This window comes from Mustela nivalis, assembly GCF_964662115.1.
Source record: "Mustela nivalis genome assembly, chromosome: X".
In the NCBI taxonomy this organism is placed as follows: domain Eukaryota; kingdom Metazoa; phylum Chordata; class Mammalia; order Carnivora; family Mustelidae; genus Mustela; species Mustela nivalis.
This window is the reverse complement of record NC_139040.1, coordinates 17,236,190-17,365,774: the sequence shown is the minus strand read 5'-3', so window position 1 is coordinate 17,365,774 and position 129,585 is coordinate 17,236,190. Positions and strand designations below refer to the sequence as shown.

The 129,585-nt window shown below is 46.0% G+C and overlaps 1 protein-coding gene and 1 long non-coding RNA gene across 3 annotated transcripts in view; both read right to left on the bottom strand.

Annotated features, from left to right (window-relative positions):
- LOC309856116 overlaps positions 1-2,096 on the bottom strand; it is a 53,268-nt gene extending 51,172 nt beyond the window's left edge. For both annotated transcript variants that reach the window (XR_014307068.1, XR_014307069.1), the window contains exon 1: positions 1,991-2,096. This is a non-coding gene — a long non-coding RNA (uncharacterized lncRNA). The remainder of the gene's footprint in view (positions 1-1,990) is intronic.
- Positions 2,097-21,867: 19,771 nt separating this feature from the next.
- Positions 21,868-129,012, bottom strand: GPC4 (glypican 4). Its single transcript, XM_082716735.1, has 9 exons — positions 128,092-129,012; positions 56,002-56,160; positions 42,191-42,582; positions 31,006-31,171; positions 26,209-26,339; positions 25,920-26,066; positions 25,194-25,330; positions 24,393-24,568; positions 21,868-24,288 (listed from the first exon to the last, which is right to left on the bottom strand). Exons 1-9 carry the CDS (start codon positions 128,249-128,251, stop codon positions 24,086-24,088), a joined length of 1,671 nt encoding a protein of 556 aa, XP_082572861.1. The 5' UTR covers positions 128,252-129,012; the 3' UTR covers positions 21,868-24,085.
- Positions 129,013-129,585: the final 573 nt, after the last annotated feature.

Below are 129,585 nucleotides of genomic sequence, written 5' to 3'. Positions count from 1 at the left end.
GGCTGTCTGGCTTGGAAGCTCGAAGGCAGCACCTGCGGCACCAGGCCGCAGCGTAGAGCATTCTGGTTCTGGTGGGGCTGGAAAGGTGGCGCTGTACAGAGTGCGGAGAGGAAAAAAGCAAAGCTTTGTGAGCCAAGACTGTGCCGTGCGCATGCGCGCTCGTCTCTTTGCCTGCCTGTTTCTCAAAGTAAGAGAACAGTTACACCATAAAGGAAAAGAAAAGATCTGGGATAAGAACTTAGAGGTTTGTAGGGAAAGCCTAGGAAGGCAGACGATCTCATTAGTAAGTTGCAAAATACTGATTATGTGTTCAAGTGATAATATTTGGTTATATCAGGTTAAAGCAAATATATTGCTAAAATTCAGTTCATCTTGCTTTTTTTTCCCCCTTTTTAATGTGGCTCCCAGAAAATGTAAATTGTGCGTGTGGCACACATTTTTCTATTGGACAATGCTGGGTTGCACAATCATTACAAAGCTTCTTAAATTTTCCCATTGAGATATCACTAAAAGCTTATACAAGTGCCCCCTGAAGGGGGATGGAGGGTGGCAGGCTCTGAGCATAATATGAACCAGTCTGCTAAAAGCAGGGGGTTTCTTTGAAATCTCCTCTTTTCAGTTTTAAAATGCTTCTGTGCCGTTTTAATATAAAAACGACAGGTCTAAAAGAAAAAAAAAGGTCTCTCCCTGCCTCCACTCGCCAATCAATATCTTTAAGTAAAGAAGACATAATGTTTCTCCTGGGGTTTCAAGTCTGACCCCACCGCAGCACACTGTCTTGGAGTCCTGGGGGTCGGCTAACCTCTGTTTGGGAAACACAGGTGGTGATCTCTAAAAGGGCCCCTCCATCTTTCAGTTTCTAGAGGAAACTTCTGAGTTCCTAATTGCCACATGTCCCCTTTTGTTCTGAGGTTCTCACCTTTGCTTCCCACCCCTTAAAGTTCCCGAGGCCCCGGAGTAGACTGGGCCGAGTAGAAAGGGTAGAGACAGCCTTTCTCTCCCCTTTGTAGCCCCACAGAGCTATGCACACAGGTGCCCCATAAATACTTATCATGCTGAATAGTTCAGTAACCAGAACTGGGGCCCGGCTCTGCTGCTGGCTGCAGTGTGAAAAGGTCTTTCAAAATGGTTCTGCTTTGAAAATTAACTAGGGAAGAAAGCCGCCTCCAATCCTTTGGGGGAAGCAGATGGGGTCGAAACCAAATGATAAATAAGCAAACTAAGTAAGCAATCAATTTGGAGCCAGCACAATTCAATCACGTGATGCTCCATCACCAGACTAGAAGGTAACCCTCAGGAAAGTTCCACGCCAATTAGTGCGGTAAGTCAGGACCGATCACTTGCTGGGCGAATTTCGCATTTTCTTTCTCCTAACCCTGTCTGAGCTTTCCAGTGAACTTGGCTGCTTCATGTTGACACCTTTTTCCATTTTAATATTCCCTTTCGGACTACCGATTCCAACTGCCCTGCACTCTCAAAGATGCCACCAGTGTCCAGCTCTGGGCCACTCGTCAGGCTGCAGCTTCCCTAAGCCCGGTGTACAGGGATCGATCCTGCAACACATTCTCAAATAGAACCTGGGGAGTTACAAGTGTTTTTTCTGGGTGACCCAATGCTGGCCTTGAAATAAGCCTCTAGGTGGGCGGCAGTTAGACCACCATCCCCAAAGGGTGTCCTTGTCCCCTTAAGGGGTCTGCTGAGATCACTGTGCCCTCCTCTCATTCCCAGCCCATAAATAAAGAGGAGCTGGGAGCTGGTAGCAGGTGCCTGGCTGAGGAGTGGGGAGGGAGGCTTAGAGTTGTTTCCATAAATGGGAAAACCAGGACTGCTTGCCCTGCCTACCGCCCAGGGCTTGGTGATCCTCCCTCTTCCCTGGGAGCTCCTCTGATCTGAGACCCGGGAAGCTGCTCCTGGGTACAGAGTTAGACCTACCCTGAGGCTAGCTAAGGAAACCCCCATGGGCACGCTCCCTAGGGCAGAACTCACTCACTCAGTTGTTGAGCAGTTCCGGAAACTCGGAAGTTTCACCCCTTGGTTTAATGAGCTCCAGCCCCTTACGTTGCCCTGGCCGGTGGGAGCTCCACGTTCACTCAGCTGGCTCCCTGGGGGGAAACAAACCGAAATGCCACTGGGTCAATGTGGTCCTTTTCCTGTTAGCAGAAAGCAAACTTGAAGTTCACAAGAAAACCTGAGTCCCATCAGGGTGCGATGATTGAACAAAAGCATTTGTCTTTCTCTTGTGGTCAGGGAGGGTGTTTAATGGTGTAAGGTAGGAAAAGTCATGGTGTTCGTGTCAGTTAAATAATTCTGATGGATCGATCCAGGGTTAAGCTTGGTCAGATCTCTGGGAAATGCAGTGCTTCTTCTCTCATCACAGACTATGTGAACTTGGAAGGAGATTTTACCGGCTACAGGACCAGTCCCTTCATTGCTTGTGTGAAGAAATGAAGCCCGGAGAAAGAGCAACCATCTGCCAGTCTCACAGCAGATTCGTGGCATAGCCAGGGCAAGAATCCAGCTCTCCCGGTTCCGCAAATATTGTAGGGCACTTACTATGCGCCTCGTGTTTTTTCCTAGGCACTGGGAAGACAGCAGCAAGGAAGAGAGATGCGGACTCTGCTCGCTCAAAGATTCCCATCCAGGTTTTTTGCAGCTTTGAAATGGAGCAGATACTAATTCCAGTCAAGCCTGGCAGAATACTTGGAGCGCTGTTTGCACCAGCAGGTGGGAACTAAAATTAGTCCGGCTGCCCTGTGTCTTGGGCCAGTCCCTGAGCTGGTCAAGCTGACAGCTCTACCCTTCACCTTGTTTTTTTACATTTAAAAATAATTTACCTGTTCAAAGCAGGATCAAACTCAAATTCATTCATTGTAATTGGTCAATATGTTTCTTAAGACTTTTAAAATTGATAAGGTCCCCGTTTCCTCTTTCTCCCGTTTTCTCTCTTGTGTTTGTCTTGTCCTGTTTCCCCTAGGTTGGGTTTTACTAACTGCAACGCAGTCCTTTGTTCCCAGATTTCTTGTCAATTGCACGTTAGAAAAAGAAGCTTGATCAGGTTCAGGTTCAATTGTTTGGGCCGAGCTACGTCAGAGGTGGTGTCGCAGGGGTCATCAGGAAACACACATTATGTTCTTGTCACTCTGCCTGGGATGCTAATACAATTGGTAATCAATGCCTAGACCCACTGATTGATGAGTGGATACAAGCACTTGACGTCCCAACCCTGCCTCTCTCTTCATTTATTAGCTGGAATGCTTTCTATTAAATGAGTCTTCCCCTCTTAATGTTTTTGGTTACCCTCTGGGGTAGGGTTTATGTAGGGAGGGAAGATAAAGGCTCTAGGCTTTCTTTTCATGCACAGCTTCCCAAATAAGTTAGCTACCTCACGTCTTCAAAGGGGATCAACCAGTTTATTGTCTTGTTCTTGCTTTGTTCTTTAAGCAACATTATCCTATTTATTGTCATGGATTAAACAAATACTTTTTGGCCTCCTGCTGTGTGTCAGGCGTGGTTCTAGGCTCTGGGACTGCAACTGAGAATAAGACAGACCTGGGCCCCAGCCTCCTGCCGTTTACAAGCCACCCCCCCCACCCCCCACCCCCCCCCCCCCCCGGTGTCTCAACAGGGGGCATTGTTCCAGATGCTACCATGTAACTATCCGAATACAGAGATCCGCAAATAAGACCCTTCTCACCACGCTCCCCTGCCCCTGAAGCCTCACCTTTGGTAACATCCTCTCTCCCTGCTCCTCTGCCTTTGATATTTACTTGAAGCAGATGCGGAGGAAATTATCTAAGAAGAGGGACCTACACAGTCTCATTTCCTCCCTCTTCCGGATGTCCCAGGAATAGTCCCTATCCCCAATCTGTCCCACTCAAGCAGCTTAAAGGTGGGGCTCTTGTAGAATGCTGTGACTCTGGCGTCTGTGAGCAGTTCCTACCCCACCACCAGCAGCCCACCTCGTGAGAATGGACCCTACTGTGTCTCTGTAAGGGAGCGGTTCTGCTGAGGGACAACAACCCAATGTGTGGGTGTACGACCCTCAGCCGCCCAAAACCCACTGGCCACCTTGCTGCCCACTAGCTGTTTCTCTCTCTAGCATGCCCGGCTTGGGTCCCACCCACAGCTGAAATGAGATAGGTTGGAGAGGCTGCCGACTGCGGTGAACAGGGGGTCTTTGAATTATTTATTTTGGGTCCCCTGCATGCGTAGAACCTCATGGCAAGGTCAAAGCAACAGCCCACACAAAAGTTGGCAAAACATGTAAGAGATGGAAAATGTTGATGGTGGCAACTAAATATAGACGCACATATGGGTGGATTCCAGCAAGTGCAGAGTGGTGAACTTGACACTGAGCCCCAGCAAGACTCTGGACCACATTATCAAACAGGTGGCTTTTGCGTATTTGGGAAAGAATGCAGAGCCCACACACTACTGGGCTTCAAAAGGTTAAAGAGGAGATCTCCGAGCAGCTCCGGTCAAGGAACGATGCCTGATGATGGGAGGCAGGCAGGGCCATGGTGGGGCCATTTCTATGACAACACCTGGAGGAGGCTGTAAAGACAGGGTGTCACAAAGATAATGGGGAGCACTGAGCATGACTGAACCTATGGCATGGGTTATATTTTGCTACAAGCATATGTAAACAAAACTACAAGCAACAACCTAGAATAGTTTATAGGAGGTTTCTGATATTGACTTGTAATTCCTTCCTTCCTTACAAAACCGTGAACTCCCCTCTCCAGGTTGTCTGGTCTAATAAGTATGCTTTTTGTAACTTACATAGATTTTTTTTTAAGTAAGCCCTACACCCATCGTGGGGCTTGAACCCCCAGATCAGGAGTCACATGCTCTACTGACTGAGCCAGCGGGGCACCCCTAACTTGTATCGTCTAAATTCTGTTGATCTTCTCTGTGTTGTCTTTGAAGATAATCTCATCAATAAAACAGTGCAGCGGTGGGCTGGCTGATAATGTTTTAGGAGGGTTGTTGCTCATGGTAGGCTAACTTTACGCAGGGAACTGATTAAGGGCCGTGTCTGGCGGGAGAGAGGACTGGGCAGCCCATAAGGCCAGCCCTGTGCTGAAGAACGTGCTTCGTTCAGGAAAGATGCCAACAAAAAGGGTCTCTTGATCAAATTTGTTCACCACCCCAAGCTGAGAGGGCTGGCTTATCTGATTCTATACAGGGGCATACACACAAACTCCTACCCCAAGCCCTCCACCAGAGACTTGGGGGTATCAAGAGCTGGAGGGATTCATTGACCCCGCTCACATTCCTGCTCTCAAGTGCAGTCCCTCCTGGCTGGTTGAAGATCCCTTGTGCTTATCTGCTTGATCTCTCCTCCAAAGAAAGAGCACGCCTTCTATAGTGCCTCTGTTCTCCCTCCAGGTCCACCCCGGGAGAAAACAATAGTGGGTAGGTATCCATTTCATTCAAAGATCCTGGGAAAAGGAAATTCTTCATAGAGATCATTTCATGGTAAAGCCGTGCACACCGTCCGGACTCTGGCTCTGAAGGGAGTCAGTGTAACCAAATACAATGTGAGCATGGAACTTCACATTCTTAATAACCATTATTTGTCCAATAACAAGGCCTTGCTCTCGGGAAATTCTTTGGGTCAATCCTGTCATGGCCAAGTCTATTACTGAGAAGGGAGGACCAGGGGAGCTGTGAACACAGCATGCTGGCTTCTCGAAAATGGCCTCACCTTCACCCAGCCGCCCTGGGTTTATATGATTTAGGGAGAGCACCCCTCCTCCTTTGTTCCCAAACCGACGTCCAGACTTGGATAAATCTCTGAAGCTGTGGCCTGCCCAGCACTCTTCAAAGAACATTCAAGCAATTCATTCACTTTACTTTTGCCAACGAACCCATGAACAATGCCCACCCAAGCCAAGGAGAATTGCCCACTGTCTGGTTGCAACCTCCTAAGAAAGCCACGAAATTTGGGAATATACTGATTGGGACTCGCCAACTTTTCTTTTGGTGACTTAGGTCATTTGGGCCAGGAAGGTCCTTGGGCCAGGGGTGCAGGAACACACGCGTTCTCTTCCCCTCCCTCTCCCCTCTGGAACTCCTTATTGAACAGGTGGTTATATTTTTGCTTCTGCGTCTGTCTTATCAGCACCTTATTTGCCATGGAACGAAGAAGGCATTCGTGCAAACATTCTAGTATATACTGATCAGTTACAAGGAAAGTTGTGCATTAAAATACTCTGCCCGGAAAATAGTTTCTAAGTCCAAGAAGATGAGGTTGGCCTCAATTTAAATTCTAGCTTACAGTTGGGAAGGAAAAACCTAGTTTATCTTGTTCTGAAATCAGAAAACCTAATTAACTTGGTAAATGCAAAACTTCATTTCTATTTTCATGGTCTCAGGAAAAATAAATGGCAGTGCTTATACTGTGCCCATACCTCTACCTTTTCTCTTCTTTTTCTTTTAAGATTTTATTTATTCATTTGTCAGACGGAGAGAAAGAGCAAGCGCACAAACAGGGGGAGTGGCAGGCAAAGGCAGAAACAGGCTCCCCACTGAGCAAGTTGGCCCATGCAGGACTCGATTCCAGGACCCTGGGATCATGACCTGAGCTGAAGGCAGACGCTTCACCAACTAAGCCACCCAGGTGCCCCTACTCTTTATGTCTACAAATATGACTAATTTCTCCTGGATTTAGAAATGACTGGTTAACAATATGGGAATTTCTACAAAGCATAAAGAAACCAGAAAAGGTCTCCAATATACTCTATGTAGTTCAATACTTAGGTGGCTTTGGCAAATTCATGCTAGAGAAGGCAAATCCACAATGTATGTTTTTACACACATTTGCGAGAGAAATCTTCCCAAAATCTTCCCAAAAGAGAAATCTTCCCAAAAGTTAGATGAAGCACCTCACACCCCATTTTTCCTTCTTCTGTTCACATACCGCATAGACTACCTTCAGACCTTTGGTCCTTTCTTGATGAGGAGGTGTCCTCCAGAAGCCGGTTTGGGTAGGCTTCATTGAAAAATTCATGACTTGGTGGGGCGCCTGGGTATCTCAGTCAATTAAGTGTCTCCCTTCAGCTCTTCATCACAGGGTCCTGGGATCGAGTTCCGTATTGGGCTCCCTGCTCAGCGTGGAGCCTTCTTCTCTCTCTCCCTCTGCCTGCTCCTCCCCTTGCTTTTGCGTGCTCTCTCTCTCAAATAAATAAATAAAATCTTTCAAAAACAGGAAAGTCCATGACCGAGATCAAAATTCACCCTCCATCAGTCACTGATGAGGACCAGGATTCAGCAGTGGTTTCCCAGGTACCAGAAAACATGGCCCAAGAAGGGGCCCCTGGGAGCCACTGTGGAGATCACCTTTATAAGATTCGAGAGAGAAAATCGAGTACAGTCCTCAAGAAACAAAGACAAGAGCAGGAGTCCCCGGGCAGAACAAAACAGAATTTGAAGCAATTACCCAACTAACTCAGCAACAAAATTAAGAAGACCCATTCTGTCCCAGGAGCGTTTAAGACCCCCAAATGGTCATAAACGAAATGGTTTCCAATCTCAGATCCCCTCAGGCTACACAGCTCTGCTCTCCCACTGGGGGCTCAGAGCCACGGGCTACAGAGAGGCTACAGGGCGTTTGTATGGGAACCAGAAAGTCGCACCAAACTTGCCCCTCATCTTACATGAAACAAAGTTCACCACTACCCAGTGGGAACCGAAGGCAGAGACTTGCCTAGCTCACTGCAGACATCCATCTGCAGATTCGTGGGGATTTGTACAAGGCGGACATTTTGTATTCTCAAGGAAGCACTGGAAACCAGAACTATGTCAAATCTCGCGAGTTTTCCCAGAAATTCCATTCATCCAAACAGATGATCAGTTGTGGCCTAACACATTGGCAAATGTCACGGGAAATTTATTTTCTTCATTGTGTTCAAAGCCTTGAAAAAAAAAGCCATACTCAAAGGTGATGCCAACAAACATGGGGTAGCCTTAAGCCCCTGGCTACCCTCCCCTTACTGTGTAGAGCTCAATGTAACCCACTGAGTGGTCTTCAAATCACCAAAGTTGAGAGCAGGTAGAGACTTTCAACGTCACATTCAAACGCCCAAGCATTATCTAAACCTAATTGTCCTTTTTTGATCCAAAGTAGGTTTCCAGGGTGGGCTGGGGGTGCCAGAGTCCCCATGTTCTTTTTTTTTTCAGCCCAATGTACAATGACAGGTGGTTTTTTTTTTTTCTCTTTTTAAGAAATGATGAAATAAGAAAAATGCTTAGGCCACATCAGCTAGCATAGGGGTAGTGGGCATACAAATGCAATAGACTTCATAAGTAGTAACACTGGGACCGATCCCACTCTTATTCTCGACGGCCCTTGACAATAAACACACCACAGGGTAAAGATGAGACTATGGTTTGCAGAGAAAAGAAAGGAATGCATTATTTAAATAATAACCAGCTCTCATTAAAAAACAAAACAAGACAAAACAAAACAAGAAAACAAAAACCTTCTTTCTTACCTGATTGACATCTTTCTCCGTGGAGAGAATGTATCTCAATGTATCAAGGGGTCCATCAGTTCCGCTTATAAAACAGAAAAGTGTCTAAAAAGCCCTATCCGTACTACTTGGTTGGCAGCTGTGTTACCTTCCACTGTTATCATTCTCCGGATTACTATCTTCCGTTAGCAGAGAAGCCCAGCTTTCTCTCTCCCACATGTCCACACGGCACCCGGCATGGAGTTGGGGCTCAAGTTTTGCAGTTGCTTCACCAATTTGCTCCCCCAAATCTCGGGGTGCACCTATGGGCCAACAGGGCAGAACGTGAGCTTCTTGCTGCCCAGACAGGCAGCCCCTCCTTTCTCTTCCAGCTCTTCCTCCATTAGGCAAGGCCTGCAACTTGACCATAACTCCACATCCTTGGTGACCTTCAAGGAGCCCCTTCAGAATAGAGGCTCAAGTAGGCCTTGTCCTTAGTGGAAATCCAAACCCACAGCAGGCTGAGACGTTGGAACCAGAAAAGCCTGTGGGCCTCAGACAAACCATTTCAGAGCGTAGGCAAGAGCCCAAACACCACCTGTTTTCAATATGAGTGCTTCCATTACCGAACACGCATTTTTACTTAGGCCTCAAATTAGGTCGAATGCTAAACCGGCCTCCAATTCCCCACCAGCCCAGCCCGCCCCAGAGCAGGGATCCGCCTGTATAATCAGCTTGCCTGGGCCACGGTGGTCTGGCTGGCGTCCACTCACGGTGCCCTCAGCCCTGAGAGCTCACTCCACGAGCCACCCGACAAGTCTGGCCACGTCACCAGACAGGGCCCTGCCTGTTATTAAAACAGTGAACAGGGGGGCGAGCCGTGCCTTCCCTCAGCAGACAGCCGGAAGTAGAGACTGCATGGAAACCATTTTCCTTTTGGTCAGTCCTGAACAGATTCTGGAGACCTTCTTGGCGGCACGATCTCTTGATGTGAAATGGTCCAGCGGCTGGGGTTTTTCGGAGCTAATGAGTGATTTGGGAAACTTGGAAGGAACCTCCCGAGTCCTGACCTTCCTGTCCACCCTTGCCTCAAATCCTTAAATGACAATGTCATGGCCTCAGCCGAATACTTTGCTCCCAGTTGACATGCAGATGCTCCAGGAGAGAAAGCAGGCCATCAGAGCCCCTGGGGTTTGGGGGGTGGGCGCCTGGGATGAAACTTGCTTTTCCTCACATTTTTTTTCCTCAGAGTCTCAGAATCTGTCGGTGAGAGATCACACAGATGGCATCTCTGATGGGTCTGACCGGGCCAGCGGTGCCTGCCAGGGCAGGATGTCACAGAGGACAAGAAGACAGAGCCCAGCATTGGAGGGGGCTGGATAAGACCTCGTGAGGAAGCTTGCCACCAAGCTGACAGGCCTTCCTGAGGCATCCTCCCAGCCGGCGCCAGACTGATGACTTGTCACGAAAGAGCAGAACGTGCACGTCCAAGGAGTGCTGGCTCCTTCCAAGGGCAGGGGTGCCTTGAGAGGTCATTGTCTAGTTCCAACCAGACTGTCACACTCCTGTGACCTGGGGCACTATTCATGTGACCTGCCTCCTGAACCGTTTCTGAGAAAACGGCTGAGGAAAACCCCTCTCCTTTCAGAACTACATCTCATTCCTGAGCAAAATTGTGTGTGTAAAGTTTTATTTATTTTTTATTTGAGAGAGAGAGAGAGACAGAGGGAGAGAGAGCATGAGTGGGGGGAGAGGCAGCTGGAGAGGGGGAAAGAATCTCAAGCAGACCCCCCAACACCCCCCACACACATACACCTCACGCTGAGCTCGGAGCCTGACGAGGGCCTGGATCCCTCGATCCTGAGATCACGACCTGAGCCAAAACTAAGAGTAGGACAAACAATGCACTGAGCCACCCAGTCACCCCTGAGCAAAATTATTGACCTTGAGGTTGAGGGAACTCCATGAGAACTTGGCTTTCTTGGCACCTGTGTTCCGCGCAAACGGATCTGGTTGGTGAGGGAGCCCTTTAGCCGGCACTCTAGGCGTGACCTTTACTAACTTCTGGCTATTAAAAAAAACTATATCCCTCATCAGTGGCAGGAGATATGCCCCTAAGTGGGGACAACTCCAAGTATACTGCAAGCTGGGAAGGCATTCCCTATGGGGTAGCAGGAGCGCTGGCTAAGGTTCTGAGGCGTCAACCTAAAGAGACACCACTGGAAAAATGAAGGTCCACTTGTTAAAGAAGAAAGGTCAAGTGTAATTTTGGGAAAGTGGGAGCAGTTTTCACAAGGTTGATTCCACAAGCCGCGTCAGGCTCTTGGCCGCTGCTAGAGAAGTGTGAGTCTGCATTAACCAATTAACCCTATTTTGACAAAACCAAAACCAAAGCCAAAGCCAAAGCCAAAGCCTTATCTGCACTTGGGTCGGGTGGGCGCAAAGAAGGGAGGGGGAGGGGAGAGGCCGCTTCGCTCCGAGGATAGCGGCTTCCAGGTTGGAGGAGGAAAGGAACACGGATCAGGAAGGTGGCGAAAAGAGCAGATAGCATTAGAGATGGAAGCAACCTTGAAATTAAAAGTTTCTGCATTTTTGACAATGCAGGCGTACTTAAGGGCACTCTTCCCTGCTGGAAATAGGAAACCGTCTTTCTACAGCATCATACTGACGTTTGAAAACAACTGACCACAATCCAGGACCTGGTGAACCTGACAACTCCCTTTGGTCTGGCCAGCCAGTGGTGATCTATGCAGTCAGAGGAGAACAGGGTCCCCGGGACACAAACGTCCACTTGGCCCTCTCTGGGACCCTGCCCCTAAATGGCAGTCAATGCTGCCAACCAAGCCGCTGATCTGTCTTGGCCCATGTGAACACACCAAATACACCATTGTACTCTCGCTCTGAGGTGACACCAAGGGCAATGACCCCTCCTCCCATGGGGACAACCAGCAGTTCAGCTGGCCTTCTCCGGTCTAACTGAGGAAGGAGCAATGTGAGTCCTACGTACAATGAATTCTTTTTTAATAAAAGATTTTATCTATTCATTTGAGAGAGCGCATGCACGCGCACACAGGAGTGGAGGGGAGAGGCAGAGGGAGAGGGAGAAGCAGGCTCCCCGCTGAGCAGGAATCCTGATGGGGGACTCAATCCCAGGACCTGGAGATCATGACCTAAGCCAAAGGCAGACACTTAACCCTCTGAGCCACCGAGGTGCCCCACAACAACTGCTTTTAAAGCTGATACCACAAGGCATTTCCTTAAAACATTTCCCCCGAAAATGTTAGTTATTAGGTTATGCTATGGTCTAATCTCTCGTTAAAATTTAAACCATTCAAACCAAAACCAGGTTTGAATTATGAAAAATATCTAAAGATCTTAAAGCAGACAAGCCAAAATTTTCCCAGAGTTATTTGATTGTTTATTTTTTAAAGTATCTCTTGGCAACATGTACAAATCTGCAAGGAAATTTTAGTTAGGAACATCTGAAAAGTTCCATTTACGGTGGAAACACTGACAGCAACTTCAAAGACTCTGCCACTTAGTCCCTGAGCAAACAGTACATGTGTGTACATTTTGGAGTCAGAAGAAAACACTTTTTAACATTAAGAGCTGCCTAGAGATAGAATGGTATGATAGGTAGTGAGATCCCCATCCCTGGAAGTGTTCAAGCAGGGGCCGGACAACCACGTGGCAGGACTATTATAGAGGACGATCAATCATCAAGGATTCAAGATTGACCTGGCCGACCTTTAAGGGACTGAGGGAACTGAGTTGAGTTGATGTATGTCTAAAAGATGATAACTTGATCTCCGTGTAGCTCTGCGTACATTCCAGAACCCCCGAATCAACATGAAGTTTCCTATCCTAGCCAAAGCTGCTGCTGGCTAAGGCACTGATGTAATGTTCCGCTTCTCCCACCAGCATGCAGCAAGAGCATCCTATGCTCCAACTAGTGTTACCCTCCAGCAGTGCGCAGGTCTAGCCAAGCCGGTTGTTGGCCTACCCTATAACCTTCCTGCTTGTCAGTCAGCCCCTGATTTGTTCAGTGCCTCTCCTCCCCGCTGAAGCCATGACTTTCGGAGAGGACTGGCCTCAGCCCAGGGCATGAATCTTGGTTAGCCCTTCTACTCAGCAACTTAGGGCAGGTGAGCCAATTCGAGACAACGAGAGCCGAGGAGATGCTTGCAGGAAGAGGGGACCTTCGAGGACAGATTTCTTAGCTCTTCAAAAGAGACCTGAGGAAAAACAAAATAAGTAAGTCTCTTATTGCTACCAGCAGAAAGTGGTGTGCCAAGATGTATTCTTACTTTAACCGTGACAGCCATGTTTTCTGCCAACTCTTAACCATGAGGGAAGCTATCCAACGTGCTAAGGTTGGCAAAGTTGAAATATGGAAAGAATCTGGATCCTTGATAATAACATCAAGAAATAACCATCCCTGGAGATCCTTACATGGCAGCTCCTTGTTATAGGAGATGATAAACCCCTTATTGTTTAACTCATTTTGAGTTGGATTGATCCTTGCTTGTAGCCAAGAACATCTTAGCTAGTACCACAAGCTTTGATAAGATCTTGTCCTCTCAACGGGGTATAGAGATGTGGTGAAGCCAGTCTTCTCATCCATGTGTTCTGGGATTGATCTCCAGGAAGACAGACAAGGCAAGTGCTTGAATCATCCTTGCCCTCTACTACCGCTCTGGAAGCATCCCCATACCTTACTCAAGCTTCCCTTGTGGTGGGAAGTCCTTAATCCCTAATGAAACCAGACCTCCCTCCCCGCCCCACCTCCGCACCCCACTTGCCTGGCCTTTTCCAGAGTCTGACATGTGGTGGACAGAACTTGGGCTCAAAAAAAAAAAAAAAAAAAAAAGAACTTGGGCTCCCTTGGGGAATATTAAAGCCTACCTATCCTGTCAGTGGGGCAAGACGATTAGTCTTGGGCATTGGGCAATTTACCTGATTCTTTTCTTCCAGGTGTTTCTTTGGAGTTGCCCCTGACTGACTGCCCACAGGGCTGTGTGCCCTGTATCAAAGGCCAGGCTCAAAAGTGCTTTGCTTGGGGCGCCGGGGTGCCTCAGTCGGTTAAGCGTCCACCTTCAGCTCAGGTCCTGATCCTGGGGTCCTGGGACCAAGCCCCACATGGTGCTCCCTGCTCAGTCGGGAGCTTGCATCTCCCTCTCCTTCTCCCCCCTGCCCACTGCTTGTACTCTCTCTTGCTATCCCTCTCATAAATAAACAAACAAATAAATAATCTTTAAAAAAAAAAACTGCTTTGCTTGGGCCAATAATCTTCAAGGCATAGCCTCCAGCCAGCAACAGCACCTGGGAACTTGGTAGGACTGCAAACTCTTGGGCTTCGAAGAAACTCTGGCCATAACCCCGGCCACTTGCATTTTATCCATCCCTCCAGGACTTCCTGATGCGCGCTCAAGTTGGAGAACCGCTGCCCTAGACCTTGGCTGGTACCGTGACCGGAACTGAGGGTGTGGCCATTCTGTGGGGGCTCTACCTTGATTCTTCCCCACTGCAAGGGTCCCCTTTCCCTCTGTAATTAGATCTTCTTCGCTGTGACTATCTGATTGTCTCTCTCCCTCTCTCGTGGCGAGCTCTACCAGAATGGTCACCGAGTCTACTTTGCTTCGTAACAGTATCCCCAGTGCCTAGAACAACGCCTGGCCCATAGCATGTTCTCTGTCAACATTTGTGGACTAGGTCAAGAAGGGTCCCCATGGGCCACATAAGCTACCGGGAGAAGTATTTTGCTCCCTACTGAATTCAGCCAATTCTCACAGTAATATCTAGCCTAGCTGTTCCAACTTTTCACTGTTTTCTCTCTAAGCCAGGTACAAATGGTCCACTGGCTTTCACGTTTGCCCAGCTTGAAGCAATGAAGACACCTTCCAATTCCTCTAGAAAGTGACTTCCACTCAGCAGGCTGTCATGCTAAAGAACCATGGATATTGGCTATTGTTCGCTACAGGATATGTGTGGAAGTCCACTTTCCTTCATTCCTCCCCACCCACACCCCCAAAACCTTAGCCCTCAGAACACCAAAGATCTCAGGGCCAGCATAAGAGGAAACATGCAAAACACCCAGAAGGCCCGAGAGGGCTTTTCGTTGGTAGCAGCCCAACCCTACTCACTCCTGGCCCTTCCGAGACCACCTAGGATTTTTCTGGATAAAGTATGGATGGAAATTGGATGCTGGGAAACACTTCTGCACAGCTTTCTCCCTCCTCCTTATCAACCCCAGAATCAGGGCACCTGGTGTAGCTTCACTAGGCAACCAGGAGAGAAGAGCCTGGATTCACAAAGGAGAGGCAAGTCCCCTGGGGACTCAGAGTCTGGCGGGAAGTTGGGGACAGAGGTGGAGTGACGTGGGGCAGGGGTGCCCCCTTGAGCGTCCTGGATGCCGGCCTCCTAGGAGGGAGGCTCAGGGTGTGGGACCCCTCTCCCCTAGCTGCCCAGGTGGAGAGGAGTGGAAAGGGGTGTGTTTCAGGGACAGAGGACAGTGCCTGGGCCATAGAAAGGGACCGTTTGAAGCCGATCCTGTTTTGGACTCTCAAATCAATAACAAGTTGTTATTAGAGACTCAGAATTTTCTCTTGTGGGGAAGAACCAGGCTTCACACTTCCATCTGCTTATTTTGTATAAAACCCATAAGGCTTTGATCTAAACGCAGCCTTCCTGCTATCACTTGGCAAGGCGGGTAGACGGGGCAGCCCCCTTCCAAATGCATGTGGTGTGTAGCCCCCAGAGGGGGCGCCGAGAGTGCCGATGGAGCCACGGTCCATCTCCGAGTCCTCAGCAGGAGCTCCTTCCTGCCCAGGCTCCAACCTGTGCCCATGGCCTGAGGTGGGGTTCAGCAGCCGTCCTCAGAAATACAGTCATCCCTCATGTAGGGACCTGAGTGGTCATGGAGCCTCGTGTGCCCAACCCGGTCATGGAGCTGCTCCCGGCACCCTAGGCCCTCAGAAAGGCACTTTCCTCCTTGGAACTCCATGGTATTTTCGAGCCCCCAAAGCCCCGTCACGTGCATCTTTCTAATGGTTCCTCGTGACCATCCTGTGCCATAGCCAGAGCATGGAGAGACCTCATTTCAGAGAAAAACCCAAAAAAAGAAGCCAAGCAGCTCCTTTGTAGTTTTCCAGCTGTGATCCAGGCCACCCCAGGGGGAACGTGACATAAGCCGTCGAGGACTTGCCCCTTTGACCCCCTCATCAGAGGAGCCCCTCTTTAATCTGGTACATATTTGATCCATTCATCCTGTGGGCTAGCTGTCTGATGCTGAAGGAAGTTTCCCTTCTTCCCTGAAATCCCAAGTCTCTGCAGGATGGTGTCTGGGTAACCAGAGTTCAGAGATGCTTCTCTCTGTTTCTCTCCAGAACCAAGAGGCCAGAGCCGAAGAGAGTGGCCTAAGATGCCTGGCAAGTGTGGGATGCCTGTGGGGTTGGGGCTCTGCGGGTGAGCTGGAAGCAGTGCTTGAAGAAATGGAGATAACACAGCCAAGTGGCTGGCTGCAGTCCAAGGGTGTGACGGGGCGGGAGGCCGGGGGGACCACTTGTAATATGTCTGATTGCATTGTGAGCCTGGACGTCCAGAAAGTACCCACCGTGTGGAACCGGATTGTTTTTACCATAAAGCTCCTAATCGGGACGATCGGGGGGCAGAGCTTATGGGGTGTGAGGGGAGCTGAGCCCCTTCAGGACAGTAGAGTGCTGAGCACTGTCAAGCCCAAGGTCAACGCCATGGGATCCATGCCACAGGTGTCTTAGTTTATCTTTATACACCCTGGGCAGCATGTCAAGACCTAAGCAAGAATTTCCATTAGATGGTGCCCCCTTGAATTTTAAATTACCTTGCCTGGCTTTTGAGGACTTCAGACTCTGACCCTATTCTTCTTCTCTGGACCTGCACTAACAAACCTTTACCTCCATTCTTTAAAAAAAAAAAAGATTTTATTTCTTTATCTGAGATAAAGAGAACATGCCCTAGCAGGAGGGAGGGGGAGCGCAGAGGGAGAGGGAGAAGAAGACTTGAGCAGGGAGTTGAGCTGGGCTCAATCCCAGGACCATGACCTGGGCTGAAGGTGGACGCATCATCCACTGAGCCACGCAGTCACCCCTCCATTCTTTATTTTTACTTTTTTTTTTTTTAAGTTTTATTTATTTAAGTCATCTCTACACCCATTGTGGGGCTCGAACTCACAACTCTGAGTCAAGAGTCGCATGCTCTACTGACTGAGCCAGACGGGTACCCTTTTACCTTCATTCTTTAGACACCTCATTTTCCCACCCCTTGTCAAGCCACATCTAGCCCACCACCGTCCTCAGACCACCTGTCTGCCCTTGGCCCTTCAATTCCAGAGCAACCTGTAGCATCCAAAGTGTACTAAGAACCAATGATGGACCCTGCGCACAAGGAACTCCCAGGATCATCCCCTCTCCCCGCTTCAAGTCCAGCTAGAGCCCTGTCCCCCCAAAGTCACCTTGTCCCCCACACTGTATGCTGTTCTCCCTTGATCAGCAGGGCAGCCAAGAACTTCTGTATTCACTAGCATGTTTCCTGGGTGACCTTCATGTCCCTGGTGGAATGACGGGCTTCCTGAGAGTGAGGACCCCTCTTAGATCCTCACTTGTCCTCCCACACAGAGACCAAAGCCAGATGTGTCATAAATGACATTACTGCCAAGGGGACACTTATCGTGATGAGCACTGAGTGGTATATAGAGCCACTGAATCTTTCTATCGCATGCCTGAAATTCCTATGACACTGGACATGACCGATACCGGAATTTTAAAAAATGTTTTAATAATTGTACATTTCTAAATAAATGAATAAATCCTATTACTGCCTCAGATCCCATGTGGTTTCAGCAACCCCCACACACACCCAGAGCCAGAGGGACTGCCATTAGTGATCTCTGCTAACCAAGGGCTGGCCTCTTCTGATAATTTCTTCTGTGGAGCGTGTTTCAACAGATTAGGGACCTTCGAATTCTTTGGACATAAATTATAGTTCCTAAAAAGGAACTTGGACAATGTGCGGCACATAAGGGCCCATCCAGCCCTGAACATGTGGGTCAATGGCCCAAGGGGCAGGTTGGAGAAGAGTAACACCATCTCTGATGGCCACCTCAGGGGCTGCCTGCTTCACCCACAACCACCCAGACCCACCTCTGGAATCCAGGGACTTTGTTTGCCATCAGTTCATCACCACCAGCCTTCAGCACCTGTGTTGAACTGATTTCGTAAGTCACTACTCGATTCCCTAGGTACACATAACATGGTTGCAGACGAGTGAGACGTCCCTTGGCTTTCATCCGGAGGCTGAGTCCACGGTCCCTCCTTGGCTTCCAGGTTTCTTTCTGGACCTTGGATCAAGGTTGAGGTCAAACGCTAGAGTGTGAGCACCTCTAGGTCAGCACCTGTCCGGTTGTTTTCAGCACATACTCCCTGATGGGAACGCCAGTACAGGCGTTCAAAGGACAACCAACAAAAGCCTCCAGCTTCCCTCTCTGGGTGGGAAATAGCGAGTCGAATTCTCTTGTCCCTCAAGCACAGGTTTTGGCTTTGGACATGGTCTTTTCTAATATGCGCTGAGACCAGTCCTGAAGAAACACACGTATTGCGACACTGCCTGCGATCTTGGTTCTCTGTGTCCACTTTCTGACTGACACATAACTTTTAAAGTGAAATCCTGTTGAGGGTTCTTTAAGAAACCCAGATTATACTCACCGGGGGCCATTCATCTCAAAGATGTATTTACCCCCTCGCTAAGCTCCAGCTGATTAAGCAGGTATGAATTTACCATATGTAAACCGTGGTATTTTTCTGAACAGATAGTGTTTGCTTAAGTGTTCAGTGAAGGGCCCCTTCCCAACAATGCAGCTGCCCGGGCAGCTGCAGAGCCCTGCCACACAAGGTCACGGGAGGCTTTCCTGCAGAGGATGAACAGGGTCACTTCAGGCCTGTTCTTTCAGAACTAGCATAAAGGCCACGTGGTCCCTATGCACTATCAACGGAGCTCTTCTTGCTTTCACGTTCACCGAGCAAAGAGTCACCATGTGCAATTAGAAAACCTTTTGGACCAGGTTTGTCTCTAAAAATTAAAAAAATAACAAATTTTCAAAATTAAAAAATCAAATAAACAAAGAAGACAAAAGAAAAGGAAGCTTCGTCTCCAGGTAGCACTTGACTCCCTCACCTGGACTCAGGTCATCTGGTTAGCCAGAGTTTGCCATGACCTTTAACTTGGCCTTCTGCACGTCCAGGACAGTGCTTACTACAGCATGCCCAACAGGCCTGTCCCTTCCTGAGGACTGTGACAGCAGAGTAAGGGGAAGAGGGTAATGGAAGAAAAAGTGGTATTTGGGAAAAAAAGAAAAGAAAAGAAAACAGTCTCTGGTGGCCAGCCAACCTTGGTTTCAAATCTGATTCTCACATTTCTTACCTGTAGGTCACCCTTGGGAAAGTTACGTAATGTCTTTGAGTCCTTATACTCGGGGGCAAAATGGAGCGACTTCTACTGGTGACCATGGACGTGGCCTGGACTTAGTGGCCTTCACCCGGGTTCATCCTGCTTCACCGTGAATAAACAAGAACTTTTTTTTTTTTTTTTTTTACAGTAAATACATTTAAATAACTTTCTGTTGCTGCGGCTAGAGCTTGTTGCAAATTATTCAGAACTGAAACAAGTTTTTCATTACATTTTAAAAGCGAGATGAGGGCAGGGGCCCTCAAGACCTAGAAAGGCAAGTGCAGCGAACGGGTTGAGCCCAAAGCCACTGTCCAGAAGATTACCCACCAACCGGCATTCTTCCTTTGTGATCGACCCGGCCCCAACTGCCCTGTGTGGGGAGTCCCCAAGAACAGTGGGTTACATTGAGCTTCGGGTTATCAATGTTGGTACAAAAAAGCAAGGCCCAGGCTGTAGTAAACCGAAGCAATTCTATCTGGAATGCATTTTATATGTGCGTGTGTGTAGTTTGTTCTTGGCAGGAGGCTTACCTTCCTAATTATGTTTCCCTTAGGCTATTATTAAAATTAGTCTGCATTCCCCAAGCACACACCACTGACAGCAGGGGGAAGGCAGCCCTTAAGTGAAAGGGTAAGGTTTGCCTGGGATTAAGTGTTTGAAAATATACAAACCTGGATATAGCTATGTAGGGGTATGCACGCGCATGCGCGCGCGCGCGCACGCGCACACACACTCCCAGCTCTGCCTCGTGTAAGAAACACAGTAACACAGTTCCTGCAAAAACTTCCCGACACCTGAAAACAATACCTTAAAACCCCTTTGAAAAGCACCGTAGGCATCAAATACGTGTTCTCTTTATTCTTTAACCAGATCGGTCAACTCCCATCAGCTTTTACCTGGCAGGACCAACGCATGAAAACCTTTTTGCTTTTCAACAGCCCTGTGCCTTTGCCCAGGATTCCAGGGAAAGTCAAAAGTAAAATGTGCATCTAACGCCACATGTAGACACTCGTGCTGAGAAGTGGATTCCCCTAGATTTTACTGACTAAAGTGTCTCCAAACACTGATGAATAAAGATTCAACCTAATGTGATGACAGAACTTTGACAATCATTTGCATATTCTAATGGCTCCTTGGCCATCAGACAGCTCCTTTATAGATCTACGTATGCATTTCCCTAATATTCTCATCTCCAGCCTGCATGACGAGGCTGTGGCTTCAAGGCCTCTGGGCTTGAGGAAACATTAAGAGAACATTACCCTGGGGGCACCTGGGTGGTATAGTGGGTTAAGCATCTGACTCTCGGTTTCGCCTCACATCATGATCAAGGTCCTGATATCCAGCCTGGCACCAGGCTCCACGCTGGGTGTGGAGTCTGCTTGAAATTCTCTCCCTCTCCCTCTGCCCCTCCCACCATGCGCTCTCACTCTCTAAAATAAACCTTTAAAAAAAACAAAAGGACTACATTATTCTCCCATCCAAGTACTAACCAGGCACAACCCTGCTTAGCTTCCGAAATCAGAGATCAGGCACGTTCAGGGTGGTAGGGCCATAGACTGGACTATGTTTTTCTAAAGGGAGTCCTTCAGTTCAAGGTTTGTTCTTGAAAACAAATCACCTCGATTCAACTGGGCCAAAATAAAGAAAAATCCCAAATGGGGTACCACTGAGCAGCCAGGTCTTTAAAATGGGACTCCGCATCTTTAGGAATCCCTCAATAATGTAACTGACCTAGAAAACAGGGGAAAATCTCCATATTTGCTTGTGTATGTTTAAGGAAACTTTGGAAGATATATATAGGCATATACATATACATACATATATGCTTTCTTCCAAATTTTCCATATATATATATATACATACACACACATCAACTAGTAAGCTTAGAGTGTGGGGTAACTGGACAGGTTGGATGTGGGAACAGGAGGAAAACTTTCCCTCTATATCTTTATGTAGATTTTGGTTTTTAAACCCTGTCATAACATTACCTAATGGAAAGCAAAATTAGACAAGTAAATACTACGTGGATTGGCCTTACTGATGGGCTGGAATACCTAGATTACCACAGGTTATCTTTCAGGGATTTTGCACTTCTGTAAAGACTTCCAGAAGAAAATAACTAGGAGATTAAAAGTGAACTTGTGCAATAAAGTGTATCCCAGAATGCACAGGTGTATTTTCCCCACTAGGTTTGAAGTTGAAAAAAATAGTTTTCGGCCCTTGTTCCTTTATTTCAGTGAAGAAAGTTGTATTTGGTAGTTGCGCAGGTGCACAGGTCCGGTCACTGACTTCCCACACTTTAGCTCTGCAAGTGGGTGCATTCTGCAGACACCAAGGGGCAAGCAGAATTTTGCACATCATCATCCACATCTATTTTTATGTCCGTTCTAGAATCACAAACGACAAAATCTTCACGTAAACTGTTAGGTTTCGAACATGCAGGGAATTCTTTGTACTTTTGTCTTTTATCAAATAATAGGTGCTAATTACGGACTGTTTTTGAAATAAAATGTAAATCTGAGAGTCGTTAAAAATGTTTTTTTTTCTTGAGGTACAGGGTGGTAAAGTGTTGGAAAGAAAAAATAATTTCCAAATGACTTTGTAAAACACAAAGTCACATGCTATTAACAGAGACTTTGGAAAAGGCAGGTCTACCAACAAAGCTTTTATTCTACCTCATACTCTGAACTCTTAAGATTTTAGAATATTCAGCTTGCGTTTATTCTTTCTTACGGGGCAGGGGTGGGACAGGGTGCAAGGGTGAGCCTGCCAGCTGCTTAGGAGCCAAGAGTTATCCAGTCAGATCTGAATGGAAAAATCTATGATTTGTTTATTTCATAGTTCAAGTTCAAAAGCAAGAGACAATTTAAATAATAAAGGGGTAACAGGAAAAAATGCAAAGAAAGAAAACAAATCAGTGAGAGTCCAGAAGAACCTTCAAGAATATTTAATTCGGAAAATGTTATTGGTGTAGAGAAGTTGACTGAAAGCAAACAGCTGGGCAGAGTTCAAGGTTTTAAATTAAAAACAACTCACAAGGTCTACGGGGATAACTCTTTGAGCCACATTTTGGAGACCAGATTCATTTCTACCAAGTCAAAGTAATAGCAGTCTAAGCTAAAAAGGAAATTCCTCACAACTGAGGTAGTTACTAAGTATCAGCACATTTTCCAAGTTCTCACAAGGCAGCTTAGCTATTTACAATTCGTTTTTCCTCATACATAAATGGAGCACCTTTTCAATTTTAGGTCTTCTGTGATTTAAAAAAAAAAGAAAACACTTATACACACCAGCCAGAATATGCCTATTTTATTAACATCATGCTTTAATAAATAACTGCATACTTCTAATAAAATTAAGCCTCTGTTTACAACAGCCCCCAATATTCCATGTTGACCATTCTTGAAGAATTTGGTGTGAAAAGCTGAATGAAATGTAGACCCTGAGCTATCAAGTAATTATGTTTCAATATAAAAATAGAGAATTAGTCTAACAACCGAAGATTCAACAGGAACACAAACCACCCCTCCGTGGGTGTTAGCTTCTGTGGCGTCATAGACCTGGCTGCCTAACACAGGAAGAGACTTGCAGGATCTTCCCTCTTTGAAGACTTTCTGGGAACTCCTTTTTAAAGGGAGCTGTTCCATTCTCATGGTTTTATAAGCTGTCATTTGGTAAGGATACAAGGAACGGGGTTGTCTTTGGCCTGGGCCAACAGCTCTGGCCTTTGCCAGATCCCCATGCCACCCCCAGCCACCGCCCCCAGAATTGTGGCTAAGGGTCACCACTAAGCTATTGTCTTCTGGGCTCGCTAGTCCCTCCCGTCCGCCTGCCAACAACGACAACACGTGAAAAAAGCCTGGACCCCCAGACGGCCCCAAGCAGACTTCTTGGCTGACAGGGTAGCACATGGCCGTGACCCACAGCAAGCCCTTTGCCGTTCTGATCAGATGGGCCAGGGGGAGCCAACTCAAGTAGGACACTTTAGAAACCTTGTTTTACAAAAACAGGGATCCCAAACCAGACGCAAATGGACAGACGAGAAGTTTGCTGGAGGAGTGCTGACAGCTGTTTGGGGCACCCAGACTGTACCCCGGTTCTGGCTGGCCCTCAGAGAGTTCCCTATTCTACACAGTGGGTGAAACAAGGGGGACCAAATGAGTTTCTTGGTCACTTATTTCTGCCTTCGGGATAGGAAATCAAAGCAGGTCAGTGTGGACATGAAGACCAGCACACAGCGGCTTGCTAAATTGCTTGGATAAGACACAAAAAGACAAAAACCCACCCCCTAAACTACGTGTGAACGTGTGAGAACTCAGACATCTGGAACGCCTTCTATATTCCTAGGGAGAGTGAACTGAAAAGGAATCTTCTTCTAAGTGGGTTCTGCTCTAAGTATAAGCGGGTTCGAGAAACGGACCTGTGATCTTAGTCTATGTAATTCAGTTCAACCAAGACGAGTATGGTCTGCAGTGTCTTCCAGTCCCCGACTATCGGGGAAGTAGAGCCTTCTTGCATGGAAGCCTGAATCCAACCTACCAAGCGGCTCAGAAGCCCCCTTGTGCCTTCACACTCTGTCCTAACGTAATAATAATAAAAAAAAAATCATATCCACTCCTCTCCAGAGAAGGCAACCCATCAACAGGGATAAATGGACATTTTACTGCTTGTTGGGCTTTTTCTTTTAATAAGATAACATGATAAATAAACCTGCTTCTGTACAGCTATTTAATATTTCAGAAATACGTACATGTTACATGCCAAGAAAGGACCCTGGTTTTCTTGTAAGAAACAAGGTGAGATCATAATTGAAGGAGGAAAAAAAAAACCCACAAACAAAAAGAAAACAAACAAACAAACAAGAGTGATAAAATCACAAATGCACAACTCACTACAGTTCTGTACCTACACTGTTAGCCACGTTTAACATGATTCTGGGAGAGCAGGAACCGCCTTTATACATACAAGTCCCTTTTCCCCACAAAACTGAATGAAAACACAAAGTCGGCATTTTTTAAACCAGTGGCCACATAGTAAAAACTGTACATCGTTGTCCATTCATTTAAAAAGCAAGTCACTAGGATGGTATAAAAGTGATAACCGGTGCCTTTTTAACTTTTTGAAGAGAACTTTTTCTCTACGATTCAGAATTATCTCCACTCTCTCTGCATGACCAGGAGCAAGCTGCAGAAGACAGCGAGAAGGTAGGGCTGGGCCCTGGCAAGGCCGCCAGTGCCGCTGGCCTTATCGATGGCGCTCTTCCCGGAGTGGTCGGTTGCGTTGTACTCAAACTCCGAAGGGCACTGCTGATACTCACAACCACTTCCACTTCCCTCTCCACTGCTCTCATCACCTAGTTTAAAAAAAAAAAAAAAAAGGAACAGGCATTTCATTCCACTTGTTCTCATCACATGGTGGACGAGAACGAGGTGTAAGTTTCAAAGCACAGGTGCTTACTGATATCAAAGAAGTCCACATCGTTCCCATTGTAAGCGTTCTTCATTTTACTGGTCATAACCCGAAGAGCCATGATCTGGCGAAGGATCAGTATGTCTGGTTTGCTGGTGTCCACCTGGACCTCCGGATTACTGCCCTGGTTGGCTAAGCCATTTCCCGTCACCGCGAACAAGTATCTGAAATGGAAAATGACCCCGTTAAGATGATCAGTAAAGCTCAAAGTCGCCGAAGATCAGACAATTCTGCCTTGATTCTAGTATCCCCACTGAGTGCAATTCAGGGGAAAGTTGTCCCATTTCTTGTTTCTCCACTTTGACGGGGACCTTTTGGAAAGCTACTCCTTTTAACGGACGTTGGTGGGTCAGAGTCAAGGGCCGATACAGTGGGGACTTAGGAGAGTTACTGGGTATGGAGGGGTGGCTACATAAGACATCACCCACGAAGAGAATGAGGCCTTTGGCGGAACTGGAGCTTTAAGAGGCCAGGCTGCGGGGCTGAGAATCATAGACATTGAAACCCTGGAAAGATGATGCTACCAGAACCCCGAGTTGCAGTTCTCGTGCTGGACCAGAGCCACCATCTCAGACCTCTGGCCCAGGACTCTCCGCAAACAGCCGGGTGCCTTCCCAAGGCTTGCAGAGCAAAGCCTGTTCTTAGAACATTTAGAAGCCAACCATGCTATTGCTACCCACTGTCACGTACTTCATGATGCCTCCCTCGAGTGACAACTGAGTGGCCCCCGTGCGAAAGGCCTGCGAGGCTCACGTGCAGGGAGACCGCCACCCCACTGCCCGCGCTAACCTGCTCTTGCCTCGCCCGTTCCAGCAGTCGTCCTCGTCGCCGTGGCCGGCGGCCATCCTTTCATCGCTGCAAACGTTGCTGGGCAGAGAGGACCAGAACTTCTTGGCCTGTTTCAGCTTCTCCTTGACATCAGTAACCTCATGGGGGAGGGGGAGGGAAAGAGACCTCTGTAAAAACACGCAACGGCCTACACATGTGTCTTTTGATCATCTCTAAAGTAGCTCCAGAGTGCTAGGCAATTCCTTTTCAACTCGAGTCACAAGAGAAAAACGCAGATCAAGTTTACACAGGAAGAACAAACCCACTCCAGTGAACTAATGGTTGGAATGCAGGCCCCAGGGAGCGGCGCAGACCCACTGTGCACTCTCCCTCTTCCTCGCAGCTACCGTCTGAGGCCCGCCAGCCTCCAGGCCCCGCGGGATGAGGAGACTTTCTCAGGGGATGCCTGCTTCTCCCGCTGCGCCAGGGGCTTCTTGAGAACGAGGAGGCGTCCCATCGCTCTGTGCCTCCCTCTAACGGGCACAGTAGATGCGCCGCGTTTCCCAACAACGTACGGATTTTATGAGCCAGAAAATGAGAGGCAGATTTATGGACATCCACATGCAATCTGCTTGGAAAGTTTCACCTGAAAGACCCGCAGTTGACAGACGTCCAACTAAAACTGCATTTGGAGCAAATGCTTTTGGTTGTCATTAAACACGCCCGTTCCTGCGCCAAAGTGCTCACCAGTCGGTCTAAACTCGTGCCAGCCGCCGTGGTCGGGCGTTCCTCGGGGTGATACGGTCTGAAGCGAGCGCTGAAAGCCCCCTCGGAGATGGAACGGGAGGTCCGGCCGGCCGGGAGGGGTTTGGGGGGCCCACATCCCTGGAAAACCTGCATCGAAGCAAACACGGTCACATTAGGGAAGGTGCGTCCCAAGCCTGGGGTGGGGTCGGGGGGGGGTGAGGGGAGGCTGTGAAGAGGGGTTGGCGGGGAGGGCTCTGCCTCTCTTTGCCAGTTATCCTGCCTTCGTTACCTTCTGAGACACTTGCACACTGTTCTCCTGCATATTCATGATCGCGTCGGAAATCTTCACGTCGATGGGATCCATGACCGCTTCGATGTTGAAAGGACCCTCGAGCCTCTCCGCCACCATCAGCATCGCATCTAACAGGACATTTGGGGAAAAACAATGCGGCACAAAAAGTAAACCGTGAGTTCGGCTGTGGGTCATCAGTCTGCTTATCTCACCCCGTCTTTGGTTCGGGGGGCGGGGGGGGGTGGGTTAGGGGAGAACGCACGCGTCCTGATCAGCTCGGGTTTTTACATCCGTTTCTATGAACACCAAGCTGCATTTAGTCACCGTGTATCACTCGCTCTCTAAAGGGTGAAATGGCCAGGTGGATGCTTTATTCCAGAGAGGAAACCCAATTGGGAACATTCTATTACACTGATTATTCATTCCCGGTGTGTGTCGCTGGCTGTCGCTGTGAGGCTCTGCACTAGCTCCCGCAGACAAACCTGCGGCCGGGGGCACAACAACATGCCACTTCTGCCAGTGACTTCCTGGGATCTTTTCATTTAGGTTCCATTTACAAGACTCAGAAACATAAATCCGTTAAAATCCTGGCATATCATTTGCTTTCTTTTCATTTTTTAAATGAAACCCTTTCAGCTCCTTGAGCGCACAGTTGGAAAGTACAAATGACAGTGTTCCGAGAAATTCTAATGACTTTTCAAATAATGAAAATTTGAAAGATCCAATTTTGTATTAAGATAAACTTCCCATTTCAAACACAAGGGCCTCGATTTAAAGCAAAACGTGTGCCTCTTTTCATTTGGGTGAGGTGACAACAGAAGACACAGTCCGCAAAAAGCCCAGTGTGAGTCTTCGTGGATGACTCTGCGAGTCACCTTGGCCTTCTGGAGGAGTCTAGAATGTTTTAGTACACGTTGAATCTCTTAAACAAAATATGCGGTACTTGTTTTTCTGCCATACATGTTCGTGGGGATATTGAGGCTTAGTACTGTTGGCTGATATTTCCTGGTCAAAATTCGAGGAAACTGGAAATGAGGAAAAGGGTGCTTCACTCTGGACAAGCACTGAACTTTTCCACTTGTCCGCTCTCCTTTTAACTCTGGTGCTTAAGGCCCGGGAGGGAAGGCTCTTTAGGCCCCCGTTATCCACAGTCTTCAGGTAGGCCGAGGATAGCTCCCAGCAAGGAAGGCTAGTTTCCAGAAGCCTCTATGCCCTTCTCAGAGAAGACTGCAGGCCACCACCATCTTCTACCTCAGCTTTCTGGTGTAAAGGACTTTGGGCAGCAGCCTGTCCATGAAACCCAATTTGATCATCCACCTTTCACCTTCCACCTAAAACAGACCCAACACAACAGCCGAAGGCATAGGGGTCATTTCTCTAACAGATTTCCCTGAAACGCACTTTTTTTGAAAAGCAGTCACAAATGAAGTTTCAGACTGCATTGTGGTAACGCTTCCTACCTCTTAGTAAAGGCTGCCGGCATGAACACAGCATCGTACCAGAGGGGAAATTGCTTCTGATGATGGGCTAGCAAAGGGAGACTTGTAAACAAAGTCGAGCATCGCTTCAACGTGTTCATCCTTGTCAAAGCGTCAAGGACTGCCACGTCCAGAAAGCACATTCTTTGTAGAGGAAGTTGCTTGCTCCAAATAAAAATATTATGAATAGACAGATAATCAACATCCAAAATGCAGAGGTTTAAGCAAGGGTGGGGGATCCAGTGCATTTTGGAACTACTCATTCCCCTACTGGTGAGGAAAGGCGGATCACTAATGTGTTTGTGAAAGACTGAAAGGAAACATAAACCCGATTCTTCTGGCTGTTTGGCGTCTTTGTCAACTCTGGGAATGGAGGGAAGCCGGGCCTTTGTTGGGGCCGGTGCCATGGCGTCCTGCACAGGGCGGCTGAGGAATGCAGAGAGTGGCCCCTCCACCCCTGGGGGGGAGTCCCGCTTAGCTTTCAGTGCAGCCCTCCCTACAAGTGGCCAGCCCCGATCAGAAGCCCTGAGGGAGAGCCGAAGATGGTGAGTCCAGGCTAAAGGTCTCTTATTTCCAGGATATCTGACCGGTCCCTGCCTCCTGCCGGCAGCCCTGACACCCCAACATCCCAGCATGGAAGTCCTGCAGGCCACAATGTGCGACACGAGTCAGGCTGGCTAGGCGTCAGGTGAAGGTTAAGGCAAACCACAGTACATGACGGAAAGCAAGGTGCAACTGAGCAGCATTTAAGCTCGTCTGGAAACTGACTTCATCCCGGTGGTGGCGGTGAGGAGTATTGCGTTGACCTTCTGAGCCAGCCTCTTACAAAACCGAGTCTGGGGTGTTCCAACTGTTTGGATCCATCTGGATCAAGGCTGGTAGCAACTCAAGAGAGGGAAAGGAGGACACAGCAGCAAGAAGGCAGATGTGGAAAACTGAGCCTGTCTCTTCGGGGGCCTGGTCCAGCCACAGGCTTTTGGCGCTCAGGCTATGGGCAGGAGGTCATCCCCGCCCGTCCACAGGGAATCCCCTTCACACCAGGCAAACTGAATCCTTTCGCGCTGTGCCGCCAGGACTCACAAACCCCCGTCTTCAGGCTCACGACCCACTGGGAAAACAAAAGGCAGTTTCCCGACTTAACCCCAAGATCTGATTTTAAAGAAGTTGGGGAAAAAGCGCCCATCACCATTCGTTAACTGCAGTCGTTTAAAGGGGAAAGAAAAATTCTTTGCGAAGGGAAAAAAAAAAGAACTTAGAGCAGAGGCATGTAAATTGGGACTGAATTCTACAACCACAGAGCAAATTAAACCCTGGTGAAAATTCATAAAAAAGCACTGGCGATTAACAATGTCTGTTACCCCTGGCCTGTGAGATCAGCTTATGGGACAGAAAGAATAAAATATCCATTAAAAATTAAGTTTAGATACAATTATATACCTCATCCCTCCAAGGAGGATCATTTCAAAGAACTGAGGAAAATGGATTCAGAAATCCTATCAATTTCCACTCAGGTTTAATTCTGTTTCTTGAAAGAGAACAAACGTAGTTTTTTTTAAAACTCTCAACAAGAACAACCACCGCAACTCACTCCTCCTTGCTTGAAAACATTAATTAAGTGAGCCACAGTGCAGTTTTGATTTGACGTGGATCTGCAAACTCTTTGGGAAAATGTTTAAAAAAAAAAAAAGAGCATGAGAGAATTTATATTTTAATACAATGAGTTACAGTTTCTGCCAGACACGTTGGAACAAGACAACAGTGCAAGGAACATGGCCCCCTGCCCCTCACTCGTGACCAGTCTCGTGACCAGTCCGTAGAAAGGTTGGCAAGACTCGGGGGCTGTCACTCTGCACTGTTTGTATGGCGAATTCTCCGCCTTTTCCTGGAGAACGAGCACATTAGATGCTATAAAGTTAAAAGGCGAACCAATATTTACAAAAATGAATTTAGCAGAAGGGAACTTCAAATGTGGCATCTGGGTTGTGGGGGGGGCGCGGTGAGGGTAGGATTGAAAAATTGAAAATTGAAACATCAACTTCCGATCTGGAAATGCCATGAGCTTTTATTTCCCGGGGTTGGGGGTGGGGGGAGGGAGGGAACAATTTTAAAGCCACAATTTCTCCCATGGCTTCCTTCTGGGCAGAGCCTGATGTGGGGCTCAATTCCAGGACCCTGGGATCATGACCGGAGCCGAAGGCAGAGGCTTTAACCCACTGAGCCACCCAGGCGCCCCCTCTGGCTACCCTTTCACAGGTCTTCTCACTTAGAGCTATTTAGGCTACAATTGTGTTGAAGTGCTTAACAGTCATATGTCTCTCTCTCCGCCCACCTCACACCCCACCCCGTCAGTGTTCTCAAGAATCTGTTGGAGCCAATTTATTGATGCATTTGCAAACAGAGTTAATATAGTAATTAGCTCTCATGTAGACTAAAAAGTAAGAAGCCTTCTCTCCCGAGTCCAATCCCGTGTCCGAAAGGTGACAACAAATTGCACACACGTTCCCATGACGTGAACAAGGAAGTGAAAAACAAGTGCTTCTAAAGCCACTTATGTTCTGCAATTACTCAAACGTGACTGGGCGCTGGAGGAAGAGCTCCGTTTCGTGAGCCATTTAGGTGTGTGTGTGTGTATGTGTGTGTGTGTGTGTGCGCGCACACGCGCGTGTACAGCGCCACTAGCACAGAGGACCAGGAGCCCCCATGCCCATCATGGAGCTTTCAGGACTAAGCTGTGCGTTAAGGGCACATCAACAAACTCGACGGCCAGACCTGTAAGCAATCCTTAAATTGTCCTTTCCCACTGGTGCTGATGAATCCTCTTGGATTACACTGCTGTCTGAGCTGCCTAGAGCACTCGGGTTACTGTGAAATCCTCTGGAGAAAGAGAACCCCTAGATTCCCTCCCAGTCAGGTTTCACTTGGTTCAAACATCCAACGGGCATCGGGCCACTATATAGAAGGTTCGGTCCCAGGGTGACAGGTGATTTCAAAGTTCAGTCAGTAACGACCATACTCTAGCATTTACAGTGACATAAGCCTATGATGAGTAACTAAAACAGACCTTTCGGGGAGGAAATGCCAAAAAGTCACATTCTCTTTCTGATACCTTGGTATTTGCTAGGTCTGAAGTCTTCCATACCAGCACCATCAGTTCAAGGGAACACTTACCTGTAGAATGGTGCAAACTCCAAGTACATGTAGAACCCTGGCATCCCATAAATAAGGCACAGAAAAACTTTCATGGACGATAATTACAATATTCCCCGTGCCTGGAAGCTGAGCTCTCTCTGGTGACACAACTCCCTCCCTCACTCACCTATGAAATTGTTCCATTCAAAATCAAGATCGCCTTGGTTGGCCAGGCAGCCTCTCATGATGTTGGAGCAGTAGTTGTAACACGGCTTCACACTCACGAGCCCCTGGCAGTGGGAGCAGTAGGTCATCTTGAGCAAGGCCTGGGTACACTGGGCTGTGGGATTGACCTAGTTTGGGGGAAGACAAATACAGTGGTGAGGCAGCAGTAACAGATGACTTTGAAGGTTTGGCCATGAATTCGACTTAGAATGAGCTGGGATGGATAACACCGAGCAGGCCTGGCCTGTTACTTGTAAGAGGCAGATTAGAGAGAAGGAAAGGGTATGCTGGGAAGAAGGTGGGTGGGGAGAGAGGGAAGAACACCACTTGACCCTTAATAACCCAGGGACACACACTTCACACCCCGGAGACGCCCATGCTCCCTCCGTCCGCTCTCTCACTCACGCTCACTCTCGCTCATTTTATGTGGCTCAATTGTTCTGAAGTCCTAAAGTCCTCGTACACACACGGTTCCAGGATCAGCCAGGAGACACAGGCGGAGAGACGACCTTCTCCTGCCCACTGTGCATGGCCTGCTGTGGCCCCTACCACCAGTGTCTTCCTTGGGCACTTAGCCCACCAGCATCGAGGTGTAGCAGAGTCCCTAGGGTGTGATCCCTTCAACACCAGTAGCTGTGCTGAAGGCAAATCTCAATGTCTTCTGCGGGCAAGAACGTGAATACAGGGCGCCAGGGTGGCTCAGTAGGTTAAGCCTCTGCCTTCAGCTCAGGTCATGATCTCAGGGTCCTGGGATTGAGCCCTGTGTCGGGATCTCTGCTCAGTGGGGAGCCTATTTGTCCCCCACCCCCGACTTCCTCTCTGCCTACTTATGATCTCTGTCAAATATATAAAATCTTTTTTTTTTTTAAAAAAGAACATGAATACACTTAAACTTGGGCTGAGGTGAAGCCCTTCTGAGGCTTGGGAACAGTAAAGCAGAGTGCTCAGGCAAGGCTCAATGGAAGAGAGGAGACTTTGGTTACACTGGGGAGAAAGGGTTGGGTTTAACTGGCCAGCTGAAGGAAGACCACCACCACCAGGGAGAAGGCCAAGTGCCTGGGGTTGGCTGCCCAGGAAGGACTGTGTGCGTGGCCAGAACTGAAAGGCACACGAACACCAGGCAGAAACAGATACTATTGGGCAGTTCATGAGGAAGGGAAGCCACAAGGGTAAAAGTGGTACTGGCCACCCTCCACGGAGAAAAGAGGCTTCTTGTCCCCTTCCGCTTCTCTCCAGGGACACTGAGGCACACAGGAGCGCAGGCCACCTGCCCTGCATCTTCATCAGTGCGTAGGAAGGATGGTGGCCAGCCATCACGCCCCGCACTGGCAGCTACCCTGGGGGTTCCCGCCCTCCTGTTCTTTCCGCCCCGCCCTCTGCTTTCCCAGTCGTTATCAAAGGATTAGTGCATTCCCCTCTTATCAGTACCCACCAAGGTCCTGAGCAAACTTATGATAGCAGATACCAGGCAGGGAACAGATGCTGGGATGAACTTCACCTGCCGTGGAGTGTGACTTGGGACACTGCTTATCAACACTACCCTTCGGAACAGGAACAAGGGATGAGAACTGTCAGGAGGAAACCTGAACACCATTGGCTCCTATCTGATGGACACACACAGCCCGCCTGGTATCCCCACCAGAAGGCCAGCCTGAAGCGGGTGGGGCCGGAGCCTCCAACAGCGAGGCGCTAATTGTGTAGGTCAAAGTCAACACCCCCTCCCAAGAAGGAGGATTTTGCCGCTGCAGTTTGAACCCAGGCCCAAATGAGTCTTTTCATTGTGCTTTAATGGGCAGTGAAATCTTGGCTACCTGATACCCTGGGGGGGGGGGGTGGCCAGTCTGGAGGTCTAGATTTTCTGGATAACCAAAAGTTCACTCTTTTATAGTCACCAATAGTTAGGACTTCAACACCTGCCCGTCCTACCCCCTCAGTTTACAGAGGAGCACACAAGCCTGGAGGCAGGAGGTGGTTGGAAAAGCCCAGGAGCGCAGAAGTCAGGGTTGGGAGGGGCCTTAGAGGTCACACCGTAGGACTCTCACATTTAAGAGATGAGAAAAGCGAGGCCACACATTTCCCAGACAGATCACGTTTCCCTGCCTTCTTCAGCACAGGCTGTGAAACTCTCATCTTGGGTACACTTGTTTTCCCCTCCATTGCTAAGGTTCAGTTCCACATTGACCATACCGCTAACTGGCTGGATTTCAGAGAGGTGAAGAGTTAGTGGGCAAATGCCTACGAGAAACTGGAGAAGAACCTGTGGCATTTGTTGGATACTCTGCTTCAGCAGAAACCATGCCCTACTACGGAAACATGCACAAAGCTCAAGTGTCAACAACTAATCACTGAGCACCTATCTCGTGTTGGGGATTATTCTGGAATGTACTTGTGATTAGGTAGCAAGCAGGAATCTCTGTATTAGAGCGGGGAACCTGCTCTCGAAAGCACAAACACATTCCAAAATGGTATGGGCCTGTAGAAAATAAGCAAAAAATCTAAAATCGTGGTAGTTTTATTCAACAAATGCGCCCCTCCCCCCTCCCCCCCACCAGCTTTCTTTTCGTAACTCTTCATGGTCCGCTTTATTCTTTGTTCCACTCTAAGTCAAATCTGTGTTGCAGCAGGCCCGGTCAGCACAGGTTGGTGTCTGCTCAAGGTTTAAAGCCCCGGACCAAACAAAATGACACAGTAGAGTTTTATTAAAGGAAGATTATGAAACTGGGTTTGGCGGACAGTTTCCACTTCGTTCGCTGGCTAAGTACTGGCTCGTGCTCTGCATGTGACCAGTTGTCTAACTACTAAAAACGATCATGAAGAACTCAGCTATAACATGTTATGGAAATACTAAATGCTGGAACTGAGAAGAGAGATGGGCAAGTTTTAAGAAAACAGCGATGGGCAAGGACATGCACAATACCCAGCTGGAGAAAATCAGACTCAAGTCTTTGGCCTCAGGACCACTACCTACAGCACTATGCATGACTTCACATTATTCAGATTGGGAAACAAGATCCTTGTGTGGGAATGAGGCTCTGGCACAGAGAAGCATCGTGGTTTTTTTTTTTTTTTTTTTTTTAATTTCATTAGAGAGAAAGAGAGAGCAAGCCTAAGTGAGTGGGAGGGGCAGAGGGAAAGAGAGAAGCAGGCTCCCCGCTCAACTGACTGAGCCACCCAGGTACCCCTGAAGAATGATTTTAACACAGTCAGGAAATGTTAAGAAACAGGGGTCCCCTGTGATGTTCACCCCCAAGATGTACCAATAATGTGACCACCCCCCCAGGCCTTAGGTCTAGGTCCCCAATCTCATGGACCCAGCCAAGCTCAGGATGGCAAACCCAGGATGCCAAGAACCACTTCTCCTTTTTGGCTCTGGAGTACCCAGTGGAGAAACAAAATGGTTGCTTATCTTTGAATCCTCAAGGCCTTCATTCTGGGGCTTTGTTTATTTTGAACAGAAACTCAAGTACAGGGGCACCTGGCTGGCTCAGTTCATGAGCCCAGGGTCCTGGGATGGAGCCCTACGTCAGGCTGCCTGCTCAGAGGGAACTCTGCTTCTCCCTCTGCCTCGGTCTCTCCTCCCACTCGTTTGCAAGCTCTCTCTCAAATAAATACAAACCCTTAAAAAATTAGAAATTAAAAAAAAAGAAAGAAACTCAAGTTCATTCACATGTCACTCCCTCGTAAACCTCAAAATCAATTGTTGGAGTCCCTAAAGAACCTACTAAAGTACATTTATGTGGGGACCCAAGTCCAAGTGGTAGATCCTGCACGTGGGGATTAACACAAGGGGCAACTATACTCCAAGGTCGCCTTTTAATCGTCATATATTGATGCTCTGTGGCCCAACATGCCGCTTAAAATGTTCAACATAATTATTCCTTTGCGCCACAGCTCTTGACTAACATTTGAGGTTTTCCTTCTGTTTAGAAGCCTCTGTTGAGCCCCAATGCCAGTAGGATGGGGGGGGGGGGGTTATGAGTGCTTTGCTAAAAGGCACACGTTTCAGACCTCTCTTACAGAGTAGTTATTTCTCTAAATGACATTTAGAAACAAAGGAGGCAAAACTGTACTGTACACTCCTCCCTTCCCCCTCTGAACCACTAACACAAAGAATGAATCCATGGTCTCAGGAAAAAATGTTTATTTTGCTTCTATGGTTTCACGATCATGAAGAATCTTCATGTCAAAACCAAAGAGAAGGATATTCTACGTCAGAATTGCCTGTCTACTGAGAGCTTTTATTGATGTTATTGATATATAATAGTTAAAACAAACTTACTATGTATGTGCCAGGCTCTCTTCTAAGTACTTTGCATGTATTAACTCATTTAAGTTTGCATGTATTAACTCGTGTATTAACTCATTTAAGCCTCCCGATAATCATATGAGAGGCATATTATCATTTCATTTTACATGAGAAAGCAGGGGTCAAAAGAGATTAAGGGACTCACAGGAGATCTTCAAGGGCAGGGCCAAGATTTGAATGTGGCCATTTTGGTTCTAGAGCCCATGCCCTGGGCTTCCTTGATGTGCATCGGAATGGCTTCCTTGAGTAACTGCATTTCAGGAACAATGAAAAGAAACTCGAGGGCAGCACATGGAACGTGGTCCTTCTCCGTAGGGACCCGGACCTAGCACAGGGGAACCACACACAGCGAACGCTCAGCTAGGAGGCTGGATGGTTTTCTGGCAAGAATTTGCGGTTTTCAAATTTAGTGACCAAATGAAATCATTTTTACGTTGGAGGGCAAGTTAGGATTCACCCACATGGCGGATGTGCTTGACTAGACCCCTTGGATGAGATGACATACTGTTTAATGAACAACAAGGACTTACTCAGCCAATGCTCTATCTTCACAATGGGTCGAGATACCACAGGGATGGGGGGGGATATATATATATATGTGTGTATATATATACACATATATATATATATACACATACATACATACACCACCCACCGGCTCCTGCTCACAGAGAATTCAAAAGCTCCAGTAAACACTGTTGCCCAGAGAGAGAAAAAAAGAGCTCACTTAAAAATGCCAGCAAACAGTACATCTATCTCACCAAAGTTTTAATATTTTGAAAGACTTGGGGGGTTATGCAGTAGAGGTGATTAATTTCTACTAAAAAGTGGGATGTTATGTAAGAAAAGGGGTTTGACATTATTTATGTAAGAATGAGGTGGTCTGACTTGTTTAGTTTGGGGGGACAGTACAGTAGAAACGGGATATCCTCTGGACTCAGTACTTCTTCTCTATGTCCCCAAATCAAAATCTATCTAAGTTACTGACCCATAATGACAAGATATTAACAGCCAATCTCCAAGTCTTATAAAATCCTGCAAGACTGATCAAGGTCTTTCTAAGCATTGAAATGCCTTGGGATTTTAGGAGGCTGTCTATGTTTCACAGTTTAAAAAAAAGTCAGTAGGAGTGTGGGGGGAGCGGGGGTTAGAATCCTCATTTCCCTTTTGTGAGACACTCATTCCTGCCCCCCAGTAGACATCTGCACACCATTTTTGCTATAAAAAGACTCTACAGAAAAGTCTCCTTCCCTGCAAAGACTTTTAATATAGATCGAGACTTTCTACTCAATAACCTGCATTTTCTAACCACCACATTAAAAACTACTGCAAGCGGCCTGGAAAAGGAAAACTGCTGGAGAAGACCTCTCCGTGCAGCCTGGATTTCATTTTGGTAATTCCGAACGAGCCTTAAGCCACACTGCACAGTGATGGCAGTCAACACACTGCACTCAAGTTAAAAACACATTTCCTTTTAGTTTATTCTAATCCCTTACATACATTTGCTGCAACATTTTTTTGGTCTGCAAAGCCAATAGCCCCAAACAAAAAAGACCTAGATTTTCTCTGTTGCTTGGTAACATAAGCACCCAATAAAAATAAGGGGAAATATTTCCCCAAATTATGGGGGTAAAAAAAGATAGGAGACCCAAACATGCTGTGAGATGTGATGAGTTTATTCAACAACTTCCTAGGGTTGTTTTTTTTTTAAGATTTTATTTATTTATTTGAGAGAGAGACAGAGTGAGCAAGCGAGCAGGCAGAGGAAGAGGGAGAAGCAGGCTCCCCACTGAACAGGGAGCCCGAAGCAGGGCTCAATCTCAGGACCCTGGGATCCTGACCTGAGCCGAAGGCAGATGCTTAACCAGATGCTTAACTGACTGAGCCACCCTTGTGCCCCAACAACTTCCCAGTTTGAATTCACTGCACACACACAAAGAAAGAAGGATGAGATGTTCCTAGTGCCCTGATAACAGAATTTTAAAGACATAACAAAATATGTGGAACAAACCAGGGCCCATTCAGGAGTATTTGTCCATGTGCTGTAGATAGAACTGAAGCATCCTTATATTAACCGTTAAAAAAAAACTTTTTTAAAAAAGAGAGATTTTTGTCCTGAGAGCACGCTGTCTCAAGTCCTTAACCCTTTCCACCCGGTCCTGCCGAGCCCCACTTCCTCCCCCACTATCAGTTAGAGTCCCACCTTCCTCTTCTGGTTGTTTAAGGTTATGAGTGTAAACAAATACTCAGGGTTGAACAAGTGTCTACACCCAGCTTCTTAAAAGCTTTTTGGATAGAACTTTATTACAATGTACATTTATAATGATGCAGGAAATGGCAAAATAACTTGTGTAGTACTCTTATAGGTGCTGGGGCACTGAGAACAGACGGGATCAAAGGGCGGGTGGTGGGGGAGGGGGATGGAAATTGCAGGACAATCACTTAGACATCACAATGGTAAGGAACTGCTTTCTAATTATAGCCCCTGGAGTTTGGGGTGGGGGAGTAGACATAGTCCCATTATGTCAGTGTTAATTGAAACCATGAGAATGCAACTCTCTTTGGCACAGGAGCTATTCATTTTCATGGTGCATGGAACCACTCGTGCATTCTTCAAAGACCGCAACAGACTTCACCCTTCCAGGCAAAACTGCTGCTAGAGCAGGTAAATAAGCAATGCATCATGAACCATGACAAATAACGAAGGGCTAAGTCATACGGAGACGTATAGTGCCAGGGTGCTCTTGAACCATTTGTTGTTCATTAAAGGGACTTTTCTGCAGTTGCAATGGTAAAGCTCAGTGGAGTAAGCTGCAGTCACCCCATGTTTGGGCCCAAAATATCTGAAGCAAGGCAAGGATACTTGGACTGAGCCATGACTTTCCCTTGAAGTTAAGCTTAGCTTACTGGTGCCAATGGCCTTTAAAAGGCTTAGTGATAATCAAGTCATTGCTCAGCATTTACCTACAACCCTTGTGTGGCAAAAGTAATCTGGAAGAACAGGGCATCCACTTCCAAAGAGAAAGTGGGAACATGTTTTAAGTAGGCGGTAACTAAGCCAAGACCCCAGTGCTTCTCATACTTGACTTTCAGAGACATCTTTGTAGATGAGGCGGGTGAGGTCTTTAATGTTCTCCACTGAGTGGTCTTTTCCAAGCCCAAGGTAATTCATTCTACTTGACACCAGAAGAAGGAATGTCTAGTTCTTCAGTTGTTCTAGTCCCGCCTGCAGACCACCCTTGGACAGCAACTGCAGACTTTGCTTCCAACATGTACAACTTGAAATAAGGCTTTGATAGTCAGATCATTTACTGTCTTCCCCATACTACGGTATTAAAATCTATTTGGTAGTCATACTCCAGAAATTAACGTTAATAAGTATTTCCTCAAATATCCAAGTGCTCCTTACATAATTCTAGCCAGAAACATTGCATAGATGAGAAATTTTTCAATAATTTGTGTTTTAACTCCTGTAGAAATTGACCTGATGCCTGAGTATCTTATCCTTGTGTCATTTAGATAGCATGACCCAACTTAGTCGGACGGTTTGATTTCAAATCCGTCCTTAAGTCTAGAAGAAGCTCAGTAGGGAAGCAAAACAGTACTAAAAAGTTTCCAGTTACAAATTCAACTTTTCAAGTAGACACAAAAGAGTATTTTTAACTAAACAATTGGCAAGCAATGTTTACTCAAAGTAAATTAAGCCTTATACCTTGTATTCATTGTATTCTCATATAACTACACAAACATCTCTTACGCCGATATTAGAAAATACAATGAACATAGACTGCAGATCAATTCTGAAGCAAATTTAGGGTTCTATTTAGAAAGGAACTTTCTCAAACAACTTAACAATACTAAGGTGCACAGGAAATCTCTTGCTAAAAAAAAAAATTCATACCAGAAAAAAACACCAGAAATTGTGACTCTTTTGTTCTGAGTCACATACTCTTTATTGTATAGTTAAGCGGGTTTGAATTTTATATACAAAAGCCAATCTTATGGATTTCCCACCATGAATTCTGAGAACCATGTCAAGAAGAATGGGACACGGGGAAGCCACAACTGCTCCCTTCTCCCTACCCTGGGGGGCGGGGTAGGATGGACAACAGCAAGCCTTCTAAGCCCTTGACTTTCTAAATCTGCAGTGAGGGGACCTGAGTGGCTCAGTGGGTTGAGTGACTGACTGCCTTTGGGCTCAGGTCATGATCCTGGAGTCCCGGGACCAAGTCCCACATCAGGCTCCCTGCTCAGCAGGGGGTCTGCTTCTCCCTCTGACCTTCCACCTCTCATGCTCGCGCTCTCATTCTCTCTCTCCCAAATTAATAAAATCCCTAAAAAATAAAATAAAAATAAATAAATCTGCAATGAAGGGTCTCTAAATCACTTCCTTATTTCATCTACTGCCTTCCACCATGAGCTGGAGTTTCTGGAACCTCAGCTCTCTGAAGCGGGGCTCCCACCTAGCAAAGTGAAGTGAACCAGACTTCTGTTGGTTTGGTCTCCTCTTCACAAGAACTGAAAGAGGGATGGCTAATGGAAAGCAACCATTTTTTAGATGCTTGCAAAGGACATTCTACTTCATGCCTTTCTCTCTGGCTTAAGTGTCTGCGCGCGTGCGCGCGCTCTCTCTCTCTCTCATTCAAAGCACACAGCCCTGCCTCCCTGCCTGTTCAGCTGAGGATGAACACAAGGACTTGTTGGTGTGTTAGGTGAGCTACCATGGAAACAACTGTGCCTTGTTTCAGGGATCTGAGATGAGCATCTGGAGGATTCCTAATGATTGCTGAGGTTGGCCAAAGTTCAGGAATCAGATTATTCCTTTAATTATAACCATCACCGCCCCCCCAACTTGCTCTCACCCACCTAAGGAGAGTATCAGGAAAAAAAGGAGTCAACAAGAACATGTTGGAAAGAACTGGCATTCCCTGAGAGTTCAGGTGCCTGGAGATGAGAGGGAATACACAGACCTGACAGAATAAAGGCGACCAATCAGCTAAGCCTCCTTTCTCACCCAGTCTTGGGATGGAACATCCTAGAAACACCTACTTCTGATGGTACACAATTCTTTAGAATCTCACCTTCACTGGACTAACCTCAAAGTTTCTTCTCTAACTAGGGTAACGCGGAAGCCTGGTCTGCTCAAGGCAGCCCTGATTGCCTCAAACGTAGCGGCACATGCCGTCTGGGTGGGACAGCTAATAAGAACCTCGCGGTTTAGACAGCAAGCATCCTGGTTTGGACCATACATTCCTTGGTCACCCGAACTCTCACGAACTCTCTCATAGGCCATCAGATTGATATTCCAGTTGTCTGACCACTCCCTTCAGGCCTCAAAACAAGGAGCTGCTTATCCTTCTGTCTGCAAGTTTTTGAGCGAACAGATTATAATCTGGCTTTTCCTTGGAGAGCTGAAATGTAACAGCACCAAGATCAGTCTTCCTAAGGTAACGTGCCCCAGATTACTGTTTCTTTGCTGATATCAAGTCACGGAAGGGTAAGAGGAAGAAAGGCCTTCAGGAAGTTTTCAAATTTCATTTTTTTTTCTGGGGGAGCAGGGACTGAAGATCCAGAGAACTTTTTCCTCCCTTGAAATCTTGCTCAAAACTCTGCTTTGAGGGGCACCTGGGTGGCTCGGGCAGTTAACTGTACAATTCTTGGTTTGGGCTCAGGTCATGATCTCAGGGTCGGGAGATGGAGCCCTGTGCCAGGCTCCACACTAGCAGGGAGTCTGCTCTAGATTCTCTCTCCCCCCCCTCTGCTTGCTTTCTCTCTCTCTCAAAATAGATAAATAACATCTTAAAAACAAAACAAAATAAAACAACCCTCTACTTTGAAAAGCGAGAATAGCAAAGCTTCTCTGGTGCGGCCCGGAGGGAAAGGCACAGAGGCGAGTTTCTGATCCAGGAAGGCTGCACCCATCTCCCTTGCCTCTCCTCTCTGGAAGGAGGCCCCTGAACGACCTCCTTAGCTGGCTTCAGAGAACACTGTTCAGTTCTTTTACTTTACAAATGACGGAAATGTGCCCCACTGCACCTGCCCTTGCCTACCCAGTACGATTTTCATTCTGACCATTGGTAACCCTTTATATAAACAAAGCTGCAAGTCAAGAGCACGGGGCACCCACTAACTGTCATAAAAAGCTCTGCCTTCTAAAGAGCGCTAAGTACACCTTAAAACAAGGAAACCCATACTAACGCATGTTCAATATGGCTCTAGACTGTAAGGTGGGGGCCCCAAACCCAGTCACTCAAAGCAAACAAACACGGAGCCCCCCTGCTTCTTTCTCTGGAGGGGAAGGAGAACAGGAGCTGAAGAGCATGGCCATGGTAGACCCACTTTGGAAAATTAAGATTCCAAAGTGAACATGCATTCTGCTTCCAATAATCGCTACCAGAGAAAGCACTGGAAAGAATGACATTTATGGGATGGTGTTCATCACAGCACGGTCCCTAACTCCAGGATGTACCTGTATCAGAACAAAGTGTGTGAGGGAAAGGCCAAGAGAAAGAAGAGAGCAGAACAGGAGAAAATGGAGAAATTCCAGCCCACGGAATTCTACTGATTTTCCAACCTCCCAAACTTTCTCCTTTTAAACTTATTTGAGAGAGAGACAAAGAGAGAGCACAAGCAAGACGGACAAAGGAGGGAGAGAACCCCATGCAGACTCCCCACTGTGCTTGGAGCCCGACCCAGGGCTCCAACCTGCGGCCCAGAGAGCATGACCTGAGCCAAAATCAAAAGTCTGACGCCCAATCGAATGCGCCCCCTTAGCACCCCCCAAACTTTCTTTTGAAATGAAACAAAAGAAACAAAGGCGTGGGATGCAGAGAGCACTTACCACAGAGACTTTGCTCACTACGTCTCTCGCGACTGCTAAGCCTTGAGCAAAAGTGCGGGCGGCGACAAACGCACGCGTAACCTGCAGCTTCAATTTCCGAGGGACATCTCCGAAGGGCTTCAGCTGCTCCGTGTACTTGCTCACGCACTCCAGATACTCGTCTGTGAAGTGGTACTGGGAGTTAACCAGGCGGAACATCCGCTCCAGAAGGCGAGCCCAGAAGTCACTTAGCATTTCTTCCAGGTTCACGCTTCCCGCCACGTAGTAGCGCTTCAGCTCCCCGAAGAGATCTTTAAATAGCTCAGAATTTTGCATGTATAAGCGGCCATAGGTCTTCACAAACATGTCATTCAGGGATTTCTCTGCATTTTCCAGTAGTTCTTTGAAGAATTCTAAAGACAAAAGAAAAAAGGGAAGAAAACATTTTCAGTAATTAAGTAACAAAGTGTCTCTCAGGTCAGTTTGAAAGTTGGGGGAAAAAATGTCAAAATGAAATTGGAAAACACACTCATATATAAGGTGGATTTCTTTTAATGTCAGTGAAAGGAAAGCCAGGTCACAAGCCACAAAGTCATGGACACGTGTTTACACCTAAGAGAGAGGGAAAATAATTATTTTAGACCAGCAACTTCTCAGGAGTCAATATAAAATACACACACATGAATGTAAGTACACACACACACACACACACACATCTCTCGTTCAGTCACAAGGTAAATAAAGAGCTGGATAAAAATGGGTACATGAGATCTAAAACATGAGGCCTGCCAGTACTTTCTACAGCAAGAATCGAAACCAAAGCTAACGATGCCTCCTAACTGAAACCTGACACCTGGACAGGTATTTTCAAAACATGTTATTTTACTCGGACCCATTTTTTTTTTCCTTACATCTACGTGACACGCAAGAACACTGCCTAGTACATGCTGGAGGCCAAGAAACATAATGAAATACCACAAAAGCTAGCGCTGAGGTTTTCTGAAAAGAAGTTCTCAGGTGTTCCCTGTGACATTAGCACAAATTGGGGTATCCAAGTTGAATGTGGGTTCTTAAAGGATTCATATGGGAACATCATGAGATTCTTTGTTGGGGGAAGAGGGGGAAAAGGGTGGGGAAAAGGGAGAGGAGGGACAGAGACACGCAATGCCTAGCAGACTCAAGCACGGATTTTGTGTATTTACAGGCCAACAGGAAAATAACTGAGAAAAATACGTAAGAATACCTGGTTATTCCACATTTACTTTCTGGCCTGAATGCTGAAAGATTTTAATCTCTTAAGTACAAAGAGCAAATTAGTTTTTCCTGAAGCTTTTGGGAGGCAGTTCAAAGAAGGAAAGAGCTGATGGTGTATCTGTAACAATCATTCTTAATGAATCTATGGCTGGTATAAAAATAAACACTTCAAGATATTAAGTTTACAAGCAGAGAATGTAATAAATACTAAAGCGAACTAAAAGGACCACATTAAGAAAGTGCCTCCAAGAGAACATGGAGTAGAAGAAAAAATCTGGTGCCTCCTTTGAAGCCAGAAGAACATTAGCAATCTTCTCGAAATGCAATAGCGTGGCAGAGCCATTATCCATTATCTTCTTACGTCCGGCAGGCAAATGAGAGGCTGAAAACTACTTTCCAGTAGTCTCTCAAAACCTGCACTGAAAACACTGTAAGCCTTTTGGAAGGGGTGTGGGTGTCTCTGCATACTTCCAAGAGCTTCCATACTCGTGCCCCCAGCTCATTACCACATGGTGCCTTGAGCCCGGCTTCCCAAACTATGTGTGTTTTGTCTGTGGGGTATTTCTGTGGGGAGAAGGGCTCTTTCCTTTCCCTTTGGTTGAAGTTTCTCTTGTTTTGTATTTCCTGGGCGCTCTTCAAGGAAGAGAGGAGAAATGGAGTCCCTCTGAAGAGCTAAAAAGGGCGGGCGGGCGGGCGGTGGGGGGGAACCTGAGGAGAAGCATGCAAGTCAACTCGTGTCCTCCATTACAAGCACGGCCTGGTGTTTTTACCCAAGGTCGCTCCCTGGAAGAAGACCAGAAAGTACGCAAGGAGCTAGTGGAACCATATGAAAAGCATTACTCAAATCAGGTACCTGAGAGGCCTCTAATTCTCTCCAGAATCCAAACTGATTCTCAAGTGCAGTCCCACGACCGGCCATCAGCAACACCACATCAGCAAGGCCCTTGTTAGAAATGCAAGTTCTTGGGCCCCACCCTAAACCCTCCAGATCAGAGACCCCAGGCGTGGAGCCCAGCCATCTGGGACGCCGGTTCCCCTAATGTTAGAGAACCATTGTTCTAGCCAAGGAAGCGGGTCCCATTTTACCCCTCAACAGCTATCAGCACCAGCTCGGGGTGGTGCTAAACATGAAGCATACGGGTTAAGCGTTTTAATTAGAGGAAAACGTCTTTCCAATGACTTGGGTTTTTTCCATGTTTTTCTTGCATTCTTGGGTGTCATTTCTAATTTTGGGGGTTGGGGGGATAAATTTTCTTGTACGGAAGTCTCAACTAAGTGTCCAGAAGGCAGGTAGCACTTTCCTAGAATTCAAAGCTGGGGGGTGTTGGGGTAAGAAGCAACGTGAAAGTGTCGTCTGGTCCACTTCCCATACCTTGCTCGGTTCCCTAGCAGCCCTGCCCTAGCTGCTGGTTCACTGGGGACACGGTAAAGAAGGAATGCCGAGCCACGTCAGTACGCGCCTGCCTGGTAGGCTGCACACGTAGCTTGCACGCGCTGGAAAACTAAAGGCTGGTCACTGAGATCTATCCGTGAGCCTTGTGTCAATCCCCTGCTATTAGTATTTTGCAATCCAGAAGAGAGGATTCCAAAGGCAACCACAGGTCCTTCCCTAATATTGGATTTTTATTATACTGCTCATAAAATAGGCACACATCATTTAGGGTAGAAGTAGGATGTTGGAAATTATTTGCCTTGTGCTTTGATGACTCATGTAATAAGGAACTCTGAATACACACTTGCATGACTAGGGAATGGCACCCACAGTTGTATAGCTTTTAAGGATGGGGGCAGGGAGGCATTTCAGAGGTGTTTGAATTTAAAACAGCTGTACAGTGTCAGAGTTCATTGTTCAGGCTCCAAAGGGCTTCAGGTCAAAGAAATGCCAAGACACTGAGCATTTGATGGGGGGAAAAAAATAAAAGTCTTAGAGTTCCTCATTGAGATCAAGAACCCATGGGTTAGTTGTTACTCTGTGTAACGTAGCTGCTTTGGAGTGTAAGAGACGTGATCTAATTGAGAGAATGGATTTCAAACCAGCATGCCCTCTGTCCAGTACCACCAGGGAACGTGTTCTGTTTCCCATGACTCAAATTCTGTCTAGGAAGGGTTGTGTGCAAGCACATAGGATTGCGTGTGTGCTGTGCGTGATGTTAATTTAAACAGGAGTTAATTTGGTGCTACATACATGTTCTAGTTCTTTTGATTGTTCAGAACATTGATTTCCTTTCTGATCCACTTTAAGATATTTAGTATAGCCATATAAGTTGCAAATACAAAGATTGTTTGAGTGGGCCATATGCCAAAATTCTATAAAATTGACCTAACAAGTTAAAATCTGATCCATGAATCCCTCCTAATGGCCACGCAATTTGGCAAGTACGTACTGAGTGGCTATTACGGGCTCAAATCGAAGCACACAGTTGTATCATGCATCTTAACCTTCTTGTCCAATCAGACTGTAATCAACATCCCCGAGAAGACTTACTTCCTTCACCCAGCTCACCTTTACTACACCGCCAACACTCCACACGTGCTTTTACGTGCAGAGACTTTTAAAGCACCTATAAAATCCTTAATCCTTCATTTCATACAGCGAGTTTTAAAGTATCTCTTTTGCCTACGGAAGTTAACAGAACAAAAGCCAAGGGACCTGAAGGACCCAAACTCCCTTACTTTTACTGACCCTGTTAAATGAGACTATTCGATCTATGCCTTTTGCCCCAGAGACCATGTAAGGATGGCAGACATAATTTAAATTCCAAAATCCATACCGGTTACGTCCAATATCACCCAAAGCATAATAATTTGCTGTAAGGAGGAAAAAGGAGAAAAGGGGTTAGGGGATCTCCTCCTATCAAACTACCAGCTTCCACAGGTTCGTGTATAACTCCACCTTTCCTACTAGGATACTTCCTTCTCAATGAGGAATAGAGCAGAATCAGACATTCGGGTCCTGGTCCTGGTCCCCGGCCATCAGTGGCAACTTCACTAATCACTATAACATTCATCTTCACTTTTCTCCCCCATTATTCAGAATTTAGGATTAGGGTCTGGTCTTAACTGAACAACTGTCCAGGCCCCAGATACCTAGCAATGACTCCTTCTTAATCATTATGCCTGAAGCCAGTTATAAGACACTTGGTGGCTAATAGAGGACTGGCCAGAGCAGTGTACCCAGAACTCCACAACCATCAGAAGCTTATATCATCGGGAATTAGATCTCCCTTGTAACAACTGCTTGTATTCATGGAAAATGCCAAGGAGGGAGTCTGTTTCAAGGGATGCTACAGGTATCTGAAAGACGGAGTCAAAGTTGATCAGGGTGTATTTCTCCCTTAGCTTTCAGCTTAAGTGTTTACATTCTAAGGATCAAGCAACTGCTACTCCCAGGACTTGTGGGTGAGCACTAAACACAAACACTGTAACATGCTGCCTATCGAAACGGGGTGAAACATGAGCGAAGTGTGGGATCCCTCACCTATGAGCTGTGTGGCCTTGAATGGACAGAAGATCTAACGTCACTGATTTTCTTGGGCCTCACCCATAACATAAGGCTGTTACTGCTCACCTCATGAATAATGGCCAGCACGCCAGAGATCTCAATAAATGCTAATTCTTATAATCAGCGAAGGGTTCTTATTGTCACCTTTAGGGTTTCTTCCTATCTACAGTCACTTTAAAAATCTCTTAAGGCTGGTTTTTATCCTTCTTGGCAGAGTCGAATAGTATCCAGCTCGGGGAACATAAATTAAGCCAAAGCTGCTGGAGGTCAGTTAAGAAGACCCAAGGCCTTATAAAACTGGGAGCAATTTAGGCAAAGGAAATGCTTAATGGCTTCAGCTTCCAGCACGGTGAAATGTCCCGGACATCTGCAAGGGTGGCAGCGACCACCAAGTGAAAGACACCGAAGGGAGAAACCTCAGCCCATGGGAGAGGCTTTATATTAAAAGAGAGTATCACAGACATCACACACATATAAACACAGATCAGGGTTAAAGATTAAGCAAAGAATCGGGGAAAGGAAAATTAAGAATGAAGCGGCAGGTCAACCCCCAACCCTCCCCACGCATTTCATCTGCCAGAAGTCTGCTCAGTACAAGGGCTGAGCTATGGGACTGCAAGTATTTTCCAGCTCTAAAATGGATTATTCTGAATGTCAGTAGTATCAGTTTAACATGGGAAAAACTAGAACGAGAGGTCGCCTTTTCCATATAAAAGTTTTCTACGCAATATCCTGTCTTTTAAAACAACGAAGAGGAACATCGCGTTCTTCTCTATCCCCAGCCACTTGTCTTGCATCAAATAAACATTCAAAATTCTTGACAGAGGTCAAAAGGCCCCAGTTCTGCTATTAAACACCATTAGTTACTCCATTATAAACAATCGACTGGCTATTGATTAATGAGCTAGAAAACGTTCTAGAAGTAACCCACGACCTTAAGAGACTGGAAGCCCTTTCTACTCAATCCACTTGGCTGCGTGTTATAAATTGCCACCTTGTATTTATATTATTAGGAAACCTCCTTTTCCGTCGAAGGATTAATTTCCCCTTTACTGTAAAGACTGTGCTTCACAGCCCTGGCACGGCGTGCGAACAGTAAGTTACCACCTCGACAAAATTCCTGAGAAAAGCAGGCTCCTTGTAAGTGCTACAAATCATACTTTTCTCCCTGTTAAGAAAACTCGAGTTCTAGTCACCCCTTCATTGGAGATCTTGCATTTAAGCAAGAATGGCTAACGTTAAGCATCTACAAATGAAAGAGAAAAAGGAAATGAAACAAGCGTCTTACCCACTGAAATGAAACGCAAAGAAACGCAAACTTCGGTCTCTGATAATCTTCCCCCGCTGCCTTGCCTTGCTTTTCCGGTAATGTCTGCTGAAGTTTCCCGCAGGCACTTTCCTCTGTCTTGGCATGATCTTACTCCCTCCAAAGTGCCTGCTAGGGTGCAATGTACTAAAAGGACACGTACTTGACTAATGCTCGTCAACCGATCGCACATACACAGACCTCCCCTAGGATGACAGCGCCACAGCCAACTGCCGTCCTCACGAGGGGCTGTGAACGTCCACTATGCTCATTTTCTTGGGTAATCCATTCTGAATGCTAAAGGTCCTTCTGGTATCTCCCGTGGCACCCGTCCCACGCTACTGTAGCCGGAGACATGGGGTCATAGCTCTTAAGCCTTCTCCTGGACCCCATGTCATCCGTACCAAGGGTACACCAGCACCAGCTAGCCAGTTCCCTTTGACGCACGTACTCCTTCTCACTCAGGTGCCCAGAGGAGGCAGACTTAAGAAGTTAAGGAAGCCAGGAGGCTGGAGCGGCCAGCCCAGAGGTTCCCTATACTAACCTTTATGTGGATCTATTCTACAAACTCCCACAGAAACCTTCTCATATGGTCTAGGTGCTCATGACCTACTATCAAGAGAAAACTGGGACACACGGGAACTGTAATCTGTTAGGATTCCAATTTGCATCTACCTGCACAAAAAAGACGAGGCAAAAATGTTGACATAAATACAACAGGTGTTACGGACCTGGGGTAATTTTTTTCAACAGATGTTTCTCAAAATTTGTTCACCCAAATTTTTCAGTGACATTTTATAACCAGAAAACTACTGTACCCTCATGTATGCACAAAGTGCTTTACTTCCCTCATTCCATTCATTTAACTTAATTGCTGGAGGTTTCCATGCATTTTTCTGTCTACATAGGGTCTATAGTGACCAGTGTGGTATGTTAGGGGGCAAAAAACCAACCAAACAAACAAAAACCCCACCCAGATATTTTCTTAAAATGCCAAAGCATTTCTTACATTTTTTCATTTAAAAAGATACAATTTTAAGTGTCCCATTCAAATTGCAGCGATTTAAAAAGTCTGGTAAGATACAAAGAAAATATAAACATACTGCCAATAACCCCACTACTAAAGCACAACAATGATGCTTTATTGAATTCTCTTCTTCCTATGAAGATATGTACTGTTACCGGCTTGAGATCATATTGTATCTGTACCCCGTTCTCGGGTGACACCGTGAGCTTAGCGTTTCCTGTGGGATTAGAGATCCTTCAGAAACTTCACCGGTATCAACTGCATGTGGATGGGCCAGAGCCATCATGGGACATTTAGACAGATTTCCTGTTTGTCATTATTGGAAGTAATGCTGTGATGAACACGCTTGCACAGAAATCTTTCTTTCCTTGAGATAAATACGGAAAAGTAGAATGACTAACTCAAAGGGTATGAATGTTTTCAAGACTTCTGACACACTGACCTCTGAAAAAGGTGTGCAAATGTAACACTCTGAGCCATATTTATTTTGAGAGTTTCGATGGCTTTTGCCGATTCTTTCCAGGGGAGGAGGATGGAGCTGGGCCGGGGCAATAAACAAGGAAGGCCCAACTGGCTGGAGAATTCCCCCAGTCAATCAGTTGGGAGGCAGTGCTAGATCAAATCCGCCCTTTTCTTCGCCTCGCCAGACAGACACAGAGAAGGAGGTGGGCAGAGAGGAACAACAGCCTTCTCCACTCCCAGGCTCAAAGTGCAGTGAACCAACAAAGTAGATAAAAGGCTTTCAGCTGACGCTCTTCCATTTTATTTACTTGCCTCCAAACAGATGAGCTGCCTCTTGCTGATGCTGTGACTCCTTAAGAAGTCAAAGCTAACAGCAGAGGCCCACAGCGCTGGGGCTAGGGGCTCCCCTCAAGCCTCACTAGCCTTCCCAACCTGGCGAGATAGCCAACGCTAGCGCCACAATTGGTCACACTTCAGATAACAACTCACAGGGCAGAAAACCTTTGACAATACGGAAATGTGAGTGTTGTCTGAGCTCTTGATTTGATTACAGTAAGCTGCCAATGTCTCTTTTTCATTGAGTTTCACAGAGAGATTATCAAAAGAGTTAGCCAAAATGCCTGGCATTTTAGTCCCCTTCACAGGGAAGGAAAAGAAAATAGAATGGTAAAGAAAAGAGGAGTAGTGCCGTCCAACGAAATCAAAGACTCCCGACATTAGGATCTGGAAAGAGCGCAACATTTGCAGGATGGCCAGAAGGCCTAGCATGTGTCTCTGTCTCTCTCTCCAACTCTGAAGATACTTGTCCCGTGAAATGCTGTCCACTGCACTACAGAAGAGGTTTAAAAAAGCAACACATTTTTTTTAAACATCTGAATGGATCAAATCTGAGGTAAGGATTAAAGTCACCCCACACCAAAGACACAGACGTCGTGAAAAGAAGGGCCATCTGTACCCCAATGTTCATAGCAGCAATGGCCACGGTTGACAAACTGTGGAAAAAACCAAGATGCCCTTCAACGGACGAATGGATAAAGAAGATGTGGTCCACATACACAATAAAATATTATTGAGTCATCAGAAAGGATGAATACCCAACTTTTGTAGCAACATGAATACCCAACTTTTGTAGCAACATGGACGGGACTGGAAGAGATTATGCTGAGTGAAATAAGTCAAGCAGAGAGAGTCAACTATCATATGGTTTCACTTATTTGTGGAGCATAAGGAATAACACGGAGGACATGGGGAGACGGAGAGGAGAAGGGAGTGGGGCGAAATCGGAGGGGGAGACGAACCATGAGAGACTGTGGACTCTGAGAAACAAACTGAGGATTTGGAGGGGCGGGAGTTGGGGGGTTGGGTGAACCTGCTGGTGGGTACTAAGGAGGGCACGTACTGCATGGAGTACTGGGTGTGATGCATAAACGATGAATTTTGGAACACTGGAAAAACAAAGTTAAAAAAAATTTTTTAATTTAAAAAAATTAAAAGTCACCCCTAGGATGGATGTATGTACTACATTCCTACTACATGTTTATTTTAGAGGATATTTAAGACTTGCCTTTTAATATACATAAAGACCTTCCCCAGGGGTCTTCAGTCAGTCGACATGGAGGGGCAGAGCACAAGAATAAAAGGACGTAGCTGAAGAAATAGTGGTGGTCAGAGGTCAGGAAAATTCCAGAAATTTCAGCTTAGCTAATGGCCATGAAGCTTAGTCGGACACATTTGCCTTTTAAGGTGAGTGGCCAGCTTCCTCCCACTGAGGTCACTGCTTTCATGGGCCTGTGAATGCTAATGCCGTCAGCTCCCTGCGCCTCAGCACTGGTAGCTGGTTTCCCGACCGGCCTAATGAAGGGCTGACCGCTGTGAACTCTGGGAAATTTCCAGTCAGTGATTAAAACACAGATTTGGCTAAATCTGCAGAGTGCGACGCCTCCTGCCTTTGTGAAGTGATAGAAAACAAGGGGGCTTGAGGGCTTAAGGGAAGGGTGGCCACTTTGATTTACACTTGGCCCATGCAGATAGATGGGACAGACAATTATTTCTTTTATGTGCGTTTTAAGCTAATTCAGAAAATTTCTACTATTATTCGAGTTAACAAGCTTCAGGCTCATGGGAGGGTTTTCAAAGACCTGGGGAAAGTAGTGGAGTTAAGAAATGATAGCAGGAAAATAGAGGGTACCAGACAGGCGGCTAATTAACATCTTGTGAGACCTTTCACTAAAGCAGCTGGTCCCGTCACATGTTTAGAAGATTCACAGAATTTTTAGAACTGAAAGGGTCTTTATAGAGACCATCGAGCTCAACCCCCTCATTTTATGGATGGGAAAACTGAGACCCAGTTAATTGCCGTGGGTCACAGTGGGTTCACAACGGAACCAGGCTGACAATTCAGTGTGCTCTGCTTCCTGAAGTTACTGCATTTGTTCCCTAAAATGAGGAATTAACACTTTTTGCAATGGGCTGGCCTCAGATATCTCCATTTCCTTAAGATTTCCTCAGCACACAAACCATTTGATTCGGGAAGTGAAGCAAAAATGTATTTTCATACTTGTTACTTCATTTTTACTATGTGATTCAGAGATATATTTAACGTGGCAGCCCTAATCTTTTTATCCATCTATTTGGGTTGTTTGATTGAACTATGCTTCTTTTAAAAACAACTAGTCTCTCACAAAACGCGACATTTTGGGGTGGGCCTTTATGTTGTGGTCCTAAAACAAGGATTATGCCCCACTTCTATTATTTCTACTCCTTTGCCCGGCAATTCTTTCAAAGCCCCCTGAACTGAGCATCTGATTAGCATATTCATGAGACAACCCATTCAGCTATGTTAATTAGCAGTTCTACTTCAAAAAAAAAAGAAAAAAAATTTTTTTTCCCAGAACCCACCAAGAGGGGGAGCAGCTAGCTCTGCTGCTTCCCTTTCTGGCTCTAGGTCTCTAGCCTAGGATAGTACACTTCTGGTATGGAACTTCCTCAGTTCAAGTGTACATAAAGGAGATTACAGTGTAGAAAAATAAAGAGGTGAGACCTTAAACTCAGATCTACAAGTTTAAAATAGGAGAATCCTGAGAATTCTGGTGGGGAGGGACGCGGCCTAAGGAAGCATGCTTCTGTACTTTAGCTGGGTCTGAAAACACATGCATGCACACAGTTTAGAACTTAAAAACAGATTTACAGACTGTATAATCTCTTTAGATGGGAAAACAATAAAAAATTAAACATGTAAAAAAAAATTAAAAATGTAGAACAAAAGAAAGCCTTTAGAGATAAGGGAACTGGCTCCGAAACGCCAAGACTGGCACTAGAACTCCGGAGCTCCTTGAGGAAGAATGATAGAAATTTGAGGTCATGGAATGGTTTCTAGTTAAAGAAGTCTGACCTGCTAAAAGCCTATGAACCTTATTTTTGTTGAAAAGTTTCTAACAGGGGCGCCTGGGTGGCTCAGTCGGTTAAGTGTCTGCCTTTAGCTCAGGTCATGATCTCGGGCTCCTGGGATCCAGCTGCTTCTCCCTCTCCCTCTGCCCCTGCCCCCACCCACTGCTTGATGTGTGCGCTCTCTCTAATAAATAAATAACCTGTTCTGGCCATAGAAAGAAGTGGTATCTCATCAACAGGACTTGGAATTTTGATGGTAGAGGAAGTTGCCTGGGCTCAGGGTCACCACTTCAAATTTATACCATAGCTTAGAGATGGCAAAAGATGCTCCTTTGAAGTTGCCTGACCTTGTAGGTTCCCATGTGACCCTCTCCTATTTCCTCAAGACTTGTCAGCCTTCTTCGTGCCACCTGGCCACCCCAGCTTGGTTCTCCAGTGGCCATCTTGTTGCTCAGCCCAAACTCCTCATTCACATCAATAATCTCAGGCTTGTCCTTTATAATGGCCTGGACCATTCTTGGACCAAGCACCCTGCCCTTGGATTTCTGAGCATCAAGACAGCCCCTGTACAATTTCACTCAACCTCCTCTTTAGGCATGAAATAGGCAATGCATCCCAGCTCTGTTCTGACCTCCAGGCCAAACACATTTCAACTACTACTCCTTCAAAAGAAATTTACTCTGTGCTCACTACCTTTATTGTCTACGCCATGTTTTAATTTGAAGTCAGAAGAAACAAACTAAGGTTTCACAATCAAGTTTCATGACCAGTTTTGAAACTGAGAAAGAAACAGTGTTAACACATTTACTGAATGTGAAACCTGGTAGGGAAAGGCCAGAGAAACTGTTTTTCCATCCGTTTTTAAAAAACATATGTTAACACTTACTGACAGTGTTTCTCTGAATGGCTTTTTAAAAACTACACACTGGAGTCATAGGAGTAATGCTAGAAAACCATGGGGAGTGGGAAGGGGAAAGAACAGCTTGAACAGCAGGCCCTTAGGTGAGAGAGGTCACAATGTCCATGGGCTCCGCAATTGGAGGAGACATGTCTAACAGGAAATGGGGCCACTCGGAGGTGGCAGAACTTGAAAACAGCTTGATCTTCACTCCATCATGCTACCAACGGGCCTGCCATTTGTGAAGAGCAGGACTTTTCCCCATCTAAATGCCCTTATTAAACCCAAGGGGTCATTTTTGTATTTCAGCATCTCAAGTTTTCAGAGATGGCCATCTGATTATCTTTCTAAGTATTCTCCTCAAAGAAAATGCTACAGTTACTGTCTTGAATGAGAAATGCCAGAGTCAAGTAAATTACCAGTCTTTTCAATAATTACACTAACAGTTTAGGGACCAAGAGAGACTCAATAATTACACTAACAGTTTAGGGACCAAGAGAGACTCAATCATTACACTAACAGTTTAGGGACCAAGAGAGACAGAGGTGGCCTAATGATGTCTTTTGACAATAACACCCACCTTCGCATGGTGTTAACATGTTGTTAAGTACATTTAATGGTTACAGCACACCTGTGTGTGGGGGGGGGTATGGACTGATAAACAGGATATATAGATACATAGAACATTTTCACCCATCCAGGAAAAAAAGGACATAAAATCAAGACTGAATACAATTTTGCATGGTAACCGGTGGCAAAATGGCATAGATAAATGACATGCTACATAGAGAAAACTTTAGTCCAACTACGTTACAAATTCAGTATGTTCTCCTGGCCTAGCCTGGGAACCTAACACCTATTAAATCGGTTATAAGTTTCAAATAACGAATCTCAAAAGCCAACATTTGAAATACAACCTGTTCTTTAGCTGGGGACTGCCTTATCAGCTATATAAATCTAATTTAGTCCAACTTCTCACCATGGTAACAAGCCCTTTGCAGAAATACTCAAAGACATTTCACATCTCGAAAATTTGCCTTGTACTTCTTCAACACACATAATGTCAAGAAAAGCATGCTTCAAAGGTACTATGTAATTAGAATGGCCTTTAAAACAGGCACAAAGGAAATCATTCCTATTAAAATTAAATCTACTTCATAACAATCTTCAAACTGAGTGAAGAGCACCAGAGAAGAGAATCCTGAGGTGTTTTGGACCCCATACTCCAGAGTTTTTCAAGTCTATCATCTGTAACATTGCTTTAGATATGATTGACGTGCTGCTTATTTGGCACAGATGGGCGATTTCTTCACTATTAGAAGACAGCATGTGTATGAGAATTCATGTTTGGCACAGGGGACTGAAATGGGTTTGGTCGTGGTTTTACATGGATAGACTAAGCCAAAGTGCCAGCTAAGGGATGAAGCCCAGCTTAACAACAATTATAAATATAGTAGCTACTCCTGGGCCACTGCTGCGTGCCAACTCAAGAGCCGAGTTTTAACCCTATCTGTGTTCTATGGGGCTTCTAGGAATTCTAGTTATCTCTGGGAAATCCAGTTTGCAACTTAATTTGAAGTCGAGCATCTGCAGAATCTCTATGCTTATTCTAAGTCTTCAAATGCCCGCCTGCTTTTTATTAGGGAGATTTTTTTTTTAAGTGACTTGCGTCAACAGCACTATTTTGTGTTCACCCAAGAAAATAAATGAAAGCCCTTAAATTAAACTACTTCAATCTCTTTTTTGGCTCCTTGCAACCATATTTCCATAATGCCTACCATACAGATTCTAGTGCATCCAGACGGATCCCAGCAGCGAAGCTGGAAGGCTAACTGGCCCTTAGGATCCAACAAGGAGAAAGTCTTGGGAGTTCCGAAAAAGCAGTCGTGGAAACTGAACTGTCACCTCTGAACCATGACTTGCAGAAAAGGTGTCAAATGGATTCAAGGACAAAGCACATACTGCTGCTTACTTGGGCCAAAGTTCCCGTACCTACCGTCAAACTTCTTGTAACGGGAAGCAAAGACGGCTTGCAACTGATTGCACTGTTCGCTGACCACACTTTTGAAATCATCTTTACTTTGCAGGCTGTATCTCTCCTCCATCTCCTGAGAGCAGCAGGTATAGCCCTGGGGACAGATCTTCAAATGATCACCTGGAAGATAAAATTGTAGGACAATCAATCCCATCATCCTTCATCAAGTCCAAAAGGGAAGAGTTTGGCTTTAGTGCACACACGCCTTTCCCTTTCCCGCAAAAGCCTAGGCATCGTGTGTATCTGAAAAGTTTTACAAAAACTAAATATCGAGACAGCTAGCAGGCTCAGTCGGGTAAAGCATGCAACTCCTGTTCTCAGGGTCATGGGTTCAAGCCCCATGTTGGGGGATAAATAAACTATAAGCACCCCATTCCCTTATGGGAAAGCTAAAATAACAAAGCCACCTACAATAGACAAAAGAACATGTGAATCAAGAAGACTGCTACACTACAGGAAAATCGGTGTGGCCAATAAACACTATCATTCAAGATCAACCCATACTTTTTCTTTCTTTTTTTATTAAAGAAATCATTCAAAATTCTATGCTAAATACTGTATGAGTCAAACAAATGACCGTAAGTTTTTCTAGCTTTTGGGAGTTTACATACCAAGAGAGGGTACCCTAATGAAGAATGATCTATAAAGTACATGTCAGGGGTGCCTGGGTGGCTCAGTGGGTTAAGTATCTGCCTTTGGGCGCCTGGGTGGCTCAGTGGGTTAAAGCCTCTGTCTTCAGCTCAGGTCATGATCCCAGGGTCCTAGGATTGAGCCCCACATGGGGCTCTCTGCTCAGCAGGGAGGCTGCGTTTCTTCCTCTCTCTCTGCCAGCCTCTCTGCCTACTTGTGATCTCTGTCTGTCAAATAAATAAATAATATCTTTAAAAAAAAAAAGTGTCTGCCTTTGATTCAGGCCATGATCCCAGGTCCTGGGATTGAGTCCTACACTGGGCTCCTTGCTCAGCAGGGGAGCCAGCTTCTCACTCTCTCTCCCCCTGTGCTTCCCCCCTCTAATAAATAAAATAAAAAAATACAAGACAGCCAAATACATGATGAGCAAACACATCAGCGGTAGTTATACTGTGGGGAAGCAAAGGGGTAAGTAGATCTCAAGGGGTTGTTGGCCAAAAGAAAACAATGGGAGTTCACACTGGGTAATTTCAGGCTATAAGTCACAAAGGCTAAGGGCAAATGACCCTTAAATTTCAGATTTTCTCATTCAGCACATCCTGTGCAGTTGTCAGACACCCTCTGACCTTATAATACCGGGATAAGTGCCCACTCATCCCAGTAAGGACTAATGGCTTCCAATAAATGTCATCTTCACGCAGTGATATAGTCCTAGGAGTCAAGAGAAATGCCATAAGATGCATCACTCCGCAGCAGCTCAACCCAGCAGCTCAACCCACAAGGTATCTCCCTCCCTCTAAACTGACTACATTCTGCTTGTGGTTAGGACAGGAAGGTTTGGAGGGCTTTCTCTCTCTTTTTTTTTTTTTAAGATCCCAAAGTTCACCCACACCTTGTTCCTCCTGCCACAGAACACAACTGTGCTTTGCGGAGACCATACTTCTCCCTCATAATGCCCAAGAGATGGGATGCCACTGAAACCTGCACCCCAATAGTTCTTACCCCTCGAGCCACACTGCCATGAACTGGTGTGATCTAATTTTACAGACGTTTACAAGGACTTACTGCCATTGCCCCTTCTGCCATTGCCAACCACGGTCCATGCAAGACAAAGGGTCTGAAAACAAATCGAGACCTTGGGAACTCAGGAACGGAGTATGCTGAAGATACATGCACCTGTCTCCCATAAGTGGATGCAATAAATAAAGGATTGGAGAATGAAGGGCGACTCAACCACCACCAGCCAAGGAATTGAACTGGCCCATGAGCTGGCCATTGCTGCTTCCTGGCTGACTGTGTTTTGAAGAATAACCTTGACCTAAGATACATACCGCAGTGGCTCTGGAGAGGTGGGGCACTGCAGATGAAACAGACTTAAGCAACTTAATCTGGCTAAACCAGGACTGTCTACAGCACGTATGCAAATAATCACATAATCATACGTGTGCCTGATCATCTTTCCTTCTCGACAATTAAAAAGTAGGGAGAATATTGCTGTAACACAAAAAGGGGGTGGTTATAGTAATCAAGGACTATTTAGGAAAAGGTGGAGGGAAACAATCTTCAAACAACTTCTTCATCCAGAAACTGCTGAAAGTCTCTTTCGGCATTCTTGAAACTCTTGGTCAACAGATCAATCTAACTGAAAAAGGGCAGGGGGCGGGGGGTAAGATTGGGTATAAGAGTTTAGGAGTTGTGAAGCTGCAGTGTCTCAGATCTCATTAGCCAAAGAAGCAGGTTGCTAAGGCTCAGTTTTCTGCAAACACCTTTGTTACAACCAAAAACAAAACTCCCTCTTCCCTGGCTTAACAAGTTCACAGCAGGCCCTTGGTACCAAGGCACATAATTAACAGAGAGCTATCCAGTCGTCTCCAGGTTTCAGGGTTGAGGATTTCCCCCAACACGGTCTTGACATGTGAAATAACATGAAGGAACCCAACTTGCTATAGTTGGGTTAAATAATCCATCACACTCATACCCCACACAGAAAACTAATTGGAATGCTCAGAGTGAGAGCTTAAGACACCGCAGGGCTATTTAAATGAATTATAGTTAAGGGAGCAGCTACTTCTTAAGTTTGTCACAGGCTAAAATTCATCACATGCTGGTTTTCAAACGCCTGCAAAGATTCCATTGGGATATACACTGAATTTCCAAGGCAAAACAATTCACGAGTTTGGAAAAAAAATCTACGTTCACCGAATCTTAATAGGGTTCACACATATAATAAACCAAGGGGCCACTTCATGGATGCTATCAAAGGTTTCTAAACCCAAGGAAAAGTACACCTTCTTCCCACCCCTAATGCATAACACACTCAGCGACACACGGATACACACACACACTCACACAACCTGAAACCAGAAAATTCAGAGCCAGCAGGAAAGAATAATTTTCTATACTTAAGAAGGTGCTAGACATTGATGGGTATAAACTGACCCATAGATATTTTACACTGAGAAGACACCTTTCAAAAATGTCTAATAACAATAAAAGTTACCAGTAACCTGCTATTTCCACAGACACATGTATTCAACAGAGCATCTAAAAGGTCCGGCCTATCTGGGCGACTGGGTGGCTCAGTCGGTTGGGTGGCTGACTCTTGATTTCCGACCACCGGGTCTTGGGGCTGGAGGACGGAGTCCCACGTCAGTCTCTGCACTCTGGATGGGTCTGCTTGTCCCTCTCCCACTCCATGCTTGTGTGCATGTTCTCTCACACAAATAAATAAATAAAATCTTTAAATAAAGAAATAAATAGATAGCCCAGCACAGCCGGGGTACTCAGCCTGTTTCATAGCCATCAGGGGCCCTTAGCAGGACCTTCTGGATTATACCAGAACACTGGGGTCCATGTTTGTTTTGGCAATAACTAATGAAAGAGAGTCCGCTTTCATTTTAGAGAGAAGGTCTTTCCAGGAAGACTTTGTCTAATGGTAAAAGGCTCGGCTTGTGTAAAGGATGACAACAGGGTAGACACTCGGCTAATGCTGCCTCTGGCAAAGTCGTCTTCCTCTTGGTTTCAAGAAGCCCACTCCAACAGGCCACTTTTGCCCATGTAGGCTGGAACATACCACTTATTCGGTCTGTATTTCTAAAAAGTATTACTTGAAAATGTAATCTGACATCCCTGTCCAAAGCCCTGCCTGAGACAAACGCAGTCTGAGACACACTTGTGAATTAAATCCCTAGACATACGTAGGCTACTGGGGAATTGGTGCCGCAACCCCTTTCGGTTGATGGAAAGTTCAAGGAGGAAGTGATGGGTGGGTCAGTCTTGGTGCACTTGAAAATGGAATCTGAGCTCCACATTCTGGTTAGAACTAAAACCACTCAATTGGTTTTTAAAACATCGAGGTGTCTGGGTGGCACAGTCGGTCAAGTGTCCCACTCTTGGTTTCAGCTCGGGTTGCGATCTCAGCGTCATAGGATCAAGCCCTGTCTGAAGCTCCGTGCTCAATGCAGAGTCTGCTTGGGATCCCCGCTCTTTCTGCCCCTAGCCACCCCAAGCTCCACGTAGTAGCTCACGCTTAAAGAAATAAATAAATCTTTAAAAATAAATAAATAAAACTTGACTACTTCTGGGGCATCTGGCTGGCTCTGTTGGAAGAGCACTCTCGATCTTGAACTTGAATATTTCTATTTTAAGTGCCCCAAATGGTTTATATTAAAAAGGCACAAGTATTATTTTAAAGACATTCTCTTTGTCTGTGACTGCTCCTAAAATGGTGTGTCTGAAGGACAAATGCCTATTCTTTCTAGAGATCATCTTTCTAAAGCTGGTGATCCTTTCTCACGAAACATGGAGCAATGCTTGCTTTGGGCTGAGAGAGTGAGCACAGGGACAAGAGGACCTGATGTGGCACAGGTGGGTAGACAGTATGGGGGTAAGTACTAGGCATGTGCTTTTTTTTTTTTAAGGGCCCTAAGTAATTCTGCTAGAGACACAGCCATAAGAATTAGTACCTAAAAGGCTTGAGTAGCAGAGCCACAGAAGAGCTCTGCTCTGAGAATGGCTCAGGTGAACAGCGGGTCATGACCCATAGCTATTCTTGTTTCCTCGGTTTCCCTAGCTCAACCTCCTCCTTCCATGACCCCTGCTGTGTGCAGGCTTCTGTCCATGTATCGCTTCCTGGCTGCTTTCACTCCTTCCCTCTGCCTGGACTGTTCTCCGTCACCCTCCTGTGTAGCTTCGGACAGCCCTGAATATGAACCCAGAGGCTTTTTCCCTTTTCCTTTTTTTTTTTTTTTTTTTGTAAATTTGTTGATTTAGAGTTCCCTGATCTTCATTTAAAAAGCAGGTAAGTTCAATGCTTTATGGTTTTCTAAGGAAGCACCTAAATTAAGTTGCTTTTTGTACATGGCCCTTGATTAGATTTTTCTTTGTGGGTCAGTGGCCTTCTAAAGAAAAAAGGTCCCCTAGCCCTGTCCTCGGAGGCTTGGATGAGAGTCAATGAAGCGTGCTTTTAAAGCTTAACTCTATGTCATTGAAAACCAAAAAATAAATAAATAAATAAAATCCCTTGGAAGAGGCAAACTTTTTTCAATCACACCAGTTCTATGTAATTTCTCTTTAGTCTTGTTATCAATGCCTTGGTTTTCAAAGCTGAACGAAGACAATCACCATCAATTACTACTCGATCCTGTATTGGTTCCTTTTGGAAGCTCTTCAGATCAGTGCTTAAATAGGCAGACCCTGAGGATAAGGAATCTAGTCCATCCTTTACCAAGACTCGGGGGCAAACAATCTGGACACGTGCTTTCTCGCTTTACCTCGCTCACTTCCTCTCACAGAAGACTGGCTCCGAGGTACAAATGGGGAGCAGCTGACGTCTGTGGATTTTCGGCTGCTTGTACCCACTTCCCTCTAGAAAGTGCTACAAGTGGTGAGCAGTTCTCAGCACTTGTAAATAAGCAGCTTTACTATATTTACTACCAATTCGGCTATTTTGCACTATATCTTACAATTACATTCTAGGTCTTTCTCAGAAAATTTATTTAGAAGTCCGACCAGATGCCAAGAACATGTCTCTCCGATTCTCACATATTTGGGGGGAATGGTGATAGGAGGAAGCTTGTAGTCACCACTCAGGCGCTGGCTTCCTGCATCTGTAGGAGATACGGGGAGATTCTAGTCTTCAGGTCCCCCCAGAGCCGTGAATGGAGGGAACCTCTTCGGGACATGGTGGCAGAGAACCCAGGCTCGTCTGCACCAGCATGATTTGTAGGGCATTCTCAGCACCCCAACTGGTTTTCACCAATGAAACAACCAGATGCCATTGGTAAAAGAGAAACAAATTGCACCCTAAGGGGAAGGGCTGCCATGGGGAATATCTGAGAAGAACAGACCGGAAAGCACTCCGTCAATTGCAAACGTAAGAAGACTATAATTTGACATTGCTCCTTCTTGCCGAAACGGAGTGCCTGCCTCACTTGGGCTTTGAAGAAAACTTAGCTCTTTACAAGGGGTTTTTAGGAAGTTGAGTTTCAAAAGGTTCCAAATACTTAACGCAATTTGGATCTTTCATTCTGCAAGGCTGGTGGTAATGGTAGTCTTGGGATAAGAAGACTGACGTGGCAAGCCAGGCCCCGGGTTGGAGTGTCAGCTGGACGTGGTTCACTGCAGGCACATCCACTGCAAGAAAAGCCGCTTACCCACCAGAGCCTTGCAAAGCCCTTTGTAAACAAGGAAGCATTCCATAAATGTAAAAAGTGCAATGAGGAAACGCAGAAAGAAAGAACATCTATTCTACCCTGATGAGCTACTGAAGTCATCCAGGAAGAGACTTGTACCAGCCGAGGGAAGAAGGGCCCGGAGGGCAGCACCTTCTGTCCTCTGGCTAGTTCAGGAAAGTTTCTTGTTCAAGGGTGGATCTGAGGGGAGTCAAGACAGCCAGATGAGAGGCGTTGAACGGTGCGCATAAGTGAGAGAGAACGGATGAAAAAGAAACACAAGACATCTCAAGGGCCACCAAAAGCAAAGCCCTGGGAGCTTAAGGGGACATGATGCTGGACTAAGATAAGGTATTCTGGGTGGGTCCCTGGACCAGAAAAAGACACTGGGGGAAAGCCAAGGAAATCACACAAAGACTTGTATGTGAATGTTTACAGCAGTATCAACCTAATGGCGAAATGTCCGTCTATGGGGACAAGCAAAACGGTACCTCTCTGTATGATGGATCATTCCACCAGGAGGAAGAACAAAGTCTTGGTACGTCTGAAAACGCGGCTGGATCTTAAAAACAAACAAAACAAAAACTCAAAACTATGCTAATGAGAGAGCCAGCCACCAAAAAGTCCACACATATGATTCCATTTACAGGAAATGTTCAGCATAGGTCAATTCACAGAGACAGAAAGGAGGTTAGTGGGTTGCCTAGAGGAATGGTTAGTAAGGAGAGACTGCAGCTAAAAGGTAGGGGATTTCTTGCTGGATGATGAAAATTTTCTAAAATTGCTTTTGGTGGTGAATCCATAATTCTGCAGGTATATTAAAAGTCCCTATATATATTGGATGGGCAAATCATTTAGGATCTGAATTATATCTCAGTAAAAGCATTACTAAAATAAAAAAGAAACTAAAAATACCAGAATATCAGAATTAAATGGGGACTTCAAAGAATAATAATGCAGCCGCGCTGGTTTTTCGATTATGACAATGCACCACGCTAAGGTAAGATGCTAGTGATAAGAAAACTGCCTGTGCTAGCCTCCCAGCTTCTGTAAATCTGAAACTATTCTAGAATAAAAAAAGTTTATTATTATTTCTTAAAAGCAAACTTCAGTTTCCAAAGGAAAAAGGGGTAAATGTGGGGGGAAGGGGCCTTAATCAGGCTTTTAAAAAATATGAATACTTGGTGTAATTTTATTAGCCAGAGCTACATTAAGCTATGATTTGCTGGGGGTGATTTTCCTAATCCCTCAATTGCTACTTTACTCTTTTTCTAATTTTTATTTGTTCCAAAAGTAAAACAATTCCTTGCCGTCGGTCCTAAGAGTTACCAAAATGGTTTCTGCTCACTTTCAGATCTAAATCCATGAAGCCACAAAGTGAGCCTAAAAGCAGGTTGCTGTGTAACTCCACTGCCTCCAAGCTACCTACAAACCCCAGGAGGAATATACAATGTTCTGCTTCACAGGAACAAAGAAAGAAAATCTCTAAAGGGTTTTAATATTCCCAGGGGGGCGGGGGCAGCATATACATTAATCCACCCGCCCCTTTGCAAAAAGGAGTGGAAGTACCACATGGGATGTGTGAGGCACATGGAAAGCCTTCAGTCATTTGACCCAAGCCTTCATAAGAAAGCACATAAATTATAGTTATTATGCAGATGTAGCATTTGAGATCACCTACCAATCAGTAGGAGAAATGCAGCTAGTTAGTATTTTGCAAAACCTTGCCAAAATACAGCTCTGGAGGGCTTGCTTAAGACTGCCAATTATTGTGAGGTCCACTAATCCTGCAAGGTGGGCTAAAGAAGGCCAATCAGAAACACATATATTTTGAAAATCAGTTGTATTATATTTTTCCAAGAATACCTTCCTATAAGTATAGTTGGAAGAGTCGGGGTTGCTACTTTCCAACTCCATGCATCACCCAACGAGCATTCAGATCCACTTTCAAGCCCACTCCAGATAGAAATCAGCAGGGTTTTTAGCGCTTTTTTAAATGATAAGCAAATTATGAAACAAAGTTTCTATCGGGCCATCTTGGAAGCCCCTTTTAGTAGTAGTAAACCGAAGCTTTGCTAAAGTAATGGAGTCACCCAAGCGAGCGAGCGGCGAGAAATGCAAACTCTGACGTAGGTTACAGTCACGTAAGAGCAGAGAGCATCGGCATGGACTTTGCCCATTTACAACCCCTTTGTTCAAGGCCCAGGAATCGCAAAAGAAACAGCACTACTGGGGATTAACCTAAAACTCAAGGACTCGGAGGCTCTGATGCCCACTACCTAAGCAGTCCGGTGCTAATGAAGGCTCACAGAACTGTGGTGGGAACGGTTGGAGGGCTGGCTAGGGGCAGGCAGGAAAAGTCTTGAGTTCTCTCCCTTTACCACGAACAGAAGACGGCTTTCCAGTCCAGAGTTTCTCTCCAACACCAATTTGTAATCTTCACCGGACTCACAATTTAACAGAATGCTTGGAGGTAAAGGGTTGCGAACGCCTCAGTTACATATTCAGCGACCCACAAAAAAGTAGCCTAGAGACAAAATCCCATTCATTGGCTCGAACACCCTGTTCTCTGACACCCAACAGTGCTTCTGGATCACAATCCCTGGCAGACCGAGGCTTTGGTGGGGTCATCTCTAAGACAGCTTGTCAGGCCAGGCTTGGAGGGCCACAGGGACTTCCAGGGTGTGGGGAATGCTGGCCACCAGCATCTCGCTCTTTCTCTGCACAACCCCTACTATGCACAAGTCTTAATGTTTGCCCCCATGAGCAGTCTCCTGCAGGCAATCACTTAAGACTACAGGCAAAGTGGATGGGGCAAAGTGTCCTTGGAAAAACAGGGAGTGATTTTCCTTATTATTCCTAAATCATCTCTCTGGGAACCCCCCCCCCCCCAGGAGCCCCGTTCTCAGATAACCTGCCAAAGCCATTTAGGTTAAGTAGCAAGATCAGAAAGAGTCAGCAGCTGAGTCCCAAGTTTATCACAGATGTGGAAGAAAATGCAGCTGGTGGATGGGCGAGTTCACAGACAGACACTTCCCCTAATGCAAATATCAATATGTCCCATCTCATATATGCTACATGGGTCATGTGGGTCATGAACATTTTTTAAAGTAGCTTCTCTTTTTTTCCATAATTGCTTTCAGCTTGGGTGCCTAGGAAAATAAAAACCCTCCACTTTTTTTTTTACTCTCTTTCATGACACACCTAAAATTCCTCCCTCCAAAAGTATGACAACAGGTTTTCAGTAAATCTACTTCCTACAAAAAACAAATCTGCAGAATAACATACTCCTTAAGCAGGAATCCTCCCAAAGATATTTCTCCAAATGGCTATCTAGACAGCTTTTACACTAAGTGAGAGCAAAGTCTGCTGCCTCACATAAAGAGAAATGATTCCCAACATCAGATTTCATGCCACACGAATTGTGGCATGGACCATTCTTTAGGCAGGAACCATTCTTTAAAATTCTAGCCAGGACAGTGGGTTAAGCCTCTGCCTTCGGCTCGGGTCATGATCTCAGGGTCCTGGGACGGAGCCCCGCATCGGGCTCTCTGCTCGGCAGGGAGCCTCCTTCCCCCTCTCTCTCTGCCTGCCTCTCTGCCTACTTGTGCTCTCTCTGTCAAATAAATAAATAAAATCTTTTAAAAACATAAAAATAAAAAAAAATAAAAATTCTAGGCAGGCATCAATAAAACGGTGAAGAGGAAAGAAACATTTACATTTACGGTGTTTGTACTTCGTGGCATCGCTTAAAATCCACTTTCACAAAATTCTTGCTCAAGGTCACAGTGAGCTACAGCTTACTCTAACACAGCTCTGCACCGAGGGACTCTTCACTAGTCTCCATTCCACACATACGGACATGAGCCACAGCTGAACAGGGGTCAACTTCTAGAACACGGGAGGAAAAATTCGGCATCTTGCTTAAGCACAGGCAGATGGAGGAGGTGCAGGGTCCTCCTTTTGCCAGGCTGAGTCTCTCCAACCCTCAAAAAAGCTCCTCTTCTCGCCATTATCAAATACCCTAACCCCTGGGGGCCTACTGCCTTTGGGGACATACACCCTAGATTTTATTCCTTTTTAGTGGGCTCTTTGCTCCTGAGAAAACGTCTGTTGACCAGAGCTTGCAGAGTATACTTCCTCTTCTAGGTCATTTTTTGGAGCTCTAAGTAAAACGTCTTGGTCCTAATTTTGTGGAGCAGGCACCACGAATATAGCTATCCAGAGAATTCTCTACCCATACCCTTGGCTTCCTTCCTCGGAGTCAGCTGCTGCATAATGTTTGATCGAACAGTCCCACATTCCTGTGGTGATGCCCATTACTTCCAGTTTCCTTGGCTTGGTGTGCAACAGCGTTTTGAAGGCCCAAGGAGACCATGTGCCCTGATTTCCCTTTGTCCACATATGCTTTAGTCCCTTGAAAACCACAAGGTCATTCATTAGCCAAGCATAGATTCCGCCTTGGAGAAATGATGTTGCCTTTCCCAGAAGACTGACTTTGCTTAAGTTCTCGGTGTCCCACTCTTTATGGAGACTCTCCCAGCTTACCTGGCTAGGCAAGGAAGCCCTGTCTGACCGGGATTTATCCTAATGGCAATCTACTAGCTCCTTGGCACCACTCAATCCCCCATTTCAGAATCTTTCCTTTAGGATCAGATCTGTCGATTTGATTACACTTGATCTGGTCCTTAGGATTAAAAACATGCAGTATCTTTATCACTTCCGGAACTAGTTACTTCCACAGTCCACCACAAGAGATTATCTGGGAAGAGAAAGCTGCCTTAAAACTTTCCCTAGGCCTAAATCAACAACGGTTCACTTTACCCAGACTAAACTTTGACCCAGTTTGGCAACACAGAAACTGTGCCATCCACCAGTGCAGAAAATGCAAAAGGCGTGGTCTCTACTCTTGAAAGTTACACGGATTTTAATTGTTGCTCCGCAGGCGTTTTCTTTCTCCCTCTTACTCCATAATTGGAATTCCTGCAGCTCCTATCCCTCAGAATCTCCAAGGTCCTCTGATCTTCTCTTAGAACAACTCAAGTTCAAAAGATAGGAGAGTTGACACTATCCCAGGGAAATCCACCCAACCCATGCTTCTCACTCTGGGTCTTCAACAGATGGGCTCTTTGGAGGTGCCTCTGGACAAACTGGGAGGAAGAGTTTGCACTTACACACACTCAAATACAACCCATGCATTGCCAGATGCGCTGTGTTCATTTTCTGAGTCGTCCAAAACAGAAGATGTTCGTCTGGGCTCAAAAGCAGGATCCCGTAACAAAAGGAATAAGCAGACTCCTTGGGGATCGGGTTTGGCTACCTTTCTTGGTCAACAAAGCAAAATCGGCAAAGCGAAAACTGCTCACACAAATGCTTTTTTTTTTTTAAGCTATTTGGCTTGACATGTCAGGTCACTAGTCATTCAAATGTATTTTAAAACACCCCACCTCTCAGACGGTGTTAATGCTTTAATTTTTACAAGTATCAGACTCTGCATTTAAGGCTGAGCTTCCCTAAACTTATATTCCAACAGGCAATAAATCACTGACATGCCCCATTCAATTTTTGCAAGCGAGGTCTCAAGAGAGAGCTTTTATGCCTTCAAGTGACCGACACACCAAACAGCAAAGGAGCTGAGATACTACACAATTCCTCTGTGCCACACTGGGATTAATCCCTGTTTGTTCTGGGCTCTGAAACTCTGATAAAAAGGTGCTTGAAGCAAAATGTAAGGTATCAATTAGGGAATTCTTCGGCTGGGCCGCTGCCATGCCAACCACCTACTGTTTGGCTCTTATTTCTTAAGTATCACAGAGAGGAAAAAGTAAAGGCAGATCTTGAGCACTAAATTGAAGTATTAATGTGATTACTTACTGAGGACATGAAAAAATTTACTTCCTTACAGAAGACGATGGAACAGCGATTGCTGCTTTGCCAGCAAGTGACAAGGAAAAGAAAGAAACCAGGCATTTGCTCTGCACTCAAGTCCCTACAGGCCTGTTCAATTCCCGGCCATCCTCAGACGCAGGCCTCCAGATAAGAGACCTCACAGTTACCCCCAGGGCCACAGAGATGCGAATGTTCCGAAAAACACCAGTGCAACAGAGGTAACCAGCCCTCATGAGTGCAGAACGGTCAGATAATCAAAAATGAAGGGCTGCCTGTTACGATTTCTGCTTTGGGTGGGGATGAAAGGAAAGAGGCCATTCTAGTTTGAGCCTCTAAGAGGAAATGAAAGTCGCTGTCATAGGGCTGACACTGGAGTCACTGTAGAACGGTGCCATCGTAGGACTTAAGGCAGGTGGCAGAGCTTCAGAAACCTGGGCAAGAGTCAAGCTTGAGACGGATGCTCATTGTCCCACATCAGACAGCTTGCCTGGGCTGGGTAAGTGGATGCTCCTTTCACTTCGTCAGTATCCAAGTTGCCTTCCATATATTTTTGGGGTCATGGGTCAACTGTTCACTTGTAAAGCAATTAATGCAGTTGAATATCTGGTCCCCAAGGGAAGCTCCAGTCACTCCCCCCAAGTCCCAGAACGTGACCCATCATGAAGGCCACAGGAGAGAGAGAAAGAACGGATGAGAACCGGGTGAGGGAGAAGGACAAGAAGATGCTGTCGGACCCGGGGCCGAGGGGTGGCAATCTGGCACGGGGGCCTCAGGTTCCACAGTGAGTCTCAGTAGGCAGAGGGACATGTTTTCCTCTCTAGTTTCCATTACACAGAGCCTGCAGATAGCACACCATTACTCCTGCAATTAGTGGCTATAATTATGAAAAGTCTTTGATGTGAGAGCAAAAATTATTAAAATGGCCCTTCTTAGAAAAAGGAAGGCTGCAAATATAGCCTCCTTTGCAAAATTCAAGGACCAATTTCATACCAGGACCTTCTGCCAGAAAAAAAGGTCGTTCAGTTTAATATACTTGTTTTCAGCTTCTCCCCTTCAAGATGTTTTATCCCATGTGGAAAACAAATAATGGTATGTGGTCCATGATGTATTTTAAGAGTATACTTAGGGGTACTTCAAAGGAAAATAAAAGAGTAAACTTCTCTTTGCAGACACATGTGTGACTTGCACAAGATCCTGGTTTGTCTGCTCCCACAGTAAGCAACAAGAGGTCATTTTTAAAACGGTCATGGGGCACCTGTCCGGCTCAGTCGGTGGAACGTGCGACTCTTGATCTCGGGGTTGCGGGTTCAAGCCCCGTGTTAGGGGTAGAGACTACTTTCAAAGAACCAAATAAAAATAATAAAAATAAAAGTCTATAAGGATGAGAACAATCGGCAACAGACAGTCAGTCTTGGTTTAAAGGCAACACTGGGTGGTGCTGTGCCTATCTGCTGGAATTCAGTACATTATTTTCATGTACTTAGATGGATACCAGTAACTAGAAATATGAAAGAGAAGAGCTCGCTTTGTTTTCTTTGTCTTTTACAGGATCACAAGCCATGCAAGATCCCATCTGAATTCTTTTCTTAATCTTCCTAATCTTAAATTGAAACTACATCATAATCCCTAGTCTAGCCAAGGTTAAAGGAACCCATATATTACCTGAGTGCAAGATTTTAAATCATATTCTGGAAATCAATTTCAATGTGGGGGAAAGGGGCCATTTCAAAGGCTGAAATGAAAGCAAATGTCCAGCATTATGAGCCCTGCTTTTTGCAAATGAGTGGCCTAAATTAGAATGAGTCTGACCAGACTACGGGGAAAAATACTTAGGTTTCTGTCCATAGATATCTCTATTTTTAATATATCATCCTGGCCCAATATAAAAACATCAATGAACCTAACTCAAGAGTAACTCTACTGTGATAAACTCAATCATACAGAATGATAATACTACCATAAGCTTAGGGAAGAAGGACAGTTCGATCTCAAGTTTCACAAACATTTGGGGAGATGCTTGGTAGCACAAATCTGAGCTTTCACTTTGCCTAAATGACCAGATGGGTAAGGGTTAGTGTAGGGCATACTTATAAAAAGGCATGGTTTGGGGGCACCTGGGTGGCTCAGTCGGTTAAGTGTCCGCCTCTTGGTTTTGGCTCAGGTCATGAACTCATGGATGGGGAGATCAAGCCCTGCTTTGGGATCCGCACTCGGAGGAAGTGGTGGGAATCGGCTTCAGATTCTCTCCCTCTCCCTACCCCTTTACCCCTTCCCCCCTCCCCCACTCACACTCTTGTGTGTGCCAGAACACTCTCTCTCCAACAAATAAAACTTGTTTTTAAAAGGGCACGGTTTCGGGGCGCCTGGGTGGCTCAGTGGGTTAAGCCGCTGCCTTCGGCTCAGGTCATGATCTCAGGGTCCTGGGATCGAGTCCCACATCGGGCTCTCTGCTCAGCGGGGAGCCTGCTTCCTCCTCTCTCTCTCTGCCTACTTGTGATCTCTCTCTGTCAAATAAATAAATAAAATCTTAAAAAAAAAAATAAAAAAATAAAAGGGCACGGTTTCATCCTTGTGAGATGATTTTTTTTCAGGATTTTCATGATTTCAGGATTTGTGGGAGCAAAAAGAAACACAAATTATGCCAGGGATTATTACGAAATAAGCCTGGCACTTTTTTTTTCTTGGAAAAAAAAAAAAAAAGGTCATGACGCATTTTGCTTATTGGTTAAAACTCTTATAATAGCACTGACAAATTTGGTGGCCCTGGGAGAGCAGACAGAAGCCCAGCTGCTTTTTCAGTAAAAAAACAAATGAAGACAGTCGCAAGCAGGAGAGGACACTCACCAAATAAAGGGACGAGAAAAGCTTTCTACACACAGTACCTGCTCTGAGTCTGGGGTAGGCAGGCTCCATGGGATACGGAGAGCATAAGGACTTTAGAGTTAAAAAGGACAGAATTTGAACTCAATTCTGTGTTAATTCTGGGTCAGTCTCTTCACTTGGAAACTAGTTAGTCTTCCAGAAAATAGGGACTAAACCAGAACCTACCTCAGAGAATCACGAAAAGCAGTAAATGTATATGGTGCCTCAATACTAGCTACTGCCAGTATAAATACTGCACTCAGAAGAGAACTCTGTATTCTCCAGAAGGGGGATCCTTTCTGTGCTTCAGGTTTGGCTACACTTAAAGAAAGAGTTGTTCGGAGCGCCTGGGTGGCTCAGTGGGTTAGAGTCTCTGCCTTAGGTTTGGGTCATAGTCTCAGGGTCCTGGGTTCAAGCCTTGCATTGGGCTCTCTGCTCAGCAGGGAGCCTCCTTCCCCCTCTCCCTCTGCCTCTGCCTGCCTCTCTGCCTACTTGTAATCTCTCTCTGTCAAATAAATAAAATCTTTAAAAAAAAAAAAAGAAAATTAAGTTGTTTTCTTATTATTGTTACTACTACTAGCAGTCGTCGTCATCTTCGGAAGCATTTATTTTTAAAATTTACCCACCAAAGAGCAATTTAACTTTATTTAGCCAAATATAAACTGTCTGTTGGTAAAAATCCAGACTACTGCAATACCACTCTGGGATTACATGCTAGGCAATCTCTTCTTTAGTTCTGAAATGCCTGTTCTAACCTTGAGATTAATGAAAAATAAAGGTTGCTTCATATGAAACTGCCATTGTTTTAGGTCAAAAAGGTTAGGTAAGCAAGCAATTTTATATAGCCGGGCCCAAGGATTTTGAGGACTCAACTTGGTATCAACATCCAAGTATCTCTACCTATCAACTATGAACAGTTTGCATTCTAGAATTGCTGCACTCACGATTCGCAAGAGTGAAAGACAGGAATATTTACCTTCCTTAAACATGCATCTTGCTTTTTCGAAAATGTGTGTGTGGGGGGGGTGAGCATTCAGTCCCCTGCACTGTCCTGACAAAAAAAAAACATTGGCTCCTCCCTCATGGCAGTGGCTTGGCCAAAAGCTCTATCCAATAAAGGTAGATGATTCAGAAATTGGGAATATCTGAGGATAAACGTATGTTAGAGAAAAAAAAAAAAAAAAGGAAAAGGGGGGGAAAAACCACAATGAACCCAGCCCGAGATGAAGGGAGTTTGTTCCCTGTCACATCAAAGGAAGGAAGAACAAAGATGGAAATGACAGCTCCCCGCACAATTGTGATGCATTTAAGTGCCTATTTTTTTGATGTTTCTGATGAGAGTGTATCGACCTCAGATCGTCTGTCAGTTTAGCACCTGATCACCTCTTCATGCTCTATCTCTTAAATATTTCTGTCAAATACATCTTCCTCTGCTAGGTTTTAGATGGGTACCATAGATTTCCCTCCATTTACCCCCTTACAATTATACAGAAGATCCACAGACATGAAGAAGAAAAAGAAAACTCATCAACATAACGCTTAACCTGCCAAGATGAAAAACGAGGGCTTCCTGAACAAGTGTTTCTAGAAGAATGTGTGGGCGGAGCGTGCGGGGAGGGGGGGGGGAGGAACAGGTGCTCCGGGAGATACCCTGGCCTTGGTCCTGAGTAGTATATAGGACGGAGGGGCACCAGGCCCGTGAGGGCGATCGCGGAGCTATTAAATTCAACAGCGTGATGAGGAAGAGAAAAGTTCCAAACTGATTCAATGTGTTTTTCCTATTTTAGGCTAAGAAGCTCTGGCAAAACCAGGCATTATTGAGGGAGAAAGGGTTCCAAGAGTAAACAACGCGCAAGATGCCTGGAGACTGGTTTAAAAATAGACAGAAAAACAAGCCTCACCTATTGTTACCTCAGAGGAAGTGCTCCCAAGTCCTTAAGATTTTGAGAGGGCTGCAGAGAGAAAAGAAAGGGAAGCTTTCGCGTGGCTAAAAGGCAGAGTGAAAAGCAGTGAAGGTATCTTTGATGAGATAACAGGCTAGTCCAGACGGAGGAGAGAGAAAAGCCCACAGAACTAAAAACCAGGCAGGAGCAACTTGCAAGAGAGTGGCGAGCCAAGAGAGTAAGAGGCTGCACTCTGTCAAAAGGCAGAAGCCATTCAGAGCATCGGCGGACCCACTCAATCACAGTCACCGGACTAAAGAGGAGATGGTCGATGGACTGAATGAATTCTTTGTCTTCTAAGGAGATCCGCATTCCCAAACCAGAACACTGAACTCGGCAGGTCAGAGGTACTAGATCAAATAGTGGTAAACACATCTAATCAACAAACCAGGAGTAGATAAATCACGGTGACCAGATGGTATCCACCAGCCAGTTCTGAAGTAAGTCAAGGGTGAAATTGTTTTGGCCAACATGTGTAGGCCGTCTTTACAAACAGCCACTGTGCCCGAGGGACTGGTGCTTGTCACTTCGATTCCTATTCATGAGGAGGGTTCCAGAAGGGACCCTGGGAAGTAGAAACCAGTAAGGCTCATTTCCATATCAAGCAGGCTGGCAAACTTGACAATAAAGGTGCAATCACTGCACATTTACAAAAATAAAGCCTATGGGGGAAGAGAAATATTTTGGCGAAGGAGACCGATCACTTTTATCTAATAAACCCAAGCTCCTGGGGTGCGCAGCCCAAGAAAAATGTGCGGCTGGATAAAGGGGACCCTGAAGACAAAATGTACAGGGGTGCTAAAAACGCAACAGAAAAGATTGCCCTGTACCTATGCCCCGATGTCCAGGCACTGAATCTTAAAGGTTCAGAGGGGAGATCAGCAAAATTCAAAGGTTGGTTGACAAGACTGGGGCGATTCTTTAAGGGATGCGGCAGAGACAAAGGAAAATAAATTAAGGTTCGGTGTGGAAAGATGGGAATGTTATTTCTTTTAATCAAGCATATGGAGAAGCTTTAAAAGTGTTCTTTTTATAGCCTCCTGATACACTGACCTTCTTCAATCAGCAACCCTAGAAGTAGAACGATGGCTCACTCACACATTGCTTCAACTTTTGAAACCACCCAATAAGCAAGGGAAATCTTGGTCTACACCCCCCCCCAAAAAAGGACAAGAAAAAAACGTTCAAAATCTGTGAAATTTACTGTAGAATACTGGAGCCACCTTCTGAGACACAGCCTTTATTTTGCACACAAATATTCTAGTTGCATATTTAACCAACTCTGCTGATTTCTGGACATTCAGTTCTGCCCTGAATTAAACAGAGCCCGGAGGACATCACTGCTTTAGTGCACCATTTCTTACATGATTTTCATGATGATGACCGTAGGTCTTCCTTAACTGATTACAGTTTTTAATCCTTCTGTTTAAATGCCAGGGGAATAAATATTCCAGAAATATTTTCATTGAAATGTTTAGAACATTTTTTAAAACAGTTTGATATGTGAAAGGGTAATTATCTGGCAAAATCTCTTACTCAAAATATTTCCTTTTCAGATGAAGCAAGATAACGAAGATGTTATTTTAAAGCCACAAGCATTAAGGTCAACAGTTGGAACAGGATGCAACTCAAAAGCTTCACAAAAGTTCTAGATGTATTCAGAGAGCAGGTCAACAGGGTGATTAAGGAAAATTCACTTGTGTTGTATATATTTAGATGCTTTGAATTTGTGTTCCAAAAAAGAACATTCATTTTCCTTCCACCTGACCATGGTGTCCTTGCCAGAGACACAAGTGACCAGAGAACGGACCCAGGCGGCAAGGCGGTTTTTTCCTTTCAAAAGACATCAAACAGCCGATTCATATTACCAAAAACATTAATCCCATAAGACTTCTTAGGAGCAAAGAGTTAAGTAGGCATGCAAATAACATTTATTTCTCAGGATGGGCTTCTTTATTTCTTCAAACACATATTTTCCCCTTTGGGAAGAGAGACTCTACTAACTGCACTTTACACCATTCTTTCTTTCTCTCAAGACAACTTGGGTTTGATGAAGGAAAAAGATCCAACGTATCTGAGAAGAAAACAAAAATCAGATACTCAAGGAAAGCCAGCTCTCAAGCCACATGCCTCAGGACAAGCCGCTGTGCGCACCAGAAAAGCACCATTTCTGGTCTTCGTTGTAACGTGTATTAACTGCTCCTGGGCAATGAAATGGAACAAACACTGGGTAACAGCATGGAAGGCCAAAATAGCAACGTTTTCTGGAAAACTAAACTGCAGAAATTCTACCGTTCCTTCTCCTTTCTATCGGAGTACCCAAATGCAAAAGCTAGTCATCTCTCACAGAAAAGAGAAAGTGACAAGGCAGGGTTCTTTCTGAGTAAGGAAAAGACTCCCCGACACATCAAATACAATAATGGAAACAAAGACACTGAAAAAAGAAACTGAACAGAGAAGGGGCAGGGGGAACCGGCGGCTCACCCGTTTCCATCCCAAAAATGCCAGTGTACAAAATGTCACAAGCCATATCCGTACCCTGCGTATAACGTCGTACAGAACGCAGTAAGGACGGTTTTACAATTTTAAATAGCCCTGGTCTGGAGACTGAACTTTGATGGAAACCCCTCATTGCTCCCGGTCTCTCACGGGGCATTTCATAAATGAACGCGTGTGTGGCCACAGATGACACTTAGCACTGATATTCGGAGATCATTTCTTTAGAACAATGGCCTCTTAACATTTCCTACTTCTTAGCAGGATCAGACACTAAAAGCGCCAAGAGGAATGCCTTGCTAAAGAAGGGATGAAAAGCTTACCATATTGCAGGCGGCTCGGAGAGAAATAAACATCCTCTGTGAGGGCTGTCCCGAAAACAACCCTCTGTAGTGGCTCTCACACAATCTTTATTTCATAACAACCTCCACAATGGTGACTTTTCAATGAAAGCTTGTCAACTCCTGGTTTCCTCTCGCATAGCTCCGTGGGTGCTGCTGTGGGCCTGGCCCCCCTCGAGCTCCTTCCAACCGTACTGCGGTCTCCCACCCCAAGAAACAGGTAAGTCGAGTCTGGAGAGCCTGGCTAAGGGTAGGAAGGGGGAGGGGGAAGGGGCCTTTTGGTAAAACAAATGCTGGTCGTGGTTCGCCCTTCGGACAGCAAGCCACAGCAAGCCGGGCCAGGACAGCCCGCTGGGAAGGCCACGGCAGAGATGTCAAGAGGCGCCTGGGTAAGGGTCATCAGCATTAATGATTTTGTCACAGGAAATGAACCACACGTGCACGCCCTCAGCCAGTGATCTGACAAATAATGTTTGTTTTCAAACACATAGCTTTGTATCAGCTGAATATGCCTGTGTCACCCCCGATTTCACATGTTGACACCGAACATGTGTAGGTAGTTGGAGGGGGGACTTGGGAAGTAGTTAGGTCATGAGGTTGGAGCCCCCTCAATGGGATTAGCACCCTTATAAAAGGGCCCCCAGGGACCCTCACAGCAGATACCAAATCTCTGGGGTACCCTGACCTTGGGACTTCCCAGTCACTGGAACCCTGAGAAATACACTTCTGTTGTTTACGCCACAGAGTCTCGGGGATTTTGTTATGGGAACCAAAACAGACAAAGACAAGCTAGTTTTTTCTCTCACACTTCTCCAAATACCCTCAGGCCTTTATTCTGAAAATATGCCATATACCCACTCCTCACCTGTCAACACTGCCCGCTTTCTCTGGAGGATGGAAAACAGTGAACCAAGGTTCCATGTAAAGTAAAGGCTATCAAAGTTTCCGACCACTAAGAACTGGAAGGAGCCCATGACCCTGAGATCAGAGTCCTTCAGTCTATGTAAGAAAAGCTTAAGTTCCCTGTAAATATGGTGAAACTGTCCAAGGCGGCAGGCATGGCTTACTAAGTTACCTGGGGTCTCCTGCCATCCAGTTTGGAATTTTTGTATCCCTTATCAATCCAGTGAACCCTGACATTAGCCATTAGAAAAAAGCAAATGGGAAATTCAGGAGTGCAACATGGAGCTAGACCTGTTGCTTATCCCCCAGCCCCAGATATTTTTTAATGTCTTCCCCCAACTACTCTTTAATCAAAACAGAATTCACATGCCATTCAATTTATGCACCTAACGTGTACAGTTCATTGGGTTTTAGTTTAGTCACGGAGTTGTGCAATCACTAGTATCTAATTCTGGAACGTATGCATCACCCCAACAAGAAATTTCATACCTATTAGCAGTCACTGGCACTCCATCCCCTCCACCCACCCACGTCCATCAGGTCTAGGCAACCACTAATCTCTCTTCTCTGTGGGATTGCCTATTCTGGACATCTTATATAAAAGGAAATATAAAACATGGAGTCCTTCTGTACTGGCTTTGTTCGTGAAGCCTCAAGTTGTTAAGGTTGATCTGTTGTAGCTTCTCAGTGCTTCCTTTCCCTTTATGGCTGAATGTTATTCTTCTGTGTGGACTATACCATGTTTTGTTTATCTGTTTATCATTCGATGATATTTCGACTGTTTCTACCTTTTCACAACCCTGAATAATGCAGCCACAATCATTGTTAAATTATTTATTAAACTAGTTGATTTTTTTTTAAGATTTTATTTATTTATTTGACAGAGAGAAATCACAAGTAGATGGAGAGGCAGGCAGAGAGAGAGAGAGAGGGAAGCAGGCTCCCTGCCAAGCAGAGAGCCCGATGCGGGACTCGATCCCAGGACCCTGAGATCATGACCTGAGCTGAAGGCAGCGGCTTAACCCACTGAGCCACCCAGGCGCCCTAAACTAGTTGGTTTTTATTTTGATGTTGGATACAGACATTGACCAGAAACTCTCTTGGCAACACTAAAATCTTAATAATATCCAACCTTAGTTTTGTTTCTTTTCTTTTCTTTTTTTGCCCAAAGGGTTTCAAATTCTTTTAGGTATATACCTAGCAGTGGAAGCCCTGGGTCACACAGACCACTCTATGCTGAACTTTGAGAATCTGTAGCTCATTGACCTTTTGGAGTTAAGAATTCCATCCGGACTGGCCTCAGATACGAGCTTAACACAAGTTATTAGTCTCCACAAGCTAGCTGTTCTGGCCACCAGAAACAACAATGACATTTAAATTGGGAGTGATGACCAAAACAAAACAAACTCCAAAACATGGGTTTAAATCTCTCAAATAAGAAAACACATTTAAATTTAGTCACTACTTCCTGTTTTCATCCTAAAATTTAGACAAGACATTCTAAACTTCAATACACACGCATCATAATTGTAAAAGTGGAATGAAATGGTAAATAAGAATCAGATATGAACCTTTCTTTAATAACTCCCATATGAATTACATCTTTCAGGAATGGTAATAGGAACACATAGGTTTCTGGATTGGAACACAATGAATTATCTCAAAGAGATCTAGATATGAATGCTGTTGAAAATCTAAGAATATCCACCTGTTTCTGACACAGCTAAAAACTATGCTTCCTAGGGTAACTAAGACATTTAAGACCGTCCTATTCTCTATGAAGAGACCCTACAAATGCAAACAGTATCAATTCATTTTAGAAGGACAGCCTGGATGGGTAAAAGGTCATTCGTGTCAAAGATGGGGAGGTGGGCAGCAATGGGCCTTTCTATGGAAAGTCACGGAGCTTGCTGATTTCTTTTCATTCTGAAAATTCTTTTTATTCATTACTCAGGCTGTTAAGCAGAGCATTTTCCCTGATCACAGCTGCAGAATTTTAGCCCCAAAGCCAAATAAGTGATTCTTTACAACCTCCCCAGTTTCTTATTTCTTAACGTTTTATTCCATTTCAACTATAGTTTAGGTGGCTGCCTGGAAGGCACACCCCCACGGTTTCCACCTAATTTTTACAACTTCACGTTTTCATCCCAATTTCATTAACCTTTCACCACTCCCATGCTTGCTCTGTCTATATTCCCATGAGATATCCTTTCTTTCTCTAGTCAATGAGCAGTTATTGGCTACCTCACATAGGACAGGCATGGCGCCAAATTCCGAGGACAAGATATGAGCCACTTCTGCCCTGAAGGAGCTCAGAGTCTAGTACAGATCATGCCAGCCCTGCACTCTCCTTCCCATTTCCATGCCAGTTACGACAACATCCTACCAAGTGTCCACATCAAAACTATCTTGAAAGCCTACTGAGTTTGAAACCTGGCTACCTAGAGGTTCCCTGTTCCCAGGAGACCCTCTGCGACGGGATATGAACATTGACAGGGAAATCGCTTCAGAATATGAGAATATTAAGCATTTCCACTCTTATTTAATAAGCTCCAGTTAGAATGATTTTATTTTCAAAGGTTTTTTTTTTTTCCTAAATCACAGCCTGTAGGTTTTTCTTTACTTTTTGGTAGAAAAAGGAAACAAGCCTGTTAAAACCTGCAAATATGCACTATTTTCTGCATTACTCATCTCTCCTAAATAGTTGCAGCTGTTTCGCAAGCTTTTCTCTGCAGAAAGATGGAGCCATGTCCTACCCTAGATGTTAGGTCAGAGGCCATACATTTTCAACAATAAGATCAGACGTGGCAAATGGCTGGGTAGTGAGATGTTCGCAAGCAATCCCTCAGGAGCTGTGCAGAAAGGACGAAATACTGTAGCAGGTCCTTCATCAGCTCCGAGTGTTCACGTGCTATCAGAGCGGCCTTCTCAAGTTCTTATCAGCTTCATGGATTTCAGGTCAAATGCAGTGAAGGCACGAATCAGGTATGCATGGAGATGATTCAAGTTTAAAAGCATTTCAGTTCATCATATCAAGTTCCAAGACCCAAGCTCCAAATGTTATCATTACATAAAAGCATACACATATGTTTTCAATGGTTCTGTTCAGTGGTTCCCACCCTGTGGGTCTTAGAGGTATTTTCCAAAGTCTGTGGATTTACAGGTCCGCCAAAGACTTGGCACACTGAAGACTGTCTCACTTACAGAACACACCATGCGGGGCAATCATTGGTAAAATAGACCATAGCCCGTTCCTGAGACCGTGTGGGCAGATAAAGTTGCCAGTAAAAATTCAATGAGCCAGGGGCGCCTGGGTGGCTCAGTGGGTTAAGCCGTTGCCTTCTGCTCGGGTTGTGATCCCAGGGTCCTGGGATCGAGTCCCACATCGGGCTCTCTGTTCAGCAGGGAGCTTGCTTCCTCCTCTCTCTCTCTCTCTCTCTGCCTGCCTCTCTGCATACTTGTGATCTCTCTCTGTCAAATAAATAATTTAAAAAATCTTAAAAAAAAAAATTCAATGAGCCAGGTGTACTGAAGACAAATTATCAAAATGGTTTAGAAAAGGATGGCGATCCCTTCTCGCTTATGTACTCCGCAAATGGTCATCACAGAGGACACCAAACCACATTCTGTTGGATCCCAAAAGAACAAGTGTAATCCCACACAGTATCATTTAAGGAGCCGTGAGGAAGGGATGAGAAACCGTGGTCCTCGAACCGGCGGCCACAGAGTGGCTGTGTACATTGGGGGCAAGAGTCCCCCCACCTCTGGCTCTCAAAGACTTCATTCTTATAACGTGACTTCTGACCTTCTGTCTGGCTCCAACATTCACAGGAGCTCTAAGATCTTACGTTCCCATGCTTCTGTGGCTCAAGGGCACCCAGGGGCCTCCCATGGAGGGCAGAGCGGTTAACATCAGCCGCCCAATGAGCTCCAGACTGAGTGCTTCTCCAGCAGCCAAGGCTTTCTGTTACTCACCTGAGCACCCCAAGAGCCACAGGAGCTGACCGAGTTGCCCTCGATAAATACTTGTTTGGGATGAAGGGGAGGGCTGGAAAGGGTTTCAGAACCACAGACATAGACCCAAGCTTTCATTTCTTAGTTGACTGAGGTACTTAGAGATACATAGAGAAATCTGAGTATTTCTGATTCCTTCCGCAGTGAGCGTACTTCCTCTTCCTTAACCCTGCCTCTCTAAGTTCAATGGCAACTTCTACAGTCTACATTTAGTAGCCGGCTAAATAGGGTAGCTGTATTTTAATAGATTATAAGACTAAAGCTATGTCTACCTCCGCAGGGTGGTTCAGTTTATACATTCCAATCTCTGAATGCCAAAAGCTGGGAACGGCAGAGGTTTCAGTCCATTACGTCTGCAGGGCTGGAAGCCTGCCAAAGCGAATGGGGGGACATTTGTAGAGATAATAAACGGGCCCCTTTGCAGACTTTTGCATTAGAAGCCAATTTAAACTTACACAACTGACAAACAGAATATGATTCCCATTCTATCAAAGGGTGAAGGACTGAAAAGCAGTAATGAATTAAAGCAAAACATTCTTCCCATGGCCACTGACAGACTAACTTACCCTCAGTGCAAGTCTGTCAGGATGGAGGTTAAGGTCATAAGACCAATTTCATAAACTGTATCCAAGCAAAGCACTTAGCTTTTAGGGTCTCAGTTTGCCCTTTCACACTGGATGCCCTATAGGCTACTTCCAGTTCTAGTGTACTCTGGGTCTTTCTCTATGCAATTTTTCAATTAAAAGAATCCAGGGGAAAATAAAAGATTGGGATTACATCAAGAGAGTAAGCTTTTGCACAGCCAAGGAAACCATCAACAAAAGGAAACCCCAACCTACTGAATGGAAGAAGACATTTGAAAATGATACATCCGATGGGAGGTTAATATACAAAATATATAAGACCTCATAAAACTCAGCACCCAAAGAAAACACAATAATCTGATTAAAATATGCAAGGGACATGAACAGACTCCCCCTCCCCCTGCAAAGAAGATATGCAGCATGCCAACAGGACATGAAAAGATGCAAAACATCACTCATCATCAGGGAAATGCAAATCAGGACCACAATGAAATATCACCTCACACTTGTCAGAATGGCTAGTATCAAAAAGACAAGAAATAACGGGTGTTGGCAAGGATGTAAGGAACTACAACTGTCTGGGTGATGCAGTGGCTCAGTCGACTGAGTGTCTGGCTCAGGTCATGATCTTGGGTTCCTAAGATCGAGCCCCATGTCAGGCTCCACACTCAGTCCAGAGGCTGCTTAAGATTCTCTCTCCCTTTCTCTCTGCCCCTCCCCCTGCTCACCTGCTCATTCTCTGAATAAACAAATAAAATCTTTAAAGAACAAAGAAAGAATAGGGAACCCTCTTGCCCTGTTGGTGGGAATGTGAATCGATGCAGTGACTGTGGATAAAGTATGGAGGCTCCTTAAAAAATTACGAACAGACATACCATAGAATCCAGTAATTCTAATACTGGGTATTTGCCCAAAGAAATGAAAACACTAAATGGAAAAGACAGATGCGCCCTGTTTGCTGCAGCATTATTTATAAGAGCCAAGATATCAGAGCAACCTAAGTGCCCATCCACAGATGAACGGATAAAGAAGGTGTGTAGGATGGGCCAGACAGGTGGACTACAGGTCGTGATGAGAACCACTTAACATACACAACAGGCACATCACTAGGTTGTACACCTGAAACCAACCGAACACAGTGTGTCAACTAGACTTCAATACAAAGGAATCCAGGGAAATCACTTGCAATCGATTGAAATAATAAAATCCTAATAAGTGTTCTAATAGCCCCTGAAACCGGAAGTCAGCAGATCTAAATCAGCCTGTTCACACCACCATAACGGTCCACACTTGAAGCCCTCGACCGTGAACCACAGGGGCACGCGGCTCCCTGGAGAGCATGCTGAGAGGGTTTCCAAAACTTCTACGTAATGAACCAGGACATTATGAGCTCAGGCACTTTTCAAAACCCGGAGATCTGTGGCTCCATCCTTCCTCCTTGCGCTGACTCCCCTCCGAACCGCACTGCTTCGGGGGCACTTACCAGCTGCTACCTGGGAATCGAGTGATCTTCAGGAGATATTTGCTGGCAAGTAGCTTAACTGTCTTCACCCACCGCTGCCCAAATAACAAAGTTTTCCTGTCCTCAGCAAGGGCTCGACTGGGATCCCACCCTGCCCGGGCTTACAGCTTCACTGGGGGTCCTGCCACTCAAGGCTCCAGTTTGCTGGAAAGGGAGCTGACCCACCCCAGTGCCCCAAGAACTAGACCTAATCATGCAAGCCTTTCCAGCCGCTACACTCGGGGGAGCACAGTCTTGCCCAGGGGCCCTCCACATCCTGAAGCGCGTTACGCTTGCTCGGGGCCTCCCCTATGTTGGCAAGTGAGACACGAAGCTGAGCAAGTGCATTCATCTCCTAGAAGCAAGCAATTCCCTTCTTTAACCCCAGAAGAGGATTTCCATATCCTCTTTAAGCTTCAGAAAGTAGAAAAGGGACCGAAGGCACAGAAGGATTAAGTGACTTATCCACGGTCATCTAATACCGTGCAGGAATCAGTCTCCTAGCTCCAAGGCCACTAAACCACATGCCATACCAATAAACACATAAATCTGATTCCAAAACACCTATTCTACACTATTTGGACATTTCTGCACGGCTCGGGGTCTTACGGTGTTCCCGAGGCTGATGATATGTGATCGCTGGGCACAAAACCATAATTCACACTTTAGCCTACAGCACTGTAACCAGCTTTAAAAAACAAAGTGCACAAATAAAACAGGAAAGAATGCTTCATTGCTACTCCTCCTTGTGCCCTGGGAGGAGGTGCATAGAGCAGATTCGCCTTACCGCTCGTTTCAAAAACAAAATGTTGGCAGGCCCTGGAGGGACACGGCTGCATACCATGCATTCAACTTGCACACACAGGCTCCGTGGAGGGAGCCAAAACCATCTATACTGATGTCTGAAAAGGAATCCTACAGAACAGAACAGAGTCAGAGTTGGGACTCTATCCGCACGCGTGCCGAGGGCCAGAAGGGATGTTCACAACGATGGCCCCGGCGCGCTGTCAGAATCAGACTCAACTCTATTCAGTAGGGCTCCTTGTCAGGCAGCAGTATATACAGCTTTCTGGCCTCTTGGAGAAGCATTCTCCCAACATTCGCGTAACCTGCCCGGCCAGGAGGTCAACCTGCTGGTGCTTCATTCCACCTTAGGCTAATTTAAAGTTCACTTAGCCTTTTTTCTTGAAGCAAAACTATCTCAATTCATTTTTAACTCAAGTTCTTTTCGCAAACATCCCATTTCCTGACCTCAGGGTGACCTTAAGTGACAGTCCACACCAGGACACATCCGAGAGTGAAAGGGGGCCCTACAACCATCACGCTAGGACAACAGGTGTGAGCCTGAACTGCACCGGGCCAACCGGAACAAAGAGCCCTCTCTTACCTATAATCATCTTCTGTTGTGATTCTTTCAAAGAAAAAGAAGGAAATAAAAAAAAAAAAAAAACACCTAACTCCTTGCCATCTCTTCCAGCTGTGAATCATCTTGCAATGGAGAAGAACTGGCGTGCTCGGTACTTTTCCTGACAGCATACAAAGTCTTAATCTCATCTCAGTTACCAGGAAGGCCAATGTAGGCCCATGTAGGCCCATGTAGGCCCTTCAACGAGGATGCAGGTCTCCCTGAACAAGGCACTCCAGAGACAACAATATAGCACAATTCTCAGTGCTCCCAACATCCACACTGACTGTGGCCCTCATTCCTTCCAACCTCCACAACGAAGTCTAAGAGGATATTTTCGATTCACAAAAGGGCTGTTCATAAAAGCAGCCATCTTTCAGGGGCGCCTGGGTAGTGCGGTTCGCTAAATATCTGCCTTCAGCTCAGGTCCTCATCTCCAAAGTCCAACTCCCTGCTCAGCGGGGAGTCTGCTTCTGCCCCTCCCTTTCCCTCACCCACTCACCCCTGCTCCTGCTCCAATAGGTAAATAAAACCTTTAAAAAACATCAGCTATGTGTCGACATGTTTTCTACTCCTTATCATCTAAGAAGTTTTTTTTAATTCATTTACAGCTTCCCTCTTAAGATTTTTAAGAGCACGGTGATCTTATCATCTAAGAAACCATTGAGAACATCACTTTAAAAAAGAAAGAACATTATTTCAATATAAAGTAATATAATACTGGTAACACTTTTTTTGAAGATTTTTATTTCCAGAGAGAGAGAGAGAGAACAATATAAAGTAATATAATATTAGGTAACATTTTTTTAAAAATTTTCATTTGCGAGAGAGAGAGAGAGAGAGAGCGAGCGCACACAAGCAGGGGAAGTGGCAGGCAAAGGGAGAAGGAGAAGTAGACTGATCGTGACCTGAGCCAAAGGCAGATGCTTCACCAACCGACCCACCCAGGCACCCCAGGTAATGTCTTTCTATGCTTGGATGCTTCTTGATTTTGTTCACACATCTAAGAGAAGATCTTACCTTATACATGGGTCTATACATGGAAGGTGTCATAAATTACAATACTTTATGACAAAAACCAGGGAATTCATTTATTCCACTTGCAATTAAATAATTTCATAGAAAACCACAGCCTTAATCCCCCCAAGAAGTAGGATGTACAGTTAATTTAATCCTTATTAGTGTTTTATGTTTGCTTTCAATCCTGTTACCGTATTCCTTCACACGATCGAGCGCTCTTGAAAAACTATTACATCAGTTAAGTTCGCCTGCTCAGAGAAAGGTTATGACCCTTTTGTACCCTGTGGGGCTTTTGCCCCCTAGTTCCTATTTTTCTTATATTTCTGTTAAGTTACAGTTCTCACAGAACCATCATTTACATGAGATAATTCAAGTCTGTCTTAAATGATACTGAACTTGTAACCTTTAGACAGTGTGAGCTAAGCAAATAAACCTAATATTATGATGCAGTTGGTTAAAAAAATGGCAAGAAAACCTAGTCAAGACTGTCAAAATATTTTTCAAGTGCTTCGCTTGCATAGTGACTTATAATGCAGTCACAATGAAATTCCTTGGTTTTGCATACCTTAAAGTACTGTAATTTAGGACCCCTTCTGCCTGCACACCTATGTGTAAGGTAAGATTCTGCACTTGGATATATGAACAAAATCAAAAAGCCACGTCAAAGTGGGGGCGCCTGGGCAGCTCAGTGAGTTGAGCATCTGACTCTTGGTTTTGGCTCAGGTCAGGAGCTCGGGGTCATGGGTCCTGAGTCAGGCTCCACACTTAGCACAGAGTCTGCTTGGAGCACACTCTCTCTCTCTCTCCCTCCCTCCCTCTATCCGCCTTCCCATACATGCACATGCACATGCACACTTTGTCTCAAATATTTAAATACATTCTTCAAAAGAATAAAGAAGCCGGGACACCTGGGTGGCTCAGTGGGTTAAGCCGCTGCCTTCGGCTCGGGTCACGATCTCAGGGTCCTGGGATAGAGCCCCACATCAGGCTCTCTGCTCATGGGGGAGCCTGCTTCCCACCCCCCTCTGTCTGCCTCTTCTGCTTACTTGTGATCTCTGTCAAATAAATAAATAAAATCTTAAAAAAATAAAAATAAAAAATAAAAAAGAAGCCATGTCAAAGTAATAAAAAGTGTCAGCCACCCAATATTATATTACTCTATATTGAAGAAATTTTCTCAATATTTTCTTAGATGATAAAAGTACTATACTCAATCCATGGAGCTATTCTCTTCAAAATTTATTTAAGTTGAATTAAAAAACCCAGTATTTACAAAGCTTTCTTCCCAGGATAAATCATTCTCTGTGCATATGATATGAACATTTAAATGAGAATTCATGAACAGCAAGTAACCAGTTAGACGTACAGGACTGGCTATTTAATTATCCTTAGGGATGGGGGAAGACAGGTTGAGAACTGGGGTTTAAATAAATCATTTCAACAGAAAATTGTTTAGTGACCTATGAAACATTCAACCAAGGAATGTTGGGGCGAGCACTCACAGCCCAGCTGCGACTAATATTACTATGAACAACCCACCATTCAAGAGGCAGATCAAAATAATTAACACTCAACTTGATAAAAAAAAAAAAGACCAAATTACTCCCATATGATTGCTTTTAAAATACGCAAGTTATGTCAACTAGCTGATTACTTAGTTAAAAATGAAAGTTGACAAGGTAGATTGAGTGGAGGTGGGAGGTCAGGTCTCTCAAGCCAGTACACATGAAAATAAAATTTCAAAGTCAAGTGTCTTCTTACCAAATGCTTTAAAACAAAAACAGAAGAGCTCCTCAAAACCCACCCACATCGCTCCAAAAATAAGCTTTTGCCTGGAGAAGAGAGGATATGCAATCTGAGGTTTTTGTCCACCTCGGCAGCCACAGCAGCAAAATCTGTCCTGAAAATTTTCTGGTAAAGTCAACAATCTGTTTTGTCTTTTACTGTTAACCCAGAACAAAACATGGGTGGAAGGAAGGAAGGAGGGAGCTGTTTTGCAAGAGACGGTTAAGAGTTCCAGCGTTGTTTTTATTTGTTGGAAAAGGCAATTTTCTAGAGAACCACTTGAAATAAAGCAGCAAACAGCTAGACATGGAGCACAAGAAGTTGGTCATTTTACTCATCTTCAGTTTGGCTGCCAGTTGGAGCTCAGTTTTTCCTAACTTCTTTGTTCCAGAGGGACAGTTCCATCATCTCTACTTTTCATCTGGGATCACATTTCCAGGCTTACTCAAGAGATGCTTTCAGTGCTCGAGTTGTAATAAGCCCTTTTGCTCCTTAGATGTTCTTTGGCCTCCAGAAGCCACTTGCAGATTTAACTCATTTCCCTTCCAAGGATTGAATGACCACTAGCTCAATAACGATTTGAGGACCTAGTTCTACATTCAGAAAAATTCCACCGAATTGCTAACCAACAGAGATGTTCTTTTTAAGACTGTAGCTCTGGGTGGAGGGGGGGTTTGCTTGAAGCAAAAAGGAAGTTTCAATTACTTTGTGAAGTGAAGCAGAAAAATTAAGTGAGATCCAAGCAAACTTTATTAACTATGACAAGCAATCCTTAATGCTTTTGTTCCATGAGTGCTCTGAAACCTTTGCTAAAATATTTGAAAAATTCATCAAGCTATGCCATCTCAGCGTAGCTGCCCTGCGTCTGGACGGGCGTGCATATGTGCATTTACACACATCTGAAATTAGCCTTTAGAAGCGAGTTCCCATTCAGCATTTCAGGAGCGCATTAGGGAATGAAGTCAAGTCCTAAGCCGTCTTCCTGTTCAAATATAAATGTAATTGGAAGCTATGGTAAATTTAAAAACTGTTAATTAAAAGCCTACTTTAATTCTTGACTTTTAGGACTAGACTGGCCTCACTATCTCTTCTTCTCAGGGTCTATCAAGACCACGGGAACAAACAAGATAGGGCATAACCACCAAGTGCTAAGAAGCAGCTCTGACTTGGTTTTCTTAGGGTGAATTTTAGAAATTTAGAATTTTAGAATTTTAGAATGCCCCAAAGCTATAACAAGCTCACACTTTGTCATCTCAAGCACATCAAATAAAAGCCTGCAACCATCACTTCTAACTATAAATAAAGCCATCTTTATACGCGAGGCTTGTCCTTAATGGGTGCATCAATTCTATTTCAAACGGGCGTATCAATTCTTGGATAAGGGGGAAAAAAGTATGCTTGAGTGGATTTCTCTTCTTCCAAATTGGTTATACAAGGAACCTTAGGCCACTCGACCAGTCACCATGTTTCTCATAGGAAAAGGCAATTAACTCACCCAACAGAAACCGAGGCCCCAAGATAAGAAATTTACTTCCTGGGACATTCTAAAAAAGTCATTCTAAAATTGAGCTGGGGGGCTGCAGGTGATTTCACAGAAATGACTGCTATTCCTAGCCTAAATGAGTACATTCATTCCTTCATCACTGTGCCCAAACACCAAGTTGCTGCACCCAGACCCGGACTCCACAGCCTGGAAGAGGTTACATGAAACCCAAATTTTGCTTTTAAATTTCAGAAAGTCTTTTTGTTTTGTAATATACACCCCAGGGGTATATATTAAGGGTAATCATAACATCCTGGGGTTCATTTTCTAGAAAGAAATCTCCTGACCACTCCAAAGTTCACCACTTAGAACCCGCTCTCCAACCACCTACACCTACTAGTGACCAGCCCCCGCCCCCCCCCGGCCCCCCGCCCCCGCCCCAGTCAGCTTCAGGTTTGCTCCTGGGAACCACAAGTCTGAGATGTTCGCAGAGAAAACACCAGAAAATGCAGTTTCTGGTTCAATACTAACATCTACTTACTAGCTCACTCAGAATTTTCCCAGTTGCTAAAATTTTCTGGAAATGATTAAAAATCAAGACACAGGACATAAAGGGAACGTGTTTCCCTCCCTCACCCTCTCCCTCTCCCAGACACAAACACACACCCCAAAAGTAAATTATAAGTTTTCCTAAATGGCAAAATATGGTAAAAGATTACTGCTCTATTGCCACATGTCACAGAAAAACAGCTATGGTCTCCATTCACCCATAAAGAAACCACTATCCCTTTCCCAAGGAAGATTGCAATACTTAAAAATCTGGTTGCTGACAGCTGTCTTTACAAAGATACCTTGCATCTCCTAAAATACTTCTCTGACCCTCTGTTTTACAATCTACTTAAAAGCTTCTCCTGAAGAAACACAGATCCTAATTCTGGGACAACAAGTTATTATTACATAAAGGCCACAGACACCAAGATGCATGTCACTTACTTTCCTAACACGCAGTTTTGTCTCCTGGACTGTTAAACATTCTTTCCTAAGAATTGCCAGTGGAAGCCATTTTTCAAAAAGGCTCGTTTCCTAGTTGGATCAGAGCTAAAATGGGGCCTGAGGGTGGGAGCAGTGAAAATCCAAAGCTTAACACGAGGTGGTTTGCACTGCTGGGGTTTGAACATTTTTGTTCGGAGCGCGCGCGCGTGTCTTCAGCGCACAGTTGGAACAGTGCTCTTGGAAGAGAGCCGTGCCAACTTCTAAAAGAGGATCCTCTCAAATTCCCTTCCTTTTCTTATCAAATCCTTTCCCACTAGGCCACTGTCTACTCTTAGAAAGGTTCACCTGCCTCTGTAGCTGAAAGTAGAACAAAATGATAATTCCCTCCACCCTGCCCCATGACTCAAGAGGTTAAGCTCAACTAATACGCGTAATTGCCGAAATGAAGTTTTGCAAAGCCCTTTGATAAGGTCTCTGGTACAAATTAGGAACATTTTAGGCATTTGCTTAAGAGCAAGCACATGTCTTAGGAACCGTTGCACTGGCTGCTTGTCACTTTTTGAAAGTTGCCGGGATATTTTAGATAGTCAGCTTTAAAAGTTCAAAGCACTTTTCAATATTCTCCTCCTGAGTGTGCGGCTTTTAATATCCTATTGTTGGGCAACATTGAAACCGAATGACCTGATGGGCTTCACTTTTGAATTTCTGTGGCTGCTGGAGGGCGGGGAGGGTGTGCTGTGGCTCAGAGCACCCTGAGCTCTTGGGGGAGCCCCGTTAACAGTTACTGGGACTTTCTTGACTTCTATGCCAGGCCCTCCGGGACAGCAATCCAAGGAACGTGGGATAGAAACTGTTCACTCCCACTTATTTTATGACTGCAACAGGCATGTTGTCGATTGCAAGTACAAGCATTCCTTACCAGATGCTCATCCGCAGATAAAGAGCTGCAAAGAATCAAAGCGGTTACCTGCCACACATATTACTATAGCATTAGTAGGAAAGGAAAAACACAACTAACTGGTCCTTTAAACCTTCTACTATTCTCCCTGCCCCCCCTTGGACACTTCACAGAGTCTCATGTTGTTGGCTCCTGGACAGGAAACAAAAAGTATTGAGAAAAGAGTACATTTCTGATCAGTATTCCAAATGGGATATAACAAGAATTTATTCTGATTATCTGCTTTACGTGTTTTTTTTTTAATGAATTCTACATGGGGTTCCTGGGTGGCTCGGTGGGTAAAGCCTCTGCCTTCGGCTCAGGTCATGATCTCAGGGTCCTGAAATCGAGTCCTGCATCAGTCTCTGCTCCGCAGGAAGCCTGCTTCCCTCTCTCTCTCTCTGCCTGCCTCTCTGCCTACTTGTGATCTCTGTCAAGTAAATAAATAAAATCTTTAAAAAAATGAATTCTACAGTCAGGTTAATAAAAGAAAAGCACCCCAAAAAAGCACAATGACAAAAAAAAAGAAAGAAAGAAAGAAAAGAAAGGACAACAGCACAAATGAGCTCGATTAGCTAACAGGGACAGGTATGAGTCAAAAGGCTAGGGTAATTCTGGGGTGTCTGGCTCTTGGTTGCAGCTCAGGTCATGATTTCAGGGTTCTGGGATCGAGCCTCATGTTGGGCTCTGTACTCAACGAAGTCTGCTTTAGACTCTCCCTCTCCCTGTGCTGCCACCCCCATGCTCGTTCTCTAAAATAAATAAATAAAATCTAAAACAAACAAACAAACCAGGGGCACCCCTGGGTAGCTCAGTCATTGGGCGTCTGCCTTTGGCTCAGGTCATAATTCCAGGGTCCTGGGATCAAGGCTCGCATCTGGCTCCCTGCTCAGGGGGAAGCCTGTTTCTCCCTCTCCCACTCCCCCTGCTTGTGTTCCCTTGCTCTCCCTCTGTCAAATAATAAATAAAATCTTACTAGAGTAATTCAATCGTCGTTACTATCACTATGGAAGTTCACTCACTCAGTACACCCTGAGAGTCTATTAATGTCTCAGGCAGGCCAAAATCATGACCTGAGCTGAAACCAAGAGCCGGACACCCCAGAATTACCCTAGCTTTTTGACACAAACCTGTCCCTCTTAACTAATCAAGCTTATCTGTGCTGTTGTCCTTTTCTTTGTTCTTGTTGTGCTTTTTTGGGTGCTTTTCTTTCATTAACCTGACTGTAGAATTCATTTTTAAAAACTGCATGTAAAGTGGATATCAGAATAAATTCTTGCTGTATCCCATTTTGGGCACTGATCAGAAATGTACTAATAGCTTGGAGCTTGGGTTACAAAGTCCGTGCCTTGACAAAGCTTCCAGTCCGGGGCTTCTCATGACCAGAGCTTAGGGGCAAAGAGTAAGCAGTCCTCTGACAAAAATGAGGTCGCAGGAAGTCAGACGTCAGAGAGAAAGTTCACCGAGGTTCTCCAAGGCCCTATTTTGGCACCTAGCAGAGGAATGGCAGAGCAGAATACACTCGTCTTCATTCAAGTTGACTTGCCTCTACAGCAGTCAGCAGCAGGCCCAGCTAATGAGGAAGAATGGGCAAAAATCAGGAAGGCCACCACCAAGGTGAGCAAGTGGGCGGGCCAAGTGACTCCTCTCGTCACAGGGAAGGACTGCTACTGGGCTCCCAAGACGTCAGTCTCCACTCAGAAAGCAGATTGGTGGCTGCCTAGGCCAGAGAGAAGGAGAATAGAGACTGATGGCTAAAAGGTACAAAGTTTCTTCTTGGGGTGACAAAAAAGTTCTAAACAGACTGTGGTGATGGCCACACAACTCTGGAAACATCCTAAAACCACTGAATTATACACTTGGAGTGAGTGTTATAGCATATGCTTTATACTTCAATAAAACTAGGGAAGAAAAAGCTACCGATCTATCATACCGTTGTGGTTGCAAGTGCCTGGCATGACGAGGAGGGGTTAAGAAAGACCAAAACCTCCCCCCCCCCGCCACAGCCCTACTCTTTCTACAGAAGGGTAATGCGATTGTGTCCAGAGTACCATGTTATTCTACAACTCAGGAACACTATGGAAGAGACTTTCTAGAGAAGGGCTGGGGCGGTGGGGAGAAAGAAAAGAAAAAAGAAAAAAAAAAGTCACAGGAAGGTAGAAGCCCAGTGGGAGAGACAGGGAAAGAAGAGAGAAAATGTGCAAAGTCACAAAGAGTACGGCCAGGGTGAACCCAGCTTCTTTGATCATGGAAACCTTTAAAAGCTTGGAAGTACCCAAAATGCAGAGGGGGGTGCCGAGATGGGGCGGGGGGGCGCGGAGAAGGGAAAACCAAAGCAACCTACAGTTGGTTACACATGTTGGGAGGAAACAAGTCAATCTGCCTCTAGGACCTTGAGAACAAATCAGTGACCCTTCTTGGGCTTCCACTTCCAGTCTTCAAACGCACTGTGATTCCTAATTATGCTCAAATCCTTTCCCATTAATCAAGCAGAGCCCTTAAAGAACCAGGAGCTCTTCACGGCAGGGCTATCAGATTCCACTCTAAGTTCCCAATACAGAAATTTACTAAGAAAGTCACTCAACAAGCATATGGATGGCATATAAAATGGGCTAGCATTTCACAGGAGATACCAAAAGCCTCCAAGTATCCACAGGGTTTTAAGACCTTGGCAAAACCTTTGACAAACTTTGTTGGTTTAGGCTGTAAAAACTCCCCAGGAACCTGCAGGTTTGTTATGAAACTGTTGCAGCCTATTAGGAGACTGTATATTTTTTGCTGCCTGGTTGGCCAATATCATCTAAAACAAGTAATATAAACACTTCCACATACTGCATAATAAAGTGTCTTCAAAGCTTCTGACCATTTCGGACCTCAATTTGTAAATATCATCTATCATGCATGACAAAGAATCTCACAGGATTAATACGATCATTGAAATCCTGCCAACATTTGTATATTGTGGGATTACAAAAACCCAACTACCCACCCCTGGTATGTGTATATGTAGTAGTCCACAGCTTTCTGCTTTGTTAATGTGTCCTCAAGGAAATAATTTTAATGGAAGCAGTTCACAGCAAAGTTCTCCCCGAGAACCAAAAGAAACGTGGTAACAAGATGGATAGAGGCATTTTTTGTAGATTTATACCAAAGGGCAGTTTAAGGAAAATGCAAAAATCTGCCCATCTATTGTGGTGACCAGATTCTCAAAAACAATTTCTTCATAATCATAGACTAAATAGCATTTTTTAAAGGTAAAAAACCACTGCCACTAAAAAAAGAAAGCTTACTAGGAAACCACTTTACAGCTGAGGCAATTTCCATTTCTGAAGAATATTAACTGGAGAAAACTACAAGTAGTTACACATTCTTGAAAATGGCCCACTTGTACTTAGGAATACCACTGCCCTTGGCCCTTTAGCAATCCAATTCCCAAGCTCTCTTCAGGAGAGCAAAGCCTCCCTTCTTTCTTACGCTTTCCAGCCACTGAAAAGCGGAACTTTTTCCCCCCGAAGAATGAGAAATGCTAACCCAGGAAAGCAAGCAGTGGCTCTAACTGGTGCGACTATTTAAAAAAATGAGTGCCTAGATTTGAACTTTCCTTCATATTGTCCATTATAACGGTCCTTAAACTATTTTATTGGTCCAGTTACTGATCTAATCCCCCCCGTAGCTGCAGGGGATTACGCCGTAGCATTTGCAACAGTAAAAACTCGTTTAGGAAGGGAGAGAAGAATGTAACTTGAAATCAGACGGAGAGAAATGGCCCCTCTTCAAATTTCCCAGCGCAGCTCGGAGAGCTGTCCTATAGCCAAGTCTCCCCGGGGTTCTCCTAATCCTCGGCAGCCACTGAAGAGAGCCAGGATGAAACTTTTTTCCGAACAAAGAGAACTGAAAAGGGCCAAGTCTCAAAGTCACAGGCTCCCAGCTCGCCACTGGCTCAAAGCCAAGGAACAGCCCGCATGCTCCGGACGACAGCCCTGCAGCTGATGGACAGACAGCAGGCCGGGAATGGGGGATAGGGGGAGGGCAGGGAGAAGCCACACATCTCACCCTGGGGTCCTCTCCCACCGCCCAGAGACAGCTCCCCAGGGAGACAGGGCTGCCCGCTCCTTGCCAGTGGCATTTCCCACTCCCCGGCCATCAGGCCCTGAGCTACCCACGAGGGCCCCCACCACCCATGTGTGCATCCAGGCCAACACAGCCTTCCCACCTTGGGGATGGAATCCTTGCCACCTGGATGACGGATCTGACCTGAGGATGCTCGCGGGGGCCCCGACCCCCCGGGCCCTGTCCGCTTGCGCTCACTGCTGGCCATCTGGAAGGGTTCTCCAGCCCTTCCATGCGTGCCGCGAGCCTGCCACCTCGAGGAGCCGGGGTGGGGCTGGGAGGCTGACCCACTGCCTGGGGAGGCCTGGAGCCTGCGAGGACAAGCGCAGACAGCGGTGGCATGCTCTTTCTGGAGGGGAGGGCCTTCGACCTGAGAGCCCCTGGACAGACTGCTTTGTTCTGTTTTCCTGGCACTCACAAGATCCCTGTCGCCCGTCCTGGACTTTTCCTCCATTTCCCTTGAAAAGCTGCTGGTTTCTTTACTAGTATGGGCACCTACCTCCAAGGTCCTCAAAAGCCTGGGGAGGGAGGCATTCAATAGAGAGAGAGGAAAAGATGCCCAAGGAAGCTAATCTACACCAGGACTCCTCCAAGTGTGGGATCATGACCTCCAAAGGAACTGGAGAGAATTTCAAGGGGGTCAGAGGCCCTGGAGCCCAGAGCCCAAGACCTCCCAACATCTGTTGTCAGTGAGGGCAGAGAAGCGTTTTTAATACAATTTCCTCTCCCACATCACCACCGATATGCTTTTTCTAGCCCCCAGGTCTACCCAGCACCCCCTGCCACATGACCTCATCTCTCATTACTATCCGAATCATTGCCTCATTACATTGTCCTGTATTGTGCATGTCCCTTGGCAGCAGGGCTGAACTAAGAACTTATGTTTTAAGAGGAATTGTCCCCATTTCCTGCTTTTGTTGCACTATCATGGATGCCATCCAGCAGCTGGACCTTCAAAACTATTTTATGATGCTAATATTAATAGTTAGCAACATGCTTCAAGCCCTTGTTGTGTCAGGCACCAAGTCAAGCACCGTATTATCTGTCTTAGCTCTTCTGATCATCACAATTCTATGAGGTAGGTACCTAACGATTATTTTACCTCCTTCCACCAATGTGAAGCCTGGAACAGTCACTAAGGAACTTGCCTAAGATCGGAGCTAGTAAGTGGCAGGAAGGTTCCAGAGCCTATGCTGTTCTGTAACGTTTCAGTGAGATAGAATTCACATGCCTTATAATTCACCCATTTAAAGTGTGCGACCCAATGGCTATTAGTGCATTTAGAGTTGTGTGGCCATCACCACAATCAAGAGTACCCCAAAAAAGAAACCCCGTACCACAGTCATCACATCACTTCCTAGGTCCTAAGAAGCTAGACAGCAGTCACTGCTCCTACACACTCTAGATTTGCCCGTTGTGGACCTTTTCTTAGAACTGGAATCATACAGTGTGTGGTTCAGAACCTATACTCTCAACCACCATGGGACATTGAGGAAGAGGAGGATGTCCACTGACAAATCTCAAACCCTCAAAATGGGGGGTTGGAGATATATCATATAATATAGATATGGGTTGGCCTTCCCCAAGCCAAATCTATATTATAACCAACAATTTCTCCCAAAAACACGAGACCTGTGCACGTGCTTCTGTTGTTGGCTGGAGGGGAGATCTGCCAGGGGGAGGGGGTGCTGGAGCCCTGGGGAAGTTAGTAGTGAGAGAGCATGGCCCAAGAAAAATGGGCCCAGCCTCTAGAGTCAGGAAAACCTGTGTTCACCTCACACGCCACTGACGGTAACATAAAATGGTGCACAGCCACTGTGGGAAACAGTTGGGCAGCTCCCCAAAAAGTTAAACGTAGAATTACCATATGACCAGGCAACTCCACTCCTAGTTACATGTACATGGTTGACCCCTGAACAACGTAGGGGTTAGGAACACTGACCCCCACCCCCTACCAACGCAGTTAAAAATCTGCTGAATACCAGATACCCTGAAAACTTAACTACTAATAGCCTACTCTTGACCAGAAACCTCACTGATAACACAAATGGCCAGGGGCACCTGGGTAGCTCAGGTGATTAAGTGTCTGCCTTCAGCTCAGGGTCATGATCCCCAGGTCCCGGGTCCAGTGAATGTTCACAGCAGCACTAGCCGCAACAGGTGTCTGCCAAATGACACGTGGATGAAAAATATGGTATGCCCACACAATGGAATCTTATTCAGCCATAAAAAGAAATCAAGTGCCAAAAGATCCAACAATTGGGGATAAACCTTGAAAACATGCTAAGTGACAGAAGCCAGGCAGAAAAGGTCAGATGTTGTAGGATTCCATTAACACAGGATATTCGGGACAGGCAAAATCCATAGGGACAGAACGAAGATTAATAATTGCCAGTGGTGGGACACCTGGGTGGCTCAGTGGGTTAAGCCACTGCCTTCAGCTCAGGTCATGATCTCAGGGTCCTGGGATCGAGCCCCACATCAGGCTCTCTGCTTGGCAGGGAGCCTGCTTCCCTACTCTCTCTCTCTGCCTGCCTCTCTGCCCATTTGTGGTCTCTCTTTGTCAAATAAATAAATAAAATCTTTAAAAATAAATAAATAAAATAATTGCCAGTGGCTGTGCGGTGGGAGATGAAGAATCGTTGCTTAATAGGTGCAGAATTTTACTTCTGAGAGGACAAAAATGTTCTACAATTAGAGAGTGTTGACTGTTGACAGTTGCACAATTTTGTAAACACACGAAACACCACAGGACTGTACCCTTTAAAATGGCTGAAATGGTAAATTTTCTGTTATGTGAAATTTACCTCAAGAAAAAAATAAATAAATAAAAGAGTTAAAAAACAGGACCCTGGGTGGCACAGCTGGTTAAGCGTCTGACTCCTGGTTTCAGCTCAGGTCATAATCTCAGGTTCATGAGATCGAGCCCTGTGCCAGGCTCCAAGATCGGCCAGGCGTCTGCTCAAGTTTCTCTCTCCCTCTCCTCCATCCTTCTCCATGTTCACTCACATTCTTTCTCTCTAAAATCAATTAAGTAAATCTTAACAAAAACAACAAAAAAAAGATGCTAACGCTTTAAAAAAAAAAAGTTACAAAAGAAAATCCTGGGGGGCCTGGGTGGCTGGCTCAGTCAGTTAAGTGTCAGCCTTCAGCTCAGGTCATGATCTCAGGATCCTGGGATAGAGCCCCATGTCCTGCTCCCCACCCAGCAAGCCGTCTGCTTCCCCCTCTCCCTCCGCCCACCCCACCAGTCTTGCAATCACGTGCGCACTTGCGCTCTAATAAATACAAAATCTTTAAGAAGAAAAAGGAAAAATCCTGGGGCAGCTGGCTGGCTCAGGTGGTGGTGTGTGTGACTCCTGGTCTCACAGCTATGAGTCTGATTGAGCCCCACACTGGGGGTAGAGATTTCATTAAAAAAAAAAAATTTAAAATCCTAGGTTTGAAGTTCATGTTGCTTAATCCCACACAAGTGGCAGACGTCGCAGTTCCATTAAGTGCAAAATAGATTTAACCATGTTTTTGTGAGAATTAAGGAGGGAACACATGGAAATTAACACTGACACATAGAAAGTTCTCAAGTAAGAGAAGCTATTGGTGAGCCAAGGATCAAAACCACTGCTCTCACGCTGAGCAAAGATACCAGCTCCTATTCTCTACCTAGAACAGTGACATTTCTGTCAACATTTCTGCTACTTAGCAGCGTGGTCCTAAGTAGCAAATCCTTTCATGGAGGGAGGCTCCATGAAAACAGGACGGCTCTGACCTGGAGACTGGAGAATCTAGAATTTTCTCTACAAAACCTTTTAAAACAAGATCAGACCCCACCTCCGAGGACCCCTTCCCAATCAAGCACGGCAGCCTCATAAATTTGATGTAGCTTCTGGATGGCAAAAAGTTTTAAAGCTAAGAATCTATCTCAGCCAAGGCTTCCAGAGAATAGCAGAGTCACTCCGAGTCCAAAGCATTTTTGGGGAGGGGGGTGACAGGGATGCATACACAGAGAACGGAGCGTTTGCAGTTTGTGAGAAACCCTTCCCTCCATACAGAAAATAAGGTATTTCTTTCCCAGAACAGAAGGGCAGCATGTTGTTGTCGTCGTCACAGTGCTTGTCTATATATTTATATGCAATGGGAATGTCTATTTTTGAAAACAAATTCCTCTCTAAGGCGTTGTTTTCCCTTTGAAAATGAGTCTTTAACATGATCGAAAGTTTCCCTGGGAAGAAAAAGGTTTCTATAATCCATCAGGGGGAAAATGCACAGAAGAGAGATGCAGACACCACTGAATCCAGGCCTGCAAAAATCCATGCCAAGCTCTGGAGAGACTGCGGCTAATACGGTTCCAATGACTCTGTGAAGACCGTGCATCAGAGGGCGCAAGCAGGCAGCCGGCCCTAGTCCTCCTGCCTCCAAGGAAGCCTTCTCGCCCTTCAGCACCGGCCAATGCTTCATCACACCAGCAGTTGTGAGTAAACAAATATAAAACTCCCTGGCATGCTACCTGCCCCCCTGCAAGCTGCCCAAGAGGCCCCTGGGGAGTGGACAGTCTGGTGAGGAGAGCTGTGGTCAGGGACCCGTGGATGGCAGCACTTCGGGAAGCACCGACAAAGGAGGTCATTTGTGAGAAGCTATTGTTAGAATGAAAGGGACTTACTATGCTCAAGAATGCATCAAGGAGAGGCTCTGGGGCGGCTCAGTTGGTTAAGCACCTGACTATTGGTTTGGTTTCAGCTCAGGTCGTCATCTCTAGTGTCCGGGGATTGAGCCCCAAGTCGGGCTCCCAGCTCCGCAGAGTCCACTTGCCCCTCGCCCTCCCTCTCTGCTCCTGCCCATCCCAGCCCCCTCCTTGCCCCAACACTCCCCCGGCATGCTCTCTCTCTCAGAAAATAAAATCTTTGAAAAAAAAAAAAAACACGTCAAAGGGTAGTCATGAGTCTGCTAGGCTCTAATGCTCATTTTGAAAATGTGAATTCGTTCCAATATGATTAATCTCTTAGGAAGCCATGAGCATGTGAATTTCACATTTGCTTCCTTGCACCGTATTTGTAGTATTCATGGATTTCCTAATCACCTAGCATGTGCAAAACTACACTATTGTTTTTAATTAGGTTCCTTAGTTTTCAAATATGCCCCCAGTCAAGTTTTTTAGTGCCGTACCCTAACCCCAATCTTCCCACACCTGTGGTTTTACTGCCCAATTTTGCAGAGCACAGTGATCTTTAGGAATGAGTATGTTGTGTTACAACAAGCCTGACTGTACTTTCCTGCAATGTCTGTGCAGTCCACAGGGTAAGTGCTGGCTGCACACTTAGTCAATCACTAACTTTTTACCTGACCTTCCACCAGAACTTCAGGTTAATAAAGTGAACCCTTTGGCAAAACCAGGGGAACACATACGAGGCATGGTCTACCCAAGACCCTATGTATCTAAGTGGGAGAAGCAACCAAAATCACACTTTCCAGCTGCCAATCAGAAGGAGCCAAGTCCACATCTGTCATAGGAAGAAACAGTATTAAGAATAATAAGAAAACAACCTAATTTTTAAAATGAGGCAAAGACCTGAGCAGGTATCTACAGCGGGGGGCACCTAGGTGGCTCAGTTGGTTAAGCATCTGCCTTTGGTTCAGATCATGATCTCGGGGTCCTAGGATCCAGCCTCATATAATGCTTCCTGCTCAGCGGGGAGTCTGTTTCAGTCTCTCCCTCTTCCCCTCCCCACTGCTTATGTTCTCTCAGAAGCTGTGCTGTCAAATAAATAAATAATCTTTATAGAAAGAAAAGATCTACAGATGGCATATGAGAAAATGCTCCACATCATAGGTCACTGGGAATCGCCAGTGAAAACAATGCTATACCATGCCCACCTATGACAATGGCCAGAATCCAAAGCATTGACACCATCGAAGGTGCTGGGGATGTGAAGCAACAGGAACTCTCATTAGTCAATGGGGGGAATGCAAAATGGCACAACCACTTTGAAAGACAGCTTGGAAGTTTCTTACAAAACCAAATGTGCTGAAAATTTATTCTGCACAAAAACCTGCACACAGAGGTTTATAGCTTTGTATGGAATTGCCAAAACCTGGAAGCAGCCAACAGAGCCTTCAGCAGGTAAATGGGAGAAACAAACTGTGGCAATCCAGACAAGGAAATATTACCCGGGGCTCAAATGAAGTGAGCTATCAAGCCTTGAAAAGACACGGAGGAAGCTTAAATCTGTCTTACTCAGTGACACAGGCCAAACTGAAAAAGTTACATACTGCATGATTCTTACTATAGGATGGTCCGGGAAAGGCAAAACTGTGGAGCCAGTAAAATGATCAAGTGGTTGCCAGTGGTTGTAGGGAGGGAGGAATGAATGAACGGCAGAGCACACGTGATTTTCAGGGCAGTGAAACTCCTCCGTGTGATAATATAGTGATGGATACAAGTCATTGCACATTTGTCCCAGCCCACAGAAAGTACGTCACCAGGAGTGATCCCTAATATAAGGAATGGGCTTTGGGTGACGAGGCTACATTACTGTAGATCCGTCCACTGTAACAGATGTCCTACTCTGGTGCAGGATGTTGACGAAAGGGGAGGCTATGTGGGAGGTCCGCAGGAACTCTTTGTACTTTCTGCTCAAGTTTGTTAGGAGCCTAAAATTTCTCTAAAAACTAATGCCCGTTAAAAATATTAAGACCTCTTAAATCAAAGTTAAAATCAAAGTTAAAAGTTGAAAACCATTTCAGAAACATGTACACTCATCACTGTGACAATGCAACATGAGAATTCTCTCCAGAGAACTCAAAATACACAAAGAATTGCACTTTAATGCGTCCAAATGAACACACTATCTGGGGCAAATGGCCATGCACAAGATAAAATGTAAAAGGCCTAACTCATTATGACAATTTGGACTCCTGTGTAAAAGGGAGTCACACAATCTTTCTGTTTCTCTTTCTTTTCCATGGCGAGAATAGCACTATCCAACACAGTCTTGTCCTTCAGTGGAAGACCAGAGTGGGGCCATACCCTGTTGTTAAATCTCTAGTGACTTAAAGTTATTTCTTTTAAAAGAAATGCTTTTTTTTTTTTTGAGGATCTCAAAGTTCAAACTTTGAAAGAGGAAAGAGAGAGGAGAGGAACTTTAGGGTTGCTATAAATGTGTCTGTCTTCAGTTTGAAAAGTTACATAAGGCGGCACAATTACCTGAGTAGGAGGGAGAACCCAAGCCAAAAGCAGACTCTGGGCATGGTCTTTGGCACACGTAAAGCATTTCCGGAAGGCTTCAGACCTTGGGCTGGTGAACTGTGTGTACAAGCAGGGACCTTGAAAGGTCCCAGGTCAGGAATCACTCCCCAAGGGTGTCATCAAAGAACTTAACAGGAACCAAGGGCCCTAAGGAGCTACGGGCCCCAGTGTCCGCTCTCGCACACACCCATCCGCACCCGCCCCCTCCTGAAATCTCTCCCCGGCCAGCACCAGCTCTCCACCGGCTCTCCCCTTTCTGACCCACCACTTGCTCTGTTCCCAACAAAACAGGAAGAGTATCTGGACTGGCTTAAAAACGAAGGCTTTGGGGCGCCTGGGTGGCTCAGTGGGTTGAGCCGCTGCCTTCGGCTCAGGTCATGATCTCGGGGTCCTGGGATCGAGTCCCGCATCGGGCTCTCTCTGCTCAGCAGGGAGCCTGCTTCCTCCTCTCTCTCTCTCTGCCTCTCTGCCCACTTGTGATTTCTGTCAAATAAATAAATAAATAAATAAAATCTTAAAAAAAAAAAAAAAAGAAAAACGAAGGCTTTCTCAGCAGTCTCTAGCCCTGCCGGGAAGCACAGCCCTTCAGCCTCCCCTCAAAACCCTCTCGAACTCAGAGCCCCCTCCCAGGGCCTGGAACCCTATGCCCAGACTCATACCCAACGCACCTCTGCTTGCACAAAAATATTAAGATGTATCTTGATACGGGTAACTGATGCCTCGGAGAGCCTAGTATTCCTTCCTTACCAATTTCTGGCACTTTCTCGTGGGAATGTGGTCTTTTGGACTTGGTGGTAGAACATTTAGTTGGAGGACTCAGTACTGCTCACAACCTGGGGGACCTAGCAACGCTTGCGCATCAATTTTTATGGGGTGGCAGGGGAAAGGGAGCATAAAATTGTTCATAATCGCCATGGTCTTAGGGAACACTAAGGAATTCAGTTGTTAAACATCAGGAACAGTCAAAAGAATTAGTTCTTTGGTTTAGAAGTCAACTTAAAAGTACTTATAAACAAAAGTAACTAGTTTTTGGGTTTTTCTTCCCCCTAAGATAGGCTCTATGGGCAATGTGGGGCTCAAACTCACAATTCTGAGATCGAAGTGTCTCAGGCTCTACAGACTGAGCCAGCCAGGCGCGCCCAGAAGGAACTGTGTAACAACGGCAAGGTCCCCCATTCACAGGGCACTGAGTCTCTTCGCATCTATGATCCTGGCCTCCCCAGAAGCTCTGAAGGTATGATCCTGTTTTACAGTCATGGAAACTGAAGCTCGGTTTCCAATCAGAAAAATGAAGATGACAATCGTCTTCCAAGGGGTTTGTGAAGCTGGGAGAAGATGCTTAGGAGGTAAATACTGCAATACCCCCGCCCCCGCCACTCCCCGCTCCCACGCCCCACCTTCCCCGGCCTCAACCCAGGATGGGCACTGCAGTACTAGCTGAAACGTAAGCCCTCACTCTGCCAAGCTGCCCCACTGTCCACCTCCCCGCCAAAGCTAATGTTTGATTTGTGGATGGACTATAGATGCATCAGTATAATTAAGCTAATGCTAAAATTAAAGGACATTTCTAAAATAATACCAGCTTGGCAGAGGGCTAGGACTGGGATTTCGGCTGCACTGAGGGCACTGATGCTGCTCCTTTGTGCAGCTGCTTTTCCTACGCGAGGGCCTTGCGGGGGGAGGGGAAGCTGTTCCACAACAGCAAGGACACTGGAGTCCATTTTACTTGGGGTTTTTTTTTGTTGTTGTTTTCTTTCTTTCTTTTTTTAATCTAAGCAGTTCTTTCAGGGGATTCTAGCAGGGACACAAATGGAATTGAAAAATGGTTAAACAAAGAATACATATTTGCTTGTTCAAATTAAAATTACTTCGAGGCGCATTATCGAGAAACTTTATCTGGAAAGTAATTGGGCAAAGCACAAGGGCTCTTAATTTTAACACGTAATGTTTCAGAGAGAATGAAAGGGACATGATTTTATTCCCTTTCAAAGAGCGGCAATAAAGACCCTGATGATCCTGTATTACATGCGATATGCAGCTCTTAATGCCATTAATGGAAATGGGAGGCAGGTGCATATACTCAGAGACTAAAGAACAACCTGAGAAGTGGCTATTAAGTCAGAGATCTGTCTATTCAGACCCCCCTTGCCTCCCTTGTTTTAAGGACCAGCTCAATAACCGGCAGAGCTGTTAAGGCATTAATAGTCCTAATTCGCTCTGACACACTTGAAGGAAAAGTACCTATTCTGTGAGTACAAAGGACTCCCCCTTCGTCCAGTTTCTGGTCTGCTTAGTTTGTTTTTGAGACTAGAGCTAATTTGATGCAGAATTAGATTTCAGAGAAAAAAAAAAAAATAAATGACTCACATGTTAATCTACCCGGTGCTTCAGGACCCCAAGCTCGTTCTCATGGCGATTAGAGACCCGATTCTATCTTAATACTCGGGCAGGGGGGGGGGGCGGGCAGCAGCCAGGAGCCCCCAGTCCCCTTACCCAGGGACTCCTTGTGCAATGTGGCACAGTGGTTGCAGCTGAAGTTGGAATGTGCAGCACATAAAGAAGGGGTCCCTGCACCCCTAGTGAACAGGCCGCTTAAATCCACACTGACTTATGATCAGCCAGATCCTGACAGGCCCCTGTTTTCACAAGGCCATCAGCCTCCATTCACAAGAGCAAAGTGGCTTCATGGACGGAAACCTACAGTTATCCCGGGGGTGGGCTGAAAGGCTCTCCTTTGGTCTCCCAGTATTTCCTGTTATTGTAGTATTGCTGCATGAAAGACAGCAGTAGGTTTCAATTATATACTGCAAATAATTCTCCTGAAGCATTTTGGGTTTGTTTTTTTTTTTTTAAGATTTTATTTATTTATTTGACAGAGACACACTGAGAGAGGGAACACAAGCAGGCGGACTAGGAGAAGGAGAAGCAGGCTTCCCACTGAGCAGGGAGCCCCATGTGGGACTCGGATCCCAGGACCCTGTGATCGTGATCTGAGCCAAAGGCAGACGCTTAACAACTAAGACACCCAGGGGCCCCTCCTAAAGCATTTTGTAGTGATATTAATTCCTTGTTGTTTATCACCACCAGAGTGGAAACAGCAGCAAATGGGAAGGGAGTCTGGTGAGTAAAGGTTAATATCTGAATATCAACTAAATAAATAAGAGTCCAAGAATACTAAATGAGATTTCCACCTTGTTAGTGAATTAGGGCTTATGGGTTTAAAATGTTATTCTCAAATTCTTTCCTGAAAGGTTTAGGAATAATTATACACCACTTAAAGGACAGGCACGGCCAGATAAACCTAATAAGTCTATAATTTGTACTAGAGGCAGTGTTTCCTGTAAATGAGAGCTGGATTTAATTTTATCATTTGTACTCTGAAATGTTTGTTGATTATTAATCACACGGTACGCCAGACTTCTGAGGTTGCAGCCCTGCATTTTCCAGATACAGGAAAGCTCAAATGCGTTAACAGAGTTCCCCCAGTAAGCTCGTCCGTTTCTAACTCTGAACATCCACTTACACTCAGTGTGAATGATCCCCAGCTCTATCGCCTTCATGGTAGACTCAAGCTCAAGAGCTAGGTGATCAGGGGCGCCTGGGTGGCTCAGTGGGTTAAAGCCTCTGCCTTTGGCTCGGGTCATGATTCCAGGGTCCTGGGATCGAGCCCTGCGTCAGGCTCTCTGCTCAGAGGAAGCCTACTTCCCTTCCTCTCTCTCCCTGCCTGTCTGCCTACTTGCAATCTATCTGTCAAATAAATAAAATCTTTAAAAAAAAAAAAAAGAGCTACATGATCAGAAGCTGGCTTCCAACACGCACATGTGGTCTAAAAGCCACTGTCTTCCTGGGAAGATTCTATGGCTGGGCTCTCCTGTATGTAGATGACATCAGATCCTTTCAAGGGATAAATAAAGGTTTGCAGCTAAAGGCACTTTAGCAACTCCGGGTGCAACAAGGTAGGTGGCAGGCTGGAATGGCACTTATCCAGGAACACAAATGGGCAGAAGTCCTTGCTTCTGAGGCTTCACACTGGGAAGAGGACCCTGCCCCTCTACCTGGCAGTGAGCAGTCTTAATCTTCCGTGTTTTCAGTCCGCTCGATATGGAGGGAAGAACGTGCTTCGAAGTCTAACATCCGCACCATTAGATCAAAGCACTCCGCCAAGGATGTCGCCTTGGAAAGGGCTTCTGGGAATGTATGCCCTTTGTTGTCATGGGAAAAAAAGATGGATACTTTTCAGATCAAGCTAATCCACACTTATTGAGTCTCTGCACTGTACGCAAGGCACAACAGGATTATAAAGCGAAGCAAGACGCGATACCGAACTTCAGGGAGCTTACGATCCTGTAGAGGCAAAACCAACAGTCAATTTTAATATAACGGATTATTTCCTTGAGAACCAAGACCGTGTCTGTCTTATTCTTTTTTTTTTTTTAATTTAAATTTTGGCAGCTAACATACAGCACATATCTTATTTGTTTTTATATACCAAGTACTGGACACTTAGCAGGGCACACAGAAGATGTTTAATAAAATCTTTGCGGAATCAATGAACAATCCACTATTCTGATGTCCATTCATTTCTCCACTTACTCATTCACAGCAGAATGTTCTGGGGGAGAAGGGGAGATGTCCACCCAGGGGTATCAGAGAAAAATGGGAGGCCAAGGTCTACAGGAGACGAGAAGAGGCCACAGTCCTAGCTAGTCCTTGGAAATGAGCAGTCTGACTTGGCTACGTGTAGACAGAGTACGAGGTGTGGGAAGAGGGGAACATAAAACTGGAAAGGTAGGAAGATCAGGGGTGGGGGAGGGGTGGTAAAGGGCGACTTTGGCGACCACAAAATACACACGTGGCCAGCACCACAGCGTGGGTCCATCCCGCGATGGGTCCGTCGGCTGGAGAGACTATTCTGAACACGGTGGCTGATCATCTGAGTTTGGTTTCGTGCAGGGGCAATTTAAAGAAACTCTGGAATGAGGGTATGTATCTGAATGTTGATGCTTTGTGGTTTATAACTTTTGGAAGAAAGAAGACTTTGGCTCCAATTCCCACTCGGGCCTACGACCCGAGACAAGGGGAATGGGGTCTCCGTGGCCTCTGGGAAGTCTGCGTGAGAAGGGCCAGGCACCGGCCAGATAAGCAAACCATGAACACACACACTGGCTGCGCAGCTTGCAGGGCCCAGTGCCCGGCTTTAGGCAGAGCCACACCCCCAGCCAGCTTTCTCTTTAGAATCCAAGCTTCAAAAGTGTGCCTCCAGATTTCTCAAAGAGCAACTTGGCCCAGCTCTTCACCGCAAACTTCTTTGTTTCTTCTTTTACTCTTTTATGAGACGAGGTGTCTTCTGATGCAGGTCTAGCTGGAGGGCTGGCCCCAAGGAAAGGCTCCGTCCCTGCTCCCCCCACCAAGCTCCCTCTCCTAGGTCTGTTCCCCTGCCTCCTCTTATCCACCTGCTCTCCTTCTTAATTAATTAGCACAGAGGAGAAATGTGCTTATTAACTACACTAATGTTAGCCTAAGACAGATGAAGATATAGTGACCCATTGCCTATCTGGAGCCTAAACATAAACCCCCAAAGGCTCTGATCAGCCCAAGTCCAAGGGCTGGAGTCCTAGGAGAGTCCCTTCCTCACAACCTATGTGCGCTTACTTGGCATAGAGTTCTGCCAAGCTTAATGCTAAGGTTTCTAGGACCACAAGGGAAGCAGCCAAGAAGGAGGGACAGAAGTGGCTAAAAGCAGGCACGCTGACAGCAGTGCAGAATGACAGCTGACGGCAAGGAGGGAGACAAAAACCATTCAGAAAGCTCAGTTACCCAGAACTGCTCATTTCAAGGTTTTATTGTATTCAAGAATACATATGCAATGAGGAAAGGGCTTTCCTTCCATTCCTCTTATCTTTCCAGATCATCTCATCAGCTCTCAACGCCTTTGCAGTGAAACCCAGAATATCAGAGCTGGCCAGGATCTTAGTGACCAGCTAAGTTCAAAGCCCTCATTTTCTGAACACCAGGAACAGGGCCCTAACACGCTGACTTCCTGAAAGCCCATCACCCAGCCGGTCGGTGGCAGGGCAGGGAACAGCACCCAGGTCTCCTGGCTCTGGGCCCAAAGCTTCCTGGCAGGGATATGCTTATGTTCTTGTGTTATAGCTTGTGTCCACTTAAAGAACAGTGAAACAAAACAAGACAAAAATCAGCCTGCTCGGAGTGTAACAATTCTGAAATTCTTTGTTTGTTTGTTTGTTTGTTTGTTTCTCTACTACTTTTTTTTTATTTATTTTTTAATTTTTTTTTTAATTTTTTTTTATAAACATATTTTTATCCCCAGGGGTACAGGTCTGTGAATCACCAGGTTTACACACTTCACAGCACTCACCAAAGCACATACCCTCATCAAACTGGAAAGACAGTAGCTTAGACCTTCTGCAAAGGTCAGTACAAGGAATTAAAAGCTCTATATATGTTGTCAAGTTCCTAGAAACCCCCCCACCCGCAATCACCTTTTTATTATTATTGCAATCAATTGCCCTCACTTACAAGATGGAGACATCTTTAGTATTAGGGCTCTAGAAGTTTCAGTGAATTCAAAAACACCATGCAACAAGCCTCCCTTCAAGGACAGTGAGCTTTCTCGGCCTCACCAGATGGCCCCCTTTCCAATAATTGTTGCAACCGAGTTCTAGCACAAAAAAGGCAAATGTGGACAGCTTTCACTCCCTGTATTCACCCCCACTGATCATTCCATTTCTTCCCCAAGAGGCCACCGGTAAGCCAGGGTTGGGAGAGCACAAGAAAAGGGGTTCTGGAAAAGAACTGCCTGGATCCCAGATCCTTTTAGTTATCATGCACTAGTGTAGCTGCCGTGGTTCCTCCTGGTTACCTCTTTAACTCCACTCACACCCTACGTCCTGCTCTTAATTATTAACAGGCTTTAATCTGTTAAATGTACTGTAGTCCATGGTACCAAAAAAAAAATTGATTGCGTACAGAGGAAGGACATAGGAATCAGAAAAATTTTACCTTTCTTCAAGCCACCTGGATTATTATTGTAGAATTCTGTGCTGTGCACATAAAGCAAGACGTAAATTGAACATAAATGGCGCAGGAGAGGTGCAGGGGTGGGGGGAGAGTCTGGCACAGGAGGGAAGATTTAAAGGGATACCTACATAGCTGCAATTCTTAGAACATCATTAAGTCCCATGAAAAACTATGACAATCGGGGCACCTGGGTGGCTCAGTGGGTTAAAGCCTCTGCCTTCGGCTCAGGTCATGATCCCTGCCTCTCTGCCTACTTGTGATCTCTGTCAAATAAATAAATAAAATCTTTAAAAACAAATTATGACCACCTCAGGAGGCTACCAACAACCAAAGGTTCTAAGAGGTGGGGAGTGCTTTCGCATTTAACAAAGAAGTGGTCACTCATCCAGGAGCCACTCGTTGGCCAGTCTGCTATCCCCGGTAGGTAGTCTCAACTGAAAAGAGCACAGCTAAAGCCCGGTCAGGGCTACTGGGAGACAACCCTGAACACCAGGGTCTATGGGACCAAGTGGGATACCATGCTGGCCTGGACTCCCAAGGGGACAGCTCTTCCTGCTAAGGATACCGAGGTTGTGAAGGACTTATCACTCCTGTGCATTACAGGAAATTCATTTACCCAGTCGCCTTTCCTGGGTCCTCATGGTTTCCGTACAGGGTCCCCCGGTAAAAGGCAGAAAAGCCAGAAATGGTCCTAAAAAGGGTCCAGCTGTCTTCCAACTGCAGGCCTTATTGGCAAACTCCTCTTTCAAGGCCGCATTGAGGGAAAGGAGCATACTAATCACCCGCCGTTTGTCAGACAGCCCCCAAAGCAGCAGCTACCCCAGCTCCCCTCCCCCTCCCCACCCCCCTTCCCGCTTGCCCCTCCTCCCCCACCCTGCCCTTTAAAAGCACCTCTTTCACCAGCCACCTGTCAAAATAAAGCAAGCCACGGATCTTTCAAAAACTGACACTGGAAAGAAGCCGTTGGACGATTTCTTTCCAGGACCTGTTGAAAGATAAAAGACGAAGCAGACAATTTAAAAGGCGAGACTGTACCCTACCCATCACAAAGCTGCGAGCAGACAAACCGTGGAAGCCGATGACACAGGAAACGCCCTTTGACCAGAGGCAGACATTAGGCACAGCAAAGTTATTTTCCATAAAGAATAAGAAGCTGAATTAAGCCATTTCACAACTAATAGTCATAAAATCTTTTCATTGTAAAAAAGTGGGAGAGGAGGGTGAATGGAGAGTTATTACGAGCTCCTCCTTTTAGAAACAATGACACTGCTTTCTAGGAAGTTCTGTTTAGATGACAAATGTTTTAGGAAGGGTTTTGTTTGGGTTTTTTTCCCCCTTTGTTGTGTTTTGTTTTTTAAAGGGAGACACACAGACATGTGGGAAATTCTGCTGTAAAGGGAAGAAGAACCATAGAATAAAGGCGCTGCCTTTCAGGCAACGAATGTGTGTTCACCTTCGGGTTGAATCCTCTCCCACTGGCCAACATTTCATCTGTTTCTGGGAAGATTGCTGAATGAAAGTTTTAGGAACCAAAGTAGGTGCAGGTTCCTGGCAAGAGCTCAGAGAGTGCATCTGGGAAACGCTGGGGGAAAAGCGAACTCTTAGAGCTGACCAACAACCTGAGTGAAACCTCAGATGCCCACCCCCCCCCCCCCGCTTTCTCTCCCCCTGCAAGACCTGGAGCACAACGACCTGGCTTGGGCTGCGCTAGGCTTTGGGCTCAAGAGGAAGCTGCATGCTTTTACGCCTTCTGGAAGTTCAAAAACAAAAAGCAAACAAGAAACTCATCATAAAATTGAACTTCAAGAAGTGATGCAACAGAAGCCAACCACGGAGGAATAAAGATCTTCACTGTTGTGATCGGTATGAAACCACACACACACAAACATGAACACCTACAAACCACCAGAAATAATCTCAGTGTCCATATGGGGAGCCCAAAATAGAGGATTGTAGACAGTGGATTTACTTTGGGGAATATTATGCAGCCATTCGAACTGTAACTGTACAGAACTATCGAGGCATTTTTCATATCATGTTAAAAAGAACAAATCTATGGGGCGCCTGGGTAGCTCAGCCGTTAAGCGTCTGCCTTCAGCTCAGGTCATGATCCCGGGGTCCTGGGATCAAGCCCGGCATCCTGCTCCCTGCTCAACAGGAAGCCTGCTTCTCCCTCTCCCACTCCCCCTGCTTGTGTTCCCTCTCTATCTCTGTCAAATAAATAAAATCTTTTTAAAAAAATAATAAAAAAAAGAACAGATCCACCCAATCATATGTTCTACACTTTAAACCAAGTGCAAACGGATACACGTGTGAGGGAACTGACTGCGATAAGCAAAGGATCTAGAATTTACTCCCTTGTCATTGGTTATCTTACCATCTTCTCAACTGGAAAAAAACATAACCTACCATAAACCATAATCTCTGGAGGCCAAATGACACTACACTAACTCAGTGCCAGGTTCAAAGTCCAGAGAACAGAGCTGGGGCAAGGAAAAGAAAAACGGCCAAAGGAACAGAGGAAGTACTATCCACATCCCCCAGACGGTTTGAATTCCTAGATCTCAAGTGGCTTCAGCCCGTGGGTTCAGGTCACCTTTCCCCTGGTGTGAGACTCTGGTTTTCTGGTCATTCCAGATGGCTGTGTTGGCGGTTATCATGGGGTTCTTAGCTACTTAGCAGGAGAGCTTGGACTCAGAGACCAAGAGATATGAATTCATACACAAAAAGAAAGCAGTTACCAATAAAGATAAGAAGAGTTTGATTCTTTAGACCAAAGACAGTGACGTGGGCTGGAAAGCCTGACCGGACTTCTCAAGGGTTGTTTCTTGGGGTTTTTACAGGACAAGAAATGAAATCACTGATGACACTGATTATTACGCTGTTTATTGCTGGACCTAAGAATCTCTGTAACAAATACTTTCTAGATTTAGCAAGAAGAAGGAAATGTCTCGCCTAAGGAGCTGTTAAGGTTTCTTTTGATCAGATAAACAGAGAATGCAGAACTGGCTTAATGTCTTACCTCCGCTCACTGCAAAACCTCCTGGTCAAGTGTGGATGGTTCATTCCCTGTAATGATGTTCATTCCCTGTAATAATGTTTTTCAAGTTCTTTATTCCATCTTCCCTCCATGGGTCTTTTTCTTTTCTGTTTATATGAAATAGGTTCATCTACATAATGAATTCAAAAAAGACCCACAGCGAGGGTTCGGTACATGAGGTCTATGGTTACTAAGATCCTAATTAACAACCCTTATCAACAACCCTCATCGCCAGGATTGTAGGAATCTTGTTGAATATAGAGCAAATAATTTCAAGTAGGTAGGGTTTATATCACAATTAAAAAATCAAAAACCTTGGAAGAAAATGACACGACTTCTTCTAAATCAGGCCGTGCCAGATTTTTAAAAATTAAAGACATGTGGTGGACGGATGGGTCACTAGCTCCTTTTAAAACGGCACCGTTGATGTTTAAGGACCAACAGATTTCCATTAGTAAAGCAATTAGAAGGCTGATGAAATCGTGCCAGTCTCTTCTTGGTTGTTTTTGTTAAATGGGGAAAAATGATCAATATTGACTGACTAAACGAAACAAATATGAGGAGAGAAAGAAGATGTGAAAGGCCCGGTCAGGGTTACGATAAATTGTTTAAAAAGAAACACCAGCACCAAACCGAATGCTTCAGTGGACAAAATTCAATACAACTAAAAAAAACCACTTAATGTTACATGGCATCTGAAGAAATTTCCAACATTTCACATTTATCTGGAGTAAAATGCCCTGCTATTCCTCCTTATTTAAATTGACCAAAATTTCCCTTCATTTCAAAGAATGATAATCACAATCGAAATACTTAAAGTACATTTTAATGGTCCCTTGGAAACTGTCTGCAGTTGGGGGTTACACTTTCTTCCACAAGAGCACGACTAAATACACAACATTATACAAATTTAAGGTTTGACATAACTCTCTGATCACACATCAAATAACTGTTGCAAATGGTAAAAAATGCCTTTACAACCAATTTTTGTTAGGAAAAATACTTAATACTTGAGGCAATTTCTATTTGGTGAAATGTAGGTTCTAAATCTACAGTTCTTAAATGTCACCCCGGGAAGCCACAAAGCAGTGACATAACGCTCAAACATATAGCACAGATTCAAAAAGACATTTCTGAAATTAATAACTGTGCCAAATGCAATCATTTCCCTTTATTCTTAGTGATCAGCTTGCATTCCTCTCACATTAAAAACACATCTCAATTTGGGGGCTGTTTTCCCTTTCTGCAAAATACGAGGACATAACAGCTGTTGGAAGTTTAAGAAGGAAAGCAAATACTCTATCCTAACAGCAGATGCGCCACAAGTCTCTCGTGTTAATACGGTCAATTATAGAAATACCTTCTATACATTTGGCTAATTAAAGGGAATATGGGCTCAGCTATCTAATATTTTACAATATCTCTACAATTATACAATATCTCTACAAAGAAATGCACACTTGTCTGAGGCACCTGGGTGACTCAGTCGTTAAGCGGCTGCCTTGGGTTCAGGTCACGATCCCAGGGTCCTAGTATCGAACCCCGCATCCGGCTCCCTGCCCAGTGGGAAGCCTGCTTCTCTCTCTCCCACTCCCTGTGCTTGTGTTCCCTCTCTCGTGTTCCCTCTCTCACTGTATCTCTGTCAAATACATAAAATCTTCAAAAAAGAAAAGAAATGCACACTTAACACTTTCAAGCACTAAGTGATCCCTGCCCTGGAAGCAGCAGCAACCGAAGCAACTTAGAGAATTACTTTAATAAGCAGAGACATAGTGATAACACAACGATTTCAATTAAAACAGTTGTTCCTAAATATTCGGAAATAATCTCTCCCCCTCTCTAGGTGTTAAACATCTCCTAATACTGTATCTAGGCCATTCATGTGCTTTTAGCAAAACTTTTTTTTTTTTAAGATTTTATTTATTTATTTGACAGACAGAGATCACAAGTAGGCAGAGGGAGGCAGAGAGAGAGAGGAGGGGAAGCAGGCTCCCTGCTGAGCAGAGAGCCCGATGCCTGGCTCGATCCTGGCACCTGAGCTGAAGGCAGAGGCTTAAACCCACTGAGCCACCCAGGTGCCCCTAGCAAAATCTTTTTATTAGAGACCCAGCTGGGCTGAACAAGCTCGGCTTCAGCCCCCACTATCCCAGAATCTCACGTGGGTTTACTTCATTCTTAAGCTTAGAAGCAATCAAGGAAATCTCAGGGCTCCAAGAGAAACACTAAAAGGTTATTGGTGAAAACAGCACATATTGTGTCTGCTTTAAAAATAAAAGCAGAGGGGCACCTGGGTGGCTCAGTGGGTTAAGCCTCTGCCTTTAGCTCAGGTCATGATCCCAGGGTCCTGGGATCAAGCCCCGCAACGGGCTCTCTGCATAGCAGGGAGCCTGCTTCCCCCCCACACTCTCTCTCTGCCTACTTGTGATCTCTCTCTCTGTCAAATAAATAAATAAAATCATTTTTAAAAAATTAAAAAATAAAAGCAGAGACAATAACTCCCCAAAGTTAAAGCTATGTTTAGACCGATAAGGACAGGCTTGCCCTATCACGAACTCATGCATCTTAGCCCGTACCAGAACTTGACAGCACAGAGACCATTTGATCGATCACACAAGAAAAAAAAATGCTTATTTCTAGCCTTAATCAGGCAACTTTTCCTTATAATGAGAGCAAGCCAAAGTATTTTAAATAGGGCACAGGGCATAATCATTATATTTAAATTCATATTTAAAATAGGGCAATTTTATTTTTCAGATTTTTTTTTTTTTTTAAGCAAGCTCTGTGCCCAACATGGGGCTTAAACTCACTACCTGGACATCGAGAGTCACATGCTCTACTAACTGAGCCAGCCAGATGTCCCATCCTCATTCTAAAAAAATCACTTTCTCTGCGGCATTTGGATGGCTCAGTCAGTTAAAGCATCTGCCTTTGGCTCAGGTCATGATCCCAGAGTCCTGTGATCAAGTCCGATGTTGGGCTCCACGCTCAGCAAGCAAGAGCCTCTGCCTGCTGCTCCCTGACTTATGCTGTCAAATGAATAAAAATATTATTTTTTTTAAAAAAAGATTTATTTGACAGAGATCACAAGTAGGCAGAGAGGTGGGGTGGGGGGCAGGCTCCCCGCTGAGCAGAGAGCCCAATGCAGGGCTCGATCCCAGGACCCTGAGATCATGACCTGAGCCGAGGGCAGAGGCTTAACCTACTGAGCCACCCAGGCGTCCCATGAATAAATATAATCTTTAAAAAGTTTTTAAATATTTTCTCTTTGCTTCTCAACCTGTGTGCTTCCCATTAATTAACTAATATTAAAAATAAAAACTTCAGGGGTAGCTGGCTGGCTCAATTGGTAGAGCAAACTCTCAATCACAGCATCATGAGTTCAAGCCCCACATAGGGCATACAGCCTACTTGAAAAAATAAAAAAATAAAGTACAATAGGGCAACTTTAATCTCCGTGTCCAAGCAGGACTTGGCCCTTGCATATAAACATATGCCCCCAATTTACCACAACGCCGTCAGTTCTGTGTCACTGCCATGCAGACTGCCCTTCACAACTGGATGGGTCTGACTTAGAAGACGACTAGAAACCCTGGCTTGTCACCAGGAAACACTGAAATACTGGGATTTCATGACTCCTCCCAGCCCTCTTGAGTAAACTCGCCAGGTCAAGCCCATATACACTCCAAGCCTCAGTTCCTTCCTCATCAGGCCTCTAAGCTCCTGAACCAACTAACAAAAACAGGGTCATTTTTACCGTGTTAATCTAAACTTCTGAACAATATCACAGGACAACTGGCTGGCTCATGTGGCTCTTTTTTTTTCTCTTTGACCATGAGGCTCTTGATCTCAGGGTTCTGAGTTCGAGTCCCATTTGGGGCACAGAGATTACTTTTTTTTTTTTTTAAGATTTATTTATCGGGGGGGGGGGAGAGCGAGCACAGGCAGACAGAATGGCAGGCAGAGGCAGAGGGAGAAGCAGGCTCCCTGCTGAGCAAGGAGCCCCATGTGGGGCTCGATCCCAGGACACTGGGATCATGACCTGAGCCGAAGGCAACTGCTTAACCAACTGAGCCACCCAGGCATCCCCAGAGATTACTTTTAAAAGTGAACTTCTGAAAAATATCAATCCTATTTCAATTTTAAAAACAAGTAATCTGAGGGGCACCTGGCTGTCTCAGTTGGGTTAAACATCTGGCTCTTGATCCCAGCTCAGGTCTTGATCTCAGGGTTGTGAGTTCAAACCCTGAGTTGGGCTCCACGTTGAGCTTGGAACCTACTTAAAATAATAATAAGTCATCTGAAAACCCATCTTTCTTGAAATGAAGAAAGCCCTGTTCTCAGAGCTGAGGTGCACAGTAGGGATTCGCCTTCCCAAATTTACTGCTGGGGCTGTATTTGTTTATAATCCTATCTCCCTGGACACTCGCTCCCTGAGCTGGCTCCTTCCTTCCCTCTGGGCAACTTCTGCATGCTTGGTCACCACAGACACAGCCCTGGAGAGGGCAGGAATATTGCTAGCAATTGACAGGTGCACCTGGTCCACAATTTGCTGAACCAGAATCCTGTAGCAATCACAGCTGGCCCGAGGGCTTCATTTTGGGCCACTGGTCATTCAAAATATCATACTTCTGTGATCTCTATGGGCTTAAAAATGGACACCAAACTTTCCCAGAAACCTGAAGGCTTCAGGACTCTCAGTACTGGCATGGTTCCTCTGCAGCCCACTCCAAGGATGGAAAAAGAAACACACAAGAGTTCATCTGCTTTTTGGGGTGCCCATGCCACCCCAACCCCTAAAATGATGGCTGAGGTTTATTACCTGAGAAGAGTGTTCCATGTGAGCCTTACCAGCCTGGCCCATCTCCCCTGCTCTGTTTCACCAAGTACTCCAGAGTTCACCTGCGGACCCAATGACAGAAACAAGACCCTGGCCAAGACCCTGTCTAGCGGGGGCTCTCCTGATGGGGTCCAAAAGCACTACTCCTGGGAGACGAGAAGAGCCCTACAGGGATAAACGCTGAAGAAAACTACGCTCCACCCTGATCATCATTCCGAAGACCAAGGCCTTCTCCTTGGAAACAGTTGTCACAACTGTAATTGCCAAGACTAAAGCAGAGAGGGACGAAGTGTGTGTGTTTGGGGTAGGGGGTCAACTTGACACAGAGGTCAGGAAAGGCTTCTTAGTTGAGGGAATAGGTAAGCAAAGCCCCAAAACATTTGAGGGAGTGAGCCATGCTGCTATCTGGGAGCAGTGTTCTAGGTGCCAAGGATAAGGGCAAAGAAACAGAGAGGCCGGCACGCGGGGGGCACTGGGGGAAATGACAGAAGAGAAGACAGTGTGGACTGGCATGGGAGGGGGCCATGGGCAGACGCTATAAGGCCTCATAAGCTTTGGTTTTCCCTCTGGATGGCAAGGGGAGCCCCCCTGAGGCCCTCTGAAGAGAGGAATGATAGGGTCTAAGTCAGCGTTAACAGAGAAGGACGGTACTGGCTGATGTGCGGAGACAGACCGGACAGGGGCTGATGGCAGAGGAGGCCAGGGCAGTAGCCACCCAGGTGGTGAGAGGAGGCCAGGCTCCGGGCACATCCTGAAAGCGGTGCCCAAAGGTAGAGCTTGTGCAAGAGCATCTCCACAGAATGCCCTTCCCGCCCAGTCTCCTGACTCCGTTCAGATCACAAGAAAATAGACCCAGTCCCTTATTTTGGAAGGCTGTGACTTCCTCATCTGCCCTCCATCTGGAGAGATACAAGGCCATCTACTGGGTCTGCCACAACCAGCAGAGCCTTCTTCCCAGAGTGTCTAGGCCCCGCGGACCTGAAGGGGCAGGAAAAAGAAAAAATTAGCCCCCAACTGAGGCTGACCAATAACCAAGCAGCCAACTGGGGGAGCCTTCGGTTCAAAGTCAGTCGAAAGCAAACCCCCTGCACGAACCCCATTGACACAAAACACTGTTCCTCCTCAGTGCCTCCAGCATCCCGGCCGGGGAGCGACTGTGCAGCACGGGTTCTCAGAGTACACCCGCGAAAAGTTGTCTTGTTTCGCAATTGAGAATCCTAGCATGGGGAAATATTCTATAATTAAGGCAATTTTAACAATAGCAGATAATAATTTGACTATAAATTGTAAGGAATGTAATGACTGCTTATTCTGGCACCAAAGCAGCAGGACTTTCTGTGAAGTGACTGCCAAGAAAAATGACACTCCCACTCAGACTGGACCGTGGCAAGTAGTAACTGTTAACCACACGCTTTACACTGCAGTCTGCAAAGACACGGAGCTTTGTTTTCATCTCTAACCAAACACAAGGCTGCAAACGCAAACAGGAGACAAACTGTGGTGGGATAGAAACAACTGAAGGAGGAAAAAAGAGAGGAGTCCTATGGCTTAAGGCTCGCTGGGATGCCCATGTCAAGGCTTTGGAGAATGAAGGAAAAGTTCTGTGGTCCAAAAGCCACCACTCTCCAGCCCGCGCTCCCTGCAGCCCAGAATCCCCGCACAGAAGAAAGAAGTCAGGCTTAAGGAGGCTGGCGAAAGCCAGGGGAGAGAGTAGCTGGGGGTAGAAAGGACTAGAATGGAAAGGATGGCTGGGATGAAGTGAGGACAGGTGACCTTGAGGTAGACTAGATGAAACCAAGCCTGCCCAGGGGCCCGCCGCCCCCCCTCCTGAGGACGTGGCAGGAAGTGAGCTCCCGGTAGAAAGCTGGAAGCAAGGACCAGGAGCAAAAGCAGCCTCCCTTTCCTAAAAGCACTGCTGCAGGTACAGCGGGGTTCCTCTTAACATTGGGAATGGACAGTAGAAGCAGCAACCATTTGTCCCCCAGGATTAAAACAAACCACATAAAGTAATCTACTCCCACCACCAAGCAAGAAGTAACACTCAGTTTCCAGGTTTGAAAAGACGATTCTGTCTTTTGCCCTTTTTTGTTAGGTGTCTACGACTAAACGCAGAAATTTTAAAATAAACAGCTTCGCCTGAGTTCACTGAAAAGGGAGAAACAGAAAAATATCCAAAACATACCGAAGTCAAAAAGCTTGCTCGAACTTATCTTCGAACCACAAATGTGGCTCGAACACCTGCCCTGTGACAGAAACTGGAGACCCCTGGCCTCAGATCAGGCATGATGGGGCAAAGAAGGGCTTTTTTTTTTTTTAAAGTTCAAATGAGGCACATGGTCAAACACAAGGACCATGCAATGTGTGTACTCCTATCCATAACCTCTAGCGCTTCTCTAATTATCATTATCCATTTACTCACTTTGGTAGATGTTTAAAAGGGAAATCAATATTCAAATATTTAAACCTGTCCCCTCTAACCAAAAACCAGCTCTTGCCTCTTCTGACTTCAGGGTCCCAAGCAGAGCCCGGCAGGCAGTAGCAGGAGTTAGGAACCAAATGGAACCTGGATGTTCTAGAGGACTTAGGAGAGCACCAACCAAAAGCTCTGAAGTGAGTAAGCTACTAAATTAATAATACACAGTCTTTAACTTTTTTTTTTTTAAAAAAAGGACAAAATGACACAGAATGGACCCTATCGATCCAGTGCTGGGAAACGAGGTGCCCTACCATGGTGAATGTGTAAGTGAACTGAACCTTCCTCTCTTTCAAGGGCAAGTTTGGATTTCAAATAGGTGTACTTTCCCTGGTCTACTCTCTAACTAGGTAATGATACCAAGCACTCTGATTGAATACTGCCCCAAAACACCCTAGTGCCCCAGGACTTAGGGAGCTCCCTCTGCCACTGGCCCCATCAAGATCAGCAAGTCCTGGGTCTGTCCCTGCCCTGTTTCACTCTCACTTCTCCCAGAAGTCTTGCCTGCCTCTAAAAATCATCGCCCCCCCCAACCCCATGACCCTTCCACTCCCCAACCAGCACTACCGGCTACTTCTCAGGCTACTTCTCACCGGCCAGGGACTGGGAAGGCAGATAACTGTTCTATCTTCTCACCATTCCCCCCCCCAATTTGAACGCAAGCACCTCAAAAGCTTGGCTCCTTTTAAACCTCTTTGAATCCCGAGCACCTAGCATTTTACTCTTGATAGAAGAGCTACTCAATCATTGATTGCTGATGATAAATTCCCAAAGGCCTTGTCTCCAAGTAGAATGCACAGGCCTTATGACAGCTGTTTCCATCCTGTAGCTTTTCTGCTTACTTCCACATTCCCAGCTGTGTTCTGGATGGCTGTGCCGGCCAGAAGCCTAGGGATTTACTGTACTTCTATTTCTTGATAAGATACTTGAAGAGAATAAACACATGGCAAAGAGGACATTAAAGTAAGGGATAAAGAGATCTTTTTTATTTTACCAATAAAGAGAAAGGAAAGAAATATCACCTAGCACACTGACACTTAATAAATGACAAGCAAGACTGGATTCCTTTCTAATTCTCTCCAAAGCACTCTCAATGGCCTCGGCTTACTTCTCTGCCCGCAGCGAAGCATCCCAGGCTATGCGTCACTTGCATCTTGATTAAAAAATATTTTTTTTCCAAGTTCAGACCTTCCTCTTAAATCCAAGTTAGCCAAAATTAAAATGAGTGCGCACTGCATCTAAATTAAAGCTCTCCTCTGAGACAACACTTTATGATGAATTTCATTGGAAAATTTAGAATCGTAGACTCTGAGATGGAAGGGACTCAGGCATAATTCTAGGGCAGTGGTTCTGAACCAGGGCTGTATTGGGGAGCTGGGTCACTGGGACTACTGGGGAGCTTTTATTTTTTTTAACTTTTATTTATTTATTAATTGACAGATCACAAGTAGGCAGAGAGGCAGGCAGAGAGAGAGAGAGAGAGAGGAGGAAGCAGGCTCCCCGCTGAGCAGAGAGACCAACTCTTGGCTGGATCCCAGGACCCTAGGATCATGACCTGAGCCGAAGGCAGAGGCTTTAACCCCACTGAGCCACCCAGGCGCCCCAACTGGGGGGCTTTTAAAAATGATCACAGCCTAGCCTCACTGCCAGAAAGTATGATTTAATATGTCTGGGGGTGGTGCCCAGGCGTTAGATTTTCAAAGCTTTCCAGGTGATTCTAAGGTGTAGCCAGGGTCCACAATCTCTGCTCTAATACAGCATTCTCACATCCCTGCTCCCATTTTTCAGACAAAGGAGAGAGAACCCGAGCAAAGGTATCAGACATGGAATCTGTCAAGGCCAAACTAGGACTGCCCCTGCCAGGGAACCACATCCTCCTTGCGTAAAAAACTACTCCCACCTATCCCAAAGGAAATGCGTTTTCTGACTATTCTTTGCCTTGGAATCCCACTGCATAATTCGTGAAAACCTAAACTATGTCTGCCAGGGGAGAGGTTCATCAGGCATGGCTTCCCCTTAAAGACGCCTTCCTGCTTTGCCTCTGATGGGCTGGACTTCCCAACCCACCCTTTCCCCCATGATCATCACCCGGCCTCCTTTCAAACCTCTTGCAAGGTGCACCTCCAATTCCTTCGGCTAGCTCACTTTCTAGTCTGTACCTGCCCCGCCGAACCTCGCGGCCTTCCCCCTATCCCCCTGGCCAAAGCTCTTTCCATTTTGTGGAAGATTCCTTCTCCCCTGAAGCAGCCTCTCTTACTCTGCCAGTTAGTCATGCCGCCTTCTTTTTTTCTTCCCCCAAGCAGCTGGTCTTTTTGATGTCTGGCACACATTTATCTGGGCTTCCAATAAGATGTTTTTACATAGTTTCCAGGCTTCCTGGAGGTTATGGACTTTTTTTTTTTTTTTTGGATAACTCTTCCATTCAATTTTTTCCCTAATTTCTAACATTTGTTAGAGTTTCTTTTTCAAAAGTTGAATACCTGCCTGATGGATCGCTTTGATTTTTCTCTCCCACCAGATTGCTGAATTAAATGCATCAGAACTTAAATATAACATTTCAAATTACCTCCAGGATGGAATCGCTTCATGAATTTTCTGCACTTTCATGTTCTCTGTAGTAAGCAACAGATGCTTAGCCAAGTGGAATTGAAATGCTAGTTCTTACCTGTGGGTGCTTTAGTGGGTCTGCTTATATAAAATATCCTGATATCCTTAAGCCTGCGTCCTTTTGCTTGGTAAAGACAATAAACTTCAGCTTTTATTTTGTAAAAGGTAATCAGTGTGCACTGAACAGCTCTACATGCCAAATCCAATGTGCTAAATCACTCTTCTAAATTCGCTCCAAATTGCCTAACACGGAAGTCTCAGTTATCTATTCCTTAAAGGAGATCTCAGCGAGAAGAAAAACAATTCTGGATCTTGCCGAAAAATTCCTGTAGCACTTGGTTTTTAATGAAGTGGTTAAGAGGAACACTCCATCCTCCCCCCGCAAAAAAGGAATAAAAAACATTTATTATATGCTATACCACTGTTATCACTGAGATTTACTGTAAATTTATTTCACTTCGAATGTCTAGCTCCAAAAGATCCCCAAGACAGCAAGAGACCATGGGATGACAATCTATCATCAAGGCAGCCTAAACCCCATTATGGCCCTGGGATCCTGGCAGAGAAAGCGAAAGAACGGTCTCTGCTATCCCCCACCCCTCACCCCGCAGGCATTTACCGAATATTGCCTTGAGCTGCCCCACTTAGTACTCAGAACAGCAGGAGCTGCCCCCTCTGCCCTCCAGCTGCTCACAGCCGAGAAGGCACACAGGTGCCCACACGCACCATTAACTAGAACACGAGGCAGTCCGGGCGAAGACCATCCATCTGATTCAAGCAAAGAGCTAGGAGGAAGGGGAGTTCAGAGGTGACTTAATGAAAGTATCATTTGTGATACTTGAAGCCACTGAAGCTCAAAGCGGAGGAAGGACTCCATTCAGAGCCGCGTGGCAAGGAAACGAAGCTGGTGCTGGTCAGCACGGAATGAGAGGGTAACAAGCCGAGAGGAAGGCAGACCAGTTAAGAACTGCATCCTTCTGTTCAATCACTGTATCATATACCTGAAACGCCGTATGTTCGCTCTACAGGAATTAGAACATTTTTTAAGGAGAACTGCGTACTTAAAACAGCTCTCACTGCCTTTATGCCCCCGGCCTCACTGACACTTGAAATGCAGGGACACCAATTCTCTTCCTGAAACAGTCTCACTAAGGACACTCCCCCCCTCAGAAACCATCGCCGGCTCCCCTAGGCCCAGGAAATACAATTTCTATTCCTTCTACTATTAACACTAGGTTGTCCGTGTCTGGGTATTAATACTTTGCTGCAAAGCACAGGGCTGGATCCACTCTCTACATCGGCATCAAAATAGGGCTGGGATGGTCTTCTGCTGGTCGATGGTCCTCTCGTAGCTTCTATTTTTGAAGCCGGCCCTCCATGGGATTCGGGAAGGCACTCTGTCTTAGGACCTATACAACAATGCATGGACCGTTATTCTGGACCAAGTTAGACCTGGGTTCAGGTCCCACCTCTACCACCGACCAGCTGGGAGCCAGTGAATCTATTTCCAAAGCCCTTTGATTCCTCGTCTCATAAAATGGGGAAAGATGATGAAGAGAATAATACTTCTGACTTCGTATGGTTGTTGTGGATTTAAAAGAGAATATGTAAAGCCCTTAGCTTAGGACCAGGTCCAGAGAAAGCAACCAATAGCTACAAGCTCTTTTCCGTGAGGCCAAAATGTATTTTTTGTGAACATATGCAGGAAAAATCTCAGTGGTAAAACAGTTAACGTTCCTGGGGAGCCAGACACTCCCTTCCAACTGATTTAGATTAACGCCGATGTTGTTTCCCTTGTAGAGACAACAAGAAACTTCCTTTTCATTCCTCAGTATAGTCTCCAGCTAATCCTGAAATTGCATGCAACCCAATGTGAGTCAAATAAAAAAGGAAAATAGTAATTATGCTGAATCAAACATTTTATATTTGTATGTTCTAACTAGAGATTGAGCTGCATAAGCCAGAACTTTTTATTAAGGTCTTTTTTTGAGCATGTCCAGGAAGTAGTTCCTATACTACTTGAGGCGATCTCTACTCTGACAGGTCCTCTGGCTCAGTTAGACCCTCTTTCTTAAATAAAACGAAGGGAACCAAACTGAGGATTCCAACAGAATAGAAGATCACAAGTTCTCTGCAAAATCCAACCCACCTACTTCAAGTGGGAAAGAGGAAATGCAAATCTTGAGGACATATGTTGTGTCTTACATGCAGTAAGCAACTCTACATTAAAAAGGATGCCTACCTCTCCAGCACACGCAAACACTTTCTGCCACATAACCCTAACATAGCTTGTCACTCCCCGAACCCTCTGAGGCACATATATGTGCATGTGCGCATGTGTGCAAGTGCATTGCTCATGAACATGAATGGGAACAGGAAAAAAAAAAAAAACAGCATCACCACCATGGCACAAAGTTCTCCTTGGTATCCTTCAAAGTCCCTCTGAAAGAGACCTATGGCAGGCTTCAGAACACCCCTAACCAACTGTCTCACTCTTAAAGACAATTTTGGTAAAAATTAGATTAGTAATAAAATCCCAATGCCTGGGCGCCTGGGTGGCTCAGTGGTTAAGCCGCTGCCTTTGGCTCAGGTCATGATCTCAGGGTCCTGGGATCGAGTCCCGCATAGGGCTCTCTACTCAGCAGGGAGCCTGCTACCTCCTCTCTCTCTTTCTGCCTGCCTCTCTGCCTACTTGTGATTTCTCTCTGTCAAATAAATAAATAAAATCTTTAAAAAAAAAAAAATCCCAATGCCTGAGGAGGCTCCTGGCTGGCTCAGTCAGTAGTGCACGTGACCCTTGATCTCAGGGTCATGAGTTCGAGCCCCATGTTGGAGGTAAACATCACTTAAATAAAAACTTTTTTTAAAAATTACAAATAAAATTAAATGCCAACGGTTGCCTCTCTCTAACCCTGTCTTTATGGAAGGCACAATGAAAATGGTTAGATTTTTAAATTTACTAGTGAACTAGCACTACCAAGTTGGTAATCTGGCCCCAAATCCTTTCTCCGTTGGAAGTCTGTGGGTGCTCCTTACTCCTTATCTGTGCCACTCAGATGGTACTTCTCTCACTCCATGTCACATTCGGATTCTGCACGTGTGGCTTGTCCCCCTACTGCCTGGAAAGGTCCTAGCGCCGGAGGCCCCTCCGGCCCTTCTTGTTGCCTCCACATTGCCCAGCACAGAATGCTGCACATAGTAGGTGCTCCAAATAGATATGCCCATTGAAAGCTGAACAAATACCTATCCTCTGTGTTCAAGATCCCTTCTGAACTCCCCATTATTTGAGAAGTTCGGGGGTCAAGCGGATAGGCAATGTGGGACCTCGCCTAGGTCCCAGAGCCCTGTTGGCATGATTAAGGAACTACTTCCTTAATTATGATCTCAAAAGACTGAGCCTCCTTAAAAACACAGTATTCTTAAAGCCTGTTCAAAGCTCTAGAAGGCAAGTACAAGGCTGTCAGAAATAAAACCTTAAACTTGGGATAAGGCTGGTGCTAGGCACCCAGGTGTTATGACACTTTGCCTGAAAAACCATCCTGAACTTTTTGCATAGGAAAAAAAAATAGATCATCATTCCCACCCCACCCCCCTCCACCAGCACCACCACCACATACAAAGACCCCTGGCCAGGGAAAGTGCCTGGCAATTCATTCAGACATGGGTCGTACACAAGTCACTGGATGGACTACGCTCCCCAAAATGACCAAAATTATCTGAGCGTAGCTCAGGGAAGACAAGGCTCATGTATATGCATCTGGACCAGGGTGATGGTAAAGATTACCCCCTATTTCTATACTGGCCGTCTAAAGGTATTTACTTGGGTCTGTCTGTGTTGTGACAGTGTCCTAGACTCAAATGAATGCCTCTAACACTCCACATTTTTGAGCCATTCAGTCATGCATTTTTGTTATTGTTGAAAGTGGTGCGAAATTGCACTGCATGAGCTAAAGTCCTTGGTGGTCTTCCAAGGATTCCAGCTAAAAAGGCACTTCCTTTGTTCCTCAGGAGAATGCAGTCCAGTAGGTCATTCAAAAGGGGAAATAAAAGCAGCAGCCCTGGGAGGGAGATGAAGGACAAGACAAAAAGAATAAAATGTTTTGGGTGTGAGCACATTAGCTTCCATTTCCTGCTGCTGGTCTAATAACTCTCCCATCTTTGGGGGAAATATCCAGATAGACATATATGCAAAAATACCGCTCAGGTGTTTGCTGGCCACCAGGGCAATGGAAGGGAACACCTAGCAGAGTCCTTGAGCACCCTTCAAACTTCCTTTTTCCTGAGATACTGGCTAGGAAGGTGTCCCGCCATGAGGAGCCTGCCCAGAGCCAAGTTGGAGAAAGTGGGGAGGGCACTCTCACAACCCACTCCCTGAATGCCTCCAGTCCCTCTCAAAGGCACATATTGTTTGCAGGAGCAGAAGATGAAAACTTGTCACATTCCCATTAAGTGCATCGCTGGCTCTATCCCTTCAAAATGTGGGAATGACAACTGTAACCTTCACGCCAATCATCTCTGCTGGGACCAGGCCCAAACCGTGCAGGGCACAAAGACCCCAGGTCTGACCTGTGGAGCCCCCAAGCTTCAGTGGCTGCTGGTTCACTTCACTTCTTCTGGCGGGGCAGGAGGGAGAGGGGAAAGAAAGAGGGCTTTTCAGGGCTCCACAACCAATAAAATCGTGCCGCTGTGAGGACATACTTGAGTTCGCAAAAAGACAAGCAGCTCAAGGGCAAACAGTCTCTAATCAGTCGTGTGCGAGTCATTTGATAACTGCCAAGGTGCAGCGGGCTCCTAAGGCTGCTCCGGCAATTTCTTGAGTTCTATTTCTAGACGGATGCTGAATACACTGGGAAAGTGCCCAGCGACTTCCCTCAATTACCTTTGTAATTTATATGTAATTGATGACTGCACTTAATCTCCAAGGTTATTAATAGCCTTTCCAAAAAATGACCCCCACGTCTTCCTAAGCCTCTGGAAGCGCCTGGTTAAAATTAAAGTATTTCCTTTGCTGGCTGCCGCCCCCCTGCCCGCCCCACCCGGGTGACCAGCACCGCGAGGCAAAGGCTCACTCTCCTCATTTCCATGAAAGGTTCGGAATGGAGGCTTGCACCCCCCCCCCCGGGGGCTCGAACCGCTCTCTCCTCCGTTAGGTTACGCTGGCCAGCCGCCAGCTAGATCCGCGGTTCTTTCCGAACCCTCAGGGCGAACGGGCTACCTGCGCCGCCGCCCGCTCCAGTGCGGCCCGCGGGGATGCGCGCAACAGCTGCCCTCCGCGAATGAGAGACCGCGACCTGGAGGGGACCCGCGGCCGCCGCCTTGCAGGGAGGGGCGAAGGACGCCCGCCGAAAAGCCGCCTCCCCGGCCGGGAGCTCAGAGAATGGCTTTCACCAGTACCCCCACGCACCCCCCAGCGCCCAAATCCGGTGAACTTTTTCACAGGCTAAGGCTTCTCCATTTGCATAACCATCTCCAAACTGCGATTCAGGTTTCCTGTAGTCAGTCCTTTCAAAGGTTTGTAATTGAATGTGCAATTAACCCTGAAAATGAGGTGAGAAAAAAGAAAGGGGGAGGGAGTGGAAGTACCCTTCCCGTCCAGCACCTTCCGGAAAGCAGGAGAGTTCCCAAAATTCAGGGTTTGGGGGGGTAGACAGTCGTTTGCTTTTTAAACACGACTTCTAAAGCCGCTGTAGCTACTAAAACTCCTAATCCGCGTCAGCGGTAGAGGAGAGGCGGGGAGAGGGTTTTTAAAAGAACATCAATGAAACCTCCATTGGAGTTCCACGTTTGGCGTCCCCGGGAAGCTGGCACGGTGTAGGCTGCGCCACCCCCCCCCACACACACAGACACACACAAACACCCTACCGGCGACCGTCACCCCCCCCCGGCCTCTCATCACCCGCACAACAAAGCGGGGAGCCCAGTAAGGAGTTCAACCCGGAACAGGCGACGGAGCCGGTGACACGCACTTTGCGGGCCAGAGTCCTCGGGACTCCCCGGGTCCGGGAAGGCGCGGTGGGGCGGGAGCAGATGCGGGGTGGCACCAGGTCCGGCGGCGGGGCACCCCGCCTCGCAGTCCCGCGCGGCCGCGCTGCCCCGGGGCTCGCTCTCGCGCTCTCTGCCGCCTGCCCACGGCTCCCCCCCCACCCCCACCGCCGCCCCAGACTACCTGCGGCCGTACGGGGGTTCCGCGGCCCCTTCCCCGGGGTGCCTGCCTCCGCGCACGCCTCCCGAGGACCCCCACCTACCGTTGATCTCGTGCGTGGGGGCATCGTTCTTGTTGAAGCCTTTGGACACGTAAAGCCGTCGCACTTCCGAGCAACTTTTCGACTTGGGCTCGGCAGCCAGCAGCGCGGTGCAGAGCACGGCCAGGGCGCAGAGAAGCGCGGGCAAGCCGAACCGGGCCATGGTGCGGGCCGGTGCTGACGCGCTCCCACCTCTGGGAACCAGGGGAGAGTGGCGAGCGCGGGCCGAGCGGCGCGGGGCCGGAGACTCGCGAGCGGACCGAGAGAGCGAGGGAGTTGGGGTAGGAGTTGGGAGAGCAGCGGGAGGAGACGCGGGGCGAAAAGTGGAGCTGGGCCTCGCGCGTCAGGCAACGGTCCCCGGTGCCAGGCGCCCGACCGGGGGGGAGGAGGCGGAGGGCGTGGAGGCGGTGCGCGGCCCACGGGAGCGGAGGCGCGGGCCGGTGGGCTCCGGGCTCCGCGGGGCGGCGGACGGGGCACGCCGGCCGGCAGTGGGACAGGGGCGCGGGGAAGGAGGGGAAGGTGGCAGGCGCCGCCGGGGCCGCGGAGGGCGTGGGCGGCGGCGGGCGCTCGCTGCGCGCGGCTCTGGGTTGCCCGGCGCGGGTCCGCTCTCCTGGCTCGGCTCGGCTCCGCTCGGCTCACTCTGCCCTCGGCCGCGCGGCTGTGCCCTCCTCAGCTCCGCCGCTGATTGACTGGCCGGCGTGCGCGGCGACGCTCGGCAAACTTGGCCCAGCGGGCGGCACTCAGGGGGAGGGGGGCGGGCGGCGGGCGGCGGGGGGGTGGGGGCCCGGAGACGGGCGGGAGCAAGCAGGGCCGGGACGGGAGAAAACCTGGAAGCGGGCTGGGATCCGGAGCGGCCAAATCCACTTCCTAGGGGGCCGCACCGGGCGCGCGGCGCTCCCTCGCGCGACACGCCCCGCGGGGCTCCTCCCTCCGCTCCTCCTCCCCTCCCCCGGGAGGCGGGAGATGCCCGCCGCCCCCTACCCGAAGAGGGAGGGCTAACTTCTCCCGGGTGAAGGGCCGAAGTCCTGCGGGTTCCGCGCGCCTGGGCACTTGTTCCGAAGCCCGCGGCCGAGTCACAGGCTATCTGCGCGCGGCCACCTGACTCGTTGACCGTGGGCCAAAGGCGGGGGAGCCCTCCCGCCTCGATACCTGCCCTCCCAGCCGCCCCGCAGCCCCGAGGACGCCCCTAACAGCTCCTGGGCCAGGAGCGGAAGGCGCTGACATGACTCGCATTGTTTCGCTGCAGGCACCAGGGGACTTCGGACTCCCAGCTGGCACTAGACCCTCACCTGGCCCTCTCAGACCTGCTTTCCATCCAACGGTGCTCCATGAGCACCGACTTGTTCCGAACCCCGGCGGGCATTCTCCTCCCCCGCCTTCCCCCTGCCACGCCCGGTTCTGCTACAAGTCTAACCAAACCCTGAAGTGGGACAGCCCTCCCCCCTCACCCCAGGATAGAGGCGTTGGGACATTCAGGGATGACCTCCGAGACTTTGG

Excerpts from the sequence above, each read along its gene's own strand:
- GPC4 (XM_082716735.1), bottom strand. The coding sequence starts at position 128,251 with ATGGCCCGGTTCGGCTTGCCCGCGCTTCTCTGCGCCCTGGCCGTGCTC. Across the intron at positions 25,331-25,919 it reads GCACGAGTTTAGACCGACTG|GTTACTGATGTCAAGGAGAA; the intron begins GTGAGCACTTTG and ends CTCCCCCATGAG. Across the intron at positions 24,289-24,392 it reads TGTGGACTTCTTTGATATCA|GTGATGAGAGCAGTGGAGAG; the intron begins GTAAGCACCTGT and ends TTTTTAAACTAG.